This window comes from Scleropages formosus, chromosome 25 (assembly GCF_900964775.1).
Source record: "Scleropages formosus chromosome 25, fSclFor1.1, whole genome shotgun sequence".
Taxonomy (NCBI): Eukaryota; Metazoa; Chordata; class Actinopteri; order Osteoglossiformes; family Osteoglossidae; genus Scleropages; species Scleropages formosus.
In genome coordinates this window covers 11436068-11576105 of record NC_041830.1, presented here as the reverse complement: position 1 = coordinate 11576105, position 140038 = coordinate 11436068, and the positions used below count along the sequence as shown (strand labels likewise).

The window sequence follows — 140038 nt, the reverse complement described above, 5'->3', positions numbered from 1 at the left end:
ACAGCTCAGGTCTGGTGTTCCTGTGCGCTATTGATCGCCAACAAAATGAGGAGTGCGGTACACGTTCATGCAATAAATGGATCAATCAGTCAGAATTTAATAGTAGCTTGCATACAATTTATTTTTAATTTTAATCCATTTTTTAATATGTTTCCTTTGTAATGCAGCACAGGCTTTCTCAAAATATTAAAATAAAAAAGTTGTGCAATGTGTTTTTGTTTATTATATCTATATCTAAGATATTTATGGAACCTAAGCAGTGAGGAGATTGAGGTACATCTGTACATCTGTTATTCTGTTCATACGCAGTGAGCTGAAAAAGCGACTTTGGAGTTAGAAACAAAAAAGAATGATAAACAACCCACACTGACACTTTTGGAAGCCGATTTATCCGTGGCGAAGACTCACCCCTCGTACCCCATCTGCATACACGTGGCCCTGCCGTGTTGATCGCTCCAGCCGTCAAAGCACACGGCCTTCCAGGAGCCGCTCGGGGCCCAATACGCCTGGAGCACAAAGTCGGTTCCGTAGAGGCGAACTGGAGGACAGACAGAGTGAATGATGCTCACGACAAAAACACTTTTCATCCTATTATCTGCGCGCTTGAACTCAGGGAGGCGCCTGACATTCAGAGCTGAGCCGCTCCACCCCCCGCAGCAGGTACGTACAGCATTGGGCTTCATCCTGACTCCCCTGGCAGTGTGGCGTTCCGTCACACCACTGGGAGAAGTCCACGCAGCGGCCTCCGTCCGCACACCTCACCTTGCAGCTGCAGTTGTGCCACACTGCGGGCGCAAAACACATTCCAGGAGCTCAGCAATTCCGTTACAGTGGGGCTGCTGTGTAACTCGAACCTGCAACCATTCCGCCACAAATCAAAACCTTTGAGCTCTGCACCACCTACTGGCCTAGGGGTTTATTAGACAGCAATGACACCATGGTATGTTTTATCCATTATTTTATGATGAGGGAGCATAGTGGTTGAAGCCCAACCTTTGGACTCAGAGAACCCAGGTTCAAATCCCACTCCTGCTTGATCAAGGTACTTACCCTGAACTGATGCAGTATAAATTACCCTGATATGTAAGTCACTTTAGAGAAAAGTGTCAGTTAAATTAATAATTACAATGACAATAACAATAAGAATGACTACTTGTGAGTCTAAAGTGGTATCAGGTTATGTAGTGTTATATCGGTCAAGATTCAGTCTGAAGGACCAGAGTTTGAATCCCATCTCCTCCTGAACTAATGATCAATAGGCTGTCAGTTGAAAGCAAGTTCACCATCATGTGTGTAGTATCTTCCGTCAGTTAATAACAGTAAATTATGGAATTTAGTTTGTGCAAAGGTCTCTGTTAAAGGACTGAATGACAGAAGGGTGTCAGGACACTGGTGGGCGGAGCCACTTACAGAAATACCACAGCAGAACCCCTGCGACCGCCAGGAGAAGGCATACGGCCACAACAGGCAGCACCACCATCAGCCTGCGCTTCTTTCTCGCACCCTTCGTCGTCCCTGCAGCCAAAACAAATACAACCACTGTACTTCACACCTGGGCTCAACCTGCAGGTTCTAGGATCCAATCCCAGATGTTTATGGCTATCAAAATTTTTATTGCTGTATCTTAAGTGGCAGCATATAATGATTACAGCCATCATGCAGATGAAGGACCCAGGTTCAAATCCCACTTCTCCTTTAGTACCCTTGATCAACGTACTTACTGAACTAATACAGTAAAAGTTACTTTCCTGTATAACTGGGTAAATCAGTGTATAATTATAAATTGTTGTGAACGTTGCTGTTAGGTAAACGAAACAAATGCCATCAGTAAATTTGGGGAAAAGAATGATATTAAATAAATAAAATAATAATACTGCAGTTAAGGAAAAACAACAGAGCTTAAGTGAAATATTGCCCAATAATTTAACGTAATAATTATTACTCAGTGAGAGAGATGGGCCGCCGTGTTAATGGTCCGTTAGAGTTGAGGAATGCCGTTGTCCTTACTGCTCTGTGTGGGGTCAGACTGCATGCCTGCAGGGGTCAAGGTGGACGGTGGGTTGGCTGTCCGTAGGGTGTACACAGGAAGGCTGTGGAGCGGACGCTGGGGTGCATCGGGGGGGCACCCCTCCCCCTCATGAAAGCCACAATTCGCGTAATAGGCTGTAGACCTCTAAGAGGGATAAATTGAAAAGCCTTTTATTTTGCTGCAAACTGGTCATAGATCATGAGCAAAGTACTGTGGGCTACACAGAAAATATTAATAACACCGTGGCCCCTCATATTACAAACAGAAGAGTTACAAATTCATGAAGATTGAAACATTTTCCGGTTCTTTTATTATCTATTTCCTAAAATTTCTGTCTGCAGTGGAGGGAATTCAACCTGTATTTACACTGTAGGCTGATAGATGGCAGTAAAGAGCACACAAGAAAGAGTGTGTGACCGCAGTGGTTAAACTCACTTCCACGGTGTTTACAGCTTGTGTCTGGTGTGCCTGGGCGTCGGTGATCAAGGAACGTTGCACGTGTTTATGGGACGAACGGTCGAAAATCAGCATTCAGTAGAAGTTCGTGAAGACCATGTATTTTTATTTTCTGTCATTTTAGCATTTTGTTTTTAACATTAGTTTTAAAATTATCACAGCTCAAAGTAAATTCAAAAAATCAAAATACACACACACACATTTTCTGAACCACTTGTCCTATACAGGGTCACGGGGAACCGGACCCTAACCCAGCAACACAGGGCACAAGGCTAGAGGGGGAGGGGACACACCCAGGACGGGACGCCAGTCCATCGCAAGGCACCCCAAGCGGGACTCAAACCCCAGACCCACTGGAGAGCAGGACCCGGTCCAACCCATTGCGCCACCGCGCCCCCACCAAAATCAAAATATCGATGTTCAAATTATTTTTCATATATTATAGCCAAGTATTATAATTTTTGTAGACCTAACTTAAAAGTAAATCAAATAATGTTTGTAGTCACTTTGGAGTTACAAACACACATCTGGTCCCAATTGTGTTTGTAAGTTGACAACCCGGGGCAGTAATAACAATAAAATTTGTTAATAATGTGGGACAAGCGGTTCAGAAAATGTGTGTGTGTGTGTGTGTGTAAAAGTAAAACAAATGGCTGATTTTTATTTGTCTTCAGTAAGAATCTCACTGTTCGACACATTTACCTGTCAGTCATGTGACCTTACAGGAAAAGGCTTCTAAAACACTGAATTGCATAACATCATGTTTTGATTTACTTATTGAAACTTTTTAACCTTGAAAATGATACAGTTTACTATACATTCCAATACACATTAAAATATTTAGAAAGCATTATAAAATAACACAAAGACATAAGGTTTTTACCGGATTCGTTGGCATAATTTCCTTCTAAGAGCTGAAAACCCGGGTTATTTGTCTGAAAATACTGACTCCTTTTACAGACCTAGACAAAGTCCAGTTTAAAAAAAAAAAAAAAAATCAGTGTTGCTTATTCTGGCACCTCTTCTTATAACATGACATTAACATGAGTAATCGGGCATTTTCTCAGTGAACTGTTTCCGTCTCTCTATTCTGAGATTGTTCATTAAATTTACATTTATTCATTTCTTTGACACTTTTATCCAAAGCAACTTACAATATTAAGCTACTTACTTTACTGGAGCAATTTAGAGTAAGTCCCCTGCTCAAGGCTACTACAGCTGGAATTCAAATGTGCGATTTTTGGGTCCAAAGGCAGCAGCTCTGATCACTATGCTACCAGCTGTCCCAAATTTTAAAAAAATCAAATTATCACAAGAAAAGGTGGTCAACGGATTATAGATTCTTTCTGAAGTGTAAAGTTATTCTTTTAAAACAGATTTAATATGTTAAAAAAAATCCATGACCATTTTACACACGTGACTCTTTTACTTAGTAGGCACTTCATAATAAATATGTATTTGATATACTGAAAAATGTGTAATATGGTCCTACCTGAGCGTGCTTTATGTTTCAGTTCCCTGGATTTCACCTCCTTTCACTGGAGATCAGTTCTGCTCCTCCTACTCCTCCTGCTGCTGCTCGGTTTCAGGTAATGAAAAGCCAGACGTGACTGCGCAGACCACACCTGGGTCCCTCTGTCCTGCTCTCCAACAGGTGACAATTGTGGTCTGTAAATGTGACCTCTGGGCCCGTGAACACCACCCGGTACGCTGAAGTCTGTGGAGTTTCTCCAGGAAGACGTGAGTACAGCCCTTCAGAGAACACTCTTTCTTCGAAACAAGTTAACCGCACGGTTGCTTCGCGGTTGTGTCACTCAGCCGTGCACCGAAACAGGTGTGTCCAACAAAACACACTACATCAGAAAGGGAACGCTGACCTGTTGAAGATCTAAGCGGTTTTCTCATCTAGGGATTGACCATGATTAGGCAGACAGAGCCACGTGTGAGCGCTGTGCAAGGATTCGAGGTGCCTGTGAAAGGCACATCCTCACCTTGTGTTGCTCTCAGCACTGGAGAGGAATTCCACTTTTATGCCACAGATTTGACTGTTTTCTGAGACAGTTTTCAGAACAGCTTCCAAAGTTAAAATGTCAACAAAATATTTAAAAAGTCTGATTGAACCTTAAAGACACAGCTAAAGGTTTGACCGTTTGTGGATTATATTTTTCGTTACCACCTGTAACAGTATGCGTTATGTTTTTTATAAATGGAATAATCCTGAGTACAAATATTAAATAAAAAATAGAAACTGATATAAAAGGTGTTTTTCTTAGAACTGAAATTGTGTTTCAATGTAGACAATATTGATACTACATTACATAAACTTTATTACTTCCAATGGAAATTGCACAATAAACCTACAAGTAATGATAATATTAACAATGAAAACTGAACTATGAGCCAGTTAAGGAGAGAAAAGCAGAGATTTGTGATGTGACTTAGAACTCAAAATCAGTGCACTGATGGTCAGGGATGGACTTTACATGCTGGGTGTCACCAATAATGAGGGTGCTGGGGAGGTGTGTGAGCTCTTTCCAGGTGTGTGAAAACCTCACAACATCATCATTCCTCCATTGCAAAACTGTCCTCCTGTGAATCAGTTACCAGGGGCCTGCAAGAGCCATATGAGCCGGAGGGTGCCGCCGGCCCCTAGGACATTACAACACCTAGAGAATAGAACATCCTGTCAATAATTAACAGAAGTTCCAAGTGAAAAATATACAATGGATGTAGAAATTTAAATGACATACACAGTACACACTCTCTTTTCAAATTCTTTAGCCCTTAACATTTAAATTTTTTTGATGACCAGAACCCAACATGTATAAAGATGTCAAATGATACTTGCAGGCGTGGTTAAAGGCTTGTGAACTTATCTTTAACTTATGTAAGAAACAGAAGCCAAAGAGACTCTGTCCCCCATGAAACTCCAGTGGATATGGTGGGAGGGGGGGTGGAGTGTAGGAAAGGGATGTTGTGCGCCCTCTCATGGCAGCTGAGTACAGACAGGAGGAAATTAGAGAGCAGATTTTGAGCTAGCTTACTTTTGGGTTCACTTGTCAGACATTTAACTTTGCAAACGTAAAGGACTGTGCGTGAACATGTGTCCAACATGTGACAACTATGTACACTGTTTTAGAGACAACCACTCATTTAGATAACACTTTTCTCTAAAAAGTGACTTATACTGTTTAGGTATATCATAAACATTAGTGAGCCAACTTCAAAATATCTCGTGTTCTGTCAGAGGCTCTAACCACCGTGACCCTGTATTGGACACATTCCTATAGATAATGAATGAAAATATCAGAGACAATCTAGAAATAATTTGTTAGAAGACAGTGTTCTGACTGCTGTGCATAAAAATGGATTTTATTGTGGCATTTTAACTAATTTGGAATCTTGTTCATGAACTTTATTTCACAGCAAGAAAAGGGAATTCGACCCCATCCCAACAAGAATTTTCTCAATGGGGTGCTTTTACAGAATATGCTACATTTACATTTAGTCATTGACCAGATGGTTCCCTCTAAAGTAATGAACAATGTATGGCTGGTCTCATTTATTAATACTAACTCACTATCATTTTCAACATTTACTACAGTTCTTCACTGTCAAAAGTTATGCATTAAAAACATTTCTATGGCACATCAACAAATCCAGATCACCAAAGTGAAGAATAAAAAGATCACTCTTGCCAAAGGTCTTTATTGACAAGTTACTGCTGCAGAATGAGATGTTTATAGGATGTAGGAGCGACTTCTGAGTTAAAGTACATGAAGTGTAACAGTGAGAAATAAGGCTGATGGTTCGACGAGAAGTCTCATGTAATAAATAATAGAAGCTCAATTTGATACATCCACCTGCACAACACACAGCTGACATTCAGTGCGTCCAGGCAGTTGATCGGCTGGGCCTGAGCACCTCATCCACAGAGAACTTCTTAAAATCTTTGGATGAGGATCGATGAGGCCCCACCACCTCCATTGCAGATGCCTGCAAGTCCATACTGGCCTGGTTTCAGGTTGTGAACCATGTGACCAACAATTCGTGCTCCAGACATCCTGCAATGGACATTTGGTTGGAGATTAGAAGGACGACCTCATGAAATGGCTTCAAGCAATTAATTGGATGAAAAGTATGCAGCAAATATAGTAGATGTGTTGAAGTTCTGAGAATAAGTTCAGACATATAGAATTGCACAGCATATATGCAGGCTGCACTTGCAATGCTTATTGGGAATGTACAAAACATCTTTAGATCATGATACAATGAGTACAGTAAATATTTTAGCTGTTGTAGATATTCCAGAAGTACAATTTACAGCTCAGAGTGAATAAAAGTGAATCAACAACAGACAAAAGAACTTTAGATACACTGCATTATCTAAAGTTTGTTTGCCTCATAACACCTTTGTGGTTCACATCCCTCAGGTAGCTGCTCGTAGAAGTGATATTCAAACAGCAAATATATAGAGTCACAGAAGATGGTGTTAGATTCTAATATCAGGAGAAAGGTGGGGAGGAAAAATGGCTCTGAAAGAGATGGGTTTGAGACTCTTCTTAAATGCTGAGAGATTCAGCAGTTCTGAGGGACAGAGGGAGTTCAATCTACCAGATTGGGGTCAAAACTGAATCTACAGACTTTAGATTCCGGACTACTTGTGAGCAGAACCCCCAAGCATCTACACCTGGAGGAGCTCAGTGTTCTTGCTAGAAAGGAACAAGGTTGAGGGAAGTTCCAGGTACATACGAGCTGTGTTAGCTAATGTGTTTTGAGTACAAACCACAATAGTACCACTCACCCAATGGGATGGCCAAGAGACACTGCTCCACCATTCATGTTGACTTTGCTGGGGTCGATGTCCAGCATCTTGATGTTGGCAAGGACAACCACACTGAAAGCCTCGTTGATTTCCCACATGGCAATGTCCTCTTTCTTCACACCACTAGTCTTCAGGATCTGAAAGAATCCAGGATCCAATTCAGGATCTGAAACAATCTTTTCTGTCCATGCCATTTTAAATACAGCAGAAAGAGCTTTGCAGAGTCTGCACCATTCAGAACACAGAGACACATTTCTGTGACAATATTGCTGTGAAATTCACCAGCACTGGATTAACTCAATGAATGAACTCAGCTTCCATAACAGAGCTGAATATAACCTGAACTTTCTTCCCCAAGAATAGTAGAGAGACATAAAATGTGTGCTTTTTTATGAATTTTTATGGTCAAGGCAGACCAACCTTGGGCACAGCAAAGGCAGGAGCAATAGGAAAATCAATGGGAGCGACTGCGGCATCAGCAAAGCCTGAAGAGAGCGATAAGTCTGATCAATGTCCTGAAAGCAAAGGGAAAACAGCCAGAAACAAACAAACCTCAGCCACCTCACTGACACAGGGGTTGGGAGCACTGGGGAAAATGTCAGTGGGTCTCAGGAGAAAGGTGAGTGACATCGCCCTGTTACAAAAAAAACTTGTGCGCCATAACATCATGGTTTAGGGTAAAAAGAAAGGCAGGTCATACAGACAATCCTGGCCAGAGGAGTGGCATTGAGCCTCTTGGCAGCATCGGTAGTCATGAGAACCAGGGCAGCAGCGCCATCGTTGAGCGTGCTAGCGTTGGCTGCTGTCACGGTGCCTGAGAGAGACAACGATAGCATTGCAGGTTGGCAGCTGAAGTATGACGACAACATGAAGACTCTGCCTGCTGCCCAACCTTCCAGCTACACTGTGACAGGTCAGATGCTCACCGTTCTCCTTCTGGAAGACGGCCTTCAGTTTGGGCACTTTGCTGAAATCGACTCGTCTAAATTCCTCATCTTCGCTCACAACCAGGTCAGGCTTTCCTGCAGGGAGCAAAATCATTTCCATTCTGTAACAAACCAGCAAGGGTAACCACCAGAACTTCAAAGAACATATATTGGAGCTCTTCACCTTACAAACACAACCAGGGCCAGACATTTTTTTCCATAACTCAATTTGTTCAAAACGATCACTTTTACCTCCAAGTTACAACTGATAAAAATTAATACAAACATCCCCTAATTTATTCACTGGTATAGTTCTTTAGAAAACAGATAGCTATAATAAGTGAAAAGAACTTTGTAAGATTTTTATAAGCTTCAAGCCACATTCTAATTAAAAACAATTAAAATAGAATTCACCTGTTTTCATAAACTCCTATTCAAGGCCGATTGCTGACTGATTTATCTAATAAACACATATGCCAAACGAAACACTCATCTTATTACTGATCACGAATTCAAGAACAGCAAACAAGCTGCGAACACTGTGGATATGAGCTCAACTGTCTCGGTGCATTTTATTTCCAGCTAACTTTCAAAAACAAAAATTAAAAATGAATCAATGGAATAATGATAGTATTTCAACATTTGTAACTCAAGCATTCCTAACAGGAGGGACCAGTGTAAACATATCCCACACTCCTCTTCTGCTTGAATTCTCTTTACTGCCATCTATTTGCTGAGCAGGCAAAACAGGTCATGTTTGCTCCACTAAAAAGAGAAACTAGAAAACTAATGTGGAAAAAATGCAATACAAAATAAAACTAGAAAATGTTTGCATCGTTACTCTTCTTAGGACAAGGAGCCAATATATAATGACAAGAATATGCCAAAATTTATTTTTTGGTGTTCTCATTGCAGTAGGAGCTTACATTATTTATAAAAAAAAGTATATTTCCTTCTTGTTACTAATAAACACACATCCACAGACTGAATGAATTTACCCCGCTGAGGGATGCTGACTGGAACGACCTCCTTGGCAAGCACACCAGACTCCCATGCTGCTTTGCTGCGAGTGTACGAGCTGATAGCGTACTTGTCCTGCTCCTCCCGGGAAATCCCACTATTCTTCGCTGTGTTTTCAGCACAGTTACCCTTGGTGAGAAATTCAATCATCTTTGTCATCATCTTCCTCCATCAGTGCAACAAATACCACCAGAGAAACCATGGGGCCCACGGTAACAACCCGGCTGGCATGTCCTACGTACCATGTGAAACTTGTTGTAGACGTCAGTGAGTCCATCTTTCACAATGAGGTCCTCCATTTTCACTCCCCCATAAGTAGGCATCTCCCTGGCCATGATGTATGGGACATTGGACATGCTCTCCATCCCACCAGCCACCATGACATCCTGGAGTGGAAATGTCACACCAACCCATCAGAGGGAAAGTGGACCACCGTATCTTTGTACAAGGATCTCTCCACCCTCTGGAGGAGCTCTCATCAAGAAACAGCTTGGGGGACAGGGTTTGGACAATGTTTATGGGTTATTACTGTCTCTATCAGGGGGATGAAATCTGTCTGGAACCCAAGGTCCTGATTATACCCACCCCTCTCTACACCCCATGGTTAGAGCAGTTCCCCAGCCATAGAAACCATCATCCTCCATGACTCTTTGGACATTCTGGTTGGTCCAGTCCCCCTACCTGGTGTCCACACATAAGACTCTGAGCAGCCAGCATGACAGACTTCATCCCCGAGGCGCACACCTTGTTCACGGTGGTGGCGGGGGTAGAGATGGGAAGGCCTGGAGGATGGAAGACACTATGAGCCAAGGAAATGCAGCCAACCAAAGAGCAATTAGGTTTCTATCAAGTGTCCATTTCCATTCAAAAATCAGTGATGGGTCTTTTGAAGGATAAAATACTTTCATGTAAACCTCTAAACACAAACTATAAGTACTTTCAACATACTAAACATAAAAAAGTCAATCACTCATCAGAAATAATTAGTGATTAAGGTCTCATTAATTCCCCTGGTGTCTTCAATACTATTATTACCTTTGCTATTATCAATTTATTGTGCGTTACCTGCCCCAAGCAGTGCTTGTCTGGTGGGCGCCTGTCCTTCTCCCGCCTGCAGCACATTGCCCATGTATACTTCCTTCACCTCCTCAACAGGGATACCTGACACACAGCAACATCCTTACTGTGCCTCGAAGTCTTTAAGTCAAAGTGTTCATATTTGTGCAGCTACTCATACGGCTGCAAATTAACTGCCGGTTTCCCGGCACCAACGCACATTAAAATACATTAATTAGTCCTAAGCGTCACAGAAGCTGCGCTACCTGCTCGCTCCACGGCCCCTTTGATGGCGATGGAGCCCAGTTGAGTGGCAGGGACTGTGGACAGACTGCCCATGAATGAGCCCACAGGGGTCCGGACGGCACTCACAATCACTACTTCCTAAGGAAAACAAAGCTCATAGGGTTACGACTAAAATATATACATACACGTATTTTTTAAACGTGTTTGACACTATTGAAAGTTTCCACTATGAAAAGCCCAGAACTACTCTGTTCTTGCTGCTTTATATAAAATCACCCGTTGAGTAGGTGCAAATTGCCGTGAGAGTGGGAGGCAAACCAAGCAAAAATAAATATGCAGTGAGACATGTTTGTGGATATTTATATAAATTGAAAAACATGCAAAGGCAACATGTCGGACTTCATTCTTTAACCTATTTAATGGATTTAACCCTTCATATCCCAGTCAGATGCTGCCATTTGACCAGTTTATGCATTTTAACCATACAAAACTGCCAGAGGGTGTCAAAGGGTTTTAAATGTATGGCCTCGATTTATTTTGAGCAAAATGACCAGTTTAAAAGGTTTCACCCATAAAAACTCCAAGTAAACGGGGTCACTCGACCAGTTCTAAGGGTTTTCAATGAATGTACAAACCGCAATTTTGTGCACCGGCGTCGACCCTCCAGTTAAGATAAGAGCTACAGCCCCACACCTTCCAAATGTCAACTGACAGGGTTTTAACTTCACAAAATCCAGTCAGATGGTTTAATTTGACAAGTTTAAAGTGTGTGAACTGTACAAACGTGAGACTGTCGTGGGATTTGAGATTCTTAAGGTTTATACTCACATTTAAAGGGGGACGAGACGCATATGTCCTGCACACGTATTGCGGTGTCTGAGGAGAAAAATACGTTTAGACTCTAAATTAGAGTGCAAACCTTCAACTACACTTTGCGTTGTAATAATTGTGCATATTGAACGACGATGCATGATTAATTAAAAATAACCCAGCATGGCTGCATAAAAAAATTATGTCAGACAATCAGAAGAGTCAGTCAGTCACAGAGAGTGGGGCCTGTTCTTCTTCAGCACCCTCGCTTCTCCGGCTCCAGAGAACATAGAAACTGACGTGCAGCGGGTTCTTTACTCACCAACAATCGCTTGCAGACGTGTCTGCGAATTAAGAAAAGACCCCTGGATGACATTATGGACGAGAACTGACCAACCGACAATTGCAAACAAGGCAGAAACCTGGACGCAGGAATCCCTTTCACCTTCAGCTGTACCGTACGACCGACATCAGGAACCAATCAGAGCGAGGGGCGTTAGCCTACGTAATCAAAAACGCGCCCGCCACGCGGAGCCTTGTGGTAAATGTAGTCCGTTCGTCAAGCCAACGCAAACGTGCAATTTTTTTTTTAAAATGGACACTTCGCCTATATTTTTTAAATAGTATTTATTTTGTGAGAATACAAGCTTTTCTTTTTGCTTAATAAAGTTAATGAATTGATAATTAAAGTCGTGTGTTATAATATAACTGTCTTTGAACTTTTTTAAAGTCATTTATATAATGTGAATTTATTCAATGTCCTGAGTTAAGTGTGGCCCTGATATCACATAGGCTGTTGCATGTTATGAGGATCTCATGAGGAAACGGGCAAACACAAAATGTGTCCACGTGGGTGCAAAGAATCAACAGTGTTGGTATCATTTTCAGTTGCTCCAGTGACCCCCAAAGGTGAATCTGGTCAATATTATTGAACGCTGTGATTTTTTGCCACGTGGACGACACAGGGTGGCTTTGAAGATGATCCAGCCGTTGTCTTTGTCCCTTCAGAGAACCCGTTCAACGAGGACCGGGTTCTACAACATTGGGTCACAGTCTTGTTCGGGAAGGCATGATGCTGCAGGCAGTGGTTTTCAACTGCTTTGTTTTTTTTTTTTTTTGGCTACTTACACTGATATACCCATTTATACAACAGAGTAATTTTTACTCTCCCAGTTTAAGTAAGTACCTCAATGAAGGGTACTACAGCGGGATGTGGTATGTGAGCACAGGATCTTAGTGTAACAATGGTTAAAATGGATGAGGTAATGTTTGTGTTTTGCTTTCACATAGGATGTTAATGTAAAGGTTGCCTAAACTTGCTGGTAGAATTTCTCATATTTTCAAAACACTCCATTAATTTCCAGGATTTAATGAGAAGTATTGTTTATTTAGGAAAGTGAAAGTCAACTTTATTTTCAAGTTATTGAAAAAGTATTTAACTTCTAAATATATAAGGTCATCATAAAATAGCAGATTACATTATGAATACACTGTTGCTTTAACCACACACAAAGGAATTAAATACAAGACTTAATAGCAATCCAACCATCCATAGTTCAGAAGAACCCGATTGATTCTTTTTGTCTTATATATGTATTCCGTCTGTCTGGGTCCTTCAGAAAAGTACAGGTAACCTGAGGGGGTAAAAAAAGTCTTTAGAATGGAGGGAGACATATGACAGTTGGTGAGCATTAGTGGACAGCTAATGCTCTATCAGTCCATACCAGAATTCTCGAAGGCAGCATCCACTCTGTTTCCAATTCCTGGGAAGTCCCAACTAATTTGCCTTGGATACCAATGGTCCATCTTCCTCTGGGCCTCATTGTAGCTGGAGAACATGTTAAACCCTAAATTTGAAGCAACTACTGCTCATTTTGTATTATATTACAATAAATGCAAGGTTGATCTAAGTAAGTTGTGCACCAGCACCACAGAGCTCACCTCCAATAGAAGTTCTTCACAAAGAAGAGTGTCTTCCTAGTAGAAGCCACGTACACTGCGGCATCTAAAGCTGTCACCCATGAAGGGAAGCCGAAGTGGGAGATGGACTTGGGGTAGCCAGGCTGAAGAGTGGTACCTTTTGTAGCCCAGAACTGTTTACCTGTAGGTTGTTGTGTCATAGAAAAGAAAGAGTAAGTCTTAAAAGTCATCCTAGATGTGTCTGAACTATAATGATTTGAGGAGCAGGTATTATAGCAAAAAAGGCCTGCAGTGTGAAACAAAAAACTTCACTAGTTCTCTTCCTACCTTTGTACATTTCATTTGAACACTTACCCAATTTTTGTCGTAGAAAACATATCAAATTTTTCACTAAGTAAAATAAGTCTGATCAGTAACAGTCTTCCTGTGTCTCTTAGGCAACAAATTAGAGTAAAACGTGGTTTCGCAAGCTGATTTCATTATTTCTGTTGCTCATTAAATGCCTGAAGATTAGCTAATGTACCTTGGAAAAGATAAGCAACATTCTTATGTGTGTCTTCATAGGCGGCATCAACGGTGCTGATGGAAGACCATGTAGATTTGATGGATTTGAACTGGACACCCCTGAACAAATTACTCTTCTTCCAGTAGTACCTAAAGGACAAGCCCAGGCATGTCAGTTATGCTAGCTGGAGGTGACACTGCATGCAGGCAAAGATGTGGCACTGGGAAAGCTATTTATTTTTGGAAAAAGTCAGGAGTGTGTTGTTATCTCACCCGTTCTTGAAGAAGTAAAGTTCCCTGCGAATGCTGGTAACAGCATCAAACACAAGGTCACGGCTGCAGCGTTCTGACTCGGGGTTAGGCTGAGGATCCGGATTAGGTTTAGGATTTGGTTTAGGACGTGGGTTAACGGTTGGAGTTCGTACACCTTTGACATAAACATCAGAATTGCATTTGATCAGTCTTTCTTGCTTTTAACCGTTCATGTCCCAGTACTATGCTGTGTATTCTCTTGTATGGTCACATACTGACCGTACAAAGCCTGGACCCCTCTTCTGTCATCTTTAGGCAAACTGTATCCTCTGGTCTCCACATAGCTGTAGGTGGGGTACATCAGAGCATTCCGGTCCTTTGAGTGATCCAGGCCCAGAGCATGACCAAACTCATGGGCAGCCACCAGAAGAAGGTTAATTCCTGTGAAGAGTGGAGTACAGTTACAGGTTCTTATGCTTAAAAAAGGTAAAATATAGTTAATTAGTGCAAGGCCAGACATCCCCACCTTTTCCATCTAAAGTCCATTGTTCATCTTCATCAAAGTGTGTGTCGCCACCTTGGTTGGGTCCTGGAGAGTTGGCATGGGCCAGAACACCACTGGGGCCATCAAAGGGATAGAAGTCGCCGTGATCTGAATGTTGCAAGGCAGGAATTGAACAAGATGCTGGTAAACCACAGCCAACACATGTACGGGAAACTGAGTCATAGGATGTGGGTCATGCATGCACGCTAAGTTCCTACACACTTACATCTGGCTTTAAACAGGATCATGATATCTGCTGTGCCACTGAAGATCTGCTTGAAATCCAACGGGATGACATCACTGTAGAGCTTGAAAGCCTGGGCAATGGTGGCATCCACTTGTCTTTGATTCATGTCTGACGTGTATTCAGTTATTCTGTGTCAATAGATGGAGATAATGTCTGAGTGTTATCAGTATTTTTATAAGATTTTTTTAATGGAAAATAAAGCTGCTCTGCTTTGCTTTTCAAGAGAAAATCCTACAACTTTCAAAATATATTTCAATTAGATCTACACTAGACTAATATTTTCAATAGATGATGAAGAACTTTGTGCTGGGTGAGAACCAAAACAATGAGGGGTCAGACATCACTCATGAAGCTAGGTCTGTTAGGAGAGCGACCTGTGTTGTATATCACCTGTATGTGACCATGCTCTTCTCCCACTTGGGCTTCCCATTGAAGTGTTCATAGCTGCTCACGTCAGAGACCCCACATCTTGGTTTCTTCATCACCTCCAGGGTGTTTGAGTCCAGGTTTCCTGTCACCTCTAGGCCAAAGAAGTCCTGCATGGTCTTCAGCCTTGTTGTAAATTGGTCCAAGGACTCACTCCTGCTCTTTGCTTCTCTGGTGTAGAACTGGGAGAGGTACTCCTGTGTAAAGGAAAGAGTCCAAAAAACAGTAGGGAAATAAGAAATCCACCTGTTCAGAATCCATCACTCTAGTCCTTGACAACCCATCTCTATTTTTACAGCAAAAATACTCAAATGCTGTAAGTATGTTGTGGAAGGCTATTTGGCTCATGTCCAAACAGCTCTTACAAACATCGGCTTACCCTTTGCTCATGTTTATTGCAGTAATACAGATACCTAGAAATGGAGTCTACTGGCACTTAATAAACAGGCTGATAAGAAGGTGATAGTGACAATAGAATTCAATTAACACACCAGCAACTACTCTGCAGCCAAAAAACAAAACGATCCACATTCTGTGTTTTACATGTATTAATGAGAGTAAGGATAGGATAGGATAGGATAGGATAGGATAGGATAGGATAGGATAATACTTCATTAATCCCTGCTGGGAAATTCAAAAAATAATAATAAGAGATTGAGTCTCTATCAAAAATTATTGTAGTATATTTTTATTCCATTGTTTTTCTGATGCCTTTATCCAAAGCTGCTTCAATATACAGAATGGATTTTTTTTTTAGTTTTTAGGCTATAAACTTTCTCCAGGGCACAACAGGAGGTTCGCTTGTTGTCCGTCAACCTTCAACCAGCTCCCTGAAGCTCTGCATTACCTGCTGTACATCCACACCTGTGTTAACCTCTGTAGCTGGATGGGAAGGTATGCGAAGCTGGTACTGTGGATTACCTCAGCGATCACTCGATCTTCAGGAGACAAGGTGGAGTCTTGATCCGCTGTTGGAGCAGCCTGGCAGAGGGTGAAGCCCACGATCACGAAAACTACGCTACGAGGCAGCATCTTCTACGTCCACTGCTGCGGAGGAGACAAGAAGTTCCTCCAAGGCGCACTTCGCTCCCTTTTTACCTCTGAAATGTGGTGGGGGTGGGCATAGGTGTGTCATTCTTCATGCCACAGGGCACTTCCTTATCCTGTGTGTGGGATGATCACTTTTGAGAAGTGAGGCATTTCTTCGGCTGGGGCTTCCATGTGACATGTGGACACAAGCCCTGCCCCTCAGAAAGTACCGCTACCATCATTGTATCACAGGGAATGTGGGTCCTAATGTGGTAAGAGCACAGCACTCAAGCCTTGTTTGGAGAAATGTGAAAGTTGCGCCATCGCAGCTCATTTCAGCCCCTGGGGGCCTTGTCACGAACGATTGGCTTCTCCTCCTTGACATTAATTATTAGTATTATTCATATATTATATTGAACATTAATTAGATGTTTGCAGAGCCTCTTCCAATAAAAACATATTTTCTATGGCTGGTTGCACTTAGTCCCATTCATGGTCCATCTTTTGAATGCCTCGTGTTGTCCCAGATAGTTTGTTCCCTTCCCAGACACAAAGAACAGTAGGTCCAATCCCTAAATGAAACAAAGCTCCTAAACCCTTGGGAGAAGAGATCTCTACATTACACGTTTCTCTAAAGTACCTTACAATGTTAAGGTTACACTTACTTACCCATTTATACAGCTGAGTAATTTGTTTGAAGGAGCATTTTATGGGAAGTAAGTTGCTAAAGGGCACTAGAGGAGAGACTCAAACCTGCAGCCTTTGGGTCTAAAGGAAGTAGCACAATCCACTATGCTACCAGCTGCTTGGGGGATCAGTTGAAAAGCTATGGAAGAGAAGCACGTAATACGTTCAGTAACTGAAGGCCAAAAAAGTTCATTTGAACTGTCATAGGTCCAAAAATGGTAATCAGTCGGCTATAAACTCAAGGGCCATTAACACTACTGTGACCAGGACACCCACACTTGATAATCACACAGGAACCCAAGTATGACTCACAGAGGGAAGTGCAGCTGTCAGTTCTCTGTAGACAACGAATTAGTGTCACTTTGGCCAAGTTTGTTTCTGTTCCCTTCCTCCTTCCAGTGACAGCTGGCTCAGAGGGTTCCTGAAGGGTCTGCCTCTCTGTTGGAGGCAGCAGGTGGCATAGTGGTTAGAGTCATCAGGTTCCAGCCAAAAACACCTGAATTTGAATCCCACCTCCTTTGGTAGTGTCCTCGAGCAATGTACTTACTCTAAACTGGAACTGTAAAAATTACTCTGCTGTGTACATTGGTAAAAAAGTTTAAGTAATTTTGCAGGCAAACCTCATATTGTAAGGTGCCTTGGAAAAAAAGTACATTGTGGCTCAGGGTCTCACAGTAGCTAAATACAAGTAAGGTAAATGGCCTTCCTATCTTTGAACAAGGACACAAAGGTGGATTTGGACCAATCAAATAATGCATGCATTTGTTAGTAAAAAAATACCATTTTGCTTCTCCAGTTTTCCGTGAGATGGTTGGAAAGTGAATGTCTTGTTATACTTGAGTTGTGTTTGCTCCGCCAAAACATTCCCATGTAGTTCTCCTCCTTACCTCTCTCATGGGCTTTCTGTAGCTGCCCAGATCAATATTCAACAGTCTGATTACAACCTACTAATCGGTCGAAGGATCTGACCGCTGTGACCGCTGTGTTCCTTCACTTGTGATCACTTTATGGTCCCACTCACAAGGGGTCCACACTGAATCTCAGTATGCTCTTGATTTTGCTCCCAACATGACATAACAAACTCCCTCTTTCCCTCAGAGCTGCTGAATCCCTTCCAGCATTCCAAAAAGGTCTCAAAACCATCTCTTTCAGAGCCATTTTTCTGCTGATCTTCTGACAGCTACATAAATCAAACATAAGTCTGCTATGATTATCTATGTATTTGCTATTTGAATGTCACTTTGATTGGCAGGTACTTGAATGGTGTGAACCAGCAACATGGTGGTATCAGACCAACAAGCCGGACTTTGAAAATCCTTGTCTGTGTCTAAAGCTCTTTGTTGTTGATGCACTTTCATTTACTCTGAGCTTTACATGAGTTTGGAGAAAAGTGTCTGATGACAAACAAAAATGCCAGTGTTTTCTTATTCTATTATTGTAATTTCCCTGTTGAGCTGACTCTAATTCGGTACTTCTCCTGTTGTGTTTTTCAGCCCAACCCGTTTGTCATCTCTTGGTCTCTAACCGAAGGCATGTGATCTTCTTACACCCCCACATCAGGCTAGAGAGCTGCTCCTGTTTGGAGAAGTGATTTCTCTCCCACAGCTGATAGCATTACAGTCATATTCTTTATATAGACTTGACATTCATTTGTCTTCATTTCTCAGTGGACCTTTAAATGGCTCTAATGCAACAGTCATAAAACACCTTAATCGGCTTCAGACCAATTTCGGACTTCCAATTCTCCAAAGTGCTAAATCTGCTATAAACTGGACTGTCGGCCAGAGCTTCTCATGCAAGGGAGATGTGCCACTCCCTCTCTATGCCATGTTCAGCACTAACGGGAGCATCTTTTATACCTGACACATTTCTTCAAAGTAGCTTACAATGATTTACCCATTTATGCACACTGGGTAATTTTACTGGAGCAATTTAGGGTAAGTTCCTTCCTCAAGGTTGCTACAGCTGGATGTTACATTCTAACCTGCAACCTTTGGGTCCGAAGGCAGCAGCACAAACCACCACACTGCCAGTTGCCCCTGATTAATGGTCCTCATTAACCTCAGCCTCTTCAGCATAGTTTTCTAATATGCAAGTGTGGTCTGGTATCGCAGGAGGACCATTTACCATGGAGGCGCGTAGTAACTTGTACTCAGATTTGTTTGATGTGTAACCTGCAATACTGAGATCGGTAACACTTTAGAATACTGTTCCGTACTTCATAGGTAGTTAATCTGTCTTGACCGCAAACTTGTGAATGATGTTGACATCATGGTCAGTGACTTGCAATGAATGTACCATTTATGCCATTAAAGTGCTAGTATTTCCTTTATCCCACATCAGGCTGATAAAAAAAAAAAAAGGAATGCAAACAGGTCCCAGGACGTGAAGCTGTGTTTTCTTTGTAAGGTTTTAAAAAAACGTCTTCACCATCAAACCCTTTCAGAGGAGACCTGGTGAGGGACGAACAGATATTATCAGTCTGATTCTGGCACCTCCTGTTCAACAAGGTGCTCGACCTGAATTCTTTAACAAAGTACCCAGGACACATATGTATGTGACTTACCAAAAAGTTTGGAAAAAAAGGGTAAAGGTGGAGAGTGTTGAAGACCGGCTGTGGATTTTAAAAGCATGTGAGTTTAGAGCCAGCAGGTGGCATCCTTCACATACAAGCCTGGGCGTTCACAGCGTTTCGCTAGATGAGGTGTTTTGAGCGATCCAGCTTAACAACAAAAACACTGCTGTGAGTACGGTGACCTTTTACAGCAATGCCCTGCAGATATGGGGAGCTGACAGCAGGTGGCGTAGTGGTTAGAGCCACCACCTTGAAACCAAGTTGGTTCCTGCTTTAAATCCCTCCTCCTGCTGTAGTACCCTTGATCAAGGTACTTACCCAGAATTAATACAGTAATAACTACCCACCTGTATAAATGAGTAAATCAGTGCAAAGTGGTTTGTCTAACGTGGAAAATGACACAGTACTACAGATTGCTTGCTGAAAATGTTCCAATGTAAGAATATTTCGGGCCATTTTATTCACAATAACCTTTGCGATAATCTGCATTTATTCCTGGAGAGGCCAGAGCACCATACAGAACCACAATGGACTTTGTTGTTACACTGCCGCACCATCGGGTTGCACAAGAATAAAACATCTACATGTTTTGTCACGACATCCCTCGTGTCCTCCTTCTCCGGGGGCCTTCCCGTGATGTTTGCTCTCGGCTCACTGGAAAGGAGCTCGTCTGCCTGGGGCTGTTTGTGCAGGAGACACCTGCAGACCTGGACGTCGTCCCTGGGGGACGTGGTCCGTGGGGAACACAGTGCATGATTTCGAGAGAAAGGTCTCTGCAGATATGACGCCTGAAACCTGCCACCTACAGTCATCTACGGCTTTTAGGTTTTATGTTACACGGGTTTAAACTCTTTTTTCCCCAAATTAGACTGAATCTGAACAGAAATGCCAAAGAACGACCTCAACGCGGCTTTAAATGACTGTCCTGTAACAGCTCCCCTTTACTGCCAAATAAAATAAGTCACTTTCGATTATTCACAAGAACTTTTAACTGCTCTGCACAAATCGTATGCATTTTTAGTAACACATAGTTTTAAAAAGTACTCTCTATATCGGACCATTTACACAGAGACAGACAGTAATACAAGGGCACACCTGGAATATCTGTGACTGGCGGCATCACTTAATTGGAAATGTTTGCAGGTTTTTCAATGCAATCAAAGACACACACACACACACACACACACACACACATTATCAGAACCGCTTGTCCCTTACAGGGTCACGGGGAACCGGAGCCTACCCGGCAACACAGGGCGTAAGGCCGGAGGGGGAAGGGGACACACCCAGGACGGGACGCCAGTCCGTCGCAAGGTACCCCAAGCGGGACTTGAACCCCAGACCCACTGGACAGCAGGACTGCGGTCCAACCCACTGCGCCACCGCACCCCCTGCAATCAAAGACACACTGGGGTATTTAGTGAGGTGTCATTATGGTTTTTGTGTCGAAATATATTTATTTTTCTCTCCTTGTTTATTTGGGGGGGTGCGGTGGCGCAGTGGGTTGGACCACGGTCCTGCTGTCCGGTGGGTCTGGGGTTCGAGTCCCACTTGGGGTGCCTTGCGACGGACTGGCGTCCCGTCCTGGGTGTGTCCCCTCCCCTTCTGGCCTTACGCCCTGTGTTGCCGGGTAGGCTCCGGTTCCCCGTGACCCCGTATGGGACAAGCGGTTCTGAAAATGTGTGTGTGTGTTTATTTGGGTTGCCAGGTTTTTGTCCATGGATGCATTTAAAAAATACGAGAACCCCTTTTCATACAACGCTAAACACCTGTGTATGGGGGAAGGGGTGTGTAGCTGTATGTGTGTCACTTATTATTTTTTCTGGAAGCAACATCATTTCCGATTTTACCTGAAATCAAACTCACCATGTCAGCCAGTGGTCTGTAATGCAGTCGTAGAATCCTGAACCCTCAAGCGGCACCTTTTCAGACATCAACCCGTGACTCAGCGAGGGGGAAACCCTCTCAGTGAACTGAAACAACGGTGTCTCTCCGGGACAAACAGCAACGCCCAGCTGTCAAGGTGTTCAGAAAGGGCATCGGGAACACATGAGTCAGGACCTGGTTTGACACAAGCCAAGAAAACAACCATTCCCAGAAAAAACGTCCCGGCCCCATGGCACGGCTTTTACTGCAATACAGAGTTTCCTATTAGTAGAACGTGTGGGTGTGAGCAGGTGAGTGTCCTCAGGCACCCAACGACAGACACGCTGAACACACCTGTCTGAGCAAACTTCATTAAATCCCACTTATTTGTCTTTACATTTACAGTTATTCATTGATGAGATGCATTTCTCCAAAATGATGTCTAACTCAGAGCAACAGAAGGGCATTAGCAACAGACATAGAGCTTTAGATGCAGACATGGGATTATTAAAGCACAGTCAGTGTCCAATACCTTTGTTTTGCCAACTCACATTACCCTAGTAGCTGTCAGGAGATCAGGAGGGAAAAGGGTCTGAAAAAGATGGGTTTTAAGATGTTTGAATGCTGGGAGGGATTCAGCACCTCTGAGGGACAGAGGAAGATCATTCCACCACATTGGATCCAACACCGAGAACCTATGGACTTTAGATTTTGGGTCTTTCTGAGTGGGACGACCAAGCTTCCAGAGATTGAGGAGCACAGCAGTCCTGCAGGGGTTTAGGGAGTGAACAGGTCCCGTAGGGATCGCGGTTCAGATCCTTCGGCCTTCTTGTGGGCCATAACCAAAGTGTTGAACATGATATATGAAGAGCTACGGGAAGACAATGGAGACGGACGAGGAGAGACACGTGGGAACACACTGGCAGGGCAAACACAACTCATTCCACAGCATTCTCTCATGCATATCTATCATCCTCATTGCAGAATATCTGACATGTCTAGCAGCGGTGATACAGGAAACACATTGCGTTCCTGGGATTTTATTTTAAAGCACAGTAAGCCTGACTCTACTTTCTTTTCCGGCTATGTGTTAACAGTGACAATTCTTCAGTCACGGAAATCACGGTCCTAACTCAGTAATATTTGCATTGGCTCGCTGTGTCGCACTTACAAAGAAATCACCAGGAAGCTTGATGGCTTGTTTGAACGAATCCTTTGATAAACCGGTCAACGTCGATCAGTGGCCTTTCCTTCTCAAAGAGATTTGTGAAAATCTGCTGTCCCATTAGCCACTATTTCCCATAGCAATCACAAACTATTTTCCTCGAAAGCTCCCGATCCTTTATTGTAATTTCCATGACAAGGCAATGGAAAAATGTTTTATCAAAACCAACTGAGTGCCTTAAAATGTAACGCGATACTTCCTTTGAAGCTGAAATCTGTGTCTCAGACATGTGTTGTGTATATGTGCAGAGCTGACGGTAGCCTTGTGTTGTTTAGTCTGTCAGGCAAACAGCTTCCATTGCACAGCTGCTGTACACACACACACACACACACACACACACATTTTCAGAACCGCTTGTCCCTCACAGGGTCACGGGAAACCGGAGCCTACCCGGCAACACAGGGCGTAAGGAGAAGGGGACACACCCAGGACAGGACGCCAGTCTGTCGCAAGGCACCCCAAGCGGGACTCGAACCCCAGACCCACCAAAGAGCAGGACTGCGGTCCAACCCACTGCGCCACCGCATCCCCTGCTGCTGTACATTGGAATGGAAATTATATATATAATTATACACAACCCCCCCCCCCTACCCCGGCCCCGTAGTTTTCAATGGAAATCTGTTTCGCTCAAACCCCCCCCAGCTGGCACTGCCTTGCTCCAGGAACAACAACAAAAAAAACCAACAAAGGTACACAGTGTGCTGCAGAAGCCAACACTTGACACTCAACACAGACAGGGTGTGCTGTGAGCCACATCCACGGGGCTGGACATTCATGCTGGAAAGTCCCATTGCCGGAACCTGCAATTTGAGGGACAAGGAAGTCTGTCCCTCTCCTTCCATTAAGCTGCAATTCATGGTCACTTAAAATTAAGAAAACTGGTCATGATTTGCCAAACACGAAGCGTCCCAAAAATGATTAATAGAAACTCAACATCATATATCCTGTACATTACAGACATTACTATAAAATATATGGATGTTTTCATTCTATTGACTGAAAGGCAGGAGGGTGTGTTCCCCATCAATATACAAACAAGCTTACAAATAGCTCCACTGACTACTAATGCTTATATATTTTCGTCTCCCAACACCTGATAAATTCCTCCATGACTGGATTATATCTATATCCAGATAGAGAAATTAGTGCCCTCTGTCCCTCAGAGCTGCTGAATCCTGCCCAGCATTCATTCACATTTCAGACCCATATCTCTTCAGATCTTCCGACAGGCACATAAATGTGTCCATCAGCATCTGGTACGATTTGCATAACTTCATTTAGCAGACACTTTTCAAATGCAACTTCCAGAGAATGAGCAACTTCCTATTTAGTGTTATCAGCACACAACTTATTTACAATACTAGATACAATACTTTCAATGGGTTACTCATCCATACATCAGTGAAACTGAATTTATATCTGTGACTCACATGCACCAAATCCACCTGACCAGCATGTCTTTGGACCACAGAAGGAAACTGGAGCACCCAGAGCAAATCCACACAGATTCAAGGAAAACATACAAACTCCACACCAACTGAGTGGGGATTGAACCAACATCCTCTCGCAGCACCCAGGTGCCCTGAGATAATAGTGCCACCTGGCTGTCCATTACTGCCTGTTGAGTTGTTATTTGAATGTCACTTCTGATGGCAGCTGCTTGGATAATGTGAACTAGCAACATGGTGGTATGAGAAAAACAAGCTTTGTGTCAACAATACTGTATCTGTGTCTAAACCTCTTTCTCTGTTGCTCTATATCTATATTTTTTTACACAGAGTTGCGCGTCATTCTGGATGCATAAAATACATACAGAAAACATAAAAGTAAGGACCTCATTACCAAAATTAAGGAGCACTTGTTGAGTTATTAAGCCCCAACTGTCAGTCAAGTGAAAACCCAGTAAAACGTCAAACCCAAAACTTCCGCAAGGTTTATGTCCTACACAAAAGACCGTGATAAGACTGTCTCTACCAAAATCTCTACTAATTCCGTCAGGGTAGAGTGACCATTTATAATGAAGACCAACATCTCAACCTGCTTTGAAAAGCTGGAGGAGGAAGAAGTCAAAACCTTAACCCAAACCTTAATGAAAGCAAAAACGGTGAAACTGAGGTTAATGCACTTTGGATGAGTCATGATTAGATTCTCTGGAAGGGATGACCGAAGAAGCTGGAGGAAAACGAAGAAGAGGATGAGCAGCAACCAGCTGGATGGACTCAGTCACAGTGACAGTGGGCACAGCCCTTTCAGCACTAAGGAGGAGTGGAAGACGGAACATTCTGGAGGAGCTCCAGACACACGACAACAACAACAGGTCTCAAACTCACCCTGAAAGGCAAGTGGAGACATATCTACTTTCTGTAGCAGAAGGATCTATTGTATCCCACACCTCTGTGAACCAGCACCCTGGTCGTGTCCATTTTCCATGAGCCACCTGTGGTCATGGTGTGGTTTGTAACACATCTGCACTGGGTCCACTTGGGATGGAGTCACGTAACCTACTGAACAAGAAGAAACTTTGCTTCAGCACCACAACACACCCCACATTCCAGCCTTTCTCACACATATAAACTTACAAAACCCACTCCGCTGTTATCTTTCCTCATTTATTTACAGCTGTCTGCTTCAGGATGGAGAGACGAAATGAAATCTTCACCTACTTTGGAGCAGCACCAAATACTTGCATAAGCGTTCAAAACGCAGAAGTGTATTTGCCTCGTAAAAGATGTGACGTAAAGATGTTTTTGCGTGCAAAAGCGGAGGTAACGCTGCCATGAAATGCTCAATAATGACCGTGGGGAGCATGTGATGGACAGTGTGAATCCTCATACGGCACTGCAGCAGACCACACTCAAACGCAGCCCAGCAGTTGAAAGCCACAAACCTGCAGCTGGAGGCAAGCATGGCCATGCCTCAGAAATTCCCATAAAACTCCCCTAATTCAGTCCACATTTTTTCAGCCAATTCTAATTAGTAATGGCTGAGGAGAGTCACACTCCATTTGGAACATTGTACTGACTCAGATCTGGTATACCTTTACAGAAGTCGCTCCCTTTGTCTGCTTTTACACCCACGCAGGGTCAAAGTATCCATTGTCATACTAATATTGCTCTGTTTCACAATAGTTGTACGTTACCTGGAATCTGAGAGATAGGAATGTTTTATAATTTAAATTCAAATGTGTTTGAACAGCCACTGTGCCCTGCGACTGAATTAAATATAGATGCATATAATGTGTGAACCGCACTGGAAAAAACGCAATGACTTTTGCTGTTATAACGTTTTGAATTGTTCGGACTAGTAGCTCTTTTCTTTTCTTTCCAAAAAAGGGTTTGTCATTCAATGGTAATGATCATGAGAACAGATATAACAGTTTTTATCCATCTTATTTGGCTGTGTGGAGAAGAGCCCTATCAGCAGACAAAAATTAAGGAAGAATATGTACATATATATGTATAACCTCATAATAGTAACAACAGTTTATTCTAACAGTGTTGGTCCAATTTTTGTATCTCTCGGCACTTACCTGTTTATTCACTGGACTACATAAGATTTATTTCTGGGTCTTTTTAGATATAAAGTTTTTAAAGAGTAACTGTGTCTCCTTTGATACAAAATCAAACCCGCACTGTATAAATTACACTGCACTGTTTTACTGTTAATATTTTTTCTGTCTCTGAATACAAAGAACTCTATTTCAATGTCAGAGAACAAAAATTTTAAATTTGTCATTTAAGAAATTACTATACCCTTAGGACAGATGTAACTCTGTTACAGCTTATTCAATTGTGGAAAAACATTTTTTTACAAGATTGGCATGTGTCCAAGTATAACTACTATACTTTTTCAAGGCTAAATTTTTTTAACTGAATTAAACGTTTAATATAGAGCACATTGTAAATGTTCTGAACCGAGTTTTTTAAAGCTATTTTCATGTTTCATTGTTAGATGTTTTCTTGAGAAGAAGAATTCTATCATCATCTAAGAAATGGGGGCAAATATTTTTTTTGGCCACCCTATTAGCGTGGGAAAAGTTTAAAAGTTTTTTATAATAAACAGGAAAAATAATCTGTTGTGTGTGTATATATATATATACATATACACTATATTAAATATATGTATAAATATATACATATACAGACACATATATGTATTTCAGTTCAGTTAATTTTACATAATTTAGGTCAGTGTGTTATTTCTGTTTTAAGTAAAATCTATTTTAAGATAAAGGTGGTGGAAACTACACATTTTCCTATCAGTAATACATTTTCTAAACTCAAACTCTAAACTGAAGACTTAGTGCAGGTCAGCAGTAGTGACACATCAAAACACTCAGAAGACTACACATGCTGGAGGTCCCCTTCCTGATGTTTACCACTGCATGACTCAGCCCATCATTGCTCAACACTCTCTGGACTCAGTGTATATAAAAGATCAGGGTCCAGAAGACACACCAAACAGCCACCAGAACCTGAAGGCACCATGAAGACTCTATGCCTGTGCATCTTCTTCTGCCTCGTGATTGCCGGGCATTGCGGCCCTCTTACAACCTCTGATGCTGGAGGACAGGATGAAGACATGATCAAGGTAAGAGCGTTTCTTCTCTTCTCTCAACAGAGGCCATTTGAGTTCACTTCAGAACAACCATGGCCTCCTGGGAGAAATTGCCCGATGTATTTGTTTCTTTGCTTTATGTCTTTGTTCGAGTGCTCTGTGTCGTTGCGTGAGAAGAGCGCACTCCAAAAATTAATTGAATTGAATCGAATCGAATCGAATCGAACTGAATTGAATTCAATTGAATTGAACCGGACTTTGGGCATCAGTGCAATTCCATAATGTAACAGGCAAAGCATGGCAACAGAAAGGGTTAAAACTAAACTGTTGCTTCTTCAAGTCCCAATACTTCTACTGCAGTTTTTGAGCAAATAACACCCACCCACACACACATTGTCTGAACCGCTTGTCCCATACGGGGTTGGGGTGAGCCAGAGCCTAACCCAGCAACACAGGGCGTGAGGCTGGAGGGGGAGGGGACACACCCAGGACAGGACGCCAGTCTGTTGCAAGGCACCCCAAGCGGGACTTGAACCTCAGACCCACCGGAGAGCAGGACCTGGTCCAACCCACTGCATCACCATGCCCCCCAGCAAATAACACATAAAACAATTTTTGATGAATTGTGAAAAATTTAAAATTTGTTTTTATTTCTAAAAAGTTTGTTAAATGAATGCAGCAGTAAATTCTTTGCATGGTGCAATATAGTGCTGGAGGGAAGGTCAGCTTCATCAGCAGTCCCCAAACTTTGGCACACGTGTCAAAGCATGTAATGTCTTCATCTCCTGTTTTCCCAGGCTTACTTAAAGAAGTTCTATGATCTGAAAGAAGAGACATTCCCCAGTGTCCATCGACGGGTTAACCAACTGACTCTGAAGCTGAAGGAGATGCAGCAATTCTTTGGTCTGGAGGTGACGGGTGTCATGGACTCCAACACCCTGGAGGTGATGAAGAAGCCACGCTGTGGAGTCCCAGACTTGGCTGAATACACCACCTTCCCCGGGAATACAAAATGGAAAACAAACAACCTGACTTACAGGTGAGGGGGAAACATATCCATTTGTGTGTGTGTGTGTGTGTGTGTCTGTGTGTGTGTGTGTGTGTGTGTGTGTGTGAGGAGGACCATCTGATCTTCTGCCAGTGTTGTCTGGTCTCATGTTGAAAGAAGCTTGTTCCTCTTACTCCCAGAATTGTGAACTACACACCCGACCTATCGCAATCTGAGGTGGACCGCGCCATTGAGAACGCCCTCCAGGTGTGGGCGAGAGTGACTCCGCTGCGCTTCACACGTCTCTACAGCGGCACAGCCGACATCATGATCTCCTTTGGACGTGGAGGTATGAACTGAAACATATAGAACATTGCGCTGGTCTGTCTTCCACCTGGTACTTCACTCAACACAACAATGCATCTCATGCTGTTCTTATTAAAAATTAAATGAATGAATTAAAAAAGATGCTCACAATTAATGATATCATTTTTTATGCATGTAGACCACGGTGATGGCTATCCTTTTGACGGCCCCGATGGCACTTTGGCTCATGCTTTTGCACCCTCTGTGGGCATCGGCGGAGATACACATTTTGATGAGGATGAGACCTTCACCTCAAGATCATCTTCCGGTGAGTCTTCCTGCTTTTAGAACCTCCTAATGAATCACCTAAAGAAGCATCCTGTTGGGAAGCATCCTGTTGGGAAGCTTCCTGTTGGGAAGCTTCTTTAGAAGAACCCTGTTTCACACTGCTCCTAACTCCTCTACAGGGTACAACCTGTTTCTGGTTGCCGCCCATGAGTTTGGTCACGCCTTGGGGCTCTCGCATTCTACGGACCCCGGCGCTCTCATGTACCCTGTTTACAGCTACACCGACCCTGAGAGGTTCTCCCTGCCTCTGGATGACATCAGAGGAATCCAGTCTCTCTATGGTGGGTGGGAACCGTGTTGCACATTCCCACAATGCATCTGTGCTGCTGTGTTTCCTGTATGTATTGGGCTGTGAACTTCTGTTCTCACCTGTTTGGTATCTCTGACCACCAGGCCCAAACCCTGATGTGACCCCAGAGGAACCAGACCCTAAAAAGCCCACCCCACCAACCACCCCAAATGCTTGTGATCCCAACTTGGTCATTGACGCAGTTACAACTTTGCGAGGAGAGCTGATGTTTTTCAAGGGCAGGTATGTGACCAACAGATACATGGTATGTAGTAGTGGACCTCGTGGTGAATCATACCATGAACTGAAGAGTTTTTCTTCTCAGGTTCTTCTGGCGTACCTACCCTCAGAGCACCCAGTCAGAGCTCACGCTAATCAAGAGCTTCTGGCCTGATATTCCTAATAACATTGATGCTGCCTACGAGAGCCTCAAGAAAGACAGAGTGTACATCTTTAAAGGTACAAACACTTTATCCAGCTTTTGAGACTCCCATTTACCTTCAATGTTCACAGAATGTAAAGAAAGCTCAGTTCTGTCGTCTTCTGCAGGCCAGAAAATCTGGGCTCTCTCTGGTTATGATGTAGTCAGCGGCTACCCTAAAACTCTTAGCAGCATGGGTGTGCCACAATCGGTGAAGAAAATCACAGCAGCCCTTTACGACAAAGACTCTGGGAAAGTTCTACTTTTCAACAAGACGCACTATTACAGGTTTGTGTGATCTGTCTACACTCAAAACAGTTTCCATGGAATCACCTTTAGCTCTTTTTCACAGTTAACGTTGGTACTTTTGGCAGTTGTCCTCTGCAACATGGAACATGAGGTTGATTACGAAACAGAGGGATTGAGTACTCAGTGTTGGGAAGATCTATCATGTTGAGCACCATTGACTTAGTCTCTCCCTTTGGGCAGTTATAACGAGAACAGTAAAGCATTGGAGAAGGTGGAGCTGGTGAATCTGGGCTTCCCGGGTGTGCAAGGGAGTATCACGTCCGCATTCCAGTATGGTGGTAAGCGTGACTAGCTGGTAGAGATCATCACAGATAGGAAAATCTGCCTGAAAATTCAGACACAAAATTCTGTCCCGCCGTACCAGCTTCATGTAAACATAGCTTGTGTTTTTTTTAGGATATATGTATCTTACAAGTGGAACGAGGATGTACGAATACAGCAACAGGAGAAAGACAGTCCTCCGTGTTCTGCAGTCGAACTACTTCCTGCCCTGTTAGGCCAATTCCACTTGACGTGTCCAGCTGACCGAGATGCAAGCCATCATCTGGCATCTGCGAGAGATTGGTCTTTAGTATGAAAATTCTTTCTGGAACCTCATTTCTTGGACAACTCACTAGGAGTAGAATGTATTTAAAGTATTTATTTTCAGTTTAATCATTGTAAATTATGTCTGCATTGAGACAGAGATATTGCTCAATTACTTGTATGTTACATGTTATATGTTAAAAAAATTAATCATTTATTGTGGTGTGCTTGAATATTTTGTTCTTGGAGACATAATATTTAAATAAACTTATTTAAATAAAACTTTGTATTTGAAGTCTTTATCTGGTACTTTCTTCACATGGACAACTTCCCTTTAAGAATTCAGTTGCATTTATTTTATATACAACAGCAGCGTTACATCATAAGTGCATTCAGAAGCAGTCACACAAAACATGTCGTTCTGGATCAACATGGAACAGAAAAGACGTTTTCAACCCTTTGTCAGCGCAAGTTTCACAGTTTATGTGCTCAGTCCTTTCTATGCACTACTTGAAATTTTCAGAAATTCATACATTTTTAAAATTTAGTTTTAATTGGATTTTCCTAATTTTCTAGAATGACACTTCGAAAATTGCTGTTTGGTACAGTGCGAGCAGCCTGTGATTACCCACTAGATGGGGGTAAAATGAACCCAAACAGAATAGGACAGATAGTCACCCTGAAGTGAACTCACTTCTACAGTGTTTACATTTTGTGTCTGGTGTTGATTATATTTATTTATTTAGCAGATGCTTTTCTCCAAAGTGACTTCCAATGAACTCTATGTAGTGTTATCAGCCCACACACCTTATTCACCACAGTATCACACTCTCTCACTATGGATACGTCCTCAGCAGCATGTCTTTGAACTGTGGGAGGAAACCCACGCAGACACAGGGAGAACGTGCAAACTCCAGCAGGGGATCAAACACACATTCTCTCGCATCACCCGTGTGCTCTGAAACAGCAATGCTACTCGCTGTGCCACCATGCTGCCCCAATGACTTACTCCTTTGTTATTACCCTAACCCTGCATTAGTATAAGAAGTAATTTATGAAAGATATATATATTAAATATGTTTTACTCTCTTTCTTGCTCTCTTAGTTTTGACATACTAGCTATTTAAACATCACTGTCTGAAAGGCGGTGTATGGTTTAAGAAAGAACCTTTTAAAAGTATTCAAATTTTAATGAAAAATATAAAAAAGAAGCTAACACCTACAGTTTCATCTAAAGCCAGTATGCCTTATCACACCATGTAGAAAAGGGAAAAAGCAAAGCAAACTTGTTTAAATTTCAATGTTTATTTTGGAAAAAAAAACATTTAACGTAGTTTAAAATTAAATTATATAGCCTGATTTTTCATAATTTACTGACAAAATGTACATTCATAAATATGTTGAATTCACCTATCAGATATTTAAAAGAAGTGAAATATGGTGAAGAATACATTCATGTTACATCTTTTCACATTGGGGTCTTCATTTCAACCCAATTATACACACACACACACACACACACACATACATTTTCAGAACCGCTTGTCCCTTACGGGGTCACGGGGAACCGGAGCCTACCCGGCAACACAGGGCGTAAGGCCGGAGGGGGAAGGGGACACACCCAGGACGGGACGCCAGTCCGCCGCAAGGCACCCCAAGCGGGACTTGAACCCCAGACCCACTGGAGAGCAGGACTGCGGTCCAACCCACTGCGCCACCGCACCCCCCCTCTTATACAGTGCACTGCTAATTGCAAACATGTTTAAAATAAAAAAAAATTTAAAAAATAAAAAATAAATCTGAAAATGGAGCAAGGTTCTAGTTGTTCATTTTTCTTCTCTGCTGCCCAAACAGAAATGAAATCTAACATCCCAGGAAATAGTTGCTCCTCAAAACACGGTGGAGTTTCTTGCTCCTGGAGCTGAACTCATGCATATTGGATCCGCTGAACAGGTAGGTGAATCCTGGAAAATGAGAACAGGAAAACATTATAGAGAGTTCCTAGTGTCCCCTAAAACCCAGTCTGAATCAGTTCTCAGACATCATCCAACAAATTTCACTTCTCGGTGGTCTTGAACAGTGAATAAAGAAAAATCCACCTTGAAATTCATCATTTCAAGGTTTTCTCCTCCTAAAGTGGTCAGGGGCTGCTCACACTTACCTCTGTATTGCAAAGCAGCTGTGACACCCCCTTGCATACCCACAAAGCTCTTCTCCACCAGCTTGGGGTAGCCCTTGTCCATCTGCCTCTTGGTCTCATCATAGCTGTATAGTGGGAAACAATCATCAGCAATAAGTTCAAATTTCTGTCTAATGCCTGCATGATGACCATCTGCCTGATGGGTTTCACATACTCCTGTAACTAACAGTTGATGATCTGGACAAACCTGTAGTAGTACTTGTTGTCGAAGAACAAAGTCTTCCCAGAGACTTCGTCGTAAAGGGCAGCGGTGATTCTCTTCACTGTTGCTGGCAGACCCATGCTGCTGAGAGTTTTGGGGTAGCCACTGACTACGTCATAGCCAGACAGAGCCCAGACCTTCTCACCTGCAGAAGATAGAAGCTCTAAGTTTCAATGTTCTCTTGACATTGCAGGTAGATGTGTCTCACATCAACACAGACAGTAAAGATGAAACCTGGATGATGTGTTTTTACCTTTGAAGATGAACACACGATCTGCCTTGATGCTCTCGTAGGCAGCGTCAATGTTATCGGGAATATCAGGCCAGAAGCTCTTGATGAGGGTGAGCTCTGGCTGGTTGCTCTGAGGGTAGACACGCCAGAAGAACCTGAAAAAAGAAGACTTGTGTTAACTACTGTACTGCTCTAGCAGACTGACATGTTCTAAGAAATTTATATTCATTTAGCTGACACTTCTCCCCAAACCAGTTGACAATGTTAAGCTGTCTATAGCTATACACCCATTTATACGCTTGAGTGTTTTTTTTATGGGATCAGTTTAGAAAAAATGGATTCCTCGAGCGTGTTGTATCATCAGTATGTGGGATTCCAACAATGATCTTCGGATCCCAAGGTGGCAATTATTATTTTGCATACTGATCACACTCTGAATGAACTTCAAAAAAATCTTGCACATAAAGAATTGTACATAAAAAAGATGCTAGGTATCTGGGACTTCCTCTTGTACATAGATGACAAGTGTTGAATTGTCTAAGGTCTAATTTGAACATTTCAGCTGTATTTCTCTGATTCACTGCATTTAAATGACTGATTGTTCATTTGGCACTTACCTGTTCTTGAAGACCATCATCTCCCCCCGCAGAGTTGTGATCCCATCAATGACCAAGTTGGGATCACAAGCATTTGGGGTGGTTGGTGGGGTGGGCTTTTCAGGGTCTGGTTTTTCTGGGGTCACATCAGGGTTTGGGCCTGATGGTCAGAGATGCCAAAAGGGTGAGAACAGAAGTTCACAGCCCAATACATACAGGAAACACAGCAGCACAGATGCATTGTGGGAATGTGCAACACGGTTCCCACCCACCATAGAGAGACTGGATTCCTCTGATGTCATCCAGAGGCAGGGAGAACCTCTCAGGGTCGGTGTAGCTGTAAACAGGGTACATGAGAGCGCCGGGGTCCGTAGAATGCGAGAGCCCCAAGGCGTGACCAAACTCATGGGCGGCAACCAGGAACAGGTTGTACCCTGTGGAGGAGTTAGGAGCAGAGTGAAACAAGGTTCTTCTAAAGAAGCTTCCCAACAGGTGATTCATTAGGAGGTTCTAAAAGCAGGAAGACTCACCGGAAGATGATCTTGAGGTGAAGGTCTCATCCTCATCAAAATGTGCATCTCCGCCAATGCCCACAGAGGGTGCAAAAGCATGAGCCAAAGTGCCATCGGGGCCGTCAAAAGGATAGCCATCACCGTGGTCTACATGCATAAAACATGATATCACTAATTGTGAGCATCTTTTTTAATTCATTCATTAATTTTTAAGAAGAACAGCATGAGATGCATTGTTGTGTTGAGTGAAGTACCAGGTGGAAGGCAGACCAGCGCAATGTTCTATATGTTTCAGTTCATACCTCCACGTCCAAAGGAGATCATGATGTCGGCTGTGCCGCTGTAGAGACGTGTGAAGCGCAGCGGAGTCACTCTCGCCCAAACCTGGAGGGCGTTCTCAATGGCGCGGTCCACCTCAGATTGCGGTAGGTCGGGTGTGTAGTTCACAATTCTGGGAGTAAGAGGAACAAGCTTCTTTCAACATGAGACCAGACAACACTGGCAGAAGATCAGATGGTCCTCCTCACACACACACACACACACACACACACACACACACAAATGGATATGTTTCACCCTCACCTGTAAGTCAGTTTGTTTGTTTTCCATTTTGTATTCCCGGGGAAGGTGGTGTATTCAGCCAAGTCTGGGACTCCACAGCGTGGCTTCTTCATCACCTCCAGGGTGTTGGAGTCCATGACACCCGTCACCTCCAGACCAAAGAATTGCTGCATCTCCTTCAGCTTCAGAGTCATTTGATGGACACCTCGATGAGGGTCGGAGTCTGTCTCGTTCTTCAAGTCGTAGAACTTCATGAGGTAAGTCTGTGGGAGTGATGGGCCATGTTAGCAATATCAGTATAAAAACCGCAGTACAGATCCATACCTGTGATGTTGCCGCAATGCACCGGTGCCGGTCAAGCAACGTGTTTATGTGGAATCGATGCAACATTTTCAAGATATGCATTGTAAAAGTAGGGATCTTACCTCAACCACTTTCTGGTCCTGGGTTGAGCTGAGAGGAGGCAGGAGCGGAGCACAGTGGGCTCCAATTGCCAAGCAGACAAGGACACACACGCCGAGAGCCTTCATCTCCTCGTCAGGCTGTTGTGTTTTACTGTCATGTTCAAGAGACCCTGTCTCTTATATACCTTAAACACAGCATGTTGAGCAACATCCTACTGAGTCATCACTCTCTTTATTACATGTTAAAACAAGACAGGAAATCATTGTGGTGCATTTGTAATAATTTCCTTATAATAATTTTCCCCATTCTATTTGTACTGATGTATGTGAATCTAATATATATGAACAAGAGCAACAATGCCTGCTTGTCTTTGTGTACAAAATTATTTCTTGCTTAATGTGTTTATATACATACTGTAAAGTTAATTAATTATGTGTTTATGTAAAATAAGCTGATTTTTGAGGATATCTCACTTATACCTGGTTATTTGCTAATACACATCAGCAAGGTTTCTCATGGGATTCCAATCACTAACCTAAAAAGTTGTAAAGCACATTGCTACCTGTTCTGCTTTTGTTTGTATACCTCTTGGTTCTTTAGTCAATTTAAATTCTGTTCAATTTATTTACCCTTTAAAATGCATAATTCATGACTGTTTCACAGTGTCACAATTTTTTTCATCTGCTCTTCTGTGATTTTTGTCACAGTATCACTGAGCTGTCAACCTTAATGTGTTTTTAGTGATAGTTTTGTTAAAAATTTGTGTTGTCTTATCTCAGCTTTTAATAGTTTGGTTTTGTTTAAATCTTCAACAATTGTCTCTCACCCAGTGTGTATAATGAAAACAGCAATAATAACAACAACGACAACATGAAACGTTAAATGCTTTCTTATGCAATCAGGGAAGTGAGGCATGTATTCGTCATTTAAAGGTTTCTTTCCTGTCACAGGTAACGCCACTCCAACTGGGTATCAAAAAGATGTCTTTTTTTTTTCCATACATCACATTAGATGAGTAAAAACATCTAAAGCATGAGTTCTCATTCAGTTTAAATGATTTTCGCAGGAAGCCACAACGTAAAAATGAGATGCTTCACCTGTTTTATGTTCCACACATGAGCAATAACTCATGGCTCCTTTTGTGTCACGTTCTATAAAACCTGTCTACTCATGTTCTCAAAGTATTTTTCTCTTAAGGATTTTTAAAAACAGCCAGCATGTTGTACTCGTGGAAAACTGTAAGGATACGCTCTAAGGTCCATAGATAAGGATCCATCAAAATGCCAGTTGATGACAATTTGTATGTAATTGTGTTAATTTTACAAGTACATTTCTACAGTGTGCTGTCTTCAAATACTTTTAATCATTATTATTATTATTATTATTATTATATCAAAGAAACACTAAAATATTATTGTTTCAGGACTGAACATAAGAATTTGAATTTTTATATTTTCCTCTTAATTTCTCTTGCTGTCTTATCTATTTGGTGTACTTTTTTACTTTTTAAATGAAATAAAATTATTAATTAATACATAAGATGAAAATGAATTAAATTACAGTACACGTTAAATAATAACACACACACACACACACACACACACACACACATTTTCAGAACCGCTTGTCCCATACGGGGTCACGGGGAACCGGAGCCTACCCGGCAACACAGGGCGTAAGGCCGGAGGGGGAAGGAGACACACCCAGGACGGGACGCCAGTCCGCCGCAAGGCACCCCAAGCGGGACTCGAACCCAGACCCACCGGAAAGCAGGACTGCGGTCCAACCCACTGCGCCACCGCACCCTCTAAATAATAACAATGAAATGAAAAATAATATTTATTTTTGTAAACTATATTTACATTTACGTTTTAGTTACTTCACCTAATTAGCTACCTTTGGGTTATTCAGCAGGATTTTTTACATCGGTTAGGGTTAGGGCTCAGATTAATTCAAGTTGTTTCACTTTTTCAGCAGTTTTCATGAAAAAACTAAAAAAAATTGCTATCATTGCTAAATTAGTCCACAAAATTGCAATCGTATTGTACTGCCACTTTCCTGTTAGTTTAACTTTCACACACAAAAATGAACAAAATTGCCATTATTGCAGATGCAATATTGTGGCAAATATAGACATGGACAAATGAATGTAAATCATTCACTAAAGATTTAAAATACTTATTTCTCCTTCGTGAGGATTATTTCTGTGATTACCTTCTAGAAATGACTTCCAGACAGACTTTGTCACTTCATTTAGACAGTTTTCTGACTGACAGAGTTTTATCCCTCAACAGACATAATTATGAAACACTTTCAGGCTGCAATTTATTGACAGTGTCCTGTGAAAAACATGATGTACTTGTCGCTTTAGTTTCTTTAAAAAAAAGCACTCAGGTAGCTGGTCATACAGCCTTCGATCAATAAAATTTTCTCTCTAATCCATATACCTTCAATCTAGATTTTTTTTGCATTATATTGATTTACATCCATTTAAATTACATTTTACATTTATTCATTTAGCAATCGCTTTTCTCCAAAGCGACTTCCAATGAACTCTATGTAGTGTTATCAATCCACACCTTATTCACCAAGGTGACTTACACTGCTTGATACATTACTTGCAATAACATATATTATATAAGATACAAATAAGATATAATTGCTAGATTTTGCCACGTCTAGCAATGAAGACGACAGGGAATACGGAATTTTGTCTATAACACACTCCTGGAAAAACAAAGGAGTTAAAGAAGGAGCTGTGGGAAATAAATCTACTCAGGGCCCACAGTCCAGAGCTGTTGTTAACAGACACACCGAAGAAATGGCTAATTGAGCTTCTGCTTCTACTGGCAGTCCTAACAGTTCAAATGAAGACTTTGCCGCATGGGTGAAAACATATCAGCCCAAAGGTGTGTTGTAACAGACATTTCCGACCAAAGGAACGGTACCAAAGCAGAGCTCACGAATGGTAGTGTGAAACGAAAGAAGCTTCTGCCCTGGCTATAGACACCAAACTTGCCAGCTTAACTGACTGTGTGAAGAACTTTGAAAACAGGATTTCTGTTGCTGATGACTAGTAGAGCATATCCTTTAGGGTAAAGGTGTAGACAGCACACCTTTTGGAGCTGGGACGGATGTGTCAGTTTATCTCTGGCAATAAAGGTGGACACACACACACACACACTGTTGAAAATCACCTGCCCTGAGTGGGGTCATAGCAAACTGGAGCGTAACCTGGCAACACAGGGGGAGGGGACACACCAGTCCGCTGCAGGACACCCAAAGCAGGACTCAAATCCCAGACCCACCACAGAGCGGGACCCTGCAAAGCCACCTGTACCACTGGGTCCTCCTAAGGGTGGACATGTAATCAGAATCCCTTCTAGGGTTAAGGTCCATTTGTAGTCTTGTATATCAAGCTACCACCTAAGGTGAGGTACTCATAAATTACCATTCTGAACTCTAATGTGAGTCTATGTTCTCTAATCATATATTGCCTCATACTTCCATCCATAAGCAAATGCAGTCGTTCTACTGATATACCTTGAATCCAAGTGAAGAAGCACAGCAAACTGAAATGTATGAAACATTTTTCTTGTTTATTTCTGAAAAATCACTACTGCACATTATGTAAAACAGTTTCATGTTTATATATTAAATGATAAAGCCTAATTTTCATAATAAAATGGCAAAAACAGTAAAGAAGAATTAAATATTTAATAATAGCAAAAAAGTGAGGACAAAACATTAATACAATGAAGTTTTCATGTTGGGGCCTTGTTATCACCCCAGATGTGCAGTGCACTATTACATTACAATCATGTTAACAATAAATATTAATTTAAAATGAAGAGAGTTGACAGTTGCTGGTTTTCTTTTCTATTTTCCACAGAAATATGAGGTTTAACAACCCAGGAAATAGCTGCTCTTCAAAAACCGAATGAGCTTCTTGCTCGAGGAACTGAACTCATACATGGAGGACCCACTGAAGAGGTATGTATATCCTGGAAAAGGAAAGGTAGAGCTCATTACAAAGGGATGCAAAGGTCTCCTAAAGTATTGACTGAATCAGTTATTACACATTTTCCAGTCATAAACAGGAACTGATACACAGTAAAATCCTAACAAAGATGTACAATCCCATGTGCCAGTTGAAAAGTTTACATTCTGAGAATGTCAGGGAAATTGTTTGCTCTTACCTCTGTACTGCAAAGCAGCTGTGACACCCCCTTGCATACCCACAAAGCTCTTCTCCACCAGCTTGGGGTAGCCCTTGTCCATCTGCCTCTTGGTCTCATCATAGCTGTAAAGTGAAAGAATTTCAGTTAGCTGACATTAATGTTCTGATAATCAGCAGTAAGTTCAAATTTCTGTCTAATGCCTGCATGATGACCATCTGCCTGATGGGTTTCACATACTCCTGTAACTAGCAGTTGATTATCTGGACAAACCTGTAGTAGTACTTGTTGTCGAAGAACAAAGTCTTCCCAGAGACTTCGTCGTAAAGGGCAGCGGTGATTTTCTTCACTGTTGCTGGCAGACCCATGCTGCTGAGAGTTTTGGGGTAGCCACTGACTACGTCATAGCCAGACAGAGCCCAGACCTTCTCACCTGCAGAAGATAGAAGCTCTAAGTTTCAATGTTCTCTTGACATTGCAGGTAGATGTGTCTCACATCAACACAGAAAGTAAAGATGAAACCTGGATGATGTGCTTTTACCTTTGAAGATGAACACACGATCTGCCTTGATGCTCTCGTAGGCAGCGTCAATGTTATCGGGAATATCAGGCCAGAAGCTCTTGATGAGGGTGAGCTCTGGCTGGTTGCTCTGAGGGTAGACACGCCAGAAGAACCTGAAAAAAGAAGACTTGTGTTAACTACTGTACTACTCTAGCAGACTGATATGTTCTAAGAAATTTATATTCATTTAGCTGACACTTCTCCCCAAACCAGTTGACAATGTTAAGCTGTCTATAGCTATACACCCATTTATACGCTTGAGTGTTTTTTTTATGAGATCAGTTTAGAAAAAATGGATTCCTCGAGGGTGCTGTATCATCAGTATGTGGGATTCCAACAATGATCTTCGGATCCCAAGGTGGCAATTATTATTTTGCATACTGATCACACTCTGAATGAACATCAGAAAAATCTTGTACATAAAGAATTGTATATAAAAAAGATGCTAGGTATCTGGGACTTATTCTTGGACATAGATGACAAGTGTTGAATCGTCTAAGGTCTAATTTGAACATTTCAGCTGTATTTCTCTGATTCACTGCATTTAAATGACTGATTGTACATTTGGCACTTACCTGTTCTTGAAGACCATCATCTCCCCCCGCAAAGTTGTGATCCCATCAATGACCAAGTTGGGATCACAAGCATTTGGGGTGGTTGGTGGGGTGGGCTTTTCAGGGTCTGGTTCCTCTGGGGTCACATCAGGGTTTGGGCCTGGTGGTCAGAGATGCCAAAAGGGTGAGAACACAAGTTCATAGCCCAATACATACAGGAAACACAGCAGAACAGATGCATTGTGGGAATGTGCAGCACTGTTTCCACCCACCATAGAGAGACTGGATTCCCCTGATGTCATCCAGAGGCAGGGAGAACCTCTCAGGGTCGGTGTAGCTGTAAACAGGGTACATGAGAGCGCCGGGGTCCGTAGAATGCGAGAGCCCCATGGCGTGACCAAACTCATGGGCGGCAACCAGGAACAGGTTGTACCCTGTGGAGGAGTTAGGAGCAGAGTGAAACAGGGTTCTTCTAAAGAAGCTTCCCAACAGGATAAAATATGACGATTCATTAGGAGGTTCCAAAAGCAGAAAGGCTCACCAGACGATGATTGTGAGGTGAAGGTCTCATCCTCATCGAAATGGGCATCTCCCCCCAAGCCCACAGAGGGTGGAAAAGCATGTGCCAACATGCCATCAGGACCATCAAAAGGATAGCCATCACCATGGTCTACAATTATAAAACACTGCTTAATTTACATGTCAAAACTGAATATTGTTTTATGAAACACTTATTAAAAGTACTGACAAATTATATTTCCTGACAAATTTTATATGTAGTTTGTAAATGACAGTATTCCTTAAGCTTTACATTAGAGTCTATGGTTCAGATAAATGACTTAAATGACTAGAATTAGATACGTAAGGACTGTGTTCAGTAAAGTACAAGGTGAAAAAGAGATCAGTGCAGAGAGCACTTTAGATGGTTCAGTCCATACCTCTACGTCCAAAGGAGATCATGATGTCAGCCACTCCAGTGTAGAGACGTGTGAAACGCAGTGGAGTCACTCTTGCCCACACCTGGAGAGCATTCTCAATGGCACGGTCCACCTCAGATTGTGGTAGGTCGGGTGTGTAGTTCACAATTCTGGAAGTTACAGTAACCTTCTCTTAAATGGAGATCAGAGGACCCCTGGAGGAAGTCTAATACTCGTCCTCACACACACAGACACTGAGAGATGAGTTTTTCTCTTACCTGTAGGTCACGTTGTTACTTTGCCACTTCAGGTTTCCAGGGAAGGTTGTGTATTCAGCCAAGTCTGGGACTCCACAGCGTGGCTTCTTCATCACCTCCAGGGTGTTGGAGTCCATGACACCCGTCACCTCCAGACCAAAGAATTGCTGCATCTCCTTCAGCTTCAAAGTCATTTGATGGACACCTCGATGAAGGTCAGAGTCTGTCTCGTTCTTCAAGTCGTAGAACTTCATGAGGTAAGTCTGTGGGAGTGATGGGCCATGTTAGCAATATCAGTATAAAAACCGTAGTACAGATCCATACCTGTGGTGTTGCCGCAATGCACCGGTGCCGGTCAAGCAACGTGTTTATGTGGAATCGATGCAACATTTTCAAGATATGCATTGTAAAAGTAGGGATCTTACCTCAACCACTTTCTGGTCCTGGGTTGAGCTGAGAGGAGGCAGGAGCGGAGCACAGTGGGCTCCAATTGCCAAGCAGACAAGGACACACACGCCGAGAGCCTTCATCTCCTCGTCAGGCTGTTGTGTTTTACTGTCATGTTCAAGAGACCCTGTCTCTTATATACCTTAAACACGGCATGTTGAGCAACATCCTACTGAGTCATCACTCTCTTTATTACATGTTGAAAGCAGAGTGTGGAAACACATCTTCAAAGAGTAGTTAAAACATCTTTTCAAACTTATTATTCACTTCATTTTTTATCCTCATATATGAATCATCTGTTGAAGAAAAACTGCAGTATGCACCATTAATACTTGTGTTTTTCTTAGCATTTGAAATGGTTGTATGATGAATTTAGTTTAATGAATACAGTTTCATAGTTGTGTTTTTTGAAAAAAACTCAACTTTACTTTGAGTTTTCACCAATAAACATCAGGAAACTGTCAGAAGGCACATTCTTTAAGCGATTTGCAGCTTGTAGTGTTCCATGTTTTCCCTGTAGGTTTTTAGTTTATCTAAATTCATAAATATTCCCCTTACCATTTTGATAAACACTTGTTGATTTTTCTCACGGTATCAGCTGCACTCAACCTTTCTGTAATAATAGCAATACTAGGCATATTTAGGAAAACAAATGAATAATGCAGTGATATCTGAATTACTTAATTAATTTAACTGTATAAACCACATTAATAGTGTGACTGTTGCTTGGTCTCATGTCAAAACCTTATTTTGTAATTAGGGAAGTGAGACATGGATTTGTCATTAAGGGATAACCTACGTGAAGTTTCTCAGGCAACATCCCTGGGAGCAGTTATCAAAGTGGTGTTTTTTTCTTTTCTGATATGATTTATACAAGTAATCATGAGTTTAAAGTTTACTTGTTTTCTGTTCTGCATGTGAGCAAAAACTAACAGCGTCCCCTGTCTCACGTCCATTAAACATGTTTATTCATGTTTTAAAAGCTTTTTTTCTGCATTTTCAACAAGAAAATTCTTTGTGTTTTACCTTTGAATAAATTAGAAGGTATAAGTATAAGAATCTCCTTAAAACCTAGTTCAGTATTAATATGTAATTTTAGCTGTAAAATTTCAGTCATTCAAATTATACTGGAAATAGTGTCCAATCTTTGAATGGCTTTGACCAGATTATCATTAATTTATTGATTGATAAATTGGGCTGATGTTATCCATGAATTACTCTCTGATACCATTTCTGTAACATAGTGGTGTAGTACAGTATTTTATTTCTTTCTTTATCAAGTGTTTTTCATTGAATGTATCTTTTATGAAAATATAATTACATACCCTCCAAAGCATGACTGTGCTTTCATATCCTGATTGCCACAAAGTGAAGAGGGGAATAGAAACACCCTTGGTTGAGTCTAAGGCAAAACTTTAATGCAATAGATTTATTCATATGTGAGCCTTCTTTTATCCCAGTTATAAAGTGCACGATTACATTCAGAAAAAGCTTAAAAGGCAATGAAAACCAAAAAAAAAAAGAATATAAAACTGGAGGGACTTGTGACTGGTTTCTCTTTCCCACCCAAAAAGTGTAGCCTAACAGCTCAGGAAATAGCTGTTCTCCAGAACCCTGAACAATTTTTTTGTCCTGGAGCCAAACTCATACACAGAGGGTCCACTGAGCAGGTAGGTGAATCCTGGAAAATGAGAGGTGGGACAAATTACAGAGAGTTGCTAACATCTCAATATATCTCAGACAGGTATGTTATAAATACCAAATAAAGGGGTAAATGCTTTCAATGTGCAATGCTTTAACTAGCTGGAATGCTCCGTTTTGCCACACTTACCTCTATACTGAAAAGCGGCCGTGATCCTCCCTCGCATGCCCGAAAAGCTCTCCTCCACCAGCTTGGGGAAACCCTTGTCCATCTTCTCTATGGTCTCATCATAGCTGTAAAATGAAAGACTCTCCATCAGCAGACATTAATGTTGAAATACAATTTGAATATCAGACGCAATCATCAGCAGACAATTGCAAATTCTCTTGCTTGCATTATGACCATCTGCCTGATGGGTTTCAAATACTCCTGTAACTAATAGTTGATGATCTGGACCAACCTGTAATAGTACTTGTTGTCGAAGAATAGAACCTTCCCAGAGGCTTCGTCATAAAGGGCAGCGGTGATTTTCTTCACTGTTGCTGGCAGACCCATGCTGCTGAGAGTTTTGGGGTAGCCACTGACTAGGGTATAGCCAGACAGAGCCCAGACCTTCTCACCTGCAGAAGATAGAATGTCTAAGATTTCACTGTTCTCTTGACGTTCTAGGTAGATGTGTCTCACATCAACAAACCCAGCGAAACCTGGATGATATGCTTGTACCTTTGAAGACGAACACCCAGTCTCTACTGAGGCTCTCATACGCAGCATCGATGTCATCAGGAATATCAGGCCAAAAACTCTTAATAAGAGAGAGTTGGGGTTGGTTGCTCAGGGAGTAGACACGCCAGAAGAACCTGAATAAAAGAAGACTTGTGTTCACTGTTTGGTCTGCTCTAAGGTTCAGTACTTTATATTGGAATCCTAATATCTTGCCATTTTTCCCTTAGATAATAAGGTAATAAGTGGATTTTATGTCTAGTATTATTTTTCAACTGTATTATGTGTAATACGATTGAATGATTAACTTCTTAATAAAAAAGACACTTAGCATCTGGGACTTTCTCTTGCAAGTAGATGTGTTGAATTCTCTGAGGTCTAATTTGAATTTTTCAAATGTATTTCTCTGATTTGTTGCATTTAAATGATTAATTGCATGTTTGTCACTTACCTGTTCTTGAAGAACATCATCTCTCCTCGCAGAGTTGTGACCGCATCAATGGTCAAGTTGGGATCACAAGCGTTTGGGGTGGTTGGCGGGGTGGGGTCTACAGGTTTTTCTGGGTTTGGTCCTGGTGACCAGAGAACTGGTAAGAACACAGGTTTACAGCACGACACATACAGCGCCATACAGCAAGACAGATGCATTGCGGGACTGCTGAATATGCCTTCCACCCACCATAGAGAAACTGTATTCCCTTGATATCATCCAGAGGCAGAGAAAACCTCTCAGGGTCGGTATAGGTATAATGAGGGTACATGAGAGCACCAGGGTCCATGGAATGCGAGAGCCCCAGGGCGTGACCAAACTCATGGGTGGCAACCAGGAACAGGTTGTACCCTGTGGAGGAGTTAGGAGCAGAGTGAAACAGGGTTCTTCTAAAGAAGCTTCCCAACAGAATAAAATATGACCATTCATTAGGAGGTTCCAAAAGCAGAAAGGCTCACCAGACGATGATTGTGAGGTGAAGGTCTCATCCTCATCGAAATGGGCATCTCCCCCCAAGCCCACAGAGGGTGGGAAAGCATGTGCCAAAATGCCATCGGGGCCGTCAAAAGGATAGCCATCACCATGGTCTACAATTATAAAACACTGCTTAATTTACATGTCAAAACTGAATATTGTTTTATGAAACACTTATTAAAAGTACTGACAAATTATATTTCTTGACAAATTTTATATGTACTGTTTGTAAATGACAGTATTCCTTAAGCTTTACATTAGAGTCTATGGTTCAGATAAATGACTTAAATGACTAGAATTAGATACGTAAGGACTGTGTTCAGTAAAATACAAGGTGAAAAAGAGATCAGTGCAGAGAGCACTTTAGATGGTTCAGTCCATACCTCTACGTCCAAAGGAGATCATGATGTCAGCCACTCCAGTGTACAGACGTGTGAAACGCAGTGGAGTCACTCTTGCCCACACCTGGAGAGCATTCTCAATGGCACGGTCCACCTCAGATTGTGGTAGGTCGGGTGTGTAGTTCACAATTCTGGAAGTTACAGTAACCTTCTCTTAAATGGAGATCAGAGGACCCCTGGAGGAAGTCTAATACTCGTCCTCACACACACAGACACTGAAAGATGAGTTTTTCTCTTACCTGTAGGTCACGCTGTTACTTTGCCACTTCAGGTTTCCAGGGAAGGTGGTATATTCAGCCAAGTCTGGGACTCCACAGCGTGGCTTCTTCATCACCTCCAGGGTGTTGGAGTCCAAGACACCCGTTACCTCCAGACCAAAGAATTGCTGCATCTCTTTCAGCTTCAGAGTCATTTGATGGACACCTCGATGAAGGTCGGAGTCTGTCTCGTTCGTCAAGTCGTAGAACTTCATGAGGTAAGTCTGTAGGAGTGATGGGCCATGTAAGCAAAATCAGTATAAAAATTGCATTACAGATCCATACCGCTGGTGCTACTTCAAAGCTGTGCAGGCAGGACATTGAAAGTAAACATCATAAATGTAGAGATCTTACCTTAGCCACATTCTCATCCTCATCTGAGCTGAGTGGAGGCAGCAACGGACTGCAGTGGGCTTCAGCCACCAGGCAGATTAGAATGCACACGCTGAGAGCCTTCATTTCTTCGCACCAGCTTGTTGTGTCTTTCTATCGTGTTCAGGAGACCCTCTGTCTTATATACCTTAAACAAAAAGTATGTTGAGAAACTTCCTTAATAACATGTTGAAAGTGGAGGAAGGAAATCACTGTTGAAAGTTTTTTTTACTCTTTTGAATTACAGGCGATGGGGAGTTACGGTGGCACAGCGGGCTTGGCTGGGTCCCGCTCTCTGGCGGGTCCGGGGTTCAAGTCCCGCTTGGGATGCCTTGTGATGGACTGGCATCCCGTCCTGGGCGCGTCCCCTCCCCCTCCAGCCTTGCACCCTGTGTTGCCGGGTTAGGCTCCGGTTCGCCGCGACCCGGACGACGCGCATATGTGTGTGTGTGAGTTTATCGGAAGAGGAGAGGTTAACTGAACTACGGAGTAAATAGGACGACGTGTACAGAACGAGAGCAGAGTCAGTTTTCAAAACGTCTCGACAGAAGCGGCTGGAGTACGGGGAGCAAATGTCTGCATCTTTCTTCAAGCTTGAGAAGGCACAAGCTAAACTTAATTCTATTTCTCAGCGGAACGTTGAGAGAAGTGTCACCAACAGCCCAGAAGAAATTTCCAACTTTTGTTACAACTATTACTCCACACTGTACAAATCTAAGTTTAACGATGATGACATTGCAGCCTTCTCTAAATATCTCAGCACCCCCAGCTGCATTAGTGAAGATGAAATCAAGCGGCACATGACTGTATTCTTTGTCACAGCGTATGTTGACAAGGTGTTGAAGGAAAAGTGATGGTAGGAAGTTACTGACTATTGAACAAGAGCAGAGTTTCTCGAAGCAGCAGATCTATCGTTATAAAACACCAACCTCAACCATTTTGCAACCTGTTATGCTGTGCAAAGACCTGTTGTTTACACACACATACACACACACACACACACACACACACATTTTCTGAACCGCTTGTCCCATATGCCAGTAATTCATTTGAAAGATATTTTTCTGCAAAGGGAAGTACAACTCAGAGTAAACATATGTGCATCAACAAGACAAAGAGGTTTAGACACAAGCACGGGTTTATCCAAACATAACCTGTTTGTTTGATCCCATCATGTTACTGGTTCACATCCCTCAAGCAGCTGCCTATAGAAGTGACATTCAAATAGCAAATACATAAGTAATCATAGCAGATGATGTTGGACTCATTAATATGGCTGTTTGGAATATGTGTGCATATATAGTACCTACTAAAAGTATTCACCCCCTTGGGGTTTTTCATGCTTTATTGTTTTACAGCATAGGATCATAGTGGATTGAAGATATTGTTGCATCCACATCTGTTTGTTATAGTAAAACATTTTCATAAGAATATTTATCAATTCATTATTGCTACTACTTTACATACAGAGTCACAGTGGTCTGGAGCCTAACCTAGAAGGATAGGGCATGAGTCAAGGTACACCCTTGATGGGACACCAGTTCATCACAAGGCAGTCACACACACACACACACACACACACACACACACACACACACACACACACACACACACACACACACACACACAGAAAACAGACACTTTAATGTCATCACTTTACATGAAACAGATGGCTGGCATGGTGGCACAGCGAGTAGCACTGCTGTCTTACAGTGCCTGGGTGGTATGAGAGAATGTGGGTTCAATTCCTGCTGAGTCTGTGTGGAGTTTGCATGTTCTCCCTGTGTCTGTGTGGGTTTCCTCTGGGTGCTCTGGTTTCCTCCCACAGTCCAAAGATATGCTGTTCAGGTTCACCCATAATGTGTGGGTGACAGAGTGAGTGTGTTCCACTGATGCATGGATGAGTGACCCAGTGTAAGTAGTGTATCTAGCAGTGTAAGTCACCTTGGTGAATATGGTGTGTGGGCTGGTAACACTACATAGAGTTCCTTGGAAGTTGCTTTGGAGAAAAGCATCTGCTAAGTGAATAAATGCAAATGTCTCTGGACTGCAGGAGGAAATCTGCACAAACACAGGGAGGGCATGCAAACTCCATACACCCTGAATCAGATTTAAATCCACAACCCAGGAGCTGTGAAACACCATCATTGCTCTCTATGTAGTAAAATTCAAATTTTTCAGACATTTTGTGATCCTGTAGTTTGTATACAGTAAATATACTTAAATGAATTTACATAATGTACTACAGATTAAATTGTTTCCTTTTATAGATGAGAAAAATCTTTTCCTTTCATAACCTTGCAGAAACATCACCCTCACCCAGACACTTGCCTGTGTGTTACTTGCGTAACATCAGACAATGACAAAACTGCTATGTATCAAGAGCTTCCTGTGAGTTGCATGAGGCGCTTGTGAATTATCGAAAGCGTTGGTTTGGTAAACACATGCCAGGCCCTCATGTGCCAATCCAAACCGGTTTAAACTATCTTGGCCAATCTAGGGACCAGCTGCATGAAGTTGTATACAAATCTCTGTTTGTGAAATGCCCTGCGCTGATGAGGAACGCCAATGCGAGTAACCAGAAGCGTGAACCTCCACAGCGCCGATGGCCAGAATTCCAAATACCTGGCAGCAACGTGTGCCTGTTTGGTGGTCAATGTCTGCATGTGTGTCACGGGACCTATGGAAAGCCAGAGGAGACGTTTGCATCACTCCCAAATAATCAAACATGTCAAATATCAAGAAGTCAGCATACTTTTGCACACCTATAATGAGTGTTTCCACGAGCATCGCTGATTTCGGAATGAAGAAGGCTTAAGCATTTTGAGAGTATTCACAAGAGAACCGAGTAATCCCCACTCATGTGGTGTCAGTCATAAGTGAAAAATATATTAATTATACTATTTAATTACTGCTAAGATGAAATAAAATATCAGCATGGAGAACTCAAGAAAGAGGAGAACAGAGAGGAAAGTAGATGCACAAAAATTGCTTTTTTGCAGAATCTCCATTGTTGACTACATTAATGCATATGTGAGCAATTTAAATATTGCTAAAAGTGAAAAGGTTTTTATTTTTTTTCTATGATGTGACATTTCACCCACTAAATTGCACGAAAATCCCTTATTGCCAACAGCTCGTACAGCGACACAAGGTGTTTTGAGGCAGCATAAATTAGTTACTGAAACTGCGGTGTAAGTTGGCAAAGGCAGATTTCAGACATTTCAGCAACACTTCCTTAGAGGATAACCATTCATTTACCACAACAAGATGCAACTGAGAAGCTTTACACGACATATTGAGATGATTTAGCAACAATGAAGGAACCCTTAGTGGTTAGTGCTTTTTCATGGTAAGGGCTGCAAACACACCTTCCTGTTGAACCAACCAATTCCGCACTTTCATGGGACACCACCTTCTTCACCCTCTACTCAGCCTCCTTGTTCCTGTAAGACTTCCAAAGAATAAATGCGATAATACATTTGACTTTGACAATACAGTGCTGCTTCAAAGTATGTGAAGCCCTCGTGTCCCTCAGCTTTACCACAAAATGGTTTTTTAATGAGAAACAGTCTTTCACATCTGACGTAACAGGTGTGGAATGAGCAATTCCATGTGTTGGTTGGAAGGAAATCATGCGTGTAATAGAAACACGGAAGTAGGGCAGGAGCAAAAATAAATGAACCCCAAGTTGCATTGGTTAACTGGATGCTCAACTAGAGACTAAGGCTCGCTCTTTGACTTTGCAGTCTTCTGCATCTCACGGATGCAGAGCAGGAATTTTGTTGACAAATCTGCATGTGGGGAACGCGATGGCCTCAGGGTAGAGGGTCCAAGACGTGTTTTGACTCGTCCCTCAGCTCACAAAGCAGTGCCGGTGCTTTGGGGGGGGTTGCATGACCTTCAAATTAGGAGACTCTATCTAACAAAAGCATAGTTCTGGCGGTCAGATTGTCCTGTTTTATGCATCGGACTGCCCGCCGCGCATATTTCAGGTTTGTATGTGAGTCGCACAGGTAAATTACAGCAGAAGGAGAATTCCAGTCTCAGCACGTGGTGACAAAAACACAATCAAGTGCGGCCCGTGCAATTACGACTCGTGTTTTTTCCCCCGCGTTTTGAACGCTGACGGCAGTAGATGCACAAATGACTCAGGCGGGCCTGTCGCACTGCCTCACCTGAGGTGCCGGAAGACCACGCCTCCTCCAAGGCGTGAACTAAGGTTCCGGCGTTTCTGTCACGAGGTGACTCATCCCTGTAATACGTGGGAGAGCTCCATGTTTATCCGAGCCAGAGGTGCACACCGACTCACTGATGCTTCTATGACACACTGAAGGGCGTTTTACCCGCTGCACACTAATCCAGTGCTGGCGTTTTCAACCTTATGTCTGGATTTAACTTTAATTTACTGTCATTTTTTACCTGATGTTATCATCTACTCACTCCAAATCTTACAGTTGCATAAAACCCACTCTTTAACCTGCTGCAGGTGTACTCACCTTGAGCGAAGGAGCAGTAGCTACAGCAGTTCTTGTACTTTAACTGTATGTTACAGTCACTCAGGAGATGTTTTTGGACAGCTCTGTTTGATTCATTTTTTGCATCGTGCTTTCCTCAAGGTTTACCATAGAGCACATAACACAGGTAGGACATATCAGATACTCGATACGAAAGAGAGAAATGATCTGCATATTGGGGTTACTTGACTTTGTAGACATGCACGGTGGAGAAGAGGAGAACCAAGACTCATGTGGAGAAATTGTTAGGGAAGTGAGAAGAAGTTTTTCTTCTGGAAGATCCAAGATCACAGGAATCACCAATCCCCCCCCCATTGCTTCCCTATGACGCGTTGTTGTGGTTCCCACTGGAAAGGTGTGGTAGGAAGGAGGACGAACCAGTCAGTCATACATCAGGTCCTCAGGTGCCTGTACGGTTTGAACTACGGTTAAGGTGGTTATGCTCAAGGTGCGAGACCTGCATCACGAAATCCAGGCAGGTGAGCTTCCCATTGGCTCATCGTTTGACCATACTAAGACTTTACCGGGGCAGATCAGCCTCGCAAAAACATGAATGGACATGTAACCCGTAGACGGCCGCATGAAGTCTGAAGAGGGACCCTGATGTAGTACCTTTAAGAGAGGTGCTTAACCTTTCGACACGGAACTGAAAGAAATACAATGCTGAGCCACTCGTGCACATTTTGCCTTCTTCTTCACATTAACCAACACTTTGTTTAACTTTTTTCTTCTTTAGGAGCCATTTTAAATAAATACAGCAATATAATACCTAGATAAATAGTTAGGCAATGAAACCACAATGGCGCATAGGAGGAAGCAAACGCAAAACAGGGAAACAGGCCACGTGGCACCAAACCTCAAGGGAAAGCGTGGGTACAAGGTTCCCGCAATACACTGCGTCTCACAGTCTGTCTCATACAGCAGCCACTCAGCTTTCAAATGTGGTCCCGGTTTATTGTGTCGGACCAAATGCCACAGACATTCTGGAAAGATTATAATAATTAATGATCGAGCAATGACATATGGACCGATTAACGATAAGTGGTATTAATAATAGCCGACCAGATACGTGAGAAACTGAAAGTCCAAATATCGGGCGATGAGTGTACACGTACCTGGGATTTACAATGTTAATCATGTGTCAGTGGGTAAAACACCGGTGTGCATACCTGCAGAAGGATGGGATGTCTCTCCAAAAGGGAGACCAGCCTGATCCTGGGAAAAGGCAGAGATTGGCGCGTGTCTCGCCATCTCAACATAGCAGTAATCTTTTTGCTTTTGTTGCGCAACCTCGTGGACCCTCATGCAATGCGACAAAAAAAACACGAAGAATGATGCGAATTGCACAGAAAACTCTGTTCCGATCGTGCCTCGGACTTTGATGCTGGCACGTGGGAAAGCAGAATAGCAGATGTGTAAGCGCAATGACGTCACATACTTGAGGTGAGCTTGGGAAATTCAGCACAAACCGGAATCTGGATTGTAGCGGTAAAGCTGCAGTTTTAGTACCGGTTTCATCGCTCCTATCGGAGCACCTGCCGGGAGCACGACGAGCGAGCGGAAGCAATCGGTTCCCACCCACCGAGCCGAAAGTTTGATAATAAAGTTTAATGATTTTATGAAGAGGTGGCGGCAGGCGTCCAGAGGAGCTGGAGTGCTCCACACCTCCGGAAGCGACGGGCAAAGGCAGCGGAGGAGAGGGCTGCTCTGTCTGGGCCGCCAGTGACTCAGAGAGCCGGAGGAGCAGGAAGATCAGCCCTCCGCCGACATCCGATCACGGATCCTCAGGGCTGTGACACGCCTGGTGATGCATTGATAGCACAATGATTCGGTTGTGAAAGTGCATTTGTGAAATTCTGGAGATACACAGCCTTTATTATTGAAGTTCTACATGACTTAAACCATCACCATGTAACGCATCATATAAATCATCCGTATATTCACGGTTACGCGGTCTCATATAGCCGAACAGCATTTAATTCTATGCATATTCTGTATCCCACCTTTTTATTATGTTCAAGCAATAGTAAAACTTCAGGTTTATTGTCTTTTTTTAGTCTGCTGTATAAATGGGTTATCGGTTCAAGCAGCTTGACGCCGGCGTTGTGGAAAAGCGTGAGATAAATAAATACAGTAAATGAATGCAAATGTTTTGTTTTAGTAACATCATCGCAGGAGAAACTTCTGACAAACTTTTTAAATCTGTTATGTTGTGCGTTTATACCATATTTACACTGACTTTTAAAGCACGTATTCATACCTCAGAACAGCCTTGCCAGACTAATGTTCAGCAGAACGGCGCCAAATTCCAAGGTTTATGCTTCTGTTTTTCAATCATCAATCAGCTGCTTTGCGCTCATTATGAGAGTTTTTTCACCTAGAGCTACAGTTTTTTTCAGGGGTTTTAATGAGATGTTAATTAGCCCTAATAAAACCTGGCCAAGACTGCTCAATAGAAATTTTGTGGTACTTTCCCTTTGGAGAGACTAATCACCATGCAGCCTGAGCGTGCTGTATTTTCAGCTGAGAAAAATCCCACGGTTCATATACCAGCCAACCAACTCTTGTCCCGAGTGGGGTTGCGACGAGCCGGAACCTAACCCGGTAACACAGGGCACGAGGACTAAGGGGGAAGGGACACCCCCGGGATGGGACAGCAGTTCATCACAAGGCGCCGCAAGCAGGGCTCGAACCCCAAACCTGTCATACACTGGGCACTGGCTGAACCCGCCGCACCACCACATCCCCGTAAATGTAAAAGTAAATATTATAGTATATTATATCATATTAAGGGGGGTGCGGTGGTGCAGCAGGTTCGGTTGGACCGGGGCCTGCTCTGTGTTGAATCTGGGATTGGAGTCCTGCTTGGAGTGCTTTGCAGTGGATTGGCGTCCCGTCCTGGGTGTGTCCCCTCCTCCTCCAGCCTTGCACCCTGTGTTGCCAGGTCAGGCTCCGGTTTGCCACGACCCCGTATGGGACAAGCAGTTGTAGCCAGTGTCTGTATATTATATTGTATTACCACAAAATTGTCCCAGCCTGCAGTCCCCGTGCAGCCAAGACATCTGCTCATCAACACATCGCTTACCACAACAACACGTTTCTTCATCACATCCTATGGATAATATTGCAAAGTTGCTGAGTCTGTCTTGGAGCATGTTTGACCTTCGATGAGGTTTGATGAATTTTGATTTGGAAAAGCTCCTCTCTCAACTCTCTCAGACCACCCCTAACCTCTTCTGTAGGGTTTTCATCATTTTTCAAAGCTGGAGCTGGCAATCTTGGTTCAGGGCCCCTCTGGGTGTGCGGCCCCATTGGGTCAAAACGGTTCAGCGGGACGGAAGCCAGCTCTGCCCACATTCCGATTAACATCGAGATGCAAACAGGCTGACAGATTCCCCTTTGACAGGGCGCTTCAGTGTTTGCGTAGTCAGCTATCAGTCACCATTGTTTTCATCTACTCATCTACGTCACGCATGAGTGAACACTCTGAGCAGAGTTAAGAGCATGAAAACCAAAAATTTCTCAATTGGGGCCCAGCCCACAAAGGCAGATCCCCTCAAAAGACAACACATCGATGGTTGTCTCCACTGAGGGCTGAAACACCACAACCCTTCTGGCAGCCAGATGTAACCAGTTCCGTTGCCTCGCTAGAGGTGCTGGAGGTGCTGTTCGTCATCAGCACACGCTGGGTTCGTTCCCAGTGGCGTTCCTGCCAAACCTTTCCTATTCTTCAGCGTTACAATTATTTTGCAGGGTCTGTAGATTTGAGCGGCTGCTGATTTCAGGGCTGCAGTGTAGAGACGAGTTACTGGTTATTGAACAACCTGAGGTCTTAGCTGAACCCCACCGGGTCTGGAGTTTGGCTTACCGGCTCCACATTCTGGGGGAAGGAGACGGCGGAGGGTCCGAGAACATCCTACCGGTGGCTGCTTGCGTGTTTTATACAGTTGATCCTGGTGGTGGGACCTCCTTTTAGAGCTTCTGACAAATAAACGGGGTTCAGGCGTTAGGCCTGGACCGTTTAACTCGCGTTCCTGGTCGGCTGAGTCTAGCATGTGCTCCTTCCACCGTCAAGAGATCACAATATAATTTTAATGAGCTCAGTCAACAGATGAATCCATTGTTTCGCTTCTGGCTCAAGCACCTCTTGGACCTGGCCCTAGAGGAGTGAACCAACAGCCTCCAGAATTAAATAAGCAGCATTTTACTGTTTGCACAGTACATATACGTGATCAGGTTTGCACAAAACATTCTTCCCTATATTCCTTTATCATAAACGAATGTCCAGTGCAAGGTCACGGTGGTCCAGAGTCCATCCTGGAAGCATAGGGTGTGAGGGCTATAGCTTTGATGGGATGCCAGTCAAATGCAATCATACAACACTCATTCAGACTCTCTCTCTCTCTCTCTCTCTCACACACACACACACTATGGGCAATTTAAAGCCACCAACTCATCTGCATTTTAACTTTAGGAGGAAAGCAGAGCTCCTGCAAGACAACCTAAACATGGATTATGCTATTTTATATATAAAGTCAGTGCTATTTCAGTACATTAATTCATTTTCTCCAAAGCAACTTAACAGTGTTAAGCTGCTTACACAGATTTACCCGTTTACTGTGTACAGCTGGGTAATTTTCACTGTATCAGTTTAGGCTAAGTGTCTTGCTCAAGAGCACTACAGCAGGACAACTGATTCACATCTAGGTCCTCCAGATAAACAAGGCCCTACTTTGCACTGATATGTTTGCTATCTGGATGAGTTTCATCTTCGTGAATTAGACGGAAGAGAAAAAATAGACCTTGTGGTTCAGAGAAGACAATGTGCTGGGCGAAGGACCATCACGTCCGCAGGCCACTGCAGATGACACTCTTAATTGGCCGAAAACACGCTGAGTCATTTCCTCAGACATGGCCTGAAGTCTACCTCCCAGACATTTTTATACGATTAAACACCGCAAAAATAATTCTGTTTCTTGCTTAACGACAGAATTACCCTTGTACGGAAAAATGCAATGAATGAAACAAACAAAAACCTACGCAGTGATGCGTGTGTGTGTTTACACGTGCGGGAACAGGACGCACGTCATTTTGGCTGGAAGCTGCTATTGAAAAACTGTGAGAATGTGCAAGATCACAGCGGAGTTGACGGAAATCAACAAGCAATGAAGAGATTGCGGAGGTCATTGTTGATGGGTGGCAGAGTGGGAGACACACTTAGAGACACACTCCTGCACCCTCTACTGTACAACAAAATGAAGCACTGTTTGAGTGAGGGCTGACGTTAAAGTGCAAATATTAAATCCTTTTTATTTTACTGAAAATCCTTCTTTTTCCATCCTGCGTATGTAAAAATACATGTATGTAATAGTGCGAAGCTAAAAACATTATATTACATCATTTAAAGCGTATTACATATAAGCAATTGTGAATATGCAGTATTTAAGCGCTCTATTGTGGAATGCACTTTTGTTCACTCTTGTACATCACTTTAGGGAAAAACATATATATATTCCTTCTTTTTCCATTCTCTGTATATGCAAAAAAAAAAAAAAAAATGTATCAGTCCTAAAAATATAATTCCTTTGGTTTTCGTGATGAGTATAAAACATTTGCTTTTTTTTTCCATCAATGGTTGATTTTTCAGTCTATATAATTATTTTATTAAATACATCAGCTACGATAAAAATTTCAGTTTTTTTAGCAAACACACACATTTTCAGAACCGCTCGTCCCATACGGGGTCACGGGGAACCGGAGCCTACCCAGCAACACAGGGTGTAAGGCCGGAGGGGGAGGGGACATACCCAGGACGGGACGCCAGTCCGCTGCAAGGCACCCCAAGCGGGATTCGAACCCCAGACCCACTGGAGAGCAGGACTGTGGCCCAACCCACTGCGCCATCACGCCACCACCTTTTTAGCACACACACACACACACACACACACACACACACACACACACACACACACACACACACACACACACACACACACACACACACACACACACACACACACACACACACACACACACACACACACACACACACACACACACACACACACACACACACACACACACACTTTCAGAACCGCTTGTCCCTTACGGGGTCACGGGGAACCGGAGCCTACCCGGCAACACAGGGCGTAAGGCCGGAGGGGGAAGGGGACACACCCAGGACAGGACGCCAGTCTGCCGCAAGGCACCCCAAGCAGGACTGGAACCCCAGACCCACTGAAGAGCAGGACTGCGGTCCAACCCACTGCGCCACCGCACCCCCTTTTTAGCAAAGATTTAAAATTTAAAATTTTCTTTGTATTTTTCATTGTTATTTTTAACTAATATTTTTTATTTGTTTCACGGGGGGGGGGGGCATGGTGGCACAGCGGGTTTGGCCGGGTCCTGCTCTCTGGCGCGTCTGCGGTTCGAGTCCCGCTTGGGGTGCCTTGCAATGAACTGGTGTCCCGTCCTGGGTGTGTCCCCTCCCCCTCCAGCCTCACACCCTGTGTTGCCGGATTAGGTTCCAGTTCACCGCAACCCCGCTTGGGACAAGCGGCTTTACACAGCGTGTGAGTGTATTTATTTCCCCAGACAACTGCAAGCAGCTGATCTCACTTTTACAAAGAAATACAGATGGAAATGGATTCTCTTCTTCTTACTTAACCATGATCATGGGTTCCAAAGAAACTTTTTTGCTCAGTATTTTCTCTCTAAACGCAAGCTGGTTCACCAGTGGTGTTTATGTGAGTCTGTACGTGGGGTATAAACAGTTTTTTACAGCGAGAAACAATTATTGAGATGACTTGTGTATTTCTTTTAAATGAGATTCATGCAAAACATGAGTCATAGGTATTTATTAAAATTTAACAAATGCCTACAAAAATTAGCTTAATTCCATAGAAACCTACATTAGCAATTCCTCTGTAGAGCACCGCCGTTCCATCAGCAATGGTGTACTATTAAACTTTATCTCTAATCTTCATTTTTAATTCATTGATCAGAACTAACAGAGTCTCAGAAGACTTAATTCTAAAGACAATTGTCTCAGGCAGTTGTAGCTATAACCCACATTTGATCATTTGCAGTTTTCATTCACTTGCATTCAGTCCTGCAGGGGTTCCTCAGGGCCAAGTACCAGGATACATATAATTTTACTCCTGGAAGATGCCTCAACTGAACAGAAAATTATTTTGTCACATCCGCCTGTAAATTTTAGCCCCCCTGTTGCCACACACAGTAGTGGAAATTCCACATAAAAATGCATCTCCTATTTAGAAGTGTGGCCAAAAACTGTGTTTGTAAACACGGCAGGAATTACAAAAAAATCTATCTAACCAAAAACAGTATTCAGTTCACACAATGGAAAAGAAGGTGCTAAGAGACCGACACCCATTGACTTATTCAGAAACCAAACCAAGTGGGAATTCAAAAGAAATACCCGGTCAGAAGGCAAATAAGGCAGGAATTTTAAAAACTAATCAGTTAAAACCACTTGAAATAAAATATATTAATGCACATAAAAACACAGACTCATTCAATGAAAACGCTAACCCTTTACGAAAAACATCCTAATTTCCTTCCCCCTGCAAACTGCTAACCAAACCTTCCGCAAAGCCCTTGACATAGTGCGAACTGCAGGGAAAAGCGAAATGGGACCAGTTTAACGGAACGACCCTGAGGGTGAAGTCCACTGTTGCTCGGTGACGGCACTTCCGCACTTGGCACGTCTGTGCTGTGGAGGTCTGGAGGAGATTGCTGGATTGAGACTCCTGGATTGCTGGGAAAGGAGCCTCTTCCCTCTGTCCAGTGGCTGGAGAGCACGGTGCACGTCGTCCCCGGTGCTCAGCTCCTCCTCCGGGGCTCCGCGTGAAGCATCGGCCATACACCACATATAAACTGAACGCAATTCACAACGTCGTAAATAAACTCTGCGGGTCATTTCAATATTTCATGTCTTTTTTTTGCATTAGACAAAGTGCTGCGGATGTTTTTTTTATAATATCATACGAACCTTGACTCTTGGCCTTCGTTTGAGGTAGGTAGCTCGGGTCTGGAGGCTACGGAATAAGGAAAATGTCTGAATTTTTTTTTTTGTTTCCTGAAAGCTGACGATTAAATTTTTGACTTATTTGGCTAAAGAACGGATGATCTTGGCATGATTCCAATTCTGTGATCTGGATCTGCCCGTCTTCTTATACCCCTATAATACCTCTCCCTAGCTGTGAACGTCCCCAAATCCAAGACCTTTACAACTCCAGAACAAGATCATCACAGACCCTTCTCACCCAGGCCATCACATGTTCCAATCCCTCCTTCCTGGGAAAGGATACAGGTCGATAAGGACCCAAAGAGTAATGTACAAAAACAGCTCTTTCCCCTCAATCAGTGTGCCTTATGAGCCCCTGAAGTGCACATTATAATCCATATCCACACTTGACCTTGTCTTATAATAAACGCATCTCTAGGAAGAGTCAGAAGCGAACTTTTTCCTCTGCACCTCAGCAGGATGTGAAGGTGGGACCCAAAGCCAGTGAATATGTGCCACCAGGCGTGGAACTGCGTCACGGCGCCAATCACCGGGGGCAGCCTCAGTCGAGCAGCTCTGCGGTGGGAGACGGTAGAGAGAAGACAACAGCTGCAGACACGCGACTTAAACGTGAATGTAGAAAGAGTACAACGAGTGAAGTGGAAAATTCACTCTTTCAGTGCTTCGCACTCCATTTATCGTGAGAGCTCTGAGAAATATTTGCGCTGGAAGTCACTCATTTATCTGAGAACTCCATCCAAAGCAATGCAAAATGTTAGGTTCACACATTAGATCCATTTATACAGTTGGGTCATTTTTACTGCACCGGTTTGGTGTAACTACCCCGGTCGAGGGGATTTGAACCGAGGACTCTGAATGGCAATATAATGGCTATAAAACCTAAGGGACTTGGAATTTTTACCTACTTATACAGCCAGGTAATTTTACTGGAGCAACTGAGGGTAAGTACCTTGCTCAAGGGCACTACAGCCAGAGGCAGGAACCGACCCTGCGACCTTTGGGTCCAGTGCAGTAGTGCCCACCGCTACACCGCCAGCTGCCCCACAGAGCCCTCAGTGATTTTTAGAAAACATCTGGAACTTTCCCAATGTTTACCTCAGCGTGTCACAGAGAAGGTTGTCGACGTTCCACAGGATGAAGCCCAGCAGGAACACACCTAAAGAGGTGTAGCACAGCGGCCTGAGCCAGGGGTAAACCCTGCCGAGGAGCACACGCGTCAACATTCTTATTTTAGCCAGATTACTTTAGTCCAATGAGTTGTGTAGTTGACAGTCGCTTTATCTAGTGAACATTTTCAGCGTTTTACGCCCCGATCGATCCACGCCATCCAGCGCCGCGGCTGCTCACCACGTGACCACGTACATGGACCGCAGGACTAAGCAGAACACCAGGACCCCATACATGACCTAGCGGGAAAGCAAACACACAGGACGGCCAAGGCATGAACACCAGAGTCGTATTTCATAACCAGCGTCCCGTGTCTGTGGTCAGGTGTGAAAAAATGCGTAGAAATATCTAGCGAGTGACCTGATGAAACACTGGCTCCGTCCATAGCAAGTACACCTGAAAGGTAGAGATGGAAAGGCCGTCAACACGTCAGGCATCCAAGGCATAACTCATCGCTGCTAGCAATGAAAAAAATAAAGAATGGAATTTTACTTTGCTGTCCGACCAGGAAAACGTGAGGGAAACATTGAGAAACGCCGATCCCAGTTCCGGGTTTATTTCCACGTGCGCGGCCGGAAATACGGACGACGGGAATGAGAAGTGACCGCACTTACGACTGTGACCGCGACGCTGAATCCCAGCAAAATCGTGATCATAATATAATTGATGGAGTTCTCGCGCTTGAAACATTCGAGTCTGCAAGGGAAGACGGATAACCTGTTATCGACCACTTGACCACAGTTTGACTCGTGCGTTATTTAACCGCATGTTTAGATGGTTTCTCAATTGAAGGTTAAAGGTTTGCTTTGCCATTCTTGAGTTACTCTTACTTTCCTTTGGGTGAATGACTTGGGTTTGGGCAACCAAAGGACAAGACACATATTTCACCAAGAGGCTGAATGGCTTCTTGGCACTATAATAACACTAATCAGGTGACTCAGTGGCTCATCTCAAAACCTGAGGTCTCTGTGGACTAAGAGAGCTGCAGAGAAGGAGATTTGGACTAATGACACACACACACACACACACACACACACACACACACACACCATCTGAACCGCTTGTCCCATACGGGGTCGCGGGGAACCGGAGCCTAACCCGGCAACACAGGGCGTAAGGCCGGAGGGGGAGGGGACACACCCAGGACGGGACGCCAGTCCGTCGCAAGGCACCCCAAGCGGGACTCGAACCCCAGACCCACCGGAGAGCAGGACTCGGTCCAACCCGCCCCGCCACCACGCCACTGTGCCCCCCTGGACTAATGACCAATATGTAAAAGGAAAAAAAAAAAAAACAGAGAAAAGAGGAAGCACTTACAGGCAGTAGACGAAGATACAGCAGCTGTAGATCATGGGCAACTCATCCAGTAACTAGCGCAGGAGGACGGCAGGAGCAAGAGCAAAGAGCCAATCAGAACACGCAGCCTCCGCATTGACAGGGCCTACAGGGCCGACGCCGCCACGTCTCGCCTGCAGGATCGTGCGGGGTGGCATGTGCAGACAAATCGCACCCACATAACAATTCCAAACATATCTATATTTTATATCGAGGCCTATGCCGCTCCAGTGTCCGACAGCAGCTTTGTGCCGCGCTGCTTAGTCCAACCGCGTTCTTGCTGGATCGTCAGCCAACTGCTTACTCGGCGCCTTTATCGAAGGTACAACAGCAATGTCTCTTCTCACTTCAACGCTACTTAGTCTCAATTCCCGCTCCTTAACCGTTGCTTTAAATTCCCACGCAAATATATGCGTACGAGCGAGCGTGCGTGTGTGCGGGGGTGGGGGGGACGCCACCGACGGGCTCACCTGCATCTCGTATTGCAGAGTCATGTGGAAAGACCAGGACCCCACGCCCACAGCTGAAAGAAAGCAAAAGTGTCGCACGTGGCGCATCAAACGTCTCCTCGTGCGTGACTCGAACCGGGACCACAGCCTTACGGGCGGCCACGCCCGCGCACGGCACGTCTCGGCCCCCGGGGTGCTCCGAAACCAAAGAGCTCGCAAAGTCCCTCCGCTTTAGCGAACGAACATGTAGAAACATAGAAGAACTGATGGGCTGCTGGCGGGAGGGGGGCCTTGTCAGGTATTTTTTTAATCGTCCGCGTGTTTGTTTGCGCTTTAATGACTTTAGAGACGGCTGCTGGGCGCGTCCCCTATGGGCGCGCATTTTTCAGATGAAGGCGAGCGCGTTTCTTCGAGACGCACAACTGCCTTCCGGCACGTTCCCACGCCGATCACCTCTGACTTCACTGCAGCTGTGATTTCAGGTACACTTTTAAGTGGCCGAAAATGAGAGCAAATCTAAATATATGGGCCAGTTTCTAATAAAAGTCCAGCGCAGCGTCACATTGGTCCTATTTACTAGAATTTCTACCTGCAGCGGAGCGGAAGGTGACCTGTGTTCCCCCTCCGAGCCAATAGATGGCAGTAAAGCGCACCCAAATAGAATAGGAGTGCGGGACCACCTCCACTCCATCACTTCCTCAGCGTTTACTTTGACTCGTTTAGCTGACGCGTTTCTCCAAGGCAACGTACACCGTTAAGGGTTTTTATTTACCCATTTCAACAGCTGGGTAATTTTACCAGAGCAATTTTACGATTAACAACCTTGTTCAGCGGTACTGCGGCTGGAGATGGGAACCGGACCCACGGCTTAAATTGCAAAAATTAAGGATTTTAATTTTCTTTATTGATTTCAGATGTCTTTTTAATGAAGAACAAAATGATTAAAAGCAATACAAATCCTTGCTGAGGAATTTCTGAGCTGACACAGCTTTATATGGGTTGTTTATAGGAGCTAGTCGGTGGGTAAATCCAGGGACACGTGTGCTGTTACGCACGTACTGACCAAGACCTTGTGGTAAAAGTAAAGTGACTTTGGAGTGATGAATGAGTTACAAAAAAATGAGTATTATTTACTGCAAACCGTTTGTGCGGCTACTCGAGCGACGAACGTCGGTGCGTAAAGTGGAAAGAAACAAATTAACTTCGCTTAAGAACTACGTCTCCTTCTCCTAATGTAACGAACACTTTGCATCCCCTCCGAGACGTGCGTCGCTTCGGAGGAAAACGTCCGCTAAATGAATGAAACGTAAATGTCAACGTAAATCAAAAGGCACATTTGCACGTTTCACACGCGCAGAATTCTGACATTTAACGGCCTTACCTGCAAGTCCCAGAAACGCAAATACGTAGCGGGTTTCAAGGCCGTCCCTCGAAGTCCTTATGGCACCATAAATGGGAGGTAGGATCATGAGGAGGTTGCTCACGGTGTTCCCTGCGGGACACAGGAGCCGAGAGCGTGAGGGACCGCGGCGGGGTCGGGACGGCGCTCGCTTCGTCCCCCGAAAGCCATTTCGGCTGCTCCTCGCACACTTTACTCCACCCTACAGTTCGACGCCCCGTACACCCGTGCGTCCTCAATCGGGTCCGGTTTACGTCAGCTAAGGGTGTAACGGCAGAGTCCTCGGGGACCGTTTCAGTGGCATTCTGGGAACAAGAGCAGTTCTCGAACCCCCGCTGCACTCTCTGCGACATTGCAATCCATACCCAGCAAGGATGACAAAGGGATAGGGAAAACGCGGGGTCACCGCTGTATGATGCTTATATGTACCGAAGCATAACTCATAAAAGAGCAGCTTACAGCGAGGACATTCTTCCCATAAGAAATAATGGAAAAAAAGTCATCAATGAGGACCAATGAGGCATAAGTGAGATATATAATAAAATAAACTGCTGAAAAGCATGCAGACCGCTTCGACTTTTCATCTTTTTGCTGCGAGGTCTTCGACTCTGCTTGATCGACATTTAAAGATTAATAGAGAGGGAAAATATTTTCGCTTTTATTGTGCCGTATGAATCTATTTGTCAGGAGCAAAGAGCAAAGCGACGCATGGCATGAAACATGGGGTGAAACCTTCATAAAGAACATTTCATATTGGTCTTACGCTACTCTTACAAACATTACTGTGTTTGTTAACTTTTCATCCTTATGCCAAGTTACATTGCTGTAACAGATTGATTGATTGATTGATTGATTGGCCTCCAACAGGTTTGTTGTCTTGTTTCACATTAATCTGGATTTTTTTCCCTCTCCTCCACTTCTACTTGGCCACTTCCTCATCATAAAGGATATCTTTAATGGCAATATTGAGTGTCATAATTATTATCATTTATACTTATTTATTTCATAGCTTTTTAGTTATTATTTCAGCATAAAATTTAATGCAGATATGGGTTGAATGTGAAGTCTCTCTCATTTAATGGGTGGGAATCACGCCTGCCATTTTACATAGTGGTATACTTAAAAAACACTTGTTTTATAAAACAAAAGGCTTCTTTAAAACACAAACATAAGAGCGCATTTTTTTTCCGTTTTAATTCCAGGTTAAAACGCATCTCTCTGGAGGCCCAGCGATGGATCTGCAGGGTAAAAATATATTATAGCGAGACACGACCGCAAATATGGAGCAACAGCCCTGCCAGAGTGTATAATGCGCTCCCTCTGCTCCTCAGAGCTGCTGAATCCCACCCAGCATTCAAGGAGGGTCTCGAACCAATTAGTCCCTCCCCACCTGCTATTTTTTGCGTCCCAATCCGCCTAGTCGCGCACCTAGGTAGGTAGCTAGAAGGGAGGTATGAGACCGAAGGTGTCAGACAAACTCGCTGTGCGTCAGTAAGGTGTGTCTGTATCTAAGCCCGCTGGTTGTTATAGACACTCTTTTGTTTACTCTGAGCTGTTAAGTCACTTTGGAGACAAGCGCCTGCCGAACAAATAATTGTAAATATAAACGTCCGACGCTCTCCGCACCGACCTCCGGCCTGGGGGTCGCGCGGGGCCTTCCGGAGCCGTCCTCGCAGCGGCGCCGACCATCCGGCCCCATCGCTCATGCCCAGAGAACCGAGACCGCAAGACACACAATACGGCAGGCGAATCGAGGGCATCCTTTCACCAGCCAGACACCCCGAACACAGGCGTCTCCTTGTGTCCTCTAATTACTGCGCCCCGGGTGGAGGCCGCTCCTCCTCCCCAAAAAGGAAAAAAAAAAAAAAAAAACACAGAAGAGGCCCGGACTGTTGTTTACATGTGTCCGACAAGTTCGATTCGGGACCCTCCGAATGTAGGTTTGCGCCATTCCTGTAAGTGCAGGACAGTTAAAGATCACGCCAGACTCGCGCACACACACACACACACACACACACAAGTGAAAGCGCTTGGAATGCGGTGCGTGTGAGATAAGAAGGAGCAGCTCCTGCTCAGACAGATCGCGCGGCCGCGATAGGGTTCGACGCAGCGCCGTGGAAAGGCGCTTTATCGGCAGGCCGAGGACAGCGCCTTGCGGCACGCCGATCAGGAGGAGCAGGTTCTTCTGTCACATGCGGCACCGCTCAGTCGATCGCAATCTCTGGCGGACGACGGCGATGAGGGTGTCGCGACGGACGGGGGGACAAGGACGCCTCTGTGGGAGCGGTGGGGAGTGTGTGTGCAGTGTGAGTACTGTGCGTGTGTCTGTGTGTAGGACGCGCTCCCGGGATGATGCGTCCGATCGCATGCGTGAAGCGCACTGACTGACGCAGCAGGAATCGCCGAGTTTTTACCGCAAGCGTGGAATGGAATGCGACCGGATGAGCAGCCCGGAGAGCGACTCGAACCCGAGCGCACCTTCGGCCACGCAGCCCCAGGGGCGCGGAACACGTGGGACGCACCGCTTTGCTGGGGAGCAAACGGATGATGAAGGCAACGATGAGTCAGTGGATCTAGGAGGTTCAGTGCATTTGGCTTTGTTTCAGCAATGTCTTACACACTGCATAAACACACACACACACTGTATGGACTATGGACTGTACACACATTCAGTTTACATGCACACTCACTGTACTGTACACACACACACACACTTCACAGCGCGGACACACAGTGAGTGAGTGAGAGTCGCGCCGCAGCGAAAACAATGATCATAATAAACATCATAAAAAAAATGATGATCATATTCATAAATGACGAACTTAGGTGCGAGTTGCGTCGCTCCGCTGCGCTTCTACTCACAGAATTCGGCCACAAAGACGGACACGAAGTAGTTCTCCTCGCACCAGTCCAGCGTGGAGGTGGGGGGACCCCAGAACCCCCCGGGAGGAGACGGGTCCGAGTGCGCGTGGGAGACGGAGGGAGCCATGATGAGAGAGAGAGAGAGAGAGAGAGAGAGAGAGAGAGAGACTCTGACTCGCGCAGTGCAGTCTGGGTTTTAGGTGAGATCAGGTTAGGCTCTTGGTTGTTTATTTTTGTAATACTATTTGTTTTGTTGTTATCAATGATCATAATAATTATAATAATGACAATAATGGTACAGTGTGTATTATTATTATTATTATTATTATTATTATTATTATTATTATTATTATAGGGGAGTTTGGCCGGGTCCCGCTCTCTGGCGGGTCTGGGGTTCGAGTCCCGCTTGGGGTGCCTTGCGATGAACTGGCATCCTGTCCTGGGTGTGTCCTCTCCCCCTTCAGCCCTACGCCCTGTGTTGCCGGGTTAGGCTCCGGCTCGCCGTGACCCCATATGGGACAAGCGGTTCAGACAATATTATTATTATTATTATTATTATTATTATTACAGTCGTCTGCAGCTTATCCTGGAATAATAGGGTGTGGGGTTGGGTATACCCTGGGCTGTCTGATGCAGAGCAGTTACACACACAGACACACACACACACAGAGAGTGCTGTGTTCTCTCCAGTCCCATCTTAGAGGAGGTTCTTTTTGAGGTTCTTTTCCTGAGTGAGAGGAGGAGTAACTGGAAGGTTGGAGCAAAAGCTAGGTGCAGGAGGTGCAGAACTGCAAACGGTGGTTAAACAGAGTCAAGCGTGCATCCCCATTCTCACCTGTGGTCGCACACTTTGGGTAACGTTTGTATTAAACATACCGATTCCACACTGCCACTAGGGGGAGACACATATGACCAAATGGTACAATAATTCCACACTGCCACTAGGGGGAGACACATATCACCAAATGGTACAATAATTCCACACTGCCACTAGGGGGAGACACATATCACCAAATGGTACAATAATTCCACACTGCCACTAGGGGGAGACACAGATCACCAAATGGTACAATAATTCCACACTGCCACTAGGGGGAGACACAGATCACCAAATGGTACAATAATTCCACACTGCCACTAGGGGGAGACACATATCACCAAATGGTACAATAATTCCACACTGCCACTAGGGGGAGACACATATCACCAAATGGTACAATAATTCCACACTGCCACTAGGGGGAGACACGTATCACCAAAATGGTACAATAATTCTGACACCATTTGAATTGTTATAGGTGATCGGAATAGTTGTGAGTTATTTATTCATTTCCCTTGATTCTTCTTTTTACTGAATAACAACTACATCAAACTAGAGGAAACTACGCATTCAGTGCATTTTTCTGCAGTATTATAGTAGAAAATGAAAGTGAATCAGTATTTTGTCAGTGTGGGGGCTGTGGTGGCGCAGTGGGTTTGACTGGGTTCTGCTCCCCGGTGGATCTGGGGTTCAAGTCCTGCTTGGAGTGCCTTGTGATGGACTGGCATCCTGCCTGGGGTGTGTCCCCTCCCTTGCACCCTGTGTCGCCGGGTTAGGCTCCGGCTCGCCGTGACCCTCGCTCGGAACAAGTGGCTTCAGACAGCGCGTGTGTATTTTGTCAGTTTTATACTCAGTGAAGCACAAGTGATTAAGAACTCAACTTGAGCAAATAAGAGCGGCAACAAGGCCTGGAAATCAACAATCCGCATGATGATGCCTCTCCTGACATCAGTGGTTTGGAGTACGGAGAGGGCTTGTCTACCTGGAGCTGCGCTGCAACTCAGATCCTCTTTTCTGACTCAGTTTTTCTTCATTTCCTATGTACCGTCTTGATTCGACATCGTTCCCCTTGCAAAACTGAAATAAATTATCCTTTTCGTGATCGATGCCCGTGCAGGTGTCACATCCATTTCTCATCAGTAGATTTCTACTTGCAGTCTCATGTGAATGAAGTGTTTACTGTCAGATCTCTTCTACAGGCAGCACATGTTGGTATTCAATTTGATATCACCTAACTGTGTAGCTGCCTTTGTAACTGGGATGTAAGATTATCTTTCACGTGGTGTTTTTATGTATTTCCATTCCTGTTAAATCACACTGTCAGCGATGGATGTCACTTTAAATAATCTGCAAACATAACATAAGCTCTCCAAGGAGGAGCCGCAAAACCCAGCATGCGGAGAAAATAACACTTTTATTGCGTTAAGTCAGATTCATTAAAAAGCTGCACTTATTTTACACATGCAAAGAGGATGAGCATTTCTTTGCACACATAAGAGATGACCAATGGTATGGATCTACGATGCATCCGTGCTGTACGATGCACGTTCTCAAACCATGCCGTGCAGACATGGTTTGACTGGAAGGATCCCTCAGCCTCTCTGGGAACCTGCTTTCTTCATGTGTTCCTACCACCACCGGTACATCGTGCTCTCATACAAATTCTGGATCAGTTCATGTTGTTGCTGCTTCCCGTTCCATGCAGTAGCTTGGGGGCAGTTAACCGGCAATGCGGCTCTTGTCAAAGCCACCCAATCCTACCAAAACACTTGGCTGGGGTCTCAACCCACGCCTTTATCCAAAGGTAAACACGGTCCGTGGCACATGGAGACATAGATGCCTCCGCACACCAGACCGTCCTATCAGATTCATCAAAAGGGTTTCATGTCACTGGTTTAATAACATTCCTGGGTAAAGATGGCAAGGATATTATTATTGCTGATGATTTAACAATTCAGTTGAACAAATCACTCTAGTCTATATAAACAGTATTTTTGATTTAAAGGTCCTGAGATGCTGCTGTCAAAAGAATCAACATAATGAAATGTCAAAATGCTACAGCAACAACTAACTGCCCAAAAAGAACTTGTTTTGACTCAAATGGACTGAAAAAGGAGGTAACACTGTTGGCCCATAGGGTAGGAAAAGAGGTCCCGTTTTACAATGTTCTTCACAGGTTCTGCAGTTCCCGGGTGTGCTTTCGGAGGATGCTGGTCCCCGATCGGTCCCCTGACTGCTGGTACGTTGGATGACGCCCAGGCAAGCAGCTCTGTGAGGACTTTGAAAGCGATGCTTTCAAGTCTCGTCCAGCTGGGTCACTACGACCACTCCCCAGACACCGTATACATATTCAGCATTGGGTTCTCACAGGAACCTTTACAGAATGAATGTGATAGTTGCCCAATGCAATAAGCTCATCCGTTGTTGTCTTCAAAACTCCTTCCACCCTGTCCAGAGGAGGCTCCCTCTGATGAAAGCCCATTGTCCCACTTCCCTTTCAGCTCCAGCTTCTCTAGTTACAGCTCACTGACTGTGTTTTCCTTATAGGTTCAAAAGACGTTTTCTCACATGACGCATTTACTTTATATCATACAGGAATTGGCAGGATTTTGAACGGCATCCCCTTCGTTTCTGTTCTCCTGTTTCATCGGATGAAGATGTTCTAAAGGGCCCATCTCACACGGCAACACCCATCGCGCCACAGGTGATTTCCTCCCTGCTGCTAGCGGTTCCGATCTGCCGGTGGAACTGCCCTTGCCTGCGTCTCCTCCAGCAGTGGACGTTGTCCTTCAGCATTACACTCCGGACACTTGGCAGGTAGCTCAGAATGTCTACAGGCAAAGAGGCCACTCCAGATCTGGACAGGTTGAGCTCCTGTAGGGACTCCAGGCCACTGAGGATTTCGGGGGCCAGTGACCTCAGATTGGTGTTGTTGGACAGGTCGAGAACCTGGAGGTTCCGGAGATCGCTGAAGCTCTGGGGCTCGATGGTGTGCAGATCAGGAAGACCGCTAATGGACAGGTGGACTAAGGTGCTCAGCCCGACAAAAGCATTTCCCTTGACGACGGAGATAGGGTTGCCATCCAGACTGAGGTACCTCAAGGGGACACCTTGCAGCTGGGGGACAGTCCTCAGCTGGTTCCCTGCCAAGTTCAGACTCTGCAGGTTGGGGGGCCTCGCTTGAGGGTTCCAGATCACAGCAGTCAGCAGGTTATTGGAGATGTCCACATTGATTGGCCTCCCATGGCCTCTGATGGCGAAGACATCCAGACGCAGCTCGTGGATGCGGTTGTGGCTCAGGTCCACATCCGTCAGTGGCAGGCCAACAAAGGAGCCGCTCGTGAGCCCCTGCAGGTTGTTGTGACTCAGGTCCAGGGTCTCCAGGTAGCGCAGTCCCGCGAAGGCCCCGCGGCTCACCCCCGCGATGAAGTTGTGGCTCAAATCGAGGCCAACCAGAGTGGTGTAGCCAGGTCCCGTGAGCATTGAATCTACAAGGGTCTGGATGGAGCTGGAGGACAGGTCTAGGTAGGCTGTGTCCAGAGGGATGGGTATGGGACCCGGGCCAAGGCGCAGCCCACTGCAGTCTACCTTGGTCAGGCTGAAGCTATTGAAGAGCCCAAAGTTCTCCACCTCACAGCGGCACCTGGGGTGGCAGTTCTTCACGGCCGCCGCAGGAAGGAGTAACGGCAGCAGGACAGCGCACACGCGTACCAGGGCAGACATCGCACTCTGAAACGGAACAAACGCACGATCAGACAAGGCAAATTATTTAAAAAGTTTTCTGTTGCGTGTTTTGAAGGGGATCGACCTGCCGGACGCTGCTCGAAGTCGGACATGCGACAAAATAATTACGCGATGTGCACGCGACGCGCGCAGAAGATTGCGCTCCGTTACGGTGCTCGGTGAAAGAACAACGTGCTTATCAGCAAGGCGCCTTATCAGGCCGCTCTGGTCCTGAGCCAAAACAAGTTGTCAGAAATTGCGTAACATCTCACAGCATACAGTACGTCAGCAGATGGATTTACACACTAAATAAGATAGGGAGAAGATGTATAAACACACACACACACACACACACACTTGCTGAAACTGTTTGTCCCGAGCAGGGTCACGGCAAGCTGAAGCCTAACCCGGCAACACAGGGTGCAAGGCCGGAGGGGGAGGGGACACACCCAGGACGGGACGCCAGTCCATCGCAAGGCACCCCAAGCGGGACTCGAACCCCAGACCCGCCGGAGAGCAGGACCCGGCCAAACCCGCCGCCCCATGTATAAATACAACAGTAGCGAAACCCAACGTTTTACTTCCGAAGAAGGCCGTCCCTCCCTCAGCCAGACGAATTGCACACGTTATTTCCGCAGTCGCTCGGATTCATTTAAAAAGCGCATAGCTGAGTATAACGACAAGGACAAGCGCACACCACCCCTGCCATGTCTAGAGATGACGCACAAAGTTTACCCTCGTCATCCGAACGTGGAGACCGACACGTGTCACGTGGAGCCTGCCTACAAATAACGCTTCGAGATCTCCTGTCCGGGCTCTGGTGACCTTGACAGGTGGACTCCAGCTGTTTTATCACCCACAATTAAACCGGTCATTTCCCTTCTCTAAATGTTATACTGTACAAGCCAATGGGAATTTGTAAATGTTGGTTTTGTTATTATTTATCATTTATTATTTTGTTGGGTATAGCTGTGCGCCTTGTTGTCACACGCCATGGGTCAAGCTGGGATCCTCCGGGATTAATAAAGTACCATAGTACCATCCTATCCTATATTACCTGAGACCACCTGTTGGACACAGATGAACCGACCTGAACTTCTAGTGCTGGAAAGCCAGTGATGAAACAGGTAAAGTCCACTGGCAACATGCTGTCTATTTGGTGAAAAGAACACGTGAGTGGGAGATAAGAGTTACAAACTGGGTGACAGTGCATGGTTTGCGTTAAAGAAAAAAAAAAACAAAAAAAACCTTTCACCCAGTAACAAGTACACCAGTCTGCCAATGGAGGACAAACTGTGAGGACCAATAAAATACAGAACATGCTCGCAGAAACACGCAGACGGCTGTACAATCTCCGCTTGAGCCGTCGTCTCCGGTTTGACACCGCTACTTACGATTCGTGCTCTTCCACCATCTGAAAATGCATATAAAGGGACCCGGGTTGAACCGGGACCACCCGCTTCAGAAGACGTGACCTGCTGAGTACCGAGATCAAAACCCCGGTGGATAAACAGATCCCGCAATCGGGCGCGGTGAAAATGAACAAGAAGCGGACGCGAAACTTCAACGAGCTGCTGTGAATCACTCGAGAGCAGACGTGACGGCTTCGCGTCTCCCAGCACAAGCGTAAAGGGTAACATACGGGATTCTGCAAGGGAGCTACAAGAAGCGATCGTATTCTTGTCGTTTCTACCGTCCCTCTCGGACAGCCACCCCAACGGATTCCAAAACTGGAACATTTGGTCACCCGTAAAGGAGGCAAAACGGGTTCAATGAACCAAAGTTCCGTTCATTTAAATAACAGAAACAGAATAGGCATGATGACAGAGATGAGTTCAAAAACATTATAACACTTCGTCGCAGCGTGGCCACGAGTCACCAGGCAGCCTGGGCCTTCAGGGAAAGGTGCGACACCGGCACACGCCTGCTTAGAGGGAGAACGTGCCGGATGACAGAAATGTGCCTTTGGCCACCTGCGGCCATCAGGCAGTAATTAACCCCGAAAGATCTGACTGAAAGCAGGTGTCGTGACAAAAAACGAGCCATCTGTTACCCTCCTCGGGACCCGTGGAGCAACAGCACGTCCAGGGAAGGAAGGTCACATCCCGAGAGGAATGCACCCTAACGCAGCGTCCTAAAAACTTCCACGCCCCGGCTCCTCATGTTATGAACCCTTGAGTTATGAACCGTCAGAGATACCAACACTTTTTCCAGATAGATGGCAGTAAGGACCATCCATGCGGGACCACTTCAGCTCAGCTCCCACAGTGTTTACCGCTCGTGTCTGGTGGTCCTGAGTGATCAATAACAAGAGGAGGAATATTGTACACGTTTATGGGATGAATCAGCTATCAATTAGGACCGAATGGGAGTTTATGGGGACATTTTTATTTTCGGTCATTTTAAATTAGTTTTACTGAAGCTCAAAGTAAATAGGAACAGTTTTACAAGTAATATCGAAGGTGTTCACAGAAACCGATCCGCAAATAAACTGACAATTTTATTAACTTATCATTTTGACTGAGCAGTAGAAGTGATTTTGGAGTTATAAATAAGATTAATTGTGAACAGCCCCAACTGTGTTTTGTATGCTGAGTACCCACCATCTGAGTATCACTCGCCATCAAAAGCCGTCCTAACAGCGCGATCAATATTGCCAGCGACGTTACCCAACAAACATTTAGGGAAAGGGATATATCGGTCACGTCAATGCGATGATGTGCCATTAAATCATGCACTTACCATCTATATTATAAAACACTGAAACGTACGGTAGAAGGAACAAACAAGCGGGCTCTCAGGGGTTCGAGGCAGGTGGGAGACAGGTCACACAAAATACAGCGCGTTCTTCCCTGTGGGACACGGCTCTCCACAGAAGGTTCGGATCTCAGAACAAGTTCGTTTTACACGAAAGCCTTACGGCCCACCCGGCATGGGTGGCGCACCACAGAGACGGAGGCTGGAAGTGTAACGAAAGTAGAGGTTTGAACAGCACTGAGGAAAAAGACTGATCATTAACTCGCTGTGCTCTGGGTGAAAGGTGTCTCCAAGCAGGAGGTGTGTCGTATCACGAAGCAAGGGGGATGAGCGTCAAATGGCCATCACACTCTTTATGGCTTATTATGTAATGTTTCAACATACACCACCATAAACCATAATCAAGCAAATCATTCTGGTGCAACTCAGCTGTGTTTCATTTGGGAAACATGATTTATCTGACATAGCAAGTAGGACGATGCTTAACAGAGTTCATGGAGACGTAACCCAAAGGTCACAGTTTCAAAATCTGAAAAAATATGTGCATTAATGTTTATTCGTTTACCTGACACTTTTCTCTAAGCGACTAAAAATGTTAAGCTTCTTACACTGACTTACTTATTTATACAGCAGGGCAATTTTTACTGCATCCATTCAGGGTAAATATCTTGGTCAGGGGTACTACAGCAAGAGGTGGGACTGGAACCTACAACCTTCAAGTCTGAAGGCAGCAGCTCTAACTACTACGGCACCTCCATATTTGCAATTTACAAAAATTACAAAAAATCTTGTATTAATTTAATTTCAACAAAAATCACACTCATCCCACAAACTGAAGCTGTTCACGCAACCAGTCGCGTCAAATCGTACACGAATGTTGATCCATGTGGGTTGCGTCCTGCGAGAAAGTTCTCGCTAATAACGGAACACTGGGAATAACAACAGAATAATAATGATGGAATAACGGAATGTTAAGACTGTCTCTTGCATTTTCATCCATTAAACAGGTCAATTTAATCAACATTATAACCATCAAAATGAGATTTAGGAAACTTCCATGAAAAGCTGGAGAATTTACCCGATTTGTTTTGCTGAAAGGAAACTCCTCACAAGGTGCTGTTCTGTTGTCCTTTCCTCTGTGAGTGTTTCAGAGTGTGTGATGTCCTCGGGGGTCCTTCTGGAGAGACGTCTCCACGCAGAAGGTGCCGTCTCAGTTAAATATGCCGGGCCAGCCCCTTGCGCCAGTAATAGGCCACGCCCCTTTGCAATCCTCCTCCCTTCATTGGCTGACAGCCTTAGAACAACTAAAAATTGTTTCGCTTCCTCTACACATAACACCCTCTGGTGAGCTACACACACACACACACACACACACCTCAGATGCCTTCACCCTTGAGCCCTGCCTTTGAAACCAGTCAGAGAAACACACCGTGAAAGGAACCCCAACGCCATCCTCCTTCCCCCGACACATGGTGCCGTCTCGTCTGGGGTGGTTTACAGCTCTCAGCCGTTCACACCCCTGTCCTGCATTTCCCCATTTGCCCCACTGCAAGACGTGGGGACAGCGGGGGGGAGCAGTAGGAGGCCTGATAGTGTCTAAGATGTACCTTTCAAACCAACATTAAAATTAGCTAGTGAGTTAAATTTTTTTTAATTAACATTATTGACACTACTACAGCACACTGCTGAACGAACATGGGGACACGGTGGTGCAGCAGGTTTGCCCAGGTCCTGCTCTCTGTCGGGTGTGGGGTTCGAGTCCCGCTTGGGTGCCTTGTGATGGACTGGCGTCCCGCCCTGGGTGTGTGTGTGTCTGTGTCCCCCCCCAGCCTTACGCCCTGTGTTGCCGGGTTAGGCTCCGGCTCACCGTGACCCCGCTCGGGACAAGCGGCTTCAGCCAGCGTGCGTGTGCTTAATGAACATGCAAAGAAACAAGAAATAGCGGGAGAGGACGGACTGCATGGCAACGGTTAAGCTGTCAACTCAGCTGAAATTCTGATGCCATTGAAAAAAAATTACATTTGTTCTATGCTTTTGTCAATAGCAGCTTACAATGCAACTGTACCAATTTAAGGAATCAAGAGTGCGACAGCAAGAGGTAGTGGAAGTCAAACCTGGGTCCTTTGAGTACAAGGTGGTGGCTATACCCACTGTACCCACCTGCTGCACTAATTAATAACTCACTCATTTCAAGTTTTTTCAAGTTTTTGGTTAGACTCGTCACTTTGCAACTGATGGACCTGGGATTGATGCCCATTTCTGCAGTAATGCCTTGATGAAGGTATGCACCTTGAACTGATACAGTAAAAATTACTCAGCTGAATAAATGAGTAAATCAGAGTACATAACCTTGGAAAAGAACATCTGCTAAATAAGTAAATGCAAATGTAATCTCACCTGCTGTCAGCATTACGCGTCTTCTGTTCACAGTTACACTGTTTACACAGTGTTCTCCTAAGGGGAACAGTACAGAGACAAGAACGAGGAACATCAGCAGTGGAGCTCAGATAAAGACCAGAGTGAGGAAATATCACAATGGCAGGGTCCAAGGCGACCTGGTCACATGGCACTCCTGGACACGGAGATATCACACACACAGAGACACAGAAATAAAACAACAGTGTGTGGAAGCTGGAGTTCAGAAAGTGTCCCACAAAGATGAATTGTCCCCATTAAATGAACAAAATTAAGACATCTTTGAAGGTTGGACACTGGCAAGTTAGTGGTAGTCATCACTCATGCATAACAGCTTTGACAGGTTTGTTTCATCCAGGAATGGGGAGATCATCTGAAATGGTGAGAATTTTGTGTTCAAAATGCTCCCAGTATGGAGGTATCCCACATCACAAGTTCCTCCTACCTGCTGGAAATCCAGAAGGACGCCAAATTCACAGCTGTGTGTCAACGAAAGTGAAGACTTTCACCGATCCCTCTGCACCAACTCAGCTTGCTCAACCAACACCAACCCAACACAAGCACGTGACGTGTTATGGAAATGCTTATCAGCTGTATCTTGGTGTGTGGCCAGCATACACAGATCTCAGCTGTCTAAAAGTATACGATGTTCTAAGACATCTCAGACTTTATCAGAACGTCTCAAAATTTGTCAGACCTTCTCAAACTCTGTAAAAGTTTTCTCAAATTTCACCTAAGAGCTCCTCAGAACCCAAGGATTGTGTGCCAAACTGCTGCTGAGAAACTTACAAACATCAGTGTTGATCTTTGACTTTGGTGGCCATGAATCTGATAGCTCCAGGTGACAACATCTGACTCACCGGCTCAGTAACTGTTTTCTTCACGAAGGCAAGAGCACCATGGACCTCCAAGTCTGAAGATCTCCCTTCCAGCTTTCCTGCCTATAGCTGCAGACCCCACGGCAAGCGGGAGGAAAAATCTTCACGGAGACACAAATGGAAACAACATCCCAAAAACTTTTCACTACTCTGTTTCAGACATAGCCACCCAGCACAGCAGAACGCACTCAGTCCGACTCCTCAACTTACAAACGCAATAGTCTGTTCATAATTCATTTCGTTCATAACTCTAAAGTCACTTTCGCTGCTAAATCACAATGTAAATGTGCATAAGTATAGGGCCAACACATTTATACTTATTGGTTGCTCTGTACTGCCATCTGTCAGCTTGGAGGGAAAACAGGTCACATTCACTCCACTGAAACAAACTTCAGAAATTGTATAGGGGAAGTAAATATAATTAAAAATGCATAAATTGGAAAACATTCATATCCTTAAAAATTCATGAATTGGCTTATTTAATTTGCTGGAGCCTGTATGTTTAAAGTTTGTTTTCCATCTTGGAAATAAAGTTATAGTATGTCAGTATACCTCAGTTCCTTAACCCCTCTGCCACCTGCTGCTCCTTAGTGTATGCAGTTAAAGGGCTGAAGGGCTAAGTGGGTCATGCACCCATATCCTGCAAGAGTGAAGGAATGTATGAGAAAGTCTTCTGGGGGAAAGTACTCGTGCGGATGCTGGGTTTCTGCGACGCTGTTTTTCCGAGCTGCTCCAGTGCTCGTTGTCCTCATTTGGTTCCCTTCATCCTTTAAACACAAACTTGAGTAAAGTGCAAAAGAAGAGGTTCCATTGCATCAGGTAAAGATGTCAGGAAGTTGTGATGGGCACCATGAAGTCACCTTCTCCAAATGGGCAATAAACATCTTTATACTTGGCAATTGTATCATTAATTTTAAACTTTAAACCTATTGACAGGCCAATTTCCTTAGGTAGATTAGCATTTCAACACCAGATGGTGCTAAGATGACAGAAGTGCCACAGAACACCAAGTGCGCAGATGAAAAACCAGAAGATAAGAAGATTATGAAAAGTATCCACACAGTTGTACGTCATGTCATGCAGTCATTTCATTTGCCTGTCAGGAGTTCATTAGTTTTATGGAATGAATCTTTCTGACCGATCCTTAGTAATTATATTGAAAGATTTCTATTCTGCAGTGTTCAATACTTTTACATAAAGCTTCAATATAACCCAGTTTGGACAGGTTAAAATGGTTTCATTTAGCTTCTGAGGTGCTCAAGATGCACAAATACTGAAATGTCCTCAGGCTCTTGGTCACTGTACCAGCTGTTGGCCAGGACTGGTAACAGCAAGAGTGTGGTGAAATGTTCATGCAATGTGTGAAACACTGCATTTGATCATGAAAGGTAGGCACTATTTACCCATTTACCAACCGACTCCAAAACTGAGTCGCTGTAGAAGCATAAGGTAGGGTAAACCCTGGATAGGATCGGTCCAGAGGGCAATCACACACAATTTGGTGTTAGCAACACACAAGAAACATGTTTGGAGTGTGGATTTGCATCCCAAACATGGGAAGAATTTAAAGAGATGCGTCATGCAAACTCCAGCTTGAACTAGGTTCAAACCCGCAGCACCACTATGGTAAAGGCAGACACCTTACAGCAAATGTGTATACAAAGGATAACTGAAATGTGACTTCCTTATACCCAAAAGGTAGCAAGACAGCATTACAAAATTGCCGTTGTGTCATTTAACAGGAGGTGACTTTGAGGTAGAGACTGACAAAACCAGCATCTTCAGGAACTCACCAGCTGTTTCAGCGAAAAAACCCTTCAAATGACCCACCGAATGGGGTCAGTTCTTTTTGTGTAAGACCAGGTTACATCACAGGCCATTTACATTTAATCCAAACTGAGCACCCGAGTAATAAAATGCCAGTGATGTTTCAGCTGGATGTGAAACCCTTGAGAACCTGACAAGTGATTACATAACATGCAAGCCCGAGCTCATATTCATAGGGGCTTTAAGTCAGTGAGGTGATTTATTAAAGAGCCACATGTGGAAGGGTGATGGCAAAGTGGCCATCCACACTTATCTGCAGGAATTTTCATGAGGTAAGATTGAACTCTCCAAGGCATACTTCTAGGCACATTTAGTCTACAGTTCATCTTTCATCTTCTCCCCCTTGGGCCGAATCAGCCTCCCAACAAAGAGGATGGATCTAGTCTTGCTGTCCATCACCAGGAAGATGCAGGGGTGGTCTGCATAGAACAGCCTGGGACTGTGAAACTTATCCGTGCCAAAGATGCTAGCGTCAGAGGGATTTCCCTCAATGTCCCACTCAAAGGCTGAGGCATGGAAGATGTTGGAAAGATAGAGGTCCTTCTCGTCAGAGATGTTGGACAGGTCAGCTTTGGTCTGGTTCACTACATCAGTCAGACCAATTTCCTGCAGGTGTTTCTGCAAGAAAACCAGAATGTTTGCTTTTTAAGCTAAAACACTGGTAGGATGTTTAAATGTGACCATTTGGAGAACATTCAAGTCTCCCCAGGTAGTTTACAGGCTGAAGGAGTAGACCCAGACCTCCGATTGCTTTAAGGTAGTGGAGTAGTTATATGCTTTGGGCCAGCCTGTGAACCCTGTCACCTTCTGCAAACAGTCGCCTGCAGAATTCTTGGACCCGCAGCCAAGGAGGGCAGAGGGAGTTACTTGCAAGTCGTGGCTGACCTCCATGGTGACCTTGGGTATGGACACAGACACTACCCGCTCCTCCAGCTTACTCAGGCAGCTGCTTACTATTGAAGAGCTTCTCCAGCCTTTCAAGAGGCTCTACATGGTAGGGCATGATGAACACCACGAAGGACTTCTTCAGGGCCATGCACAGGACATACAATTTGTTTGCCAGGTCTTCATAAAATCCATAGATGCCTGTAGAAGGGTAGAGTACTTGTTGCCAGCTATTCCTGATGAGTGTGTTGATTTAGATTTATTCATTTAGCTGATGCTTTTCTCCAAAGCAACTCACAATTACCCATTTATACAACTGGGTAATTTTAACGGAGCAATTTAGGGTAAGTACCTTGCTCAAGGGTACTGCAGCTGGAGGTGGGGAATCAAACCTGTAACCTTTGGATTCAAAGGCAGTGACTAACCATACCAGCTGCCCAGTAACATTTGTTGAAATGTATGGTCAAGGAATTCCCTGAAACCTATTCCAAAGTTCAGAATTGGAACCATCTTGACCTGTAGTTAAGACTGACAAATAACATGAGTAACTAATGCAATAACTGGATTAATGTTTCAGGCATTGAAATTTACACATCAAGACAAACCACTTACCTGCATGGTGCATCATGGAAATGAAGACTGAGGAGGAGCGGTCCACAAGGAAGGCACAGTTGTCAACCATTTTGTGGTGAAACTTCTCATCCCAGTGAGCTGTTGAGAGATCAATGACTGAGAAGCTGCTTGGTTTTTACATTTTAAAAAAAAGCATCTAGCAACTCCAACTTATTTCTAGAAATAGAGTAAGCAAAAGGACAAAACTCACTCTTGAAGAACATGGCATTGACAATGACAGCCCCAGCCACATTTTCCACATCCTTGATGATCTCAGGCAGTTTGCCATCAGTGACTTTGCTGGCCAAGTCATTGATGGACTTGATGGCACTTGCCTTGTCCTTGAAGTTGACCTGAGAGTTTTCAAAATTGTAGTGCTTCTTGCTGGTTTTGACAAAGTCTTCAGCAAAGTTGACAGAGCTGGGACCATATAGGAAACTGTCAGTCTTCCAGGTAACATCAGAAGCTGTGGAATTGCTGACCTCAGCAACGAGTTCTGCCAGGCCAGCGTGAAGGTGCTCATCTTTTAACTTGTTGGCACCAAAGACAGTCTTCACCTGGGAAGCTGTTGAAGGTTTGCTGCCTAGGGTCACTAAGCCCAGAGAGGAAGCCACCACCACAGGGGAGAAAATAATGTTTCCCAAGTCTTTCTCCTTAGCCATGCTCTGGTAGAGGCTGAAGGTAAGTTTTGTACTCTTCTCCCCCATGGTGAAAGCATGGCTGGTAAGCACCTTATCCTCACTAGAGGCTGCCACTACTAGTAGGCTTAGAGCCAACACTATCACCAGCATGATCCTCACAAGAAGCAAACTGAAAGAACAGTCAAATATGAGCTTAATAAAGCTAACCTTCCAAGAATTTTAGAGTGTGGGGAAAACATTTCTTAAAATGAGTAAGAATTGATGCATAAGGGACAAGTGCAGTTCCTTATGACAGAGGTCATTGAAATCAGCATATATTATGAATGAATGAATGAAACTTTATTGTTCCCAGAGGGGACATTCACTTTGGATGCAGCAACATTGAAAATACAACATACAGTCATGTGAAAAAGGAAGTACACCCTCCTTGATTTTACGTATCAGGACATAATAAAAAATCATCTGGTCCTTAGCAGCTCTTAAAATTAGGTAAATACAACCTCAGATGGACAACAACACATGACATGTTATACCGTGTCATGATTTATTTAATAAAAATAAAGCCAAAATGGAGAAGCCATGTGTGGAAAAACTAAGTACACTTTATGATTCAATAGCTTGTAGAACCACCTTTAGGAGCAATAATTTGAAGTAATCGTTAGTGGTAAGACATTTGCTGTCCTTTTTTCACAATTAACAATCTTACATGCATTCTTTATATGGGCCACCAGGAGGTGTATTGGTTAGAGCTGTTGCCTTGCAAGCAAAGGACCTGGATTTAATTCCCCTCTACCCTTGATGAAGACATTTCCCTTAAACTGATATACTGCAAATTACCCTAGTAGAAATGTGTAAATCATTTTATGCAACAGTGTGAAAACCTAGCAATGCAAGATACCTTGAGATTAAAATCTTACTCCTATTCAGGACGTTAAAAAATCATCATCAAAACTGTACATTAAGTTAAAACCATCAAGTTAAAGTTCACTTTAAGTTTGTTGGTGTGTTTATATTTAGAGGACCCCAAAGTGCCCAGACCTTCACAGTATGATGGGCCAGGCAGGGTACTGGAGCAGGAGTCAGGCACCAGGGGGTCTTCAGACCAGGATGTGCATTGTGTTCCAGACCCTGGTTATTAACTCCTGCTCTGCTAAGGGCTGCACTTCACTGTGGATGTGGAACTGAACACATTCTGTGGAAAACTGCATACGGGAAGTTACTCCCACACAGGACATTTGGCCTCGGACACACAGGCAAGTGGTTCACAGGGGTCACCTACCCATCTTCCCCCACCGGCTTATAGATAAAACTTTCATAGGCAGCTAGCAGATGATCATTAATATAGCTAACAGTCACTACAGTCACCACCACCGCCCACTTGAAAATGTTACAAAAAATCCAGTACTTTAGCACGATGAACTGGAAAAAGTGGTTGGTGTCAGTGTAAATTACGTCGGTCTCAGTTTAACAGAAAAACATTGCAAAGTGTGTCTCTTTGAAATGTGCAGCTGTTTAGAAATATGTGGTATTTTTAAGTATTGCCATAATATGTATAAATATGATTTTAATAGAAAAAAATTTGGATACAGTACATGGGATTGCACTTGTCAGAGTTGAAATGATTTCTTACCTTGTGCAATTTTACAGTTTGTTTTCCATATTGTTAATCCTTAAATATAGACTATTAACTGTAAGAAAAGTTCCTCTGCAGTGAATCATCTGGCCTTCATTCCTTGAGCAAACATTATTGTGTAAGACTTATTTCACATGTATCCCACAAGATATGCGATATTCAGCCGCGGTAAAGACAGTCTGAAGGTGGACAAAGCCTTCAAATAGACAAATAGTTTTCCAAGTAGGTAGAGTAATAAAATGGGATAAAGAGCTCTAGGTGGATGAAAGATGAGCAGTGCTTCCACACAGTCTACGTGCAGGTCTCGACCATTTGTGTCTTCGTGTCTTTGCCATAAACTCACCACCCTACTGCTATAGTCAGAGGTAAATCCTCAGTCCAACCTGGTAAAATGCAAAAAATTGATTCACATCCACAGCCACGTGACAGAGCACTCATGTTGATGACCAGCATGAGCTCACCACTAGAGGATCCCCAAAGCAAACACAGTGGAACACGATTTAACATCACACACAAGTCACAAGCTAGAGGGGATCTGAACGCAGAAGCACATTCCATCTTCAGCATCAGGCATCACTCTGATGTTGTTCCTCCAGCCTGTAACGTGAAAAACACACAAATTCATAGCAGATAGCAGAAAATACATTTTTCTGTCTTTTCATTATCCATAGTGGTTAATGGTGATATTATTAATCATGCCAATGATTAATAGCTATCAATAGCTATTAATCTTTGGCATGATTAATAGTTTTCAATAGCTGTTTTCACAACGTCGGGTTACGGTGATCCAGAGAATATCCTGGAAGCATAAGACGTGAGGTAGATTGTGTCTTGAATGGGATTTCGGTGCATCACAGGGCAATCAAACAAACACACACCGGATGCAATTTAGAGTGACAAGATGATTTGAAACAAACATCTGTGGATTGGCTGAGAAAACCCATGCTAACATCTAAACTCCACTGAGACTGAGCTGGATTTGAACCCACATCTGAACCCGTTGCCCATGAACTGCGATGTTCTACTGATGTTCCCATAATAATCACAGCAGAATAACAGAGTAAATGGCAGTAGTGTGGAGACTCCTGGATTTACTGGTGGGCAGCACATTTGCAAACACTAATGGGTCCAATCTAGATTAGAGTAACGTGACAAAGTTAATTCTCAAAGCTGCGGTTAATCTTCAGCCGCCATGCCTGGAATAGAACTGGTGATTTACGCCGGACTGGCGGAAAGCCTGGAGTCTCCTAGGCTGAGATTACAGGGATGACGGGACTGTCGTCTTTGGTGTCACACGCTGTAGTATCTGTACACGTGAACCAGGTAAGGTGACACTATCCGTAATCAGCAGTCATTGCATCTGCACAGCCGAATTTGTAACAGCAGAATACCAAGTACTGTGATGGGCGAAACCGCTTTGCATAGATGGTTCCAAGTCAGAAGCAGAGATGTGATTCTAAAGTGGGTTAAAGAAAAGCAGTGCTGACCCCTTCGCTGACAGCTGGGATTCCTTAAATTCCACTTTTTCACATGGGTTTGCAGTGCTGCCATCCCACAGTGGACACTGGAAGAGAGGGCAACAAAGCCACAGGAACATAGCAGTGTCTCTAGGATGGGAAACAAGGGGCGTGAGGGTAAAGTACATAAACTTCTAAGATTGAAGTATCTGCCTGAAGTCTGAGACATGAAACCTGGGAACTTGAGGGCCTCCTTAAGGTTAGTATTGGAACTCCAGCACCATGTGACCCAGGTTAATAATTTGCTATGTTATAGTTTTGGAAGAGAGGTTCCTCAAGGATGGGGGGGTGGCGTGGTGGTGCAGCGGGTTTGGCCGGGTCCTGCTCTCTGGCGGGTCTGGGGTTCGAGTCCCGCTTGGGGTGCCTTGTGATGGACTGGCGTCCCGTCCTGGGTGTGTCCCCTCCCCCTCCGGCCTTACACCCTGTGTTACCGGGTTAGGCTCCGGTTCCCCGCGACCCCGTATGGGACAAGCGGTTCAGAAAGTGTGTGTGTGGGTTCCTCAAGGAGCTTCCTGAAGTATAATTTTCCAGAGGGAGTTCAGAAAAAAATCTAGGTGGTGAAATGCTTGAAAACTAGGCTATACTGTGACACAAAAAAGGCAATTGCCTGAAAAAATAATGCAGCTGAAGCCCTAAACAGTTTAAAATAATATATTAAGGAATTAGCAGATTTTAGTTGTTTATGGTTTATCGATAAGATGATCAAGAACTGTAATATAATTTTTCAATGGTGACACTGACCACATGTTTTTGTTTCCAGAAAAGGTTCTTTTAAGACATCATAATTATTCTTAACCCACAAAGCAGTTGTTTTGCTCCTCATAAAGCTATTGCATACTAGCTGAATGCTGAATTAGGCGAAGAGCATGCGTTTGCATTATTTGGATGTTTGTGGTGATACAGTTATAGGGCTGTTCCCTTTTCCCATTTTATTGTCACCACAGATTGTCCCTGGTGAATTCATTAAACCACTGAATGGCCATGTCAAGCCTGTGAAATCTAGTGTTTAAATGAAGAAAACATGTTTGTGCTGATGACTAAGCAATATTATTTAAAAACAGTGAATTCATAGCGCTTGTTCAGTGTTACTATGGCAACAGTGCAACCAACTCCCCAGATAATTTAATGAGTTCTGGCCTAAAGACATTTAGCTTCCTTTGTCCTTTTAAGTTACTTTGTAATCTTTTTATATAGTAATAACATTAATATATTAATAAAGAGAGGCTATTTTTAAAAACCACTACCTTTGTTTCATTTTTTGATATTATGTAAAAAAATAGGGCAGCAGATAGTAGGACAACATGGTGCACTGCAGCCTAACTGCTGCACTATTTGGAGATCCCTGGTTGAAATTCCTGCTCCTGCTCTTGTACCCTTGATCAGATACTTACCCTAAAATGGCAAAAAGGAAATATCTTGCTGCATAAATTGATAAATTGTAAACCTGGTTATCTAACATTATAAGTTGTTTTGAACAGTTGTCAGATAAATAGAAGTGAATAATAATGTCTTGTTATTCGGAAGGTTCTTTTGATTTTAAATAAAGTAATATTTAATGATTACACGTTTTAAAAATATATTTATTACAATGTAATGCAGAAAACAACACACAGCTGGTAAAAGAAAACTTGACACAGCAGCTATTGCATAAGGCGAGCAGCATGGGCAACAGTTCCGCCCACTCGGCTGAGTAGAGGGCGGAGAATAGTGAGAACAGTAGCTCCACCCACTTTAGAGTGTAAGTGGTTGAGGCAAATGGAAGCTCCTCCCTTAAGGCTACGTAAGAGCCTGAAATGCTGCAGCTCCACCTTCTGTACTTTGTAGGGGGCGGGGCTAACGAGTCTCCACCCACTCGTGTTTCTTGCGAGTTTCACTCTGTCGGTGCCCCTTCGTCCTCCAGCAGTTAAGGGTCGTGTTTTGCGAAGCTGTGTGGAAAAGGAGCTGCTGTACTAGATGTAAACACATATGACGGTGAATGAAAATAACAGCGGTTTAGAGTTATCGTGGTGGCGGTTTTTAATTTCGTGTTATCTGGCGAGTTACTGGTGCTTGATCTCCGCCAGTACTACTAGTCTAGTACGTCCGACACGAACCTCAACCTGCCTTGCAAGCCTGGTCTGTAAAGTTGAAGCCATTGAAGGTCAGTATTTTAATTGTTGCCGTATTAACTTTTCTTTCAGCCATAATATCCGTGCAGTGTGTGTGCTGGTTTTGTGTATAAGTCGTAGTTAGCTGGAAAAATGGCAAATTGATAAATTTAAGGTTTGTGAATTTGAACTTGCTAGGTTGGTGTGCGGTGATAGATAGAACTGTCTCACTCACTGGTTTAAAAAGTAATTTAACATTTTATTTGGATGGAAAATCAGGGTTTATTGAGTAGTTTGAAGTTCCCCGTAACACACGTCACACGAGTGGTTCAGTTTTCTCGTTAGATACGTTAAAAAACCCGCATCGCGTGGTTGTGGATATTTTTTTGGGGAGAGACCGGAGAATTACTTAATTTTCCCCAGTTACCGTTTATCTAGTAAACGGACGGTAGGGTGTGACATCTCGCTGACACATGATGATTCACACCGTTGAGTTTTTGAAATTGGTTCTTCAGTTCAATCATACATCTGTCAGTGTCATACAACTCTGAGGGAAAATTAATCCGAGGAAAATGTGTATATTCTGCTCATTTTGTGTTTGGCGCCCGTTTTCAGCGTTGCCCGCCGCGCCGAACTCCCACGCGCCGGCGCGGTGGCGAGCTGCGCGCGGGCCGAATTTAGCGCGCCGTTCCCGCCAGTGGCAGGTGGTAGACGGTCCTCGTGCCGTCTGCGCCTCGTCCGCTTACCGAGGAAGTTTAACGTTATTTACGTCACCTTGTGTTATGTTCACAAACATAAATATTATTTTGACGACGAGCTCTTTTACGTATCTGGACTGTCACTGACTAACACTGGCGAAATGTAGAAAAAGCAGGCAGGAGCTGTTGTCAGCCAACACTGGAGAACGGTTTTTGTGACGCTATACATTTGCGTGACGATACTGACAAAATGAAACACAATTTCCTGGGACCTGCTGTTTAACTGACAAATACTGATTAAAAACACCACAAAGTTTTTGAATGAATGAAAGAGTGAATGTCCTAAGTTCGGGGCAATCCACAATGTATGTACTGTACATACATGTAAAGTAACTAAAAAATAAATTGGAGGCTTGTATGATTTCCAATAGAAAATGCTGAGAGTAGAGAAGAGCAGTCTGTCTAAAGAAGCTAAGAGGAAAGATCATTTATCTTTGTTTACTTATGGTTATCTGAAGAATGAAGGATAGTAGTTTGACTTGTACAGGGAGCTGCTTGAGTAACATGTACCACCGACAAAGGTAGTATCATGCAAACAAGGTGTGCTTTGATAATGGTGTGTGTATATCTGAAACTCTGTGTTTTGTTGATACTTTGTTTGTTTGCCTGGTGTTGTGTCATCGCTTTGGAGAGCACCGTCTGGTAAATTAACAAATGTTAAGTGTAAATGTAAAGTCTGAAATTGTGTTTGGTCTTCCAAATTGTCCATTCTTGCAGGCCACAGCATTGAAGGAAGGTTGACAGTACTCTTATGAGCTTTTATCTATGGTACCACAGGTGAAGGAATATGCAGAGAGACTACAGGTTCCTAAAGATGAAGTACCATGTCTTTGTGAAAGTTTCTGTAATAGGGTCAGTTTAATATTTCATAGTTTTTTTTTTTTTTTTTTTTTTTTTTTTCCCCCCCCAGTCCATTGGAAAATTCTCCCAAGATATTAGAACTGTAATCTCATTGCATGTTGTGGTGATATTCTTGGTTGATCCAAATTGTGTAACAGGGGCAACTGGGAGCATAGTGGTTAGAGCTGCTGCCTGTTGGCCCAAAGGTTGCAGGTTCAATTCCCACCTCCAGCTGTAGTATGCTTGACCAAGGTAATCACCCTAATTTGCTCCAGTTAAAAAAAACAAAAATATATTACCCAGCTCTATTAATGGGTACAGAACTAAATATCTTTACATTGTAAGTCATTTTGGAGAAAAGTGTCAGCTAAGTGAATAAATGTAACAGAAGTTGACTGTGAAAGCTTAGGGTAAGTACTGCAACTCTGGAAATTGTAGGTGCCTGTAATGATTGCTAAACTAAGCAGGACATTGAAGCTTGATACTGCACAGAGATGAAGCTTATGTCTGAAAAATACTAAACATGTGTTGGCTGGTTTTTTAATGATGGCAATGAAAGAGGCGCAGATGGATTTTGCTCCTTCTGCTTTGGGTCAACCTTCTCTTTGCAGTGTGACACACAAATGGAGTACAGCTAGTGAATGGCAGGATTTCAGCTGTTCTTGACAGGTCTGTAGAGAACTGGTAAGATTGGAGCAAGAACCCTTGGGCTTACTCATCTTTCTCAAAGGCAGTTCCCTCACTTTGGTCACAGGTCACTAGTGGAGGAGGTCGCATGTCACTGATGTGTGTCTGCAGAAGTAAGACTCAGACTTGTAATTTCTAGACAGTACCTGAATTGTACCTTACATCATGTAATATGCGGAATTTACATGTATTCATTCAGCAGATGCTTTCCTCGAAAGTGATGTACATCTCAGAGAAAATACAATTAGTACATTACATTAGGAGAGAGACATAGTTGCAGATGTGGTTCTTAAGTAAACCTAGTTTTTCTTTCCACTTTATGCACCGATGTTCATGGCACGAGTAGGTGTACAAAACTCAGGATAGACTAATCCTGATCACTTTCCTACAATTTAAAAAAAAAATAATGATTTTTATTTTTTACAAGGTGCATAAACATTTACATACAATACAGGAGTAGCAGCTGTGTAAAGGCTTATCTGGGTATGATCCTAAAGTCACAGTGCATGAACATTTACACCATACATCAGCTGGAGAGATCATGGGTGAAGTGAGTCTGGAAAAGGTGAGTTTTCAGACCCTTCTTGAATGTAGACAGTTTCTGCAGTTCTGAGTGAGAGGGGGAGGTCATTCCACCACAGCAGAGCCAGAACTGAGAACCTCCATGCTTTACTTTTCGTGCGCGGGACCACCAAGCGAGCAAAAGTAGAGGAGCGAAGCGGTCTGGTGGGGGTGTAGCGATTGATCAAGTCCTGGAAATAGCTAGCAGCAGTTCTATTGATGCGTTTGTAGGCTATAACAAGTGTCTTGAATTTGATCCGGGCAGCTATAGGAAACCAGTGCAGAGAAATGAGTAGGGGAGATATTGTACATGGTAACACTTTGGCAAGTCAAAAACAACTCGGGCAGCGGCATTCTGTATCAGCTGCAGAGGTTTGATGGCAGTAGCGGGAAGGCCACACAAAAAAAAAACCCAAACACTTGTTTGAATTGCTGCTCCAAGACGCACGATTAAGTGTGAACAGGACGTGTTCCTGGTGTAAAAGGAGGCAGTTTGCTCCACCACACATTTGTGCTTTAGTTTGCATCCTCTCTGGAGGAAACGCCATTTCTACCCTCTTTTGCAACCTTCAACTGTCCTGTGGACCTTTAAGAATCCGATTTTTCTGTTTTAAAAAACAGCCTACAGCTGGTTTAGAAACCTCCCTACACCATGGCCTTTGACTGGTAAACTAATTGTATTCCTAGCCTTTGATGTAGCATATAGGAAATGGAAAAATAATGATAATCTTTCTGACACACAGAAGTATTTATCAAGTATGATGGGATGTTCGGGGCACAGTGCTGTGGAATGTTAACCTGCAGAGAACGGTGATGAGCATGAGTCACTTTACTTAGTCAACATTTGCTCTTAATCTGTTTTTGAAACTCAGGTGAAATACTTTTCCCAAAAGGGAACATCTGCAAAAATTTGATCATGCCTCATTCTTTAACCACTGCTGCTTCCAGTTCTCTGTAAGACATTTAAGGCAATCCTACCCCTGTTTATCACTTCTGCATTGTCTAGTTCTGACTCTGGCCTTTGTTGCTGCTTCAGACTGATTTCTTTATACTTCCCACCACTTAACATTACCCAGGGTAGTGTGGACCACTTGTTCAGTTGACATTCATTTCACTCTTAGTAACCTGTAGGTACCTAACTGGTCCAGTGCACATATTTACATGGTTTACTGGATTAACCAGCTTGGCAGACTTAACAGCTAGGCCCCTGGTATACTGATGCAATGGTACAAAGACCAAACTGGTGAAGTATTTGGTCTGAACAAGCTGCAGAGGTGGTCAATTAACCATGAGAAGGTCATGATTTTGGATTGTCTGTTAACAGCCACTGTCTGAGTACAACCACTGATACCCTGCAGTCTGATGATACAACCAATGTTTTTGCATGTCGAAGCTCATGTTCCCAGTTCCTGTGATGCTCCTTCAACCTGGGATGTAGTTCCTCCTGTGGTGAGATGATAAGGTGATCTTAAAATGCAGGACACCAAATATGGCATTGATTCACATGTGTGGAAAAGGGGATTTAAAAAAAGAGATTGTGCTGACACATGTTGCCTTGACAAGCCCTGTGAAAGAGAAGCATTGAGCTGTGACAGCTGTTACTTGGTGATCAGAGGTTAGCCCCAACTTCTGTGTTTGGTAGTATATCCAGGGCTGGCTATCAGATGAGAGACTGGAAGGTGAAACAGGAGAAAGTTGCAGTAGTTCAGGCAGGATATAACCATGGCCTGGACCAGGAGTTGTGTAGTTTGTGAGATATGGGTAGATCCTGCAGATGTTATGCAGGATGTATCTGCAGGACCAGGTTCTGGGTTTGATATGTTAAAAGACTAACTTGAGTCAGTCATTACTGAACAAGATGAGCAAGTTCGACAGGAGGATGGACTCGCTGTGAGGTGAAGGTTCTCTGTTTTAGAAGTGTTGAGTTTCACAAGGAAATGTGTGTAGTGCTGGGTTGGGGGTGCTGAGAGAGGAAGAGCTGGGTATTGTTGGTGTAGCAGTGCTAGAAGAATCCATGGAAGTCCTGAGGAGGGGACCTAGTACTGAGCTCTGTGGGATGCCAGTTGAGAGAGGATGAGGGGATGATTGGGAGTCCCATCAGACCACTTGATAGGATCTTCCTGATGGGTACGACTCGAAACATTTTAGTGCAGTTAATTTGATTAGTGCCATTTTCAAATGGACTTAACTGTTTCACCAAGTTGAGAAGGGCTGGTTTTGTACTGGCTCAAAGTTGTGCTGTAACTAGAAACAATCAGTAATTCTGGAAGATAGCTTGCACAATGTTTTCCATTGCATTTTTTTTTTGGCTCTGTAAACATGTTGTGAAAGAGCACAATGTTTTCTGTTCACCTAGCCTGGTATTTTTCTGAAGGAATTGACTTAGTTTGAATTTTTTGGGGTGGAAGTAATGGACTTTAAACTTTTTTAAGGGGCATAGCCAGGCTGTTTTTACACATTTCTAAAGAATTCACCTTTTCACCACCTGTGAGCAGGAGTGTGTAAAAGCTCCACCTTATTGGGCATCTTTTTCGTAGGCAATGAGATTAAATTTATTCTGGGCTTGTGTTTTGTAGGGGTGAAAATCTTTATTGTGCCCAATGGAAAATTTAGTTTTTTTTTTTTTTTGAGAAGGTGTGTTAGAAACGCTTAATATAAAGAGGAAATAACCCTAATTTTTCTGGCTTTGCTTGTGATGGTTTCATCTTGCAGTGGCAGCCTGGTCTTACTGTCATGCATTGACTGTTCCAAAGATCTTACTATTTAAAAAAAAAAAATAAAAAGTGTAGTGCATTGTATTTTTCTCCACAGTGACTAAATGATACAAGGTAAACGGAGCACTAAAGTCTTTTTGAAATTTTTCATAAAGCTTCATGATGCATTGTTTTAATTTGGGAGAGAATCATAAAAAAAAAAAAAACACACGTAATTACTCAAAACTGGACTAAAGAGATACTTGGGAGTGCTCAGGTAGTCTGGGTTAAAGTGAAATAGACAGACTCCCACAGGAGAACTCTCACCGTTGGACCATGCTTCCACTGTAACGTGTCATAATCTCCCACGTCGTAATTGCTCCTTCAGTTGTCATCAGATTGCACTTTCTTGCATAGTGCATATTGCCTGCTATGTGGTTCCACTCATTACCCCAGGTTGTTCTTTGCCCTTTGCAGTGATCCTATTACTACCTGAACAGTAATGTGATTACCTTTTGACACCTATGCCATTCAGCTCCTTCCTCGATGGAGTGTGTCACACAGATGTCTGAAACCAAGTTTGGGAGAAGATGGGACACTGCCCAATTTTGTTTTGCAGTTCTAGGCAATAATGTCAAGAATTCATTTAATTTTAACAGAAATCTAGCGTGTCATTAAACAAATTGGTATTGCATCCTGGGGTAACTGACAGTGCTGTTTGGGATTTCAGCAATAGTATTATTTGCCTGTTGATTATTAAATGCCACACACTGCACCTAAATAAAATGTCCAAAGCAATGTTAATTTATTATTCGAAATTTTATTTAGAGTAGAAAATGTTTTTACTCTTATGATTTTTCTGCTACATTATAACTTGTTTTTTAGGCTTTTGAGTGTTTTCTTAATATTCATCCTCTTGGGCAGTGATGGCTGGCCCAGTGTTTGTCTCCTTCCATTCTCTTAGCTCTAATTCAGGGACATTAGTGTGTTGTCATGCTGCTAGCCCCTTGTGATTCTGAAGAGATAAATTAATGTACGAATGCAATGGTCTACCAGGCTGGTATGGAGCCATTCTTAGGGCTGGGTGATTTAGGCTTTGCAGTATAATTTAGGCAGCTGGCTCATACTCTCCTTTGTGGGGGCTGGTGCTTCATCTTCACAAATGAACTGCCACCTTTCTTGTCTTTGTCTGATCAATGCAAAGGACACGCTTGTCTTTTTGCCTCTTGTCACTGGTAATGCAAACAAAATGAACTGCCTGCTCTCTGGTACTACAGCCTGGAAGCTTTAACCGTCGCTCCAGATAGGTATGGAAGGGCTTGGGTTGAAGCAAAACTTTTTGGAAGTTCACGCAGTCCTGCTGAATGGCTTTCCCTATGCGGTAAGAATAATAGACACAGATTAGGTTTTGTAACTTTATATATTAATGACATTTGGGTTGATTGGTGTGGTTCTCAGTGGGGATCCCTAAAAGAGAGACCTCATTCTCATACATCACCCTTTTACCTTCTCACTGGTCTCCTAAATAAGTTCTGTGATGGGCTGTAAAAAGAAAGTGGGGTGGACTTCTGAATCCTTTCTGTGATCACAATGACTGTGTGTGTGTAAAATTTTTTGACAGCTCTATTCTTGTTGTTACAACACACTGTTCTCAATCGGTGGAGTTTTGTTGAAGAATCACCTGCCTTGTGACGGCCTTGAGGGACAGCCTGGAAAATAGAAACACAGGTTTACTTTAAACCCTTTAGTCTCCATCCAGCACTTGTGCACATTGAGTGCTTGTTCTCCTGGTCTATCAATACTGAAAAGCAGAACCGTTTTGCCTGTTTCAGCTGTGATTGCACTGACGCCCCATACAATACAATGTGATTGAATGTTATACACCAATTTATTCAATTTTTTGCATCATAGCAGCTGTATTCATTGACAGTGACATACTAGTTTCACACATCATAAGTAAAAACACAAACAATAAAAGGAAGAAATAAGTAATTGGATAAATGGTGCTTTTCAAATGTACATACATATTAACACAAAACATCACAATACACTAACCAGAATATTGCACACCCAGGCTATTGCTCATGCATATCTGAATTAAACCTGTTCGATTTCCCCCCGGGATCGATTTCTTATGCACACACTCATTCCCATCCTTCTCTCCTTATGATATGAAGAGTTACTTTTTGGGTTGGGCTTTTTTCTTCTTTTTCTCTCTCTCCAACAGGATGGCTAAATAGTGGGGGTGAATGGGTGTATTGCCTGGGACAAGGTTCAGAATCACTTAACTTTCTAGGTAAAAGGCAGATGGTGAGGGGAGTACAGAGCAAAATGGTAAAAGGAAAGCAGAACTTGTAGTTTGTGTGTGTGTTTGGATGCTAAATAACTGAATGCCCTAATGTAAACAGAAGGGGTTTTCTCAGTTAGCACATTAACAGATGTCTCAGCAGGCACTCTTCAGGCACTGCAGCAGATTGTCTGATGAATCTAAATATTAAACACATGTACACTGCTGCTCCCTGATTTCCTGCAGTGGAACGTGTGATGCTCTGTTGTATCTGTTCCCACCAACCCTCCCACATGCAGGCAGTCTGCTGTTGAAGAACAATTTAGCTGTCCTGACTGGTACTCTCTCCCATTTCAGAGACAGTGAGGTCTCAGATCAGGTGTCATTGGTAGAATACTGGACATTGTGTAGCAGAAGTGCCTGAGCAGAGCAAGCTTTAAAAATGAACGTGACTTCTCCCTCCAGAGGACTGGAGTTTTAATGTTGTTTTGCAATGTGGTATTGAATGATATCAAGGTTGGTATGTATTTTCATTTATTAAGAGCATATGTTGCCTTCAGAATTTCGGTACAACTTTTTTCTGAGATGTTTTCAGTTGTTGAACATTGCATAGTAAACAGTAGTACTCCCCTGACTTGGTCTTCTGTTCCCCTGACCTGGGAGCCTGGTATTCTTTTGGACATTGTTTTTCCCCTGCTTGGATTGCAGTCTTGGACTACCTTCACCTGCCTCTCTGTCAATATGATGTGCCGTTTTATTTTGTGGTACAAGACTTAGTCTCCAGCAATGTCACCTTGGTAGTGTCTGGAGAATGTGAAAATATTCACCCACCTTCTTGGACCACCTATGTACTATAGAGCTGTCTGTCCCTTCACCAACACTGTCAAGTCTCTGCCAGAGGTGTATGTGTATGTATATGTGTATGTAGCTATATAAATGAGACATTGCTCAAAGTTGCAGCTGTCAGCTGAGTTTTTGCTGAGCTGTAAAAATGATTTCTTGTCTAGTGGAGAGTTGGGACATGCTAAATGATGATACATGTACCCATCAGCATTTTAACTTTAAAAAAAAATACTTTAGAGGAAGGGACACTTTGAACTGCATCCTGTTAATAGGGTATATTACACAAGCTTTTATAATACACAGCCTTCGGACTCTTCATATACTTTTTTCCATGCTTTGCTTGCATAGGTTCATTGTAGCTTAGTTGTCCCTAGAGGTAGAATTAAGTTTGACCTTTTTCTTTGTGAGGCCCTCTTAAATCTAGAAGAGGTGTCCAGTGTCTGTTGCAGTATTCTGTGTGATAAATCTTTGTTCTTTTCCCAGCATCCTTCAGTCCTAATGGGGTACTAGTATGCTGTTGTGAGGCAGAGACTGAAGGAGCATGGTGAAGCACCAACCCCTGCAGGTCTACGAGAGGCAGCTGTGCTTGTCATGCCTGACTGGGATCTACGGTTGCCGCTGGAAACGATACCAGCGGTCACATGACAACAGTACCAAGGTTAGTGAAACACTATACATTTTCCTCATTCACACCAGATGAGATGTTATTGGTACCTGTAGAAGGGCTATGGAAGAGAAATGACATAGATATGGTATTCAGTCCAGAGAGTGTTTTCTTTTTAAGTATTTTCAAACTTTGAATTGTGAACCAAACTCTGTGACTAGCTCTGTACAGTGCAACTACTTAATTTGTGTCACGTTGCATTATCTACCTTGAACTGCAACGTTAAGGCTAGTTGCTGATCTTCTGATGAATCAAACTTGCAGCTCCCTTGTCCATGTTTTAGGTCAGAGAATTTGTTGAGTTGCCATGGGTTTGTATGTCTGTGCATGCATGTATGTATGTATGCTGAGTAAGGGTTTTGCTGCAAGTGATACTAAATGTTCTATTACACAAAAGATGCTCTTCTTGTGAGCAGTCAAGTCTAGTATGGCTTTTTTTTTTTTAATGTAAGACATAGGCCCACTTCATTGTTAACAGGTGATAAGTCTGAAATTTTCACTGTTGTCTGTAATATAAATTTGTTACCCAAAAGCTACAGGTTTATGGAATCTTAATGTGCAAAAGCAACTGTGTCTGGAAGAAAATATCTTAATAAGCATGACTGATTCATAGAAGGTTCTGTCTGCATTTTGTGTAAGATACATTCATGCCTCTGTCAGCTGATGTCTGCTTGGGTCAGTAGACTTTAAACTCCAAAACAGTGCCAGTGTGTATAGTGGTAGGGAAATATGTGGAACTTAAAAGGATGCCAGGTCAGTTTCCATGTGGAGTCCTGCTATTGTATCCTTGATGGGGTGCCTAGCTGGGTAACATTGAGAACAGCGAATTTAAGCAAACCTGAACTGAAACGTGAACCTGCCTCAAATTCCTTGTTAATATTTTATTTCTTTAATTTTTTGATTAATTTGGTTTTATGGAACTTAAATGATGCCACAATATATGCACATTACTTCCTGTGTACCTGCTGTGCAACTACTTAAAGAGCATTAGCTGAACAACATTTTAAAAAAAAAAAAAAAAAATTGCCATGAATTGGTTAACCAGCCCAGCTACTCTTAATAGCAAGGATTTGTTTAATAAGTGAAGTTGCTAGGGAGATATGAGCTTCTGTGCAAGCTGTATGAAGGCACAAGGTAGGTGGTTAAATCATGTTTAATTCAGTCTTTGGCCTTTTTGTGCCCAAATGTATTTAAAGCTGTTTGCCACTTATATTAATTCTCCACATCTTGAAAGGAGCTCTTCCTGCAGTTTTGTTGTTAGCTGAAATAAAATTTGGGCAGGATGGATGATGGAGAAACACACACTTTGACCTTTCATGAGCATGGTCCAAAGAGGATATAGAATGAGCCATCCTTGAGTCTTATAAGAGGAGTAGTGATGAAGAACATATGGATTAGAATCTAAGTGAATTTGCAGTGCTCTAAGGAGTTCCATTATTACGCCTGGGGCCCATCTTCTTAATATAGGTTTGTAATGTTGATGGGGTGTTATGAGCAGTTTTGTAAAATGTCTGCTTATAAAGCACATACATTATGTTGCCCAAAAGGGGGGTCGGGACTTGAAGGATAGATCCAAGAAATTTCTGAAAATTTAGTTTTTAAAAAGTGTTTGTCATGGTTGCCCTCTTAACTTAGAGGTTAAAATCTGCATGTTATTACTCAGCTGTATTTGATGGACTGTTGCAAATGTTTGTTGCCCAGAGCTGAATGTGTAGGTTTGGTGTAATGCATTTCTACTCTAAGTACATTTACATTACTTCATATAGCTGATGGTTTTCCTCAAAATGACTTATTATGTTAACCTACTTAGTTATTTTCCCATTTATAGAGCTGGGTAGGTTTACTGGAGCAATTTTAGAGTAAGTAAATTTGCTAAAGGGTACTGCAGCTGGAGATGAGAATCTAACCTGTAACCTTTGGGTCCAAAGGCAGCAGCTCTAACTGCAACGCTAGCAGCTGTCCACAGCTGTACTATTCTAATGTGTGCAAGTTTTGGATAAATGTCCTCTGCAGTATTCCCTGAAAGCTTTATTTCACATATTTTCTACAACCTTGATTCTTTAGCATAGTATACCAAAAGATCGCTCCCCATGAGTGTGGAAGCTGAAACAGCCAGTTACTGAAAACGAAGGCTTAAGCTTATTCAATGAAGAATGGCTTAATGTTCTAAGATCTTAATGGATGGATAATGCAAGTGGGCGGCGCATTGAAACCACCCTCTTAGTGTTTCCTGATGCTACAGTAGCACTCATTCCTGCACATTGGTGACTTGAGCAGGTTAGTGTCAGCTCTTTGAAACCATGGCTGAGTGTGATAGACAATCGGTACACACAAGGTATGGGGGTCAGAGAGCTCAGGTTAGACTTTTGGGAAGCAGAATGTCGTCAGCTATTCAGATTGTCTTTATTGTTGGTTTATGTGTATAATGCACATTGTTTTGGACTGTAGTTTATTCTAGTAGTACTTCACTTTATTTCTAGACAATGTAAATGATTTGTTGTATAGGTTGTTGAGTGGCGTATGTGGGGTTCCCCCCCTTCTTGAGAACCTTAATTGTACCATGTTTGTCTGGCAGATGTGTAAGCAATTCATTGGCTCAGCCAGAGTGCCTGCTGTGGTCTTTCTTTGAGTTTTTGTCATACAGCGGGCGATTTCTGAAGATGCCTATCACTTCTGTGACCAAACAAATCAGTTGCTGACCCCTCCCTAAACTCCCCTTTATTCTTAATTACTTTCATTAGTCTTGTGCAAGTGTTGGTTTGTTCCTTAGCAACTGGCCCATTTCACTTGCTGCTTCAGACCTCTAATTGCCTATTTGAAAGATTCATAAGAAGATAATGAGAAATTAAGCAGTTGGAAACGTAGGAGCCTTTGGCTTTATTGGTCACCCTAGGATTCCCTGCCTTTGAAATCCCTCTGCATCCACATGCTCATGCAGGTGAATGCACACATTTATTCTGGCAGTTATTTACATATAAGGGCCTTGCAACTGCATCACTGTTGCCATTTGAACTTGTCTTTACAAAGCCTATAATTTTGTAATGTATGAAACAGTTTGCACAGCAGACTGTAAGAAATGCTGCACCTTAGAGGTATATACAAATGGCTGCGTTACCAGTATTTAAAGATACAAATATTTCTCCTTTACGAATGCATTTTCCTCATTCATACATTTTCTGTCTGAGCTAGATGGTGAAGACAATACAAACAGTAGGAATGTGGGTCTTTGATTACGTTTGCTTTCAGTGTTTGTGTGTTAGGTATACCTAAATATCTGTGATCAGTAACAAGCTGAGGAATGTCTTGCATGTTTGTGTGATGAATCACTTAATCAGCATGCAATAAGAATTGGTGAAACACATTTTTGTCATATTAAATTAGATTTAATATTAATGTAACTCAGTCATAGCATTAGTCATGAAAGGTTTTTTATTGTATCAACTATTTTTACAGGACCCAGCCAGCAAACAGAGGAATATCTGTATTAATATATTAATTAACTTTGGTAAAAATGACATGAATTACAAACTGACTTCCGGTCTCAGTTCTGTTTGTTTTCTGAGAAGTGTACAGAAGACCAGTGTGCCAGTACTGCAAAAATTCTCTTGTTTAGCTTGGCGCTAAATGTGTTGATTCATAGACCTGCTTCTGTTGCCTACAGCTGGTTTAGTAACTGGATGAAGTTATCCCATTTCTAAGCAGAGAGCACTATGTAACCTCCAGTAACTATCGAAATCAAACGTGGTCACATTGTAGGGATCATCATGTCATTTGACAACAGCGGACAGTATTGATTTATCTTGAGTAAGTTTGGTTGTATTTTCCAATTTTCAAAATGCCCTTTTGTATATTTTGCACATTGTGCTCTCTTTAGCCACTTGGTTACGGAGCAGGTAGAGTGATCACTCGATAAGGTCATGAGGTCTTCTGCACTGTGATTTTACATAGTGCATATTGAATTTTTTTTGGTTCTAAATGGAATATGCCAAATTGCACACTTCTAATGGAAAAGGTGTGCTTTTGTACAAACTTTGTTTCAGCAAGAGAGAACAAAGAATGGATGAGATTTCAAGGTAGTATGTTGTGTGAGAGATGATTGCATTCTCAGGCAAAACCTACATTCTGCTGATAGGAGGATTAGTGCCAGACAGGCATGGCCATGGGGCAAAAAAACTAGACCACTGGAATCAGTGCTATGCTCCAATTTTAACTTTTTTTTTGGATGAGGATTAGTAAGGAAAGGAGATTGCAAATTGAAATGGGGCTTGTGTGCGTATGTGTTCCCCCCCCCCCCCAAAAAAAAAAAAAAAAAAAAAAGTTACACAATGTGATTTTAAGACACTTTTTAATCGCAGCACTTGGGATTGTCTGTCTCTTATATGCTGCTTTATGCTGCTTTTGTTATAATGCATATGTATATTACACCAGGTATCTTGACCTTGTCTGTAACAGTGGTTGTTTTTTTTTCTTTTTCTTTTTTTTTGCAGTGGGAGTGCCTATGGTTCATAATTCTCTTTCTCACCTTTATCCTGCTCCTGTGCTGGGCTTTCTTCTGGTGGAGTGCACGCAATGATTACAGCGAGTTCAACTGGTGAGGGTTCATGAGGTCCAAAAGACTATGACTTTGGCTGCCTGCTTTATGTGGAGGGTTTAAGCAGGGATTGTGCATTGCAGCTTTACTCTATGGAAAAATATGTATACCTCCTGTAATGGGATAGCTAAAATATGAGATTAATCATTTGATATTTGCAGGGTTTGATCACTCCCTATGTCATAGAAATAGAGCTGTTTTCTTCCACTTCTGGCCTCTTAGTGGTCCCACTCACAAGGAGCCTGAAATTAGAAGTCTGTAGGGTCCAGGTTTTGGCTCCAGTGTGGCTGACTGAGCACAGGAAGGGCAATTTCAGAGCAATTCTCTCTCCATCACCTGAATGTTACATAGATCAGTCCCATAGCACCTGCTATGATCTATGCCTTTGCTATTTGAATGTCACTTCTATAGACAGCTGCTTGAGTTATGTGAACCAGCATTATGGTGGTATTAGACAAATACGTTGTGCTTTGTTAATCTGTGTCTGTCTTGTTGATGCAATTTTGCTTACTCTGAGCTGTTTAACTTTCGAGAGAGTAATCTGATAAATGTAGTTACAGTACTGTGCAAAAGTTTTAGGCTCTTGATTTGGGGGGGAAAAAGCTGTAAAGTGAGAATGCTTCCAAAAATAATGCTCTTAATAAACTCCCTAGAGAGCTTAGTAACCATCCAACGTCAACAACTGCTTGTCCCAAGCAGGGTCGCGGCGGGTTTGGCTGGGTCCTGCTCTCCGGTGGGTCTCAGAGTAGAGTACTGCTTGAGGTGCCTTGCAGTGGACTGGTGTCCCATCCTGGGTGTGCCCCCCTCCCCCCATCCTTGCGCCCTGTGTTGCTGGGCTAGGCTCCAGTTTGCCGCGACCCCCCTCAGGACATGCCATCCTAGACTGTGTGTGTCTGTGTACTTTCTTTAACAACATGCAAAACCCTTACTGTTCCTTTTTGCAAAAGGAATGCTTGGAAATCTAAAACATGCTCTTTTCCATTGACACTAATGCAGAAGACAACCGTCTAAAATATTTTTGTGAAACATCCATGTGCGTAAGACTTTTGCACAGTACTGTATATATAAATGGTAGAGAGAGGTGACACCAGTGACCCAGCAAAATGATTAGAACAACACCAAGACGATGTGATATGGTCATCATAAAGTACATTGGGGTGCAAACATGTTTACCACTACCATACTCCCTAACTGATTCCACTGCCTTTGTGTCGTGCATCTTGATGTGTATGTTGTGTGAACAACTGTCTTTTTTCCTCCTCAGGCTGTTGTATAACCGCTCAGGGGACTGGACTGACAGCACTGTGGCTATTGTCACCACAACAGCTGCCAGCTTTACCTATGTTGCATTTTTAATGGTGAGTTGACATCCAGGTGTTTACATGCAATCTTCTGTCATCGTATGTATGTTTTGCGCTTCCAAATCTTTCATTTGATTGGGTCATATTGGCTGCTTTCTATGAGTGTGTTATTTACTACCCATGATTTTTCTGTGTTGCCCCCCCCAGATTCTAGCACTTTGCCACATTGCTGTGGGACAGCAACTAAACCTATTCTGGCTTCATAAGGTACTACAGCTTTTTCAGGAATCACATCACCACAACAGAGTACACAAACAGTGATTGACACTGTGGTTAAATTGTCTAATGTTAATCACTACAGGCTGTTTCCATTTCTGTTGATACGAACATAGGACAATATGCACTTTCCAGCAAGGCAGTAAGAATGAAATATTCCTGTGTTTCTACAGACATTGGTAACTGCAGCCTTGCTGAGCACAATTGCAGGGTTGATCTATATCAACAGGCTGTGGGGTGATGAGTGGAACACCATTGTGATTTCTCTTCAGGTGAGTGTTTGTGTCTGCACTCCTGTTCAAACCAGTAATGTGAGTGTTTCATTGATGCGATGCCAGTGCCCCAGCATTCAGCTCTTATGTGTCCATGTCTCCAGTCCATGGGTCCCTTTCTGCATATTGGGGCTCTTGCTGCCATCACCATGCTGGCCTGGTTGGTTGCTGGGCAAGTCATCCATGTGGAGAGAACGAGTAAGTGTGCCTGCACTTCATTTAGTTAAATGGTATGTCTCAGCTTGGAGATGAAAATCAGACATGGTCACAATGCAAGCAATTTGAGGACTGATGTACAAGAGTTACGGTCATGCTGCTGAGAGAGGGCAAGGGGGATTCTTGATGTATTCTGACCTGACTTTTCAGTCCTTCCTCTGTTCAGATTCCCAAGCCCTGCTGCTACTGGGCTATCTTGGTGCCATACTGTGCCTGTACCTGGCCCCACTTGCCATCACAGCCCCCTGCCTCATGGACTCGGACCACCTCTCACCAAGGCCTGCTGTCATTGGTCGTCGTGGAGCACCAACGGTGAGGTCACAGGCACCCCTCTTACAGTTCAGCTAGGTTTAGGTGTGCGGACTGAATGTTCCACACAGCTGCTTAAGAGTGTAACTGCTGTGCAGCTTCTGAGAGACCTGCCAGGCCCAGAGCCTATCTCCTGATGAACAGTACAGCATTCCCTATTGGCCTTCCTTACTGCCATGGCGGCAGCAGCTAGAGGCAGCCAAAAGGTTCAGTGTTAATCTGTATGGACAACAAAAGTCAACCTGGTCTGTCCAGGTAACCTGGTGCTTGACCTAAACTTAAAACTGTAATGTTGAACATTTTAGTTGCTATGTAAAGTGTTTAACCTGAAGGGACAGCAGACATTACTGCTTTCAAAGTTGTTGCCTCGCACTTAGTTCCTGGGTTTAAATCTCCCCCCCCCCGGTGTAGGATCCTTGATCAAGGTAGTTGGCCTTAATTGATGCAGTAAGAATTATCCAGCTGTATAAATGGGTAAAGCAGTGTATATGGCTTAATGCACAAACTGGACATTAAGTAACCTTGCAGAAAGCCTTCAAATAAATAATGAATGCTTTAGTAAAATGGCAAGCTCTATAAATTGTGAGAGTGTGAAGTTGTAATTTTGAATAGATCTTTGGTGGGAACATTAATATGATCCCTGTGGGGCATTCCACCCTGGCATCACACTTCAATCGGCGAGTGGTTGACATGCAGGCTATAAAGGTCAGTGCAGGGTCAACCCTGACATCTCCAGACATGCTTGTTCAAAGTTTCATATGTTTGTCTGGCTGTGTTGAGCAGCATTATTTCAGTTAAGCGGTGCCACTTTAATGGGGCAGCCCTGCTGCTAACGTAGCTCCACACAGCCATGTCCCTGTTTAATCTGGGGTGAGAGAAACACAAACAACTTAATGATACCATGAGAAAGGACTGCTGAGAATGTTAGATACAGAGAAGTGGTTTCCATCTTCTTGACTGATCCACTGCTTGGCCTCTCTGAAGTAGCTTCTGAACAATCACATTGTTCCTCTCTCCTTTACTTAACTTTTGACATTGATGTTTTCTGTTGCCCTCTACAGCTAGCTCCAGAAAACACATTCCTGTCCTTCACCAAGGCCCTGCAGCAGAAAGTCAGTGGGTTGGAAGCTGATGTAACCATCAGGTGAATGACCTGGGCAGGACTGGGTGATGGTTACTGCCTCCTAAAGGCCTTCAGTAATGCAGCAGGTGCTTGTAGTCTTTGATGGGCAGTTAGATGGTGATGGTGGTCTGAGCACATGGTGGTGGGGAGGAATTGTCACGATGGGCTTTTTTTGTTGTTGTTAGTACATTACTGCAATCTTATTTGCAACTGGCTCATGTTGCTGTTTGCAGTGTTGATATGATGAGGTCAGTATTTGCACTTTATTGAAGGTCCAGGGGGTGCGGTGGCGCAGTGGGTTGGACCGGGTCCTGCTCTCTGGTGGGTCTGGGGTTCAAGTCCCGCTTGGGGTGCCTTGCAACAGACTGGCGTCCTGTCCTGGGTGTGTCCCCTCCCCCTCCAGCCTTACGCCCTGTGTTGCCGGGTTAGGCTCCGGCTCCCTGCAACCCCATATGGGACAAGCGGTTCAGGTGTGTGTGTGTGTGGGTCCGTGGGTCCAGTAGGCCACTCCAGGATGGATCCACAGACTACTCCTTGTTTGTGACTTGTGGCCAGGATAGTTATGTAGGTTGTCTCACTCTGAAGGGGTTCAGACTGGCACCAGCCAGCCCCTTCTCTCTACCTTCTACCTCCACAGACCATGGTAGAGGAAACTGAGAGCAGCCAATTAAATACTTGGTAGCAGGTGGGAAAGCTGAAGCTGACTTAATTAACAGAGGAATCTACCAAGGAGGGGGTCAACACACAGTGGTGGTCCACATGCATGCAGGGGAGCCTGGCTGCAGCAGCAGGTGGAGAGCTCGCTAATCTATTTCCCAGTGCTACAGCCAGCTTCACTTTCTGCATCTGTCCTCAGTGTAGACTTCTGTGTTGGACTGTTTCTTATCCAATTTTAGCAATTCATCATTCACTGTTTAAATCAGGTGATGGGATTTAAGCATAAAGGGGTGGTGCATCATCCTGTGTTTTTTTTTTTTTTTTAAATCCTCTGCCCAGCCTCGATGGTGTCCCCTTCCTCATGCGGGACCACTCTCTGAGGAGAACGACAGACGTGGACAGGCTCTTCCCAAAGAGGCAGTTCGATGGCGCTTCCTCCTTCAGCTGGGCAGAACTTTCTACCCTCAATGCCGGCCAGTGGTTTCTAAGGGTACTGCTCAGAATTGTTGTGCTGTTGCAACATTTTGGAAAATACTGAGGTTTCTTCATAGTGTTCAGTATGAATATTTCTGGAGCAATACTGACAAGGTCTTTTGTTTGCAGTTAAAATCTGTCCTGATGCATTTAGAATGGAAATTTTGCTATTGAAAAATCTGGCACTTTTGCATCAATTTGGCATTTATTATTACTCTTGTAAATGGCTTTGGAACTGGTATTGGCAATGACTATTAGCAATGTTTCCTTAGTTCCCAAAACCAGAGGTGGTGTTTGTTTGCTCTCCATCTCTAGGATGACCCTTTCTGGATTGTGCAGTACATGACCCCAAAGGAACGTGCCCAAGTTGCAAATCAGTCAGTATGTCGTCTGGAGGAGATGCTTCAGCTAGCTGTAGAGTCCAACTGCTCAGTCCTCTTTCACCTTCGCCGACCACCGCTAGGTCATCCGCGTCATGTCAGCTGGGTAAACGACACCCTACAGGTGGTTCTGCGTTCAGGGACTCCTCAGAAACGGGTGAGGATTGTGTTCTCAGCCTTCTGTTTTTTGTATCCACCTGTGCAAATGGGTTAGTGTAGGGAAGAAAAGCAGCTTGTTCAGGCGTTGCAGCAGACCTCAGGCTCTCCAACAACCCCCCTCAACCCCTGCACAGGTGATGTGGACCCCAGACTGGGACCGTGAGGTGGTGCGCCAGGTGGCCTCAGGCTTCCAGCAGACCTCTGAGGAGAAGCTGTCCACAGAGGCCCTACAAGACCAGGGCATCCTCCAGGTCTACCTGCGCTACAACCAGGTCACCCGCTCAGACCTCCGGTACGGTTTCCTCCTACCTTTTCATGTTCACTCACCCATTCTCTGCTTTAGACCTTTTTGAGAAGATGCACTTAAGAGATTTCTTTATTGCTGGTGCTTTGAACAGACAAACTGCTCAACTGTGGTTTAATCCACTTTCTGTGTTCTCAGAGATGCATGTTGCTTTGGAGACAAGTATGTTAAATGAATAAATGTAAACATTGGCTTTCTTTTGCTGACTTGATCATCCTGTCATTACAGGGTATGTGTGGAAAGACCTTGCTTGTTCTTGCAATAATGTTGCATATATGGTGTTTGTTCAACAGAGAGTTCTCGGCGAACAACCTGAGTGTGACTCTTTACACGGTTAATGAGCCTTGGCTCTACTCAGCGCTGTGGTGCAGCGGCGTGTCCTCAGTCTCCTCTGACGCCCCCCATGTTCTCAGGAATGTGCCTTATCCTGTGTGGCTCATGGTGAGGCAATGCACCCTGCTGCCATGCAAGGACAGGGCATGTATCTGTTCAGAAGTGTGAGATTTTCTAAATGTAAATGCTGTTCATGAAGGGCACAGTGAAGTTTGAAGCCACCTTGCAGTGAAACTGTATCAGCAGCTTTTTTTTTTTTTTTTTTTTTTTCTCCCCCCCCCCCCACAATTCTAGAGCCCCGGTGAATACTGCTTGATATGGATACTGTCTGATCTCATCTCTTTCGCCATTATAATTGGAATTTTTATATTCCAAAAGTAAGTATTACTCTCACTATATCTGGGTTGATTATTTTGTGTCTTTTCTGCAAGCTTTCTAAGGTCAGAGTTTTGTAACTTCTAGTAATTTATGTGAGTTTGTAACACTGCTTCTAATGACTTGACATTTTCACATCTTAGGCCAATATGGTGGATAAGGTTGTGCTAAAGGAGTAATTAATTTTTGATTCCCCACTTTCGCTTTTAAAAATATATCTTTAAGCACTGTTCAGCTTGGAAGCCTCTCTCTGTGTATCTGGTTTCAGTTTTTGTCTCTCTAGTTCAACTGCATGACAGGTTGCTTTCGGGGGCTTCGTAAATGTTCCTATTGTTGGTGTTGTAGCTGCTGTGCTAACAGCTGTTTACCAAAATTGGTTGGGAACTTAAGGCTGTTGTGAGTCTTGTCCCAGTGATTAAAACAGTTGGCCCTTATCAGCTTGTATGTATGCATGCCTCTTTTTTGGCACAGTTGGGTGTGCAAAACTGAAAACTATGAATTGCTGCTCCCCCAAAGGTTGGCAAGAAAAGAACTGCTGTGCTGGGATTGGGGCCTGTGATACAATTTAGGTTAACTGGCTCTGCTTGTTATGAACAGTTGTTACAAATTTCTGAACACACATTTTCCTGTTTATTTAAATAGCTTTTTCTTCAGTGATCTAAAATTTGCCTATTGTGATGTGAATGCAACCTGTATTTGTGACATCAGTACTGGATAGTACAGTGCACCCAGACAGAATAGAAGTGTGGGACGTCCATAATGTTACTCCCTTCCACAGTATTTACAGCTTGTTTGAGTGTTGGTTATCAATAACAACGGGGGGATGTTGCACAGGTTTATGGGACAAATTTGTCAAAGGTTGACATGGAATAGGGGTTTTTAGTGTTTTTATTTTCAGACATTTTAAATTAACTTTGAGCCACATTATTACTAAGTAATTACTGTAGCAATACTTGACATTTTTACAGAACCTAATCTCTACACATTACTTGATTTATTCAAATTTTTCTTGATTCTGAATTGGTGGTTAAAAATAAATTTGCAAACAAAACAAATAACAAAGACTTCCTGAAGATCCCAAATATGATCGTAAGCTGAGTGGCCAGTGTGATGAGTGTTGTATGGCCATCATTCCTGACCCCTGAAGTTGCTATGATTTGCAGAATGAGCTCTGTTTATTATTTTCAACATCACAAAGGACTCTTGCAGTCAGGTTATGATCAGAGCCAGGCCTTTTTTCCGAAGCTGGTGTTCACTTTTTGTGTGTGTGAAGTTGGACTCAATTCCACAGGTTATGTTCGCCGTCATTTTTTTGACCATTTGGACACTGTCAAGTTCTGTGTGTCCTTGTGTTAGTCTCTGCACTGATCCATGTCCCTCTCCACCTTGCCTGCTGCGCATGCTTGTCTCTGCACTTTGGCGTCTCCCAGCTTTCATGTTATCAGGTAAAGGAGACCTCTTCATTCCCATAATACACCTTTGTCTGTGTGTCTGTTTAATGAACCTTTCCTGTTTTTTTTTTTTTTTTTTTTTTTTTTTTTTCTCTCTTCCCCCCCTCTCTCCCCTCCTTCCTTCTCTTTATTTTCCTGTCACTCTCCTGTCTAAAAGTACTATTTCATGGTCATTTCCAATGCCCTGCCTGCTGCAGCTTATTTTTCTGTAGTTCTTGTCATTATTCAGCCCGCTTTAATCGAAACTTCATAACAGCAGATGACTAAGTGTATTTTTATCATCTACAGGGATGTCATCTGTTACTCATTCTTGTTTACTTATTTTGATAAGGTTTATTGCAGCAGCAGCAGATTTCTCCCCCCCCCCCCCCCACAATGATCCATAGAGCAGTAAGTCTATAGTGTGACCTGTGACCTGCACCAGGCTATCATTGACAAATGTGTGCAGGCTGACAGAAGCGACTTGAGTGTGACAGTAAAGTTACATCAGAACCAAGCCTGTCCTAAGTTGGGCTGCAGTTGCTTAGTCTTTCTTTACACAGGGTTTTATGTCTGAGACAGGGTTGTCCTGCTTATCTAGACACTGCTCTATGGTGACCTCTTGTAGCAGAAGCAGTGTACATCAGTATCTTTCCTTTGTCATTGTGTGTTTGGCAGTTAGTCTCAAGGTTGTCTTCATGTAAAACTTGAATTCTGTTTCTCATATAGCTTCTGCTTCTATTTCTCATACAGCTTCTAATGTGCTGAATACATATGCAGCCACATGTGTACTGCAGATCAGGGAAGAAAAGGCCACGTTACATACATACATTTTCAGAACCGCTCGTCCCATACGGGGTCACGGGGAACCGGAGCCTAACCCGGCAACACAGGGCGTAAGGCTGGAGGGGGAGGGGACACACCCAGGACGGGACGCCAGTCCGCCGCAAGGCACCCCAAGCGGGACTCGAACCCCAGACCCACCGGAGAGCAGGACTGCGGTCCAACCCACTGCGCCACCGCGCCCCCCCAAAGGCCACGTTATAAGTGGCAATATGCAGCCATGTACTGTCCAAGCTTTGACTGTTGTGCTTTCATTCTCCTTCCTTCTTCAGGTGGCGAATGAGCGGTGTGCGCAGTTACAACCCTGAGCAGATTATGTTGAGTGCAGCAGTCCGGCGCTCCAGCCAGGATGTCAGCCTCATGAAGGAGAAACTAATCTTCTCAGGTATCTATGAGGACCGGTTAAGTTTTTGTACTTCCCACCAGGGGGACCTCTTGCTGTGGAGCCATGCATGTCACGTACGAGTCTCTCTGCTGACCTGCGCTTTGTTCTCGCTGATTCATTTTTGAATGCTGTGAAGCTTTATGGCCTGCATGTTCAGTGACCACCAGTCTCCCACCCCTGCCAGAGCCTTGCCACTCAGATGTCCCTGCCTCCCCTTCCCATATATTGTGCTCTGATTTGTCCCCTGCTCTTCCTGCTGACCTCCACATCCCCTGCATTAGGTCATTCACAGTCTGTGTGAACTGCTGCAATCTGTCTACCAGCGATGGTGCTGTCCAGGTGTGTGAACACTCACAGGGCTGCACCTGAGGGGTGTTGGTTACGGAACTACAGACACGCTGGATGATTGTTTCAGTCACTGTGTGCGTGAGGGACACATCTCTCACCTGAGGGTCGAGGTGTTACACTTTGGTGATTTGGGTCCAGGAGGCGACCAGATGTGAAGCATTGATTAATTTTGCAAGAGGGTCAGTGATTGTAGATGGCTCACATTGTGAGTATCTGGTCAAGTAAATTAAGTACATGAATGACTTAATGAAAGTACAGAGAGCTGGAAGTAACTCTAAAAGCCACACGGTGCTCCAACATTCTTTCAGGCTTGTCCTGTCAGTCATGAAGTGTTTTAAAGGGTGTCATTAGTTTTGTGGCTGCATGTTGTTTCCTCAGAGTCCTCACAGGAGATGTTGATGGCATTCTCTGAAATACATTAATATAAATTTTGTTTGTGTGTGGGTTTTTAATTACTATTAATTAATAAAGGTGAGTAGTGTTGTAAACCTATTCAGCTCCCTTTGACCTGGTCCTTCTGGTCTCTGTAGAGATCAACAATGGCATCGGAAGCTCTGAAGAGCTTTCACTGTACACAGGAAATGGCTACGACTGCTACGCCAACGAAGGCATTGCCTGCTGATCACAGTGCTCTCTAGTGACAAATTGAAAGGGAGGGCGAAGAAAACTCTGGCTTTTTGTTGCTTGCTTATTTCTGACTAATATGGACACAATGACTTTATTAAATGATGCATTATGACACAGCAGAGGTTGTTTGCATGACTCAAAATGCCACATGTTTCTGTACTGTAATGTTCTGTAAATGTGCTTCCTTTTTTTACTCCTAAATGTATAAATTTAATATGTGGGCTTTGACTGTAAATGGACTCTGTGAGGGGAAGGTGTCCTTTTCCCTCCCATTCATGGCATGTGAAACAGCCATGCCTTTTCTGCTTTGTCAAAGCAACTTCCTGGGAACCTGAACAGCGTTGAAGATGGGAGACAAGAATGCTGTGTGCTAGTCTATTATAACTATATGTCAAGATTCACACTGGCCTGAAAGACAGGTTTTTAATAATTTGAAGATTAAAGAAGGTAACTCAACTGACTCAATGAAACTGAAGAATCCCTGGGACTAAATTTAGATCTTTCTTGCTCTCTCTCTCTCACACACACACACACACACACACACACACACACACACACACACACACACACACACACAGAGAGAGAGAGAGTGCTGTGTTGCTTGGCCCTTTTCCAAGATTCCTAATTTCATGTCAACATGACAAGTAGAAGTAACCCACCTCCTCTTTAAATAGGCTGTCTTGTATTTAAACTTGCACATGGTATCATGATTTTAAATTCTGGAATGTACTGTATTTATTAGTAATTTTATTAAATATACTTGTTCTATAACATACATTGTCATTTATTAATGAGTACATATAGCAATAGTGGTAACCCTCATGTCCAATGCATGTAAATGTTTAGTTTAAGCTCACAAGGCTTTATTGGCAAAAGAAGGTGGTGACACATGACTGTGCTTGTTGAATGTACAGTATTGGACCAGCAGGTGGCATTTACTGACTCTAAACCCTTTCATTGTGCAGTGAAGCCTGGGTGGTGGAAGTTCTAACCCAGACTGTATGGGTTTTCTTCTGACTCCAGTATGGAATTAATTTAATTGCTTTATACTGTGATGTAATTCTGCATGGGTATATGCTTGTTACTCACTTATTAGTTGAATACCAGGACAGCCAGTACTGTAGTGGTTATAGCTACTGCCTTTGGACCCAAAGGTTGTAGGTTCAAGCCCCACTTCTGACTGTAGTACCCTTGACCAAAGTACTTACCCTAAATTGTCCCAGTAAAATTACCCAGCTATATAAATGGGTAAATAATTGTAAGTAGATTTAACACTAAGTTGCTTCGAAGAAAAGCATCAGCTAAATGAATTTAAAAAAAAGTTTGTAGTGTCTTTAAACTGTCTGGGGGTCCCTTTTCCACACAGAGCCTTAAAGTTCACCATGACTGCCTCAAGAGTACAAATACTACCTGACTTTAAAGACAGGTTTATTTGAAAAAATATTTTAAGATCACATGATGCAGTGAGGAAAACAAACTGCAATGGCCAGATATGGGTAAGAAGTAAAACCTCTATCAGAAGTTTAGTCTACTGCCTTTCTGTGGACTCTGACAACTTTTTTTTTTTTTTTTTAAAAAACATTTTTCTTTAAAATTGAATTCCACCAAGCACGTAGAAAAATTTTCAACATGAACAACCTCACTCGTTCAGACAAACCTGTAGAGACACGCGCCTTTGATAATGACAGTATAAGACGTATTGAAATAACAGGATACAAAGAAAAGTAAAAATCTTTAGACACAAATAAAATGTCCAGTTAAATTGTTTAATGATACTGATGAAATTGATTGAACACACCGTTTAAGTCAACAAGGGGTCTTTCAATTGGGGCAGGTCAACAAATGACTCCAGTACAAACAGGTTGAAGGGGAACGTTGAGGCTCTAGGACTCCCCCAAGGGCCTTTCTGCTATCACAGCGTGGCCGTATGTGTCATCCTTACCGTTGTCAGACCCCTCAGGAGTGACATAGCAGCCTGAGTCTCTGGGACAGTCACTTGGGTTGTCTTTTCTATTTTCTGACTGCAGCCTGCTCTCTGTGGCACCCTTTTTCTCGTCTTCACCCCCCTCCTCTTCATTGCCTGCAGGAAAATGGAAACCGACCCTGCTTTTTACATGTAACTGCAGTTCTATACTGCGTATTTTATTGGCTTAAGACAAGTCTTAGGTGTGCATGTCATACAGTTGAAACTTTAGGGGTGATCACTTTGTACAGTAACCTCCCGCTCATAAATCAACTTGCTTAACAACTAGAAGCTATGCATCTCTTATAGCAACTTTCTAAAATGGAATGTAATTGATGGTATAGATAAAAATCCAAAGTAACATCTACATTATTTTGGACAGTTATGTAAAATACATCCTAAGGTAATGGAAATGGCATTGAAATTCAATACACCACCTTTTTGTGTCATCAGCGGTGGTGTTATTTTTAAATGTACCAATTTTTTCAGCTTGTTTATAATTGTATTTTCTTCACTGAAGTTTTCTAAAATTTGCTGATTGCAGATTGAAGGTGACCTGCATTTACATTCAGCCGACAGGTGGCAGTAAAGGACACCTAAACTGAACAGAAGTGTCAAATAACCTTATTTCGTTTCCAATGTTTACACCTCATGTCTGTTGTGTCTTAGCATTGGTGCTCAATAACAAAATGAGAAATGTTTCACATGTTTGAGATTAATTGGTAAACAATGAGCATTGAGTGGGAGTTTGTGGAGATTATTTTCAGTCATTCAAAATTTGTTTTAATACAGTGTAAATGTTTATGTATCAGTTGGTACTAATTTCAGTAGTGAAATAATTACAGCTGTATCTGTTTTTCCACTTAATTTCCATAGAAATCGAGGTATATCCGTATTAACCTTTCACTTGTTAGTTAGTAGTAAATGTGACCTTGGAGATATGCATGACATTATGAACAAATTGGGTTATGAACAGACTTCTAGTTTACACACCGGTTGTTTTAGCAAGCTGAGTGCATCTCTAAAGAATAATTGTTACTGTTGAATAACTGCCAAAAAAGAATTTTTCTCTGCAAAAGCACAAATGTCTGTGTAGTAACTCTGTGTCATTGACCCAGATCAGATAGGATTTGAACCGTAGCTGCTGTACTGCTGAGAAGAAGAAAAACACATCCTGTAGATGTTTGTGAGGTGAGTGTCCTGAAGGGAACTGTGGCAGACTCTGCTCCCGCAGTCATCGTGTTCTGTGTTTTTACTCAGCTGAGATACACCAGTGTCTTGTACTTCTACTAAATCAGTGATTATGTCAGATCTTTGCTAGAGGCCCACCTTTTCGGTCTCTAAACATTACATGATGCCCTTAATGTTTACGCCAAATCACTTTGTTTGCGTGCACCTTTGCTCACTCAAGTGCCCACTTTTAACATCATGCACTGCAGTTGCTCTATCTCAATGAGCTTTACCACTGCAAGAGGCCAGCTGAACACTTGTATTTTTGTCTAGTTGCTTCCTGTTGCAACAGCAAGAAGGTGGCCCTGTGGTTTGTGGCTACAGACATGTGGTACCTCTCAGGCCATCTCCACGCTTCCATCCAAAGTCAGCATTTATACTCTAAATGGCACTGAAGTCTCTCAGAGGAATTGTGTGTAACTGAGCCAAATGCCAAACCTCAGCCAACATGGCACACCCACCTTCAGCATCAAGGAGGCAATCGACAGCAGCCAGAAGTCTGCTCCGGTGCTCCAGGTCAGTCATGTCCAGCTCGATGAGGTGCTGCTCCTTCAGCTCCTTGAGGTCCTCCACAGTCTGGTAGCCATTCAGGAGCAGGGAAGAGGTATACTCCTGGACAGAAGACAGCGCTGTTAACTATGTACCATCATTAGCATCAATACCAATTGGCTTTTCTCAAAAAGATGATTAGTGGGCAAAGAGAACAAACAGCAATCAGCTAGATGGGCTCAGTCATGGTGACATTGGACACACCTTTCTCTTTACTGTAGTTTTTTAAAATATCCTACCAGCTGTCACCTGGCAGGACACTGACAATTCTTTGATTTGCAGTTTTAGTGTAGAAGTTGTATATAATGAAACACTGTTTGCATAAGCCAAGTCGAGTAACGGTAGTCACAGTTGTCGAGTGTCAAAGGTGGTGATTTTCTCTGTACCTCTTGTTTGCTTTGACTCATCACTTCCTATTTGGTTGCTTAGGGTTCACTCTGAACAAGTAACCTCTGATCTTTCAGGTGTAAGTTAGTTAATAATTAAGATTTATTCTGAAACCTGGAGCTGTTAAGACCTGGACCAAGTACCTGTGTGTTTGTGTGTGCGTGCTTTCAAACAGCAATGAGCACCTCTAAATGAAGGCTGTCGAGCAACTCCTGAAGTGTTTTTGTTGTAGGCAGTATGCTTTGCCTGTTAGGTCCCGTCTTCTGGCACCCTGACTTCTGGGGCACTCTCTGCTCCTCAATCAGGTCCACATAGATAAACTTAAAGTTTCCCACTTTATTGTTGAGCACACCTGTCCATATGCCCATGGGGGGCTTGCTGATGACATCGATGATGTCTCCCACCTGTGAGAAAGAAAATAGAATTACGGCTATGGGAGAGGGATTGGCGCTTGTCAAATACACGAAGGCAAAAATAAGAAAAAGCCATTTCAATCCATGTTAGAGACAGAAAACTTGGTCTATGACTTCTGATGGGTCTCTTTTGACCCCAAATGTGTATTGTTCCTCCCATTTCTTTGGCTGCCCCCCCCCCCCCCGAGTTGACCACTGGCATTCTTATGTACAGTTTGTGAAATTTTGCTGCTGTTTGTCATAAGTTATCTCTGTATGTGAGCAATTATTCAGTGTCACTCTATTGAGAAGAGCAATTTGTAAAAGGAAATTTTCCTTTAACAAAGTAGTACACTTTAGGGATAAATTTAAAAATATCTAAGGGCATAAAATCGATTTATTCATTCATCCATCCATCCATCCATCCTCAATAACTGAGCAGGATCGCAATGATCCAAGGCCTATCTTGGAAGCATCGGGTTCAAGGCTGAGGGTTGCACCCTGGAAGGAATGCCAGTCCATCACAGGGTAAACGTATAAAATGCAATTATAAATATAACGGAAACTTCATCTTCAATAATTCAGAAGTCGGCCATTCGTTCCCATTTCAAACCCTGTTTGGATGGTACCTTGAGCCTGAGCGAGTCTGTGTCATACGGGCTCGGTACAAAGTCTGTGTGGACCCTGGCTCTGCCGCAGATGTGACCTGTGTACGGCAACTCCTCCTCCACTCGCAGGCTCTCCCGGTTGCTGGATCCATCCGAGCCACTCGTGATGCCACCTGTACGCCAGTAAAAACAAGTGATATTTAGTGTGTGTGTGTGTGTGTGTGTGTGTGTGTGTCCCTGAGTTAGTATCAGTCGGGTCGTGGTTGAGGACAGGTGTGGCACTCACTGGACGAGCTTCGGCCGCTGTTCAGGCTGTAGAGGCTCTCCAAGGAGTTGCTGCTCCTCCTGCAGCCTCTATCCAAGGGCTGCCCCCCATCTGCCTCTGCCTCCTGCTCCCTCTCAATTTCCTCACCCTGAATTGGGAGCACAGGGTCTCGTGAGACTCTCCGTTGCATAGATTTGCAGTGCCAGTTATGATCAAACTAAGGATCAGAGCTTGTGACCCAAAGCTTGTTCTTGAACTGATTCTAGTGTTGCACTTTTAAATAACATTGACATCTTATGCATGCAACAGATGCTTCTCTCCAGTGACCCTCAGCTCAGAGTAAACGAGTGCATTTAAGAGCAAAATAACTGCAGTGTGGTTTAAAAAAAAAAAAAAAAAAAAAACATTCCGGATAGGAAAGCATAAGGCTTTATGATATGCAACTCCATTTATATAAAGTGTGCTAAAGTACTAGTAATAGAATTTGTCGCTCATTCTCTCCCTTGTCAGTATATGGAAAGCACAAAGTGGGGAGATGAAGCTGTAAGCCAGTAGTCAGTTTGAAACTGCAGCTAAAGCTTCTCAATCCCTGAGGGCATCATTACCCTTTACACCCTTCCCATGGGGGTCTAATTCACCATTGTTTGCTCCTGTCAATAGCAGCCATCATGATGTCTGGTGTGCAGCCAGTGGAAACGGTATAGTCGTTTCCACACAGCCGGAAAAGTGCAGTTGTCTTACAGTTCTCACTAGGAGATCTTGCTGCATTTAGTGCCTTTTCCCATTCAGCTCCTTGGTAAAATGCAGTAATTTTTTGCACAATTACTCCTAAAGTGTGGAGTCTCTTATAAGCACATGAATCCCTGAGTGGCTGCAATCCTTCACTAGGGTTTACTTTGTAGAGTTTATTACCACACTCTTTCTCTTTTGTTGTAATTGCAGCTAACTGTTGATATGTGCTGTAGGTGTGGTTAACAAGGTCTCAGGCCTCTCACCATGTCTTCCGACAGAGCCTTGGCGTACTTCCTTCCCATCCGCTTGCGCATGGTCAAGGAGATGGCCTTCATTTTCCCCAGGACCCTTGTTCGGCCCTGGTCGCTGCCATCGGCCATCTGTTGTCCCTCAGTGTGCTACAGAAGCACACAAAAGGTCACAAAGAACAAAAATACATACTTCAGGAATTCTTATTCTGTTCCCGCTGCTGCTCAGGTATTGCTCAAGAGAACGTGCAATAAACGTACAAGATTTGCTTCGTTTTCATCGTGCTTGGATGGGGAGGAGTGTCTGAAGGAATCAAATCGGCCAAAGCTGGTTGATCGCTGTGGAAAGAATAAGACTGTTTAAACTTGTTTGATACTGACATGAATGATCATTTCAGAATGAAAGTAGAATTAAACTTCTTCTGAAATGGCATTTTTGCCTATGTAGAAACATTCTCTTGACTAACTTCTTGAAAGTGATATAACTGCCAGGCTCTCCAGTTCAACATGCAAATAAACCATTAACCAGGACCAGTAACTGTAAACATTATCCTGTGCACACTAAATTCATCACTGGCTTTAAAACCCTTGTAGTTGGCAGTGACTACAATGTTTCACATTCAATCATCAGCTTCCATGATGAGTAAAAATGGTGGACAGCAATTAAGTAACCACCACCCTGGAATGTGTTTGGTTTGCAGGACCTGCACAATTATGCTCCATCCACCACCTGAAAACAGTAGTTCAATCCAGTTCACTGTTAGTGGTCCTGTGGAGAAGTAACTTGTTGCAGTGTCTCCCCATAAAACACCCTGTTTTATGATCATCATGATGACAAGCTGAGAGTCTATGAAATGAGTAGCTATTGATATTGCTGTTAAGTATTGCATGGCTACACTATTTATATTTTCTTTAGTAAGAAGCCAGAGGCAACATGTTGGTAGGACGCTATACAAAAATACAAACTCAATGTGAAATAGACCCCCGTTGGATCAAAACATGAAAACAGCACAGCAGTTATCATTTTAAGAGAAATCAGCATTGCAAATTTCCCTAAAACTCAATGTCAGCACTGAAAAACAAATGTCAAAAGCTGTAATCTGGTAGACGGCGATGGTGCAGCTCATTTGGTTAATTTGAGTAGATCTTCTTTCCACATTGACCAAATAACTGCTCAAAGTGACGAGCTCTCTGTTTCACATGAGACGCTGACACCGACATTCAGCTGAAATGTTTGAAATGTTTGTGTTCTTTTCTGACCACTTTTTCAGACTGAACTTAGAGTTGGGACCTGTTGTCAAAACCTCTGTTTTGTGTTTATATCTTTATACACATCTTCATGAATTAAAAACACTTATGTATTCCTCTTTCTCCAAAAAATTTATGAACAAAAGTTCATCAATATTGGCTTGCCTAAGTCCTCCTTGAGTGGAACTGCTGGGTCACCACTGCTTTTCTGCAGTTCTCACTGTACTTTTATGCTTGAACTTTTCTGGGCTCACCATCCTGGCTCTTGGTTAAATGCACTTCTTTGAAATCCTGCTTTGCTACATAGTTGTTTTCAAATCCTACCTTCGGCTTGGCGTTGGGCTTTGGTTTGTCTGAAACGTTGGAGTGTTTTCTTTGAAGCATTGTCTTCAGTTCAGCGTCGGAAAACCAGCTTTCGGTGACCCACACGCTCAGAGAAGAGCTCTTGTGAGAGGCTGCTCGGGACGTGCCGCTGATGTGGTGACACTGTGACTTCACAGCTTCCTCAGAACAACACAGGATATGAGCTGCGTGCTCAACAGGCTGCTTACGAAAGCCCTGTGTGTCGTTTCAAGCAAGAAACGCACACCAAGTGTGAACACTTGAGTGCCGCTGAGAACAGCTGATAGGATCATTACTGTTAACCAGTCCTTGGTCTCCAAGTCAAACTGTCCCTTTATATCGCTGCTGTCATCACCGCTGACTTTTCTGTTTCGACAAGGTGGAAACTGCTAATAATGTATGCAGGCTTCTGTTTAGATTTTGGCTTACCGTGCTGAAACTGAAACGGATGTAAGCGATTATTGAAACATTTTTCGTAGGGTGTGCTCTTAATTGGGGGTCATTTTCTCAGGGAAAAAGCACTCAAATTTAAATAAATAATATTTAATATATTAAACAATTTCCAACTAACTGGAATATAATTTGTTTTTTTTATTTTTATTTTTTTATAATTTTCTCCTCCTCCTCCCCCCCGGTTTGGCCTAGTTCCACACCTGCAATACATTTGGACAGGAAAAACAGTGCGCGATGAACACCGAGTTGCAGTCACTCTCCATCTGATTATTGAACAGCACATTTCCTTTAATGACTGACCCATAAACTTGGAACTTTCCAAATATGGTAGTTAAACCACTAAGGCATTGAAAACATGGTTCCTGTACTTAATGTATGTAAAACCCTGCTTCTCAAGGATGATATTTAGGGGGAGATTCAAACCATGACTTTCCATGGTGAAGAAAACCCTAAACCACATCATCAGCTGTCTGAAGTCTATTAAGCAGTTAGGGTTAGAGGCAGTAACTCCAGGATTGCTACAATATGACATCGCTCAAGGGCAAATCATGTACTAGCTAGTTAAGTGGACTCCTTGGTGGTGGTCAAGAGAAGGACATTTTTTTCCCCCCTTCCTTTTATGTTGACTCATTTAAAATTTATCAGTTTATTACAGGTATTTGCATTTATGTCCTAGGGGCAAAAAAATTATGATTATGCTTTATTTAGCTGATACCTTTGTCCATAGAGAAATACAGTCAGGGCTTTTACTACCTGTGAGTGCCTGGAGTAGTAACAGGGTGGCGATGAAGGATCTTTCCTGCTCCTTCCCTTCTAGTTGTCGTCAGGTATTCATGTATTACTGTGAAAGCATCAGCTGGTTTTTATGAAACTGCAGTGTTGTTGGTAATGGGGTTAAGCGGGAGTTTTCTTATCTGCTCGAGGGGAATCCCCTTTACCCTACTAGGAGGTGTTTGAAAAAGCGCTTACCCCAGCAGTATGTTTCCAAAATCCTGTCGAGAGAGAAATGTGTTTGTGTATGCTTTATACGTCCGGTGTTTGGGGGGGTTTTTTTTTGACAGAAACGGCGCAAGCAAGCCACGACACATGATTCCTTCAACACTTCTGGTGCCACGCTCAGAATAACTCAAGCGATTTCGAGGTTGCGGTATAAGTCTAATTATTCGCAAGACTTGCAGCCTGTGAGTGCAGAGGTGCCTGGTAGCTGTACCGTGACCCCAGCCTCGTGCCAAATTGTCACATTTTTTAAGACATACAAAATATACCCTGGAGTCGATAACAAGAGATACAGAAGCAATGAAAACATGAAAGTAAAATAATAATGAGTAAGTAATAAATCGATGATGAATAATAGTATCTGCAACGGTTGTGGAGCTCAGTAACCCACAGAGGTGAGATCACCACTCTTCAGTTCATCTGAACATGCAAGGAGGAAGCAGCCCCGTTTTGCAGAGGAGTTGAGCTGGTCTGGTTCCAGTTCTCCAGCACCACCCACCATTTCTTACTGACTCAAGGACCTGGACTTGCTCAGGGGCAGCTGGAATGGACTCTCATGACTTTTGAGCCACCCGGAGCTCATTTTATAACCTGTTGTGACCACAGGTATTAATTTCGCCCTTGGTATCTCTCCTGTAATTTATGGATCATATCAGACCAGGTATCTCTGTTGACAGTCAAACTTCGGTGACACATCTAAACAGGAAAAATGTAATATGTTTACAAGGATAAAACAGAAATAAGTTCTGCTTTTGTGTCTAATGTATGACAAATTTCTGTTTTTCACTTCAAACTGAAATTGCGGCAATAAAAATGTTTTCGGATATGGTCAAAATGGAATGCTAAGGTCACGCCGTGAGATGTATAGCGAACCAGTGCCTGTTTTCTGTGAATTTTATGATGAAATTTGCACATGTGGAGATGTTTTCTTTTTTTTGAATCATGATTAGAAATAGCCAAACAAAGCTCTGCACTTGACAGTCTCGCTTCGCTGTCCTGAACACTAATCCCTCATCCAGCAACTGTGACTCTGAGTTCTGGATCTCTGCTGGTTCTCCTCTGTGAAGTCACGGAGCACAGATGAGCTGCTACTGCTGCCGCTGCCCCAGGCCAAGCCACACAGCCCTGTGGCCAAGAGCGCCTTAATCTATCCGCAAGCAATTGGGTAAAATCTCAATCCCAGATTATCGGTCATAATCCATATCTGGAAACTGTCAATGCTGAGGGGCCAACTGTTTGTTTTTATCTATTGTTAAGCTGCGCTCTTCTCAGTGCTTCAAAATTGTTGTAAAAATAAATCAAACAAAAACAGGTAAAAAATCTCATTTGCCTCACTATGATTCCCCCCCCCCCCCATCAAACCCCACAATTTACTGTGAAAAGGGGGGGTGCGGTGGCACAGCGAGTTTGACCGGGTCCTGCTCTCTGGTGGTCTGGAGTTCGAGTCCTGCTTGGGGTGCCTTGCGACAGACTGGCACCCATCCTAGGTGTGTCCCCTCCAGCCCTTCGCCCTGTGTTGCCGGGTTTGGCTCCAGCTCGCTACGACCCTGCCTGGGATAAGCGGTTTCAGACTCTCTGTGTGCGTGTGTACGTACTGTGAAAAGCTAGAATGGAGATTAAGTTGGGTTTGCATTAGAATGGGCTTGTGTCCTTGATATTTATATTCTTTCAGTAATATCAGCGATACTAGTCTGAAATAACTAGTTGAGAAACCTTCCTTAAGGGCATTTGCAGCTCATCGGATAATCAAGCTGAGCTCATTCAGCTCGCTTCCTGATTGTTTATAGCTCAGGTTTCGGTGCTTCTTCGCGTCAGTGATCAATAACGAGATGAACATCCCACATATTTATGGGGTGAATCTGTCAACAGCTGGCAATGAATAGGAGTTTTTGGTGACACTGGATTATTACTAATATGTCAAATCTTTACTCAGCTTCTAGTCCCCATTGTATTCATACATTCAGGGGTCATTGAATATACTTTAGATCTGTTTTTTTTTTTTTTTTTTTTTTTTAAATAAAGGATTAACTGAAGGGTGCCTGTATTAAAATTAAAATAAATATGTATTTTCTTAAGGGGTTTAATCTTAAGGGGTATTATTTGGGTCCGATTACAATTAATTTGCATTCTTATTTACTTACATTACATGGTTGTGCAGTTAATGTGGTGACTTAGGTGAATTACCTTTATTTGTGGAAAAACAGTCACACTCCTTGTACCTTGTGCCGTGAGCAGTGAATTTCTAGCCTTTGGTTCCGCTTCCAAACCACACACCACCTGTTCACTAAGCCTTGTGTGGGTGACTCACCGTGCCGTCGCAGACGTCCAGGTCAGTGATGGAGCATGCTATTTGCGGGGGTAAGGGGTCCGTCTCGGTGGCGTGACAGTCCCCATCCCTGGGTGAATTGAAGTCGTAAACACGTGGACGGTGGAGGTCGAGGGTTCGGATGCAGGTGTGATGAGCGTAGTCCCAGGTGGCGGGGAACTCGGATAAGTTGCTCCAGCGCTGCTGTGTCGAGTGCGAGCCTGGATCCCAGGTGGCGTAGAGCCCCCCTCCGGCCCTGCCCCCACCTGCTCCCTGGGACGTCTGCACCTGGGCCTCCTTGCTGGACTTTTTCTCTGTCCTCTTCCCCAGGCCCATGCAGGACATGACAGGGCTGTCATCTGGCACCGCAGAGTCCGCAGCTGGAGCCACATGGATGACACGAACACAGAGCTGAATGATCCAGGCCAAAGTAATCGATCCCCTTAGATCTCACCGTGGGCATGGTCAAAGTTTGCCATGGGAGACCACAGAACAAGCTGTGTTTAAATACAGCCCTGTATGCAGACCCTCGGGAGCTTTCCGGTCGTATAAAAACATTTCACTATGGTTTCCTTAGAATAATCACAAGTTATAGACATGATTTTTTTAATCGGTGTTTTAAATAATACTATTATGTTGAATATTTCGGAACACTCCCAACTTTAAAATGCTTTATAAAGTGCTGCTGAAGTTAAGTCCTGTCAAGGTTAAAATTTTACTTATTACCCCTTCATGGTGGTGGGTAGCCTCCTGTTTTTGCTGGGATTTGAACTCCTAACCCTGTGACACCGAGGCCCGTTTGTTAATGCGGAGGTACTAGGGACCTACCAGCTGTCTCAGTGGAACCCTGGGACTCCTCCAGGCTGCTCTGGTTCCCCTTCTTGGGCCGTACCAGCTTCTGGATTCTGCCGAGGGTCCCCCCGTCTTCCGGCACCACTCTCTAACAGTGGCCACACAAGCTGCCTTGTATTAGTACTGCAACTGATTAGAGCCGAGTCAAAATGTCTGAAATCGGGTACCGAGGGTTCCGAATACAGCGCGGGCACAGCTCAGTCAGGGTGGCCGCGGTTTAATCGATGTACTGAGAGTGTAGGATTGTGGGAAAATGAGGTAGCGTAGAGAAGCTCTTACCGGTTCCATCTGCTGTCGGCCAGGCTGTTGCCAGGTTGGCATCCAGGCCTCGTAGCGCAACAGCTGGAGAGTGAAAACGCAGTAATTTCAGACAGATGCTACCAAACATCGTAGAAAATTGCTACGACGATTTGCCCTTTTTAAGAGGGTAATTTTTGCTTTATCAGTTCAGGATAAGTCCAATGATCAAAGGTAGTACAGCAGCAGGGGGACTTGAACCTTGGTCCATTGAATGAAATGTGGTGCCAACCACCACACCGCCTTGTGCCCGTGGATTAGTGGGGGTTGCCTGACCGACAAAGTATTGCTTCCTAACCAGATAGTCAACATCACCCTTAGGTATGGAATACCACTTAACCTGCTACGTTAGTCAACATTTTGTTCCCTACAGTGAACTGGCTACACCTTGTGTTCGTGCCATTTAATTCCGATGTCTTAAATCAATCATCACCTTGCTAGGTATCTCCCAGAACAGATGGAGTGACGAGTAAAGCAAGTTCCCACAAGGCGAGTGGTCCTGTAGGGTTTTACGTTTTTTCAGATTTTGACCATCTGAACCGACAGGACGTCTCAGTTTTTGGGGATTCGTCGTTGTGTGTCGGGGTTTTCTCGCTATGGGACGCTCCGTAGCGTAGCAGTTAGGGACAATGGCTTCTAATGAAGAGGTTGTCGAAGGTTCGAATTCCCCTCCTGCCAGTTGTAAATCTCTTTGGATAAAGGTGTCAGCTAAATGGTGAGTGAGTCATTCAGCTGTTGTTTTGCAGCAGCGTGTGGTGGTTACAGCTGTCACCTCGCAGTCAAAGGTCTGGTCTCTCAGTTCCTGATCCTACTGCAGTACCCTGGTTCAAGGTACTTGCCCTGAATTGATGCAGTAAAAATTACCCTGCTACATAAATGCTTAAATTGCTGTAAGTCACCTTGGACAAAGTTGTCTGATAGTTAATAACACCAGCAGAATGTGGTATTTTATTTGATTAGTCTGATTGACAATATGTATTTTTTCCCACACAGCAGATTTATGGAAAAGACAGGCACGTATTTTCCAGAAAACTTTATTGAAGCCGTTAACATTGCTACTGGTTCAGAATTTCTAAAAGCCTGATGTGAAGCAAAGTAATTTTGAGTGGTTTTTTTTTCCCCCCACTTTATACTCAAGTAAATTTTTGGACGAGTGCTTTGATTTCAGTCTTTTTTTTTTTTTTTTTTTTTTTAAATAAAGTAGCTGTACTTTTACATGAGTATTGCTTTTGGCTGCTCTAACCATGTGTGTGTTTCACCAGGTGACCACTTGACCAAGAGCTCACCTGGACTGCAGGATCCACTTCCATCCTCTTTACAGTCAGCAGTCGCTCCCTGTCCTCCCCGGTTCGGGAACTTCTTTGCAGGAGGTCCTCCCCCAGCACTGGAAACACACAGCCGTCAGCTGTCCTTTGAACAGGCTGTAAAACAGCTGGCAGTGTCATGTTCACGGCATACTGCCTCCTACAGGTCAAACACTGAATTACAGCTCCATCTTGCATGATGTCAAGCTCTAGCCATCACCTCTCTTGACAGCTGTTGTTAAACACACCTTTAGCTTATAGACCAGGCCATTCTACCTAACCAACTACTACCTTGCAACCTGCTGAGCTGTACCTGCAAACCTACGCCTACCCCGAACACACCTGGCAACTATGGTGGGGCAGGGAATGGCCCTTTAGCCTTGACCTTCTTTATGGTGCCCTTTCTTAAGTTTACCTTCGTTGCGTTTGTTCTGGATAGAGACGGTTTCGCTGTCTCCAGGGGACTGCCAGCAGGCGTTATTGCCATCCGCGTGAGCTGAAGGGGGGCAAGGGTGTGATTAAGAGTTCAAAAAAAAGTCATTCAGAGATCTCAAAGCAGTACAGCACTGAGCCAAGTGGGTTACTGAATCCAGCGTTTTGATGGTGTGTGTGTGTGTGTGTGTGTGTGTGGGGGGGGGTTTTTTTTTGTACAAGCTGACAATACAGTAGAAAGAGGATTAAAAGCGGCAGAGGATAAACAAAGTTAATCAAAAACAAAATCAAATACACCTCGCTGGTCATTTTAAGCCGCCGGGGAGCCCAAGGTGGGGGCAGAGGTTTAGTGCAGACACACACACCTGATGGAGCTCAGAGGTTATGCGATGAGCAAAAGGGGAGGAGCAAGTCTGCAGTCACACTGCTATTGGCTCTCAGTACAGCTGTTGCCCTCGTTCGCTCCGCCCATTCGGGTCGGTATGAAAATTCGGATCGAAATGACGCAAGGCGGACTAGTTCGAGCCGAACCCCAACGAAACGCCCGTTTCCTTGCCTGTGTCCAGCCCAGCGCAAAGTGAACACGCTGAAATACATTTCAGTCAAATTTATGCTAATTTTAAGTTTTAGTCTTACGGCATCAAATTCGTAGCTATGGTTTGAGGTTTGAAAAAATAACCCTACTGGTTTACCCATGAAAACTTGAGTCTTTTCTCCTCTGCGGTCCCACGTTACCTGGTGAGAGCAGGGCTGTGCGGGGGAAGGGGAACAAAGGAGCGCACGCACGTACCTACAGCTTTGTGGTCCAACGCCGACTTCGGAAACATTGTTCTGGAATGAAAGAGCAGGAAGCGGCACTGCATGTCAGTCAAATGTTTTTTTTTTTTTTTTTCCGCTTTTCAATCACTTACGTTCGTACCGTAACGTCCTCTTTGTATCCCAGCCACCACAGGCTGCCGTGGACCGTGTCTGGTTGCCAAAGAGCTCGTTGTTCTCGTACCTTACAGAAGCGTCTCGCGTGCAAGGGCTCCCCAGATACCGACATACTGTAGATGCAGATGGGTTCCGAATGTTACCTACGCATTGAGCCATAGAGCAGGAGCCCTGGGTGCCTCTACGGGTCAGAGGCAGGAAGGCTGAAGAAGCGGTTAAAGCTTCAACCAGGTCCTAGTTAATTTAATCCTTAACCCGGGACTTTCAGATAAACACCCTGTGAAATGTGGACTAACGGACCTCCACGCTTACGTAAGATCTCCCGTGAAGTCAGAGCTTCTCACCTCACTCCATGGAGTGCTGCGTGGTGATGCTCATTTGACTTCTGAACTATTTCAACTCTTTACTAGTTCACGTTCCCCCCAGGTATTTACATCCTATTTTTCCTCAAAACACACATAATACATTTCATAAATACAGGCAAAAAATATTCTTTCTGCAACGCACCGAATGCTGGAACCACCTTTCCGACGAGCCGAACCTACAAGGTATTTTGGACATCTTTTGAATCGGACAAGATTAATGTGAATAAAATAGAAATGCAATAATCTTAAATAGTCTTTAATCTTCCTTAATCTGGAAAACTGGAATGCTGGAATGACGTGGAGAAGCAGGATTCTTCGAGGGCCGTGCGCGTTTTCCCAGCAGCGCCGGAGTATTGATTTCCAAAGTCTTCTGCAGAGGGGACGGTTGGTATAAATAGACGGCTACTAGAAGGATTAAGAGTGCGAGACCCTTGCGCTGCGGGTCAGAACCACTAGCAGCAAGCACCTTAAGCGCTTCAGCATTAACCGGAGGAGTTTACAGGCCCTCGGCATCCATTCCAGCGGAACCAGCGGCCGAGCTGCGCGCTTTCACCGCTGTGGGCGACGGGCAAACTCACTTCTCTTTCTTCTTCCTCCTCCTCGAGTTGATCCCGAGCATCTCGATGGACTCCTGACGAGAAAACCACACAAATACACACAATCGTTTGACGGCGCGATTGCCATAAAGGAACCCCGCACCCTGCCGTGGAGCGTGCGTAGAGCACGGGGGGAAAAAAAATAAAAAACAGCCAGGCTCCTCTCCCACACCCTTCAGCTACAATGTCGGGCTTATTTGGCGCCGCGGAGATGGAATGAGCGGGAAGATCTGCGCTTAAGGCAGTCGTCAGCCTTTGTGTGCAATTAACTGGATTGATTTCCGGCGTTTTATTATAGACGAGCGGCGTCCAAGCCGTGGGTGAGTCGCAGCTGCAACGGCGCGGCGGATCACGACAGGGTTTCGTTTGAATTCGACGACTCCAAAACCGAGTTCAATCCCGCTGAGACGGATCGAACGTGAAAGGCGCGTCGCCGCGTGATGTTTGCGGCCGAGGCGCCGCGCAACGCAAGAAGCTGCACGGCTAGTGAGCATCCGTCCAGATGGCTGCCGTTTATCGTTATTGCTCCTCATCCTTTATCGTGTCGCCCTGTCGCGCGGATATGGAACCCGTTCTCTTACTTGCAGCCGCTGTCGGGAAGATGTGCGGGGTGGAAAGTTATTTCGCTATTTGCCGTTTGAGGGGACCGGATGCCCTCGTGGGATTAGCCCGGTGTCCACGTGGAGCGACGACTCCGTTTGCTAATTCTGTCAAGGAGTCCTAACCCTGCCACCGGCTCAGGGCGCCGCGGCCTAGGCTGGCCTGCGAGAACACGTGCGCTTGTGCACGCAAACATGCTCACCGTGGCGATGGAGGGCTGCGAACCCCCCCAGCGGGCGCTGTCCAGGAGCGGGGGCGGCGGGCCGCGTTCCTGGGAGCCGCCAGGCGTCCGGACCGGCTCGTAGAGGCTGTCCGTGGAGCCCTCCTGCGGGAAGATGCTCGCGTCCATCACATCTCGCTCGCTGTGCTCACGGCCTCCTCCGCGGTGGTTTCCGGAGCATCGCGCAGAACTCATTACAATTACAGTTATGCATTTAGCACAAGGTCTTAATGAGCTTCAGCAGTCACGCTCAAGGGTACAGCAGCAGGGCTCCTCGGGGCTCGGAACCCGCGATCCTCCTGCCCCGCAGAGAGCCGCTGTGCGTCACGGTGCACGTTCAGGCTCCTCGTGAAATGACGGGAGACCCTAACTGGGTTTTACCACGGCGTGGCGAGCAACTGCTCCAACCTCGAGAAGAACGCGACCCTAACTTCGGCTTCGGAGAAACGCTCCAAATCCTCAACGCGAAACTCCGAGATGGTACAAGCTGCCCGCATGTGCAGATTGCCCTCGAACAATAGATAATTAGCACTGGGGAAATTGCCACTGGGAACGAGGGAAAATATGTCTCATATGGCAGCATATTTGGCACCATCTGTGCTCTTCTTGGTTTCACTCCATTGGCAGAGACACTGGGGAAGGAGGAAGAAAACCTCGCAGAGAACACCCACAACAGAATACAAACCAGATTTTACTCTAAATATCTTATCTCGCACTCCTCCAAGGTGACTTACAACATATTTTTAGGTTTCTGCACTAATCTGCTTATGCTGATTTATCCATCTGTACCACTGGTGAATTTTTACCCTATCAATTCATGGGACGTACCTTGATCAGGGGTACGGCAGCAGTAGGTGGGATTTGATCCTAGTTTGAGTCCAAGGTACTAACTCTAACCACTGTGCCACCTGCTGCCCCTAAATATGACTGTCGATGCTCCGAGACTTTAACATCGTGGTAGGTTTTATATGTACTTGTTTCGAGGACGCTTCTCTCACACTGTAACTTACGCGACTCCGCTGCAGTACCACCCCGAGAGCGATTGCTTTCTCAGCCCCGTCCCGTCAATGTGGCACCAATGGCCATCCCTGCTGTTGCTCCAAGAGTCAGACACGCACCGAGGGTTGGGTTCACCAGAGCTGAGGATGTGCACCGAGATCACACACACACACACACAGGAGGAAGCAGAGGAGATCCCTACCAGGGAGAAGCAGAAGAGGTTCATGTCTCCTGGGGTCCGATCACGCAGCCCTGTCGTCCTCTTCCGCGGCACCCCGGAACAGCGAGGCGATCTGGAGTTCGGGCAGCAAACGCAGTGCATGCGCACACGCACGGGCGCACACGCACACACACACATGCACACACACGCAGGCTGAGGCCCCACTGATTAACAAGCACCCAAATCCTCTGCCTCCTGCCCCCCCCCGCTAATCCAATAGAGGCAGAGAGCCACTACAGGGCAGCGCGACCCAGTCGGCCCCAGCGCTCCGTAATCACATCCCACTAGAACTTGGAAAGAAACGGAGCAAACAGCTGGTGTCAAACCCCAGGACTTAACGGGACGAGCGCTCGGATTCACTCTGACTAATTGAAAACACGGACAGGCGCTTGTCTCTCCACGCTTCCCAGAAGGTCCATTTCGGCGAATGCAGCCCGGCTTCCCCTGAACCCTGTTTTTGCTTTTAAGTATTTATTCACTAAGTTGGTGTCTGTGAATTTAAAGGTAGCCTCAGTCGACTGAATTTCACTCGACTGAATATCATTGATGTAATTTAAAAGGACGATAATGTATCCAGTAATAGATCCATTATAAGAGGAGAGAAACATGGAGTCCAAATCGGCAGAAGTAGCATCAGTGTCCATCCATGTGCCAATAACACCACTTAAAAATCTTTTTAAAAAGGACAGAGCAGAAAGCAAGTTAATGAGATCAACTCTGAAGGTAAAATCATCACAACTGAAGCTGAAGCAAACTTTAGTGTCTATGGTGGAAATGCAGAAGCTGTGAACAAATTTTTGCCTCTTGGGATCAATGATCGATAGCGAGGGATCCAGCAACCAGGAGACGCACCGAAGACCAGCACTTGGTACAGCTGCACAGAAAGAGCTAGAAAAGGTCCTTAAATGTGTTGCTGTATCTATGAGAACAGTGAGTAGTGTTCGGTCAGTAATTCTGTCTATAGCGTTGTAGGGAGGGTCAAAGGGGAGGACTTTGAAGACGCAGGACTGAAGAAGCATGGGCTGCTTTGGACTGAGGTTGTCATACTTTGGACGCGTCCCGAGAAGATTGGATGCTCTCGAAAAGACGGTGATGACTGGGAAAGCTGGAAGAAAGAGAAGACGAGCAGTAACAAGCTGGATGAACTCGGTCGCGGTGACGATGGACGCACAACCCTTTCAGCAGTAAGGACACCGGTGGAGGACAGAACGTTCTGGAAGGACTCTATATGTGGTCGACGTGAGTCGACAAGAACTTGAGTAAAAACAGCTTATTCAAGTCATAAAACTTCTGCTCTGAGCTCTACCGCTTACAGTTCTACACTTTTATGCAATTCAAGGGTGAAGGAGGACCATCTTGGCGATACACCTGGTTCCCTAACTGCTACCTGCCAGGTATACTAGGTGTCACCCTTTCTAGGTTTCACTCTTCCGCCCTTGGTTGACAGGAACCCTACACATCTACAGTTTCATTCTGCCCAGGTTCAGCCCTCAGAAGGTTCAGGCTGGAGACTTAGAGACAGCTCCCCCGGTGCAGATCTCGCACCCAGCTGAACCAATTGTAATGAGCGCGGTGGCTCCGCGCCAAAGCCTCTGTAACACCTGACCCAGCCTCCACCTGCACGCTTGTGAACGCGGGCCCTGAGCGCACGGGACGTCCTTCACGTGCACGGCCTAGAGAAGGTGGTCTGGTCCCGGAGATTATATTTGACGTGTTCAAATCCCCAATCTGCTTAATACGTGGCCTGAGGCCGCAGGGAAGAGGAGCGCACCTCTGGCCCGCGTTGCTGTGTCTGCACGAGATTAGGGGTCACGGCGCCGATCCACGAGGCGGCGAGGAAAACGGTCGTGAATGAAAGCGTCCGCGTGGTCGGGCCGCTTCGTCTTAGACGGGGAGCGAGCGATGTCCCGTGAACAGGAGTAAAAATAGCGAAAGGGGATTAGCGCCTAAAGCTGTGGAGCAGCTTAACATTAATGTTTCATAATTATCATCGTCCAAGTACCCCCAGCGACAGCGGGCTGCATATTTCATAAGGGAAAACCGCACGAACCCCACCGCTGAAACCAGCATGAGCTCCGCAGCCTCTGCACCCGAGAGCCATGCAAACTTGTGTAACCCGACACGAACGTGTGTTTTAGGAACCCTGATGTCCCTTCGTTGGCCTGTGAGTCCTGAGCGCACAGCCTGGACCAGACTTATCATCATCTTGCTGCTGCTCAAACTTTTTAGTTCTCTCCTTACACACAGTACTTTTACATTTATCCCGCATATGTTTTTTTTTTTTTTTTTTTTTTTTATTTTCCGCTAACTACGGTTAACTGGGGCAACACGTATAATTAGATTATTAATAATGCTATTGCTGTAATTAAATGATTCATGGCTGCAATGTATTAACTGAAAGCTGATTAGCTGAAAGAGATGAAAAGAGATAAAATGGAAAATTACAGGTTTGTGGCGTTTGAACTAGAAAATTGGTTATGTGGTGTCCTCTCTTGGCAGCGCTAGGAATTGAAGGTGGACTTAAGAGCCACGGTGACGATGGACGTGTCACCAACTTTATGGCAGAAAAAAAGGTTTAATTTTTTTTTTCATTTTTGTTTTTTAGACAATTTAATGACTTTAAAAATTCAATATTCTGGCACATCTGTTTTCCCATTTCTAGGGGGAAAATTGCATAAAGTGTCCACTAGGTGGCGCATTAACATTTTGCTTTCGCATGACAAACTGCCTCACTGAAAATCATGTGTATCAGAGGGACCATCCATTCATCCCTTTTCAATAACCGCTTGTCCTGGAATCATTGGCACAAGGCTGATGAGGGTAAACCCTCAACGGGACATCAATCCATCCCAGGCTAGCGAGACACGCACACAGACACACGCAGACATTGTGGACAATTTAACGTCAGCACGTCTTTGGGCTGTGGGAGGAAACCCACGCAGACGTTGGGGGAACAGGCGAACTCTACACAGACTGAACGGGGATCGAATCCACGTCCGAGGACACGGTAAAGGATCGAATCATTTTTTATCTCAAACCGAAAGCACGTCCCTTTCCGCGAGCTCTCGCTTGGTGAAATGCGCTAAATAGAAGGGCCGTGCATCATAAAAGTAATTCTGAGCCCTAGATAAAACCCCGTTGTTATGACGGCTGCATAACGCTACCGAGCATCTCCTCGCCAGCCCTGACGCAGTAAATTACGCACGCGCTTCTGCACCATTAAGTCATAAATTAGCTTCGACGGGCCTGGAAGCAGTGAGAATGTTTTCTAATATTTTGGCCCCCCGTTGCATCAGCAGATTGAAAGCGCTGCAGAATGAAGTTAGAGGCCATTAAATTAACAGCCCCTCGCAGATAACAAAACATCTGTAAGGACTTGTGGTTTCGTCTGCGGCGCGGTGCAATACGTTTTCGCTCGGCCATTATCTGTAACCGCTTATCCCAGTCAGGGTCACCGTGGGCTGGATCTTATCAATCTCTCTGACAGAAGGCAGCTAAATCTATAAATTGGTATAAAACATGTGAAAATCCCTGGGTTCGGGACAAAGAGACTGTCTCGGGGTCAGAGTGTCGCAGTCTCTTCCCCTACAGCAGATACTCTTTAAAATTTCAACCTGCCAGTAGATGGCAGTAAAGAGCACCCAAACGGAATAGCGGTGCGGGACCGCCTTAGTTCAACTCACTTCCACGGCGTTTACAAACGCTGCCCAGATTTATTGGATCTATCTGTCAGTGGCTGGCAGGATTTGTCTGCTGCCTTCAGTCCCAGAGTTGAAAACCCGGCGATAAATTGACCGTGGTACTCGGTAGTACCACGTGATCTCCTTCACCTGGTCTTGTGGGACTTTTCTGTAGAAGGTGGTAAGACAAACAGGAGCAGTGAGGAGCAGAATAAGATGAGCAGGAAGGGAGGAAATGATTTTCTTTAACAAGGAGGCTATTTGGGAAGATCCGTACCCTAACCCGGGGTCATTTGCGTCACGGATTCATTCTGACAGCTCCGCAACACGAGAACCGGTCACGTGACCTTCCTGCAACACGATGAGAAGTCATGACATCTCAGATGTTGGCCCTTGTCCAGATGACCGCTGACCTCTGACCCCTACGTGCCCTGCAGGCAGGAGCAGCCCTTTAATTGGGGTCTGCACCGGTAACAACGCGGCTAATTATAGCGTTCGTGGGCGATCTCCGGGGAGTCACAAGATCGAGTTCGGTACACGGTGCAAGCAACCGAGTAAACCGACTGCACGAACCAGGGAATGGAAGGTTCGCGGCGGCACGAAATCCGCGAGGGTTTCGGACCGCGGTAACTTTACGCTGCAGAATGGCGCCTTGGATCCGGGAGCGGCGGCCGAGTCCTGCGGGACACGCGTCAGAGGTGTCGGTGCTGATGACGTGTGACAGGTGCGCGATGAAACAAACACGGCGGCCTTCCTTAAGTCGTCCCCGGAGACGCGGCCGTTCGGGTTACGAGAATTCGACTTCGCGAGGAGTTTTGTGCACTGCCCTTACTTCGAGTTGCGAAAGACGGCCCTGTTTGGACCGTCCAAATCGCGTCAGCCTGTTCGCTTACCGCATTATATTTATTATCCATTTTCATTCATTTCATTCATTTTTTTTTGTTCTCAGTTAAGGTGGAATTAATAGAGTAACACCGAGCTTCTACGTATGGTTTGTTTGTGAGCGTTTAAGTGTACGGTACATAACGGCTACGAATGAGCTGAACGAGTGCAGCTTCAGTTATACCGTAGTACAGGGTAATTAACGGAGGGAAACGGCCTTGTTATTTTGTATTCCGATAATTAACGTTAACTAGTGAACGAACTGTCCATTTTAACGGTATTTGGTGATATTTCAGCGGAAAAGGGTGTCCGTTTCTGGGGCTCAGGAACACCGCTGAAACTAACTGTCTTGTACGTGTGAGAATTCACCTTGCGAAGGACTTTTCCGGAATAAATGACCTTTGTAAGGCGGGGGGAGGGTGTAGCGCAGAAGGTCGCTGGCGGAGTCAGCAGACGCATCACTCACCCCAGAGCGCCCGTTTTGGGACTGCGGCGGTGATGGTTGAATCTAGGAGGCGAGGGGTGATGGCGTTACATCCCCCTTCTAGGACCCCACTCCCTCAACACCCTGTTTTCCGGAACGGCGTTTGGCTCCGTAGTTAAGATGTCAGAGGAGTGCATGTCTTCTCAAGGTCAGGCGACCATAATGAGGATTGGTGGGGGCTGGGCCTCATTACAGAGCAACAAGCGGCTCGGCTGGAATAACCCAATTATTCCAGCCGTGTATTAGATAAAGGGTCTCATTGCCTACTTTTCCTGAGAGCGACCGCTTGATGGGGATTAGATTTTCCCAGATGCCTCCCGGTCGACTCTGGGCGAGTCTTAATTGAGTATTGCATGATGGGATACCCGTTCCCAGTTACTTCCATGAGTAGCCTTCCAAATTAAATGTGCGTGATGGAGTGCCAGGGTTTATAATGTGCGCCTAAAGCTTCTCCCACTGTAAACATCCATCCCATCCATCCCGTCCATCCGTCCGTCCATCCCGTCCATCCATCCATCCATCCATCCCGTCTACCCATCCATCCATCCCATCCATCCCGTCCATCCGTCCATCCATCCCGTCCATCCATCCATCCGTCTGGACCAATGCAGTACCATCACTAGGTGTGAGCGCAGGGACTCAGTGGACAATATGCAGCGAAGTGAAAGTTACGGCTTTGACCGCGTTCCTCGTTTTAAGGTCACCCCGGCCGAGCAAGCGGAACATCAGCTCTCTGCCCTCCCCAGGGAAATGGTGCGTTTCCCCCTATTGTCAGTTTATCTCCTGGGTGGCATCATTCCCAGGTGTCCCACAGAGCCCTGCAGGAGGCCGACGACAATTGACAGCGGGGGGAGAATCCAGCCGCGTTCTCCTCTCTCGTGTTTCCTTTTCTTTCAGCGTTTCCTTGTTCGCACCGGGGGTTTCTTAACAAGTACACACACATGAATTGTTTAGGTGAGGCCCGTTCCACGCTCGCAGACCGGCCTAGATTGGGAAAAACCTCGCAAGTCGGGCTGAATTCTTCAGGACTGACAGTTCACACAGTTATGAAATAGCAGAGAGAGGAGAGAGGTAACTTCACCGCGGTTAAAGGGGAAAAATCAATTTTAATGAGGTTCAAGTGAGACCAGCTGGGGAATGCTGACTGGATACGAACATAGACGGTCGGTAAACGTGACACGACGGAAATGACAGCAGGGACGGCGAGCAGTTTAATACTCAAAGAAGACGTCGGTGCTGAACTGCAACATGTTGAGTCCACGACCTGCTGACACTCAAATCAAGGGCTGATACCCGGGAGCTGGTTAATGTGTCTGTCCAGGTTAGTCGGTCGTTCGGTGAGGGTACGGCCAACTTGGCTCCAGAAGCGGCGGTGGGTAGGTTGGGGAGATAAGCAGTGCTGACAGAACGGAGCAGCAAGGGGTCAGGGTGACCTCGAGCTGCTCAGGAACACGGATAAAACAGCGCCGTTAAACCTTAACAGCCGATAGAAAGCATGAAGCCATTACATGTCGATGATGGGAACTCTGGGAAAGTCAAGGCTAACAGGCTCGTGAGGAGAAGTGCGCTCCGCACCCACGTCCTTGAAGGGAAGGGCGGAAAAAAAGCAGGACTACCAAGACTCATTTATGTAGCTGTCAGAATATAGGCAGAGAATTGGCTCTGAAAGAGATGGGTTTGAGACCCTTCTTCAATGCTGGGAGGGATTCAGCAGCTCTGAGGGACAGAGGGAGCTCGTTCCACATTATTGTAAGTCTGGGAACCCACAGGTCTTTGGGTTCCGATTTTGACCCCCCTATCCCTATGAATCTTTCACTAAGATTTTCTTCATACCGGTGTCTGCAAATCGCTGCGAACGCCACAGGTGATCCAACACGTTCAGATCATTTCTTCCACGCTAGGAGACACAGGACATACAATTCGACCTGGCCAGGTCAAACTGCCACCACTCATCCACCCAAAACCAGCTGAGTTGCTAAAACAACTGGAATTAGGTGGAAATGAACAAATTGGACATGGGTAACTTGAGAGAAATCTGAATAGATACAGAAGGAAATAGAAGAAGAAGAGGACCACAACCTTTATCTGACAGCCTAGTTCTTCCATAGTCGGCGTCCCCTATCCTAAACGTGTCCGGTTCCTCTAGATGTTGTTCAGTGACCAGGTTTTACAACGAACGCACATAATTCGGTGACATCTGCATGACCTTTGCTTCTGGTAGCTGAAATTTGACCTTTGTATCTGCAAGCACGGGACTCACAGATGAACGCCGTACTGGTGCACCTGAAGTAATCCGTGGGACCTTTGGGCTCTCAGGTCTTGGCCAACCAAGGCCGAAGGAGGACAAAGAAAACATTGTGGGCTAATTGGCGTGCTGGATTTCCCCAAGAGCAAAAGGCTGTGATAGCAGGCTGCCTGGTCTTGTGAAGATCTCCAACATCTCTCGAACTATGAGACTCTTCTTCACACGAGTTCTTGTTGACGTGAACCTGTGGAGCCGAAAAGGTTGCGGGACGTCTTCTCGGGGGTTATTGGGACGCTCGGACGTAGCACGGCCGACAACCTTGGAGGTCCAAAACAAGTCGCGCTGTTACAGGAACAACGTGCAGAAAGAACTGGTGACTAAAAGGCTGCAGGTTCATGCGCTAGGAGAAGTTGTTCTACGTCACGTTGAAGTGTTTTAAATGCTGGGTGGCCCAAGTCCTCCTGCATGTCCAGATCTTTCTACAAAACAGACCCGTGCCCGCTAAGGTCTGGTCTCTGGCGCTTCTCCGTCCTGCTCGATGGAGAACATGCTCTCTCTCCTGGCTCTTGAGACCCAGCTCTTCTGCACGCCACCGGTTAAGCTGTGTTGCTGCCGTTGACAATCTCACTGATCCAGGTTTTGTCCCCTCCCTTCCCCACATCCTGCCTTCAAACCTGACATTTACGCTGATTCATTTAGCCGATGCATTTCTTGAGAGCAACTTACGGTGATTATTAACTAGTATTTAGCTGAGACCTTTATCCAAAACGATTCGCGGTGTTGGATACGTACAATAAACTCCCTGCAGTCATTTACACAGCAGACCAGTGTAACACACACTTTATAGTCACCACTTTTATTCATTTCGACAATGCTTTTCTCCAAAGTGACTTACAATGTTAAGGTTACAATTTTTACAAGCTTATCATTACTTACCCTAAATTACACAGCTGTATATATGGTAAGTACATTGCTTAAGGGCACAAGAGCCACAGGTGAGGATCAAACCTGCAACGTTTGGGTCCAAAGGCAGCAGCTCTCCTACTACCAATTCACCTGAGATGCATGAAATGACGTTGATGTTTTTTGATGGTGGGAGGAAACCAGAGCGTCCAAAGGCCATGAACAAGGGGATAACAAATTCCGCGCAGACTGAGCTGGATTCGAATCTACATCTGAACCAAAAGCCCATGCATCCGCGATAGTATGGTGTCAACAGGCTGACGAAGACGGAGTCCTCCCGCCCCTCGTGAACGGGTCCCGGTGCCATCCGGTTTCCGGGGACCGGGGTGAGACGTGACAGACAGGCCTTCGGTCTCCCGTTCCCTCACCTCCATATAATCCGGTGGCTCAATGCAGATGAGGCCCCGCAGGGGAGCGCTGCACGGCCCACGCCGCTGCACAAAAACCGCACAGCCTGGATGCAGCCATTTGTCTCCCACCCTGCAGATCAGTAATAGCCCATTATCAATGCCTTTAATATAATTAAATCAATAATATATCACATTTATCTCCCACAGAATGATGGGAAGGACTTCGAAAGATTTAGGACCGCATCATCCGCTCCTTCGCCCTCCCAAACCCTGGAGACCTGGCCCATCCTGTTAAAGCGAGCAGGATTTATGGCGCCACTGGTGTGTTTTGTCACACGGCTCTGCATGTGAAGCTGTGGTTTACCGCAGTGAGACGCTGGGGATGAGGGTGCTCGCCGCGTCTGTCCCGTCATCGTACTTCCATCACGTGTGGCAGGCGGCCGACTGACAGCCACGTAACCCTCAAGGGTCTCCTAAAGACCCTCCGTCCACCCCCGCCCCAACACTTGCTCACTGAGCTGCCAAGGAACGACCTTCGTATGAAACACCCACAGAGGTCAACAAACTAAATTATTCACTGCGGTTATTCGCCTTGTGCTGAAATGCCCAAAGACACTTCCAAAAATTCACCAAGTGCTTTCTGAACGGTTTGACCGGGTCCTGCTCTCCGATGGGTCTGGGGTTCGAGTCCCACTTGGGGTGCCTTGTGATGGACTGGCATCCCATCCTGGGTATGTCCCCTCCAGCTTTACGCCCTGTGTTGCCGGGTTAAGCTCCGGCTCCCCGCGACCCTGTATGGGACAAGCGGTTTCAAATGATGTGTGTGTGTGTGTGTGTGCGTGCGCTTTCCGAACCCCTTGCCACGGGAGCCATTTCGTTCGCAGCAGGATTCTTGCACCCCATCCCCGTGCTCCGGAGCAGGTGCATCGGTTCCTCGTACCACTTCGATCTCCTGGGGTTGTGAGATTCAACGCATTCCTCTGCATCGGACTACGTGTAATTGAAATTCACGCCATCGTAGGTCAGCGCCTTAAACGCATATTCGACAGCAATATGCTGGATCAAAACACATAGTGTGAGGAGAGCGTCCTGCCTGCAGTGGATGGTAGCGGGTCTGGTCCGAACTGCTGTGAACGTGGTACAAAGAGAGCGGCTGTTCCTCATATACCGTATGAAAGTCCAGTTCATTCGAACACTTGTCATTTTCATTTATGTTTTTCATTATTTATTCAACACAGTGTTCAATGCCTTTGATGAATATTTTTAGCATGTTTTCTTAGAGAAATTATAAACACTTCCATTTGCGAAACTGCCCTCGGAGAACTGGGTCAGGCCACGTACGCGGTCACCACGGGACCGTAGTACTGAAAAAAAAACCGAGGCCAGTCACATGGGCTGGTGCATTGTGGGAGCTGGAGGGCATGAAGGGGTCCAGACTCGAATGCTTTTTTTTCCCCCTCAAATCGGGGGTTTTGAAAAATATATCATTTCTCCTCCCTCCTCTTATTTTCTGTCCAGTTCTTATATTTTCCCGGTGGAACAAGGAGTATGTAGAATACATCCTGTCTATGTGGGGACACAGAACTAAAGAGTTTGAATGCGCCGGCTGCTTGTCGTACTTTTTGGCTGAGTTAAGCACGACTTTTCAAAGATTTTCCAATTTATTTTTTATTGCATTTTCTTCACAGATCTATTTAAAAAGAAAAAAAAGTCTGAAGTGTAGCAGATGCGCCCGGTATTCACCCGCTGAGCTGATAGATGGCGGTAAAGAGCACCATGAATACCATGGTAGTGTGGGATCGCAGTAATTCAACTCACTTCCACAGTGTTTAATGCTTGCACCCGGTGTTCCTGAATGTGAATGATCGGTAACTTTTTAAAAACAAAGTGCTTTTTAAATTTATTATAGCTACATTTGAGATTTGTACAGAGCCTAACCAGTGAATAAATCGAGGGATCTTTTGCATTATTAACCTGTTATTGACCGTGACCTGGGAGGTAAATCGGACTTCGGAGTTACGAACGAAATGAGTTTCGAACAGACGTCTGTTGTGCTCAGATCTCATGAAAGCAGATTCAATTGCTATAAAACACAAATGCCAGTGGAATAACAGCCTGTCCCTCTTGCAGACACGTGGGTGACATCATGTTTTTGCCCAGCAATCGTGTTTCTGTAAATAGCTGCGATCAGCTGCTGCGTAACTCCAATCTGCGGCCTGCTGGTGTGTGTTCCTCTTCCTGAACAGATGCAGCGCCTGCTTGGCTCATCTGAAATCATGCATTATTTAGCCAAACAGAGAGGCGCTTGCTGCCATGGGGTCCCAGGCGTCCAGTCTGGTGAGGATGGAGGGCGGGGTCTTGTGGGTCCCACATGTGAGGGAGTCCTGGAGACTCCAGATGGAGCAGAGCAGGGTCAGAGGAGGGCAGGACAGTATTTCAGGACTTAAGGAAGCTTTATTTTCAGGGCTATTTTGTTCATCTGACACTTTTCTCTCTTTCACTGAAAGTGTGAGTTTTTTCCTTTTACCCATTAGCAAAGCAGGGTAATACTTACAGGGTTAGCCCGGGATTTCTACATCAGTCATGGGTAGTACAGCAGGAGCTGGGGTTCAAACCCGAGTCCTCTAAGTTCAAGGCAGCAGCCCCACCCACTACGCCACCTGCTGCCTCACATACACGCACACATTTTCTGAACCGCTCGTCCCATACAGGGTCGCGGGGAGCCGGAGCCTACCCAGCAACACAGGGTGTAGGGTCGGAGGGAGAGGGGACACACCCAGGACAGCACGCCAGTCCATCACAAGGCACCCCAAGAGGGATTCGAACCCCAGACCCACTGGAGAGCAGGACCCGGTCCAACCCACTGCACCACCGCACCCCCCTACCTGCTGCCTCGACACGGTATTTAAAGTGCGTCAGTAAACTCTCAGCTGCACAACGCTGCTACACCGAGAAGTTCAAGAATTTCACGCCACGGATGCTACACATACCCCCTCGCTTCACACCTTGTTCGCAGCAAAAATATTACAAATGAACTCGACACGCTCCGCAAACGAGCCTCGGCATCTTTAGGCGTGTCCGCCAAATGAGATCTGCCGCCTCATTCGCTGCCATAGAGTCCCCAAGAGGGGGATGGAGGTGGAGGTTCTGACCCCCCCCCCCTCCCCGCGTGCCACATTCGGAAGATGAAGGAGACCCTCCGCCCCCGACCCCCACGGAGCAGC

At 44.3% G+C, this 140038-nt stretch overlaps 11 protein-coding genes and 1 pseudogene across 17 annotated transcripts in view; 2 read left to right on the top strand and 10 right to left on the bottom strand.

Annotated features, from left to right (window-relative positions):
- LOC108921358 (transmembrane protease serine 2-like) overlaps positions 1-4359 on the bottom strand; it is a 10754-nt gene extending 6395 nt beyond the window's left edge. For 2 of the 6 annotated variants that reach the window (XM_018730818.2, XM_018730819.2), the window contains exons 1-5: positions 2465-2724; positions 2008-2173; positions 1411-1515; positions 669-785; positions 409-538 (exon numbers count right to left, since the gene is read on the bottom strand). In XM_018730818.2, the coding sequence (XP_018586334.2) occupies positions 409-538; positions 669-785; positions 1411-1515; positions 2008-2173; positions 2465-2560 (614 nt within the window). In that variant the 5' untranslated portion in view covers positions 2561-2724. Of the gene's footprint in view, positions 1-408; positions 539-668; positions 786-1410; positions 1516-1942; positions 2174-2464; positions 2725-3368; positions 3448-3656; positions 3689-3977 lie in introns of those variants that run through there. The other 4 variants (XM_018730820.2, XM_018730821.2, XM_018730822.2 and 1 more) reach the window with 4 other exon arrangements.
- A 1477-nt stretch (positions 4360-5836) lies between these two features.
- acat1 (acetyl-CoA acetyltransferase 1) lies at positions 5837-11838 on the bottom strand. The gene is made up of 12 exons (XM_018730997.2): positions 11691-11838; positions 11387-11434; positions 10579-10696; positions 10322-10417; positions 9938-10038; positions 9499-9642; positions 9235-9385; positions 8237-8332; positions 8011-8124; positions 7731-7795; positions 7290-7447; positions 5837-6549 (listed from the first exon to the last, which is right to left on the bottom strand). Exons 1-12 carry the CDS (start codon positions 11742-11744, stop codon positions 6429-6431), a joined length of 1266 nt encoding a protein of 421 aa, XP_018586513.1. The 5' UTR covers positions 11745-11838; the 3' UTR covers positions 5837-6428.
- Positions 11839-12804: 966 nt separating this feature from the next.
- On the bottom strand, positions 12805-16376 carry mmp30 (matrix metallopeptidase 30). The gene is made up of 10 exons (XM_018731051.2): positions 16183-16376; positions 15226-15458; positions 14815-14963; positions 14571-14696; positions 14324-14485; positions 14066-14219; positions 13812-13942; positions 13310-13469; positions 13093-13196; positions 12805-13002 (listed from the first exon to the last, which is right to left on the bottom strand). Exons 1-10 carry the CDS (start codon positions 16291-16293, stop codon positions 12899-12901), a joined length of 1434 nt encoding a protein of 477 aa, XP_018586567.2. The 5' UTR covers positions 16294-16376; the 3' UTR covers positions 12805-12898.
- A 10740-nt stretch (positions 16377-27116) lies between these two features.
- Positions 27117-30501, top strand: LOC108921532 (collagenase 3-like). Its single transcript, XM_029249300.1, has 10 exons — positions 27117-27233; positions 27998-28239; positions 28389-28537; positions 28694-28822; positions 28962-29123; positions 29236-29374; positions 29457-29590; positions 29681-29840; positions 30042-30139; positions 30258-30501. The coding sequence occupies exons 1-10, from the start codon at positions 27129-27131 to the stop codon at positions 30356-30358; spliced, it is 1419 nt and encodes a 472-aa protein (XP_029105133.1). The 5' UTR covers positions 27117-27128; the 3' UTR covers positions 30359-30501.
- A 1616-nt stretch (positions 30502-32117) lies between these two features.
- On the bottom strand, positions 32118-35231 carry LOC108921331 (collagenase 3-like). The gene is made up of 10 exons (XM_029249271.1): positions 35115-35231; positions 34711-34952; positions 34431-34579; positions 34147-34275; positions 33889-34050; positions 33638-33776; positions 33042-33175; positions 32774-32933; positions 32548-32651; positions 32118-32350 (listed from the first exon to the last, which is right to left on the bottom strand). The coding sequence occupies exons 1-10, from the start codon at positions 35217-35219 to the stop codon at positions 32250-32252; spliced, it is 1425 nt and encodes a 474-aa protein (XP_029105104.1). The 5' UTR covers positions 35220-35231; the 3' UTR covers positions 32118-32249.
- A 3538-nt stretch (positions 35232-38769) lies between these two features.
- LOC114909087 (collagenase 3-like) lies at positions 38770-42104 on the bottom strand. The gene is made up of 10 exons (XM_029249342.1): positions 41988-42104; positions 41584-41825; positions 41327-41475; positions 40930-41058; positions 40661-40822; positions 40410-40548; positions 39814-39947; positions 39546-39705; positions 39294-39397; positions 38770-39098 (listed from the first exon to the last, which is right to left on the bottom strand). The coding sequence occupies exons 1-10, from the start codon at positions 42090-42092 to the stop codon at positions 38998-39000; spliced, it is 1425 nt and encodes a 474-aa protein (XP_029105175.1). The 5' UTR covers positions 42093-42104; the 3' UTR covers positions 38770-38997.
- A 1301-nt stretch (positions 42105-43405) lies between these two features.
- On the bottom strand, positions 43406-46498 carry LOC108921509 (collagenase 3-like). The gene is made up of 10 exons (XM_018730991.2): positions 46348-46498; positions 45976-46217; positions 45719-45867; positions 45320-45448; positions 45051-45212; positions 44823-44943; positions 44375-44508; positions 44112-44271; positions 43841-43944; positions 43406-43690 (listed from the first exon to the last, which is right to left on the bottom strand). Exons 1-10 carry the CDS (start codon positions 46450-46452, stop codon positions 43590-43592), a joined length of 1407 nt encoding a protein of 468 aa, XP_018586507.2. The 5' UTR covers positions 46453-46498; the 3' UTR covers positions 43406-43589.
- Positions 46499-57766: 11268 nt separating this feature from the next.
- LOC108921776 (alkaline ceramidase 3-like) lies at positions 57767-66287 on the bottom strand. The gene is made up of 11 exons (XM_018731479.1): positions 66145-66287; positions 63265-63375; positions 61905-61957; positions 61417-61469; positions 60714-60795; positions 60460-60495; positions 60280-60338; positions 60028-60129; positions 59383-59487; positions 58897-58942; positions 57767-58781 (listed from the first exon to the last, which is right to left on the bottom strand). Exons 1-11 carry the CDS (start codon positions 66269-66271, stop codon positions 58728-58730), a joined length of 828 nt encoding a protein of 275 aa, XP_018586995.1. The 5' UTR covers positions 66272-66287; the 3' UTR covers positions 57767-58727.
- Positions 66288-68359: 2072 nt separating this feature from the next.
- LOC108921538 (tsukushin-like) lies at positions 68360-73712 on the bottom strand. The gene is made up of 2 exons (XM_018731032.1): positions 73430-73712; positions 68360-70693 (listed from the first exon to the last, which is right to left on the bottom strand). Exons 1-2 carry the CDS (start codon positions 73430-73432, stop codon positions 69641-69643), a joined length of 1056 nt encoding a protein of 351 aa, XP_018586548.1. The 5' UTR covers positions 73433-73712; the 3' UTR covers positions 68360-69640.
- A 5167-nt stretch (positions 73713-78879) lies between these two features.
- On the bottom strand, positions 78880-80852 carry LOC108921757 (serpin H1-like; annotated as a pseudogene).
- A 4879-nt stretch (positions 80853-85731) lies between these two features.
- LOC108921756 (glycerophosphodiester phosphodiesterase domain-containing protein 5-like) lies at positions 85732-110365 on the top strand. Its single transcript, XM_018731440.2, has 16 exons — positions 85732-85992; positions 95092-95266; positions 99759-99862; positions 101127-101220; positions 101371-101430; positions 101613-101711; positions 101816-101909; positions 102094-102239; positions 103298-103380; positions 104356-104506; positions 104806-105027; positions 105164-105321; positions 105627-105774; positions 105961-106043; positions 108587-108699; positions 109578-110365. Exons 2-16 carry the CDS (start codon positions 95150-95152, stop codon positions 109667-109669), a joined length of 1764 nt encoding a protein of 587 aa, XP_018586956.1. The 5' UTR covers positions 85732-85992; positions 95092-95149; the 3' UTR covers positions 109670-110365.
- A 701-nt stretch (positions 110366-111066) lies between these two features.
- Positions 111067-118157, bottom strand: LOC108921367 (SAM domain-containing protein SAMSN-1-like). Of its 2 annotated transcripts, none has more exons than XM_018730840.2 (8): positions 117621-118157; positions 116310-116387; positions 116064-116198; positions 115090-115216; positions 114825-114976; positions 113989-114207; positions 113329-113479; positions 111067-111777 (listed from the first exon to the last, which is right to left on the bottom strand). In XM_018730840.2, exons 1-8 carry the CDS (start codon positions 117678-117680, stop codon positions 111587-111589), a joined length of 1113 nt encoding a protein of 370 aa, XP_018586356.1. In that variant the 5' UTR covers positions 117681-118157; the 3' UTR covers positions 111067-111586. The 2 variants fall into 2 exon arrangements, with proteins under 2 accessions (XP_018586356.1, XP_018586355.1); XM_018730839.2 differs by having other exon boundaries at positions 111067-111754; positions 117621-118156.
- Positions 118158-140038: the final 21881 nt, after the last annotated feature.

Excerpts from the sequence above, each read along its gene's own strand:
- LOC108921532 (XM_029249300.1), top strand. The coding sequence starts at position 27,129 with ATGAAGACTCTATGCCTGTGCATCTTCTTCTGCCTCGTGATTGCCGGG. Across the intron at positions 28,538-28,693 it reads GATCTCCTTTGGACGTGGAG|ACCACGGTGATGGCTATCCT; the intron begins GTATGAACTGAA and ends TTATGCATGTAG. Across the intron at positions 29,124-29,235 it reads AGGAATCCAGTCTCTCTATG|GCCCAAACCCTGATGTGACC; the intron begins GTGGGTGGGAAC and ends TCTGACCACCAG.
- mmp30 (XM_018731051.2), bottom strand. The coding sequence starts at position 16,293 with ATGCTGCCTCGTAGCGTAGTTTTCGTGATCGTGGGCTTCACCCTCTGC. Across the intron at positions 14,486-14,570 it reads ATGGACTTTAGATGGAAAAG|GAATTAACCTTCTTCTGGTG; the intron begins GTGGGGATGTCT and ends CACTCTTCACAG. Across the intron at positions 13,470-13,811 it reads TGTTGCTTATCTTTTCCAAG|GTAAACAGTTCTGGGCTACA; the intron begins GTACATTAGCTA and ends AACAACCTACAG.
- LOC108921509 (XM_018730991.2), bottom strand. The coding sequence starts at position 46,452 with ATGAAGGCTCTCAGCGTGTGCATTCTAATCTGCCTGGTGGCTGAAGCC. Across the intron at positions 44,272-44,374 it reads CTGGGTGTTCGTCTTCAAAG|GTGAGAAGGTCTGGGCTCTG; the intron begins GTACAAGCATAT and ends TATCTTCTGCAG. Across the intron at positions 43,691-43,840 it reads GGCCGCTTTTCAGTATAGAG|GATTCACCTACCTGCTCAGT; the intron begins GTAAGTGTGGCA and ends CTCATTTTCCAG.
- LOC114909087 (XM_029249342.1), bottom strand. The coding sequence starts at position 42,092 with ATGAAGGCTCTCGGCGTGTGTGTCCTTGTCTGCTTGGCAATTGGAGCC. Across the intron at positions 41,826-41,987 it reads AGGACCAGAAAGTGGTTGAG|ACTTACCTCATGAAGTTCTA; the intron begins GTAAGATCCCTA and ends TCACTCCCACAG. Across the intron at positions 39,099-39,293 it reads AGCTGCTTTGCAGTACAGAG|GATATACATACCTCTTCAGT; the intron begins GTAAGAGCAAAC and ends TTCCTTTTCCAG.
- LOC108921756 (XM_018731440.2), top strand. The coding sequence starts at position 95,150 with ATGGTGAAGCACCAACCCCTGCAGGTCTACGAGAGGCAGCTGTGCTTG. Across the intron at positions 105,775-105,960 it reads CTTATCCTGTGTGGCTCATG|AGCCCCGGTGAATACTGCTT; the intron begins GTGAGGCAATGC and ends CCACAATTCTAG. Across the intron at positions 108,700-109,577 it reads GGAGAAACTAATCTTCTCAG|AGATCAACAATGGCATCGGA; the intron begins GTATCTATGAGG and ends TGGTCTCTGTAG.
- LOC108921331 (XM_029249271.1), bottom strand. The coding sequence starts at position 35,219 with ATGAAGGCTCTCGGCGTGTGTGTCCTTGTCTGCTTGGCAATTGGAGCC. Across the intron at positions 33,777-33,888 it reads AGGAATCCAGTCTCTCTATG|GCCCAAACCCTGATGTGACC; the intron begins GTGGGTGGGAAC and ends TCTGACCATCAG. Across the intron at positions 33,176-33,637 it reads ATGATGGTCTTCAAGAACAG|GTTCTTCTGGCGTGTCTACC; the intron begins GTAAGTGCCAAA and ends TTCTTTTTTCAG.
- LOC108921367 (XM_018730839.2), bottom strand. The coding sequence starts at position 117,680 with ATGCTTCAAAGAAAACACTCCAACGTTTCAGACAAACCAAAGCCCAAC. Across the intron at positions 116,388-117,620 it reads AGCCCAACGCCAAGCCGAAG|CGATCAACCAGCTTTGGCCG; the intron begins GTAGGATTTGAA and ends TTCTTTCCACAG. Across the intron at positions 116,199-116,309 it reads ATGAAAACGAAGCAAATCTT|CACACTGAGGGACAACAGAT; the intron begins GTACGTTTATTG and ends GTGCTTCTGTAG.
- acat1 (XM_018730997.2), bottom strand. The coding sequence starts at position 11,744 with ATGTCATCCAGGGGTCTTTTCTTAATTCGCAGACACGTCTGCAAGCGA. Across the intron at positions 8,125-8,236 it reads CGTCTTCCAGAAGGAGAACG|GCACCGTGACAGCAGCCAAC; the intron begins GTGAGCATCTGA and ends TGTCTCTCTCAG. Across the intron at positions 7,448-7,730 it reads CTGCCTTTGCTGTGCCCAAG|ATCCTGAAGACTAGTGGTGT; the intron begins GTTGGTCTGCCT and ends GGATTCTTTCAG.
- LOC108921776 (XM_018731479.1), bottom strand. The coding sequence starts at position 66,271 with ATGGCTCCCTCCGTCTCCCACGCGCACTCGGACCCGTCTCCTCCCGGG. Across the intron at positions 60,796-61,416 it reads TGTATCTTCGTCTACTGCCT|ACTCGAATGTTTCAAGCGCG; the intron begins GTAAGTGCTTCC and ends CTTCCCTTGCAG. Across the intron at positions 59,488-60,027 it reads CTTCTCTGTGACACGCTGAG|AGCTGCTCGACTGAGGCTGC; the intron begins GTAAACATTGGG and ends CTCCCACCGCAG.